Below are 144,179 nucleotides of genomic sequence, written 5' to 3'. Positions count from 1 at the left end.
AGTTAGAAATTATTATTCAGACTCCAACAATGAAACTTATAGGGAATAATCCATCAATACCCGTATATTCCATTTCTCTGAGGTCTAGTTTCACAGCAGAAAACTTAACTGAAAACTTATTCTGTATCAGTTTTACATTTTTTTCCAGAATTTTACTTGCTATCAATGGGGTCTCTTCAGATGTTAGTATATGTATTCTCCAAATGATAGGGGATCATAATATCAAATTCTACAGTGGGAACATCAGGTTACACACACAAGAGAAATTGGCAACTAAGACAGTAGATTCCCCATTGAAAGGTAGCAGCTGCTAGCCAGGACCAGTGCTCCACAGAAACATAGGCCCAGAGTTGTTAGCACTTATAATTTTTTAAGATGAGTCTTGTTTTTTTTTTTTTTAATATGAAATTCTCTAAGTTTTAAATAGTGGAAATAGAAGCCCACATGTACATGTACACACACACACACACACACACACACACGCACTTATTCCATTATGCAGACCAACTGAAACATGCTTAAGGGCTCAATCTTACCCAATCTATTAGTTTATAATCTTTGCCACACAGAATGTTTACACTCCAATTGCAGAAAGATGCACTTACCACAGGCAAAATTAAAAAAAAAATAGGATTCTATTTTGCAAAAGGAATCCATCCAGAATGGCTTTGTTTTCTGCACATTTCGTTTCCCCCCACCTCTAATCTATTTTCCTAGGACTGTTACTCTCATGGCTGAGACAGCTCAGGTGCCAACTCTCTGAATTACCAATCCCCTTAGCCAATGCCTACAAGAAAAAAAGGCTGGGGTGCCTTGCCCAATTAAAACATTCCCTGAAGGCAAATTTGTCTGAGCTTCACCAACCTGGTCCTATTTTATAGCATTCCAGGGATTCCTGCATCAAGTATTCCAAAAGTATAATGTATTCTCAGTAAGCTAGAAGTCTAGCATCCTGAATGAGAGTATTTTCCACTTCAGAAACTTGAAAGTTCCAGTGAATCAAAAATAGCTTATTTGCACATCTTCTGAGATTATCACATATACAAAAAAATTAGAAATCATTAATCCCATTACTTCATTCTTCTAGTAAAGAAACTAGAATTCAGAAAGGTCAAGTTGATTTGTCCATGCTTATATAACGAGTTGGTTGGCAAACTGGGATGGAATCCAGGTTAAATGACAGCAGTCAAGCTCTCTTTCTACCACAGTACATGGTAGTGGAAGGGGAAAGTAGGAGAGGGAAATTCCCCAGAAATGAACTTTCCAAATTCAAGCTTGGCCATTCAGAATCATTTTGCATCTCATACTATTTTCTTCACTTTCCACCTGATTTTACCAGCCCTAATTACTTTATTTACAAGCAGTTGACATCCTTGTAAAGAAGAGGGGTGAATGTAAAAAAGAATGTTTTTCCTAGCTGCCACTTTACCAAAGTTGCAGCTACTAATCTTTGTTGTTAGTATAATAGCTTACATCCCAGGTTTTCATTAACTGACAATTTGAACTAAATCCTGCCCCCCACTATATTCCCAGAATTACTCTGCAGAGTGATATCCCCGATGTCTGATGAGGCCTGAATTACTTTTAAATGTCTTCTCACATTCATTACATTCATAGTCTCTCCTTCCAGTATGAATGTTTATGTGTTCTATAAGGATTGAGCTTCGACTAAAGGTGGCTCCACAATAGTTACATTCATAGGGCTTCTCTCCAGTATGACTTCGGTGATGCTCGTTAAGAGATGAACTCTGACTGAAGGATTTCCCACATTCTTTATTTACATTGATAAGGTTTTACACCAGTATGAATTCTCTGATGACGACTAAGGAGGGAATGGGTAGGGAAAGCTTTCTCACACTGGTTGCATTTGTAGGGTTTTTCTCCTGAATGAAGTCTCTGATGATAAATGACAGATGTAAAATGGCTAAAAGTCATCCCGCAATCATTACACAAATATGGTTTCTCCCCAGTGTGAATTCTCTGATGTCGGGTAAGGCATGAATTCTGTCTAAAGGCTTTTCCACATTCACCACATTTATAGGGTTTCTCTCCAGTATGAATTCTCTGATGTTTAGAAAGGGATGAGCTATGACTGAAGCATTTCCCACAATCGTTACATGCATAAGGTTTTTCCCCAGTATGAATTCGCTGATGTTGAATAAGAGACGAACTGTCACTGAAGGGTCTCCCACAGTCTTTACATATGTAAGGCTTTTCTCCAGTATGAATTCTCTGATGTTTAATGAGGTGGGCACTAAGGGTGAAACCTTTTCCACAATCGTAGCATTTGAAGGGTTTCTCTTCACTATGAGTTCTGTGATGTGGTGTGAGTGATGAACTATCACTAAAACCTTTTCCACATTCATTACACATATAGGGTTTCTCTCCAGTGTGAATTCTCTGATGTTCGGTGGGTGAGGCACTATAGCCAAAAGCTTTTCCACATTTACTGCACTTATGGGTATTTTCTCCAGTTTCAGTTTCCTCATCTTTATTTAAGGCTGTAGCCTGACATGACTCTTTCCAACATTTTTCACATTTACAGATTTTTATCTTAGAAATAGATGACCTTGGAATGAAGAGTGTACCACACTTACTACACTTCTTAGACCTATCTGCCAAAAGAATCTTCTGACGTTTCTGATGTTCAGTACGAGAGGAAGAGTGACTGATGACTTTTCCACCTTCATTACATTTTCCATGACTTTTCTCTTTGCGGTTCTGAATAAGGTCTGAATGAAAACTGAAGGGTTTCTTGCTTTCATGATACCTCCGGGATTTCTTCTTTAAGTAGACTCTCAGATGTTTAATTATGGCTGAAATGTCTTTGAAATTACTTCCAGAGGGGCTCCTTTCTGGGTCAATTTCCTTACCCTTATTGCCTTTCCCATGAGATTTCTTTTGTGTGACTTTTCCTTTTGAATGTCCCTGCTTGCCATGCTCCTCCAACAACCTCCGGAATTCTCCCATCAAGCCATGCTCATCATCCCTGAGGCATTTTTCTATTATTTTATCTAAAGTTGATTCTTCCATATGATCATCTTGATTTCCAACAGATACTGTTGATTCACCTCCAGGCTCACCCTCTAAAAGAAATAAGAAATAAGAAATTGTTTGCAATAAAACCTGCTGCTGTATTTGGGACTGAAATGGGAACACAGTAATGACTATAAGAAATATAACTTGGATGGTTCTAAAATAGAGCTATAAAAAATAGGAAAGGGCAGCCTGGGCAACATAGCAAGGCTCCATCTCTACAAAAATAAATGAAAATTAGCCAGGCATGGTGGCACATGCCTGTAATCCTAGTGGCTCAGGAGGATGAGGCAGGAAGATCAATTGAGTCCAGGAGTTCAAGGTTGCAGTGAACTTCAATCGTGCCACTGTACTCCAGCCTGAGTGACAGAGCAGGACTCTGTCTCTAAGAAAATAAAATAGGGAAGGGAAAGGCAATATAGGGAAACAAAATAAACATAGCATAGGGATTAAGGAAAATATTGACAAAGATGAAAAGCTTGTACCTTGTAATTAGAGATGCAAGTTCTCACCCTCATTTTGAATTCCTATAATAGGTTCAAACTTTTTCTCTCTATATCCAAACTTTTCTCTTTCCAAATAATGATAGCCTAAACATTTACAGAATACTGACCAAATGCCAGGTCCCACACCAAGTACTTTACTTGCATTATTCCACTTAATCTTCACAACAACCCTATGAAGTAGGTCTTATTACTATCCCTGTTCTATGGATGTAACAACTGGGCACATAGAGTTTATAAGGTTAGATTTTTAACCTAGTTTCACACCAAAGACCATGCTTTTTGATCCTTATACCATACTGCCTCTCTGTAAAGCAAATAGCACTAATTTTATAGAAAATGTTAATCATATCACAGATGTGCAGTACATACCATCTATGATAGACTTTCAGAGGTGACCACAATCTGGCCTTATCAATCATACGGATACACTAATCAGGCATCCCCTTCCTGTCCCTCTTACGTTGCAGCATTTTCAGTCCTATTCTTTGGTCTTAATACTTCCTATTACCTAGGAATGAATTCGCAAAGCACCGCCACTATCACAAACATATAAATTTGACAGGGCCTAGGGTTCCAGTCCCACAATCTCCAGAGAGCATTCTCCAATACCATATACTGTTCCCAGAACTTCAAATGCATTTATTAATCACCTCATTCATCCTGACTTTTAACCAAGAGGTCACACTGTCACTTTTATACAACTATTTTTTAGGCATAACTATAAAATACAAAATCATTCAAAATCCTATTACTCAAAAGCTAACCAATATTAAAAATTCTGTGTATTTCCTTCTAGAAGTTTTTCTGTATAGTTTAGAATAGAAAAACTGTATACATAATATGTATTGTTATTCTTTTCATTTATACTTATTCCTCATCTCATTGCTAATTCTTCACAAAGATTATTTTAACCAGTTACATGATAATTCATTATGTAGATATATATTTAGTTATTCTTCTGAGGATGTATTAATTATCTGATAAACATTCAATAAGGGAATAAGCCAAAAAGCAGAAAGGGTGTAATAGTTTACATGATACATGAGGAGCAGAAGCATCTAAGTACTTATCTCTGGTAAAATGACTTTTCTTCAAATCTTTGCAAATTTGATTCATAAAAAATAGCATTGCTATTTTAAATGTGTATTGCATTGCTGATCGGTGAGTTTAAAAATTTTTTCATACTCACAAGCTATTCAAATTTTAAATTTTGTCAGTTATCTACTCAAGTTCTTTATCCATTTTTTCCAACAGAGTTAGCGTTCCTTACTTGGATGAGCTTTTTATAAGTTATGACCATTGACTCTACTGTGTCTGTCAAAACCTTTGTTCTTGGCCAGGTGAGATGGCTTATCCCTTTGGGAGGCCGAGATGGGAGGATCACTTGAGATCAGGAGTTCAAGACCAGCCTCAGAAGAGTGAGAACCTATCTCTACCAAAAATAGAAAAAATTAGCTGGGCATAGTGATGCATGTCTCCAGTCCCAGTTACTCAGGGGGCTGAGGCAGGAGAATTGCTGGAGCCCAGGAGTTTGTGGTTGCAGTGAGCTGTAACGATACCACTGCACTCTACCAGGGGTGATGGAGGGAGACTCTGTCTCAAAAAAAGAAAATTTCTCCAGTACGTTGTAAATGACTTTTTAAATAAGTTGTACATCTATCTACATGACTCTTTTTTTTTTTACATAAGCTTCTTGCGAGGAAGAAGGAAATATATTTTTACCAATGCTGCTAGAATTACTTAAAACATTTTTAGAATCCATTTTTGGAATTACTTTGCCAAATCCTACTTAAACATAATAAAACTGTTGTCCTTTATTTATACAATTACAGTTGCCCCTTGAACAACATGGATTTGAACTGCCTGGGTCTACTTACATGTAGATTTTTTTCAATAAATTTATTAAAAAATTTTTTTGATATTTTTGACAATATGACAAAACTTACAAACTATGTAGCTTACATATATCAAAAGAAATTAAGAAAAATATGTCATGAAAGCATACAATATGTGTAGATATTAGTCTATTTTATCACTTAGGACCATAAAATATACACACATCTATTACAAAAAATTAAAATTTATCAGAACTTGGCCGGGCGTGGTGGCTCATGCTTGTAATCCTAGCACTCTGGGAGGCCAAGGCAGGTGGATTATTTGAGCTCAGGAGTTCGAGACCAGCCTGAGCAACAATGAGACCCCATCTCTACTAAAAATAAAAAGAAATTAGCTGGACAACTAAAAATATATATAGAAAAAATTAGCCGGGCATGGTGGCACATGCCTGTAGTCCCAGCTACTTGGGAGGCTAAGGCAGAAGGATCGCTTGAGCCCAGAAGTTTGAGGTTGCTGTGAGCTAGGCTGATGCCATGGCACTCTAGCCCTGGCAACAGAGTGAGACTCTGTCTCAAAAAAAAAAAAAAAAAAATTTATCAGAACTTACAAAAACACAGGCAATACATGGCACCATTTGCAATCAAGAGAAATGTAAGCAAACATAAAAATGCAGTATTGAATCATAACCATATAAAATTAACTGTATGCAAACCGTACACTGTATTGATTTCATAGCCAACTCCTATTGCTATTGCGATGAGCTCAAGCGTCCACTTAAAGCATTTGCTTAAAACACTATGTGACACTAATCACCTCCACGAGTAGTTCATCTCTCCAGTAAATTGTGTATCACAGTAAAAAGTGACCTCTTGTGGTTCTGGTATATTTTTCATCACATTTAGTGCAATACTGTAAATCCTGAATAACATCATGGGTCCCACACAAAGTACCACTAGTGATGTTGGAAGTGCTCCCAAGAAGCAGTAAAAACTCATAATATTACAAGAAAAAGTTGAATTGCTTTATATGTACTATAGATTGATGTCTGTAGTTTCAATTACCCACCATTTCACAACTTACTGTTTTAGAGATGAGGTCTCACTCTGTCGACCAGCCCAAAGTGCAGTGGCATCATCATAGCTCACTGCAGCCTCGAACTCCTAGGCTCTGCCCATCATTTCAGACAGCCAATTTCTCTTTTAAATAGATGACATAAACTTATGGTACCAATAAATACAGTACTGTACTATAAATGTATTTTCTCCTCCTTATGATTTTCTCTTTTTTTCTGAGACAAAGTCTCACTCTCTTGCCTGAGCTAGAGTGCCGTGGTGTCAGCCTAGCTCACAGCAACCTCCAACTCCTGGGCTCAAGCAATCCTTCCTGCCTCAGCCTCCTGGGTAGCTGGGACTACAGGCACATGCCACCATGCCTGGCTAATTTTTTCTATTTTTAGTTGTTTGGCTAATTTCTTTATATTTTTAGTAGAGACAGGGTCTCGCTCTTGCTCAGGCTGGTCTTGAAATCCTGAGCTCAAGCAGTCCTCCCGCCTCGGCCTCTCAGAGTGCTAGCATTACAGGCGTGAACCACTGCACCTGGCCTGATTTTCTTAATAATATTTTATATTCTCTAGCTTACTTTAATAAAATATATAATACATATAACATATAAAATATGTGTTAACCAACTGTTTATGTTATCCTAACAGTTAAGATTTAAGGAAGTTAAAAGTTATATGCAGATTTTCAACTCCAAGGGTGGGGGGAGTGGTCAGCCACCTAACCCTCCCCAATTATTCATGGGTCAGCTGTGTATTGCGAACAACCAATAGCTGACTAAAACGAATAGTTCAGAAGATTGAATAGAGCAAGATGGACTATTGGTTTTTTTCTTTAAAATAAACCAATGTATTAATATATGTAATAATTTATTTTCATTTTTAAATGTAAATTTATTTAAATTTTAAAATGATCAGCGCAAGTATAAAGAAAAAGTCTAATTTGTCAAAGATAACTAATGTTAATATGTTTTCCAAATATTAAAAATTCATATATATCTATATATTTAGACATATATGTACATTTTTTTCCCTTTACCAAAAAATAGAATTACTATACACTGGGTGAATTGCTTATCCTTCAGGATTCAAGTCAAATGCTAATTAAATCTTTGCTGCTATATAGTCCCACTGTTCCTCAGATGTGCCATTATTATATCATGCATCACATCAATACCATCTTTTGATTTGGTATTTGTCTCCACAGAGCCCATAAATATGTGCCTCTCAGATCTCTGTCTGTGGGGAGATTACCTGAAAGCCCCTACCGCAGCGCTATAAATCCACTACTGCATCCCCACCAGCTCCCACTGGCTGCTCCCAGTCAATGACAGAGTACAGGGACACTTGGCGACCCATTTCTGTGAGACACAGGACTCCTCTGACAGGTGACTGTGGCTTAGGGGCTCCTTTTGGCTTTGCCTAAACTTTCTTAGAACTGCATTTCAAATTAAGACTCTTCCTACCCGACTTACCTTCCTTCCCTCTCTCAATCACAGAGGTTAGACCAGCATCATGCTCTAACAGCTCTCCTAGCTTCTTCCAGCTGCCTCTCCATTTTCCTTCACTGGATGTTTCCCCAGTAAATCCCACGCATGGCTAATCATGTCTTGGCATCTACTCCACAGAGGACTAAAACCAGTAGTCTCCCCCATTAAAATGAACATTCCAGAAAGTAAAGGGCACAATTCTAATCATCTTTATATTTTAGCACCTAGCTGACTCAACATTTCAAAGGTTCTTCCCAATAGACTTGGTAAACAACTGTTTTCATTTCCTTGTCTAATTTTCACCAACTCACCTAGTCTGGAGCTTTTTGAGATTATTTTTTTCAGCAGCCATGGCAGATCGATCCACTTCAGCTGGGAAAGCAAATCTAGATTGGAAACTGGAATGCCTGCTCATAGAGAAAAGAATAAAAAATGGTTGTTTATGCATAGAACAAAGACATCCCAACATTGATACACAGACTCTGGTTCTCCAGAGAAGCTAAAAGATGGTATTAAATACACAGACATCAATACTGGAATTTGAGGAGAAAACAGGGGGAGGTATAGCACTGATAATAGCAAAATGATGTTCCACATTTCCAATTTGATAAACCAAAGACCTTTTTTTTTTTGAGGAAATGTTACAGAAAAGCACATTTTTAGGACCCATTTTCAGGATTTAGTCATGTCAATCTCTGGATGTTCAGCTACAACAAAGTACTTTACATAACACTTATCTTGCAATAAAAGGAGACAAAAAATACCCAGAGCTTAAATGCTAGATAATGAAGAGATATCTTTACCCAGAAATTCTAGGTTTCTGAAGTTTTCCAATACCACTTCCTTATATAGCTCCTTCTGAGCAGGATCTAGCTTCTTCCACTCTGCTCTGGAAAAGTTCACGGTCACATCCTTGAATGTTATGGATTCCTAGAACACCAAACACAGGCCTTTTGCATTGGATTATTTCCAAATAGACCCAAGGATTCAGAGAAGCAGATAGGATATAAACAAAGGTTTTGACAGTATTTGAATTTTTAAGAATTCCAAAGTAAGCTACAGAATAGCTGTTGTATGACTGTTACAAGTGATCCATAAGAAGGGTATTACACAACCCCTGCCTCTCCCATTCAGTCTCTGGTGTTAAGTACTGTACAAGAATTTTCTGAAATGTCTAAGATTGATCAAGTTCATCCTAGGATTAAAAGAAAAATATTAAATGTAGGATACAATTTACATTCCCAAACCCCAAGTTTGCAGAATTAATGTTAAGCTAACTATAGGTAATAATTAAATACTTAATAATAATATTAGCAGCTACATTCTAAGCGTTAACTTCCAGTTATATGCAGCAATTATTTTCTATCACAATCAAAGAGAATCTGTGTTCAATAACATACACCTGCAGTTACTCTACAGTTACAAACAAGCATACTAACTCATTAAAATACACTTTCTACAGCTTCCTCTGTATGGCTTTTTGAGAGGCAGTGTAGCAGAGTGGCTACTGGCACTTGTATTAGCTTCCTGTTGGTGCTATTACAAGTTACCATAACCTTGGTGGCGTGAAACAACAGAAGTTTAGTCCCTCACAGGTCTGGAGGCCAGAAGTCTGAGATCAAGGTGCTGGCAAAGGTACACTCCCTTCAGAGGCTCTAGGGGCGAATCCATTTATTGCCTCCTTCAGCTGCCGGTGGCTGTCAGCATTCCTCGGCTTATGGCCCTATCACTCCAAACTCTGCCTAACTTTACTTCACCCTTTCCTCTTCATGTGTCCAATTTCCCTCTGCCTTTCTCTAATGAACGCTTGCGATGGCATCTAGGGCTCACCTGTATAACCCAGGATAAATCCCTCATCTTAAAATCCTTAACCTAATTGTACCTGCAAAGATCCTTCTTCCAAATAAAGTAACATTCAGAGGCTCCAGGGATTAGGAAGTGGACATAGTTTTTGGAGCCACTGTGGGCCTAGCACAGCACTATTATTCACTATTGTGAATAAGAATTTTTTTTCCTAACTGGTAATTATTGGTACACAAGGAAACTTATTGATTAATAAATTGTTTTTCCCACTACCATATGAGTTTCAGTACTTGTTTAGCTGTTTCTGTAAGGTTTTCCAAATAGAAAATAGTATATATGTGCCTCATTCACACTAATACTTACATCTCCTTTCTTTCTTATCTTACTGCATTGGCTAGAATATTCAGAAAATACTGATTAACAGCAGTGAGGTTAGACATCCTTATCTTTCTACTGACATTGTGAGGACTGCTTTCCATTTCCCAGCATTATAGAGCTGGAGATGATCTTTATCATGTTAAGGATAATATTTCCATCTGATTAATTTTATCAGGAGTAATTGTTGAATTTCAGTAAATGTTTTTTGTGTAAGAGTCAGACCTGTGACATGTTCCATGTACTGAAATAAAATTGCATGTGATATATGCGGTGTAAGTTCCTTGAAAGGGAGACTGTCTTAATTATTTTTGTATCTTTTTACCACTCAGTAGGAGCTCAGTTGAATATTCACTTAAGAATGAAAACCAGTGAAAGGAAACTTACACTGGGCTCAGTATTTGGAGGAAGGGCAACTGTTGCATCTTCTTCTGAGTTCTCCTCTTGGGAAATGGCAGAATCTTGAGAGACTGGATCTAGAAAGGTGAGAAAAAAAAAAAAAAAAAGAGGCCAGTCTTTCAAATGGACTCCTCAGACTGAAAATTCTTATATATATAATTCTGAGATACACAGGAAAAAAACCAAGTCAGTTTCTCCCAGTAAACGCTCAACGGAATGCTTCTGTGACCCCAGATGTGCTTCCCCCACACCAAGCAAGCAATTCTGCAACAGATTCTCCAGCAGACAACAGCCAGGTGTCCTCTACTTCCATTCATTTCTGACACTATCTACCTGGAGATAGCACCAGGTCCCATAGGTTCAGTCCCTCAAAGACGGCCCCCCACTGCAGAAGCCAGTCTCAAGTCTGGGCCTCTGGAACTTCTGCCCAACCAGCCACAAATCAGGGTTCCCATGACCCCCCTCCTTGGGTTCCAATAATTTGCTAGAATGGCTCACAGAACTCAGGGAAACTCTTCATTTATTACATTTACTGGTTTATTATAAAGGATATTACAAAGGATACAGATGAACGGCCAAATGGAAGAGATGTGGAAAAAGAAAATAAATTTCAGGACCTCCCAAGAGTATTATGCCAAGGTGAAAAGTTGAGCCTGGAAATTGGCTCACATACAAGGCTACCTTTCTTCATGCATGTTGCTTCCTGACCTTTGTGTTGAGATGTTATACATTGACTAGACTCTCTATTCTTCATTCAAACCTAGACTAAATAATGGTTAGAGACAGAGACCCTTGTGATTGTTACCTCTTTACAATAAAATGTTAAGCAACCCCCTTAGAATGTAATCAACAGTAGCCAATCAATTCTTGTATCTGTATGTTAGCCTTTGCACGGAAAATGAAATTCTGTTCAGTGCCTCTTTACCTATACAAACCATCTTCACTTTTCCCCACACTGGGAGCACTGATCACCATTCTTTGGTGTAGGTATGTCCCTGCTTGAATAAGTTCTTTTAACTGGATCATGAGCCTTTTGATTATTTTAGGTTGACAAACTCACAGCATTTGGGAAGGGGCGAGGGGCTTCCATGCCTGCTCCAGGCACACCAACCCCCAGAACCTACACATGTTCAGCTTTCTGGATGCTCTTACAAACCCTGTCCTTTTGGGGTTTTTTTTTTTTTTTTTTTTTGAGGCTTCATACACAGGCAAGAATGATTAAATCATTGGCCACTGATGATCAATTCAACCTTTGGTCCCTCTCTCCTCCCCAGAGGCTGGACGGTGGGGCTGAGTTCCAACCCTCTAAGCACCAGGTTGGTTCCCCTGGCAACCAGTCCCCCCACAGTTATCAAGGGACTTTCCAAAAATCACCTCATTAACATAAAGTCCGGTATGGTTAAAAGGGGCTTGTTATAAATAACAAAAAGACCGTCTTTCCCCTTTATAGCTCTTGGAGCTATTCCGGAGCTGTTTCAGGAACCAAGGAAAAAAGGCCGAATATTTTAACAAAAGATACTCTTACAGCTCTAGTGGCCTAGGAAATTACAAGGATTAAAAGAATTGTGAGCCTATCTGGATAAAAAAGTCAGAAGTAACAAAAAATTTTCCCACTCTTTAAAACAGTGAATAGCCACAGACACTTTCCTATAAAAACCCAGACTTTTCCCCCTACTCCATACAAAAATCCTTCCAATTCAGAAAAACTGATTTTTTTTCATTACATATATCCTCAGTTTTAAACTTTAAACTCAGTTTGCACAGTGAGTTTTGAAATATTTCTAATTTAAAAGATGTATTATGGTAAACAGCATATTCCTTTTATATATTAATTTGTTTTCTTCATAGTCTTAGCGCAATGCCTTGCTCAAGTCACTCAAAATTGTTTACTGAATGAAAGCACCAAGCTAGTCTCAAGAACTCCACCTCTGGGATCACCAATAGATTCCTAAAGACCAAAAGGCAGCCCCTAAACTCATATGTACTAAATGTATTAAATACCCTCAGGTGTCAACAGCTCTTTTTCAAATAAGGGAAAAGTATTTTTCAAATCATATACTACTTTCCTGTGAAAAGAATTTTAGGCAGCTTTATTGATTAGACAAGCAAATAACAATTAATAATTAGAATTATGTAATCAAAGAGAAAAGAGATTAATTTAAGGAAACCATTCTACCTTACAGAATGCTGGAAATCAATTCTTTATTGAAGGGGCCTCCACACTGAGGCCCTAACTTTGGATAAGTATCACGTTACAGTGACAAATCAGAGAGGAGTCAGGAAACCCCAACTTTAGAGGCACCAATTAGCTGTGTGACTGACCACAAATTAAGTCTACGGAGTTAAGTATTATTCATCTCCCTATCTCAGAACTCTTGGCAGAACAAACTATTATTACACATGTGTATTGGGAGCCCTCTGGTAAACAATATGCTGCAAATATTTACTGCAAATAATTGTATAAATACAAGTCCATTTATAGCATATTATACTACAAAATATAAATAATGGTAGCATATTTGAGGATTTTAATAAAAGTTGGGCACATCCCCTAAAAAGACTGTCCCTGCTAGAAGTCTTTACATCAGTATTTTAAAATATCACTGTTATAATTCAGTTTATATTTTATATCTATAATAATATAATTATAAAAATATAATTCAGTTGTTCCTCCCCTAAGGCTGTGGAGTTGCACTATAAAATAGGGTAGATGTTACCTACATTTGGCTGTTTAAATTTAATTTGATGAAAAATTCAGTTCCTTATTTGTACTAGCCACGTTTCATGTGCTTAACTTGAATTGCAAAATAGTGCAGAATACATTTCCATCAACAAATATATTGGACAGCCCTGTTTCAGTAATGTGCTGGCGCATACACTGGAGCTAGAAGCCGAGGCCCGACTGGTTGAGATGCTTGTGATTCCAAACGCTTTCACAGATAACTTCTTTCTCTCCTGTGTTCTTGAAGGGGAAGGAAAAGAAATTAATATTTCTTAAGCATTCACCATATATTCTACTTTATCTTGCTTTTCGAGAAAGAAAGAAATTCTACTTTATCTTGTTTAACCTTTGTAAGAAAACTACAGAAAAGATGGTATCTCCTTCTCACAGAGAGAAATATTTAAATTCTTAGAGATTACCTAGCTTGCCCAAAATCACACAGTAAATAGTAGGTCTGAGTCTAAGCCAGTCCCAACTCCAAAACTCAGACTCCTCTTTAGCAGTAAATTGCTCTTTTGAGTTTATTTTCTTGCCCTGAAGTGATTTCTCCCACCTCGTCCTTCCATCTTAAATCTCACCTTTTTCTTCAAGCATTTGGGTCAAATCCTCTATCAAGGTCACCATCTCCTCACTACTCTCAGGATGTTGTGACTTTGCCCACATCCTGATCTCCCCAGGCAAAATGGTCAAGAACTGCTCAAACACCAAAAGCTGTAACATCTGTTCTTTCGTGTGAACGTCTGGTCTCAGCCACTGAGTGCAGAGCTCCCAGAGTTGATTCAGGGCTTTCCTGGGCCCGGCTACATCTGAGTAACGAAACCACCTGAACCTCTGTCTTAAAGACTCTCCATCAGCAGTGTCTCCTCCTAAAATAGCTTCTTGGTTCCCAGAAGTGTCCATCCTTAGCATCTTGTTTTGTTCACTGGAGGCCGGAGTTTGAGGATCTGATGAGATGGCTGTCATCTCGTTCAAGGGCACTAGAGCTTCCATTGTGTATCACAAGCAGGAATACAGTCCCCTTTAGAGTCTAGCTGAGTATCAGTACAGTTCACCAACAGGCACTATACACAGCAAAATATGAAGGTTCCAGGAATTCAGTTTATAGTTTTGCAGAAACTGTCAACAAAAAATATTAAGGTGTTAAATTAAGTGACACCAATTGTTGTTAATTCTAAAAACATTGTTCTTGGTTTGGTTCAGACACATAGATCCATACATATACCCTCAGAAGCCTAAGACAGCCCTGCCCAACTACTATATTAAAAGAATAATTTTCTTTATAGATCAAAAGCTGAGGAATTAATTAAGGGTTAATAAAGGTATCCTCCAAGGAAACAGTTGCTTCAAACTTAATCATCCTCCTCATAAGCAAAAAATATCAGAAAAGGCCCATGGTTACAAGGGGATCCCTATAATAAGCCTGTTTAACATCTTCTGCCTTCTCTCAATGACTGGCCACACATTTCTCACCGGTTGCTCAACTCAAAAGGCTGATTTCGTATTTGACTCTCAAATTTCCCTTCCTCCTTATTTCTCATATAATCAATAACCAAGTTCCGGTGACTTTATTTTGTAAGAACCTCTCCATTATATCCTACAGCAGCTGCCTCAGTATAGGCTTCTTCAATACAATCTTCTCATACTGTAGCCAAAAAATTCCTTCTAATCTACAAAATATGATCCTATCACTCTCCTGCTTATAATCCCTCACTGGCCCAACTGTCTTTAGATAAAGCTCAAACGCAGAGACCATGCATAATGATCTTCAGAGACACTGCCTGGATGACCTCACCTCTTAAGCTCTAGCTACCCTGATTGACACTGCATCCGTAAAGAAATAGCTCCCCAGTCCCAGACACTCTCTATACCTTCCTATTCTTTGCACCAGGGCTAGTCCCTCTCCGCAGAATGTTGCCTTCTTTCCAAACTTTTATTCATTCTTCAAAGCTTGACTCCTTTCAGCTGCCACCTCTTGTGTGAATCTCTCTTGGATCCCAAAGCACTCCCTTGCACACAGACTGGCCTGAGTTGCATACATTCACTCCATCTACGAACGACTGAGCGACTACAATGTGCTGCTGGGAACGCCACTGCGGGGCTAGGCTTGGACTGGCCTGAAAGGGTCCTCACCCTCACAGAGGGTCCAGGAAACAAAACAGCCGGACATGTACTACGATGCGGCAAGGGAAAAGATGTGCACCTCCCATTGCCATTACCATACCAATAACTACCCATCTCCGAGCACGGAGCACGGCACACAGCACACAGCACACATGACGTCATTTATTCCTCTGCCAAATATGAGGCGCCCACCATGTACCTGACGCCCTGCTGGGCACCTGTGGCTTCGCAGTGACTGAGACACTCGGCTCTGTCTCCAGGGAGCTTACATAGAGGCTCAGTGAAAACGTGACGCAGGCAGAGGTTCTCAACGGCAGGGAGGAAAAACGGAGAGATTTTGCACACACACACCCGCTGCGGGGTCATCCGACACTGTCTGGAGACATTTTTGGCTACCACGACTGGGGAGGAGAGGTGCTGCTGGTGTCTAAAAGCTAGAGCCAGGGATGCTGCTGCACAGCCTGCGATAACTGGAAAACCACCCCTCACTCCCCGCCCACACAACAAGGAATCATCGCACCCAAAATGTCAACGGCACCGAACCTCCGAACCCCCCGGACGCAGAGAGCAGAGCGCCCACCTGTCACAGAAGCAGCAGTATCCGCAGCGCACAGCCAGGTCGGCCTGCTGCTCTCGCCACCCATCCTGCCCCAGGTGCGCCCTCGGAGCCGGCGACCCTGCCGTGGCCCCAAATCCAGGGACCTGGGACAACCGATACCTGCACCAGCATCCGCAGCCAGCAGCAACGCCACCGCGGTGAGCTTCCAGAGGCTCGTCCCGCAGCAGCTGCGTGCGCAAGTCCGCGGCGACCACTGCGCCTGCGCAGAGGTGTCAAACTGCGATCCCCAGAACGCGCTGGTCCGGCTTTCCGAAAGTCCTGTGCTTTCCATAGGCTCCCACCTGCCTGTTGCGCATGGTCACTGGGAAGCGGTTGGTGGGCTCGGCTACAGAATTTTTGCTGCGCCAGAGGCTTAGAGGCCTAGAACTCTCTTAGGTTTTCAGATCTATGAGGCTCTATCTTCCTGGTAACTTGGACTTTCCCAGCACCGCCCCCCCCACCCCATCACTATCATTCCCTGAAACCCAAGGTGCAAAAACCCACTGAGGAAGCTTATTAGCCATGCATTTAACGCAAGCCATAATGAATGCCACAACTTTAATTAAACGCTCATCTTATGACTTCCACACCTGCCACCGTGGTCCAGACCACCCTCATGCCTCGCCTACGTTGTTGCAATAGCTTCTTGATTTCACCTTTCTTTGTCTATGTTTCGCACCGCAGCTGGACGGATGTTTTAAAAAATGTCAAATCATGTCCCACCTCTGCTTAAAACCCTGCAATGGTTTCCCATTTCACTCAGAGTAAAAACTCTAGTCTTTACAGTGGCCTTCATGGCCTGATGGAATCCCGCCACCCATACCCTCCCTGACCTCTTCACCCACTCTCCTGCTCCAGTCATAATGGTCCCCTCCCTGTTCCTCCAACCTGCCTGGCACTTCTGGCTGACCTGCCCGTTCCGTATGCAGCCATATAGCTTGCTCTCCCAGTCCTTACAGTCTTCTCAATGAAGCTCTTCTGCCCTTCCATTTAAACTGGAACCCCACTCGCCTCTTGTTTCCTTTTCTAACATACCATCTCATTTTCTTATTTATTTGTTTACTACTTATTGTCTGTCTTCTCCTGTAGAATACCAATTGCCCAAGGATAAGGATTTTTATCTGGTTTGTTCTAAGTTCTATGCCTAAGCTCTGGAACAGTACCTGGCCCATGGTAGGCACTCAGTAGATGTTTGTTCAACTTTTGAATGTGTGCATGAATGGGTTACTGGGGGCATAGCAAAAAGGGTTGAGAAACTCCGGAAAGATTGTTTGCAGGATCGTAATAACTAGATGAGTCTTGAAGTGGTGGAGTTGGGAGAGAAGGGCATTCTGAACTAAAGGAGCAGGGTGAGTCAAGGCCCTGAGACTTTAACAGGACAGAGCAAGCTCAACCAAATGAACTACTGCACTTATCTCACAGGCTGCAAGGCTCACTGAGGAAACAGGGCTGACCAGCAGACAAGAAGTTACCTCAGTCCCAAGTCCCAGTGCATTTTCTTCTCTACTGGCCTCAGAGAGAGGCTGGCTGAAGACAAAGGGCATCAGAGAGAAGCTGGAGAAGGCGAAGGAACGTGAAATATGCACTTCTGGTATGTTTATTGCAGCACAATTCACAATTGCAAAGACATGGAATCAACCTAAGTGCCCATCAGCTGATGAGTGGATAAAGGAAATGTGGAATATATATGTATACCATGGAGTACTCAGCAATAAGAAAGATGGAACTGGAGACCATTATCCTAAGTGAAATATCTAAAGAATAATCTTCCTCCTCCTCCTCTATCCCTCTCCTCCTCGTCCTCTTCAAGGAATAGCTGGAGGAGGCTATTCCTTGCTGATCAGGCAATCCTCTTGGGTTTGGGAGATCCTCCTGTCTTAGCCTCCCAAGTAGCTAGAACTACAGGTGTGCACCACTACATCTGGATAACTTTTTTATTTTTTGTAGAAATGGTGTCTCACTATGTTGCTCAGGCTGGTCTCAAACTCCTGGCCTCAAGCAATCCTCCCACCTTAGCCTCCCAAAGTGCTGGGATTACACATATGAGCCACCATGTCCCTCCTCATCTCTATTATTTTCATCTGGAATATAGTTATACATAGTTGCCATCCATTATGCTTTCCTTCCATTCACATTTATTCAACATCTGAGTATACAAATGAATTGACTATGGTATGACAGTTTAATGCAATTGGACACTAACAGTCAAGACAAAAAACAAATCATGATGGATTACTAAATTCTTACTGGCTGATAAAAGGAAGTATTGAAATTTTCCTGAGATTTAAACTTTTTCCTGGCATTAAATTCTAGGAAAATCTACTCCTTGGGTAAAGGACATTGGAAAACATAATGGTCAATTTCCTCAAATGGATTTTCTTTTTTAGAAACTTAAAAAACATTACTAAGGCAAAACGGTTCCATGAGCCTGAGTAAAAACCTAAGGCAAAGCCCTGCCTCTGAGAGCTAGTGGAGCTAGCTGAAGAAAAAAAGCATTGGAATCTAGTCTGTCATGAGTTAAATTTCCAGAAAACAATATATCTAGAGCTGAATTTAATGGAAGCTGGTGGAAGAGTTAGCCAATGTATTCCATTCTGCCTATCTTAATAACAGTTGTCTCGAATATAGGTGTAATCTGTTCAACACTGAGTTCTTAGACAAATGCCTCAAAGGAAGATGTTCTGTGATTTTTTTTGAAAAAGTCCACAGGGTACCAAACAATGGGGAGTAAAGTTTACTTTCGGTTATGAGTATTATGAATAGAACTACCTACACCCAGAGCCTGGGCTATTGTATGGATCTTTACTCCTATACATGTCTTTGAACTCCCCAAGTTTGTTCAGTCCTTTCTTAGTCCTCAAATGACATATTCTTTCCTTCCCCTGTGTTTCTCTGGTTCAGAGATTACACTTATTTATATGTAACCTCTTGGTTATGCCAAAAAGATATCAGATACTGTTATCAGAAAGAAATGAACTGATCAACATTCATACATGAAGTCTACAGGACAAACAGCTGAGTGTCTACTACATGCACTGTATGCATTAACGTGTTTAATCCTTACTACAAACCTACAAGAGAGATGCTATTATTATCTCTGTTTTACCTATGAGGAAACTGAGGTACAGAGAGGTTGAATGACTTACCCAAGGTCATTCAGTTAGTAAGCATTGGATAGCTAGTAAAGAGACAGAAATTGGGATTCCAAACCAGGCAGCACAGCTCCTGAACCTGTGTTCTACTATACACCATATAGTCATATAATGGTTTATTTTTTAAAAAAAGGTTTCACTGAGTATTTAGGAACCCTATTTCTCTCTAGTCTCCACTCCTTCTCCTTTTCTTAATGCTGTAGTCTCCTCTGGGGTTTTTACTTCTCAGACCTCCTTTTGGGGCAGATAGTCACAAGGTTCTTGAGATCAAGATGATGTTTTTTCCTAGGAGGGCAATCTAATGTTTCCCATGATTAAGAGGAAGGCTTAGGTCTTTCATAATGGAACACCAAAACAAACTCAGTAATAGGAAGCTTGGTGCATTATATTGCTGATAAATGATCTCTTTCCACCCAGCAGAGGAGAGGAAGTGCAAAACCAGGTGAAAGGGAATGGAACCTCCCAATGGACATGGTCTCTACTCTGGAGGTATGCTACAAAATCTCTAGGTCAAGTTGAACTTTGTTTCTGGTTCTTACCTGGAAGGACAGCCTAGATCCTTCAGTCCATATCAGTAGAAGGCTCAGATTTTTCAGATTCCTCAGAGTAGACCATGTACATAGTTAGACAGGTAGAAGTTCCAGAAGGGTTCTCTTCAGGGAGCAGGAGGGAGGAATCGATGTGTTTGACCTTATTGAGAATGTGTTGGAGTTTTGTTAGTTTAAGAACAGACATTTAGAAAATTAAACAATGAGTTGCAGAAATTGGAAACTGAAAGGAAGCAGGTTTGTTTGGAGCAGAATGAGGGAGAGGGAGAGTGTTGTATTAAGAAGCCGGCAGCCAGGTCATGTACGATCTTGTTTAACATTCATGATTTGGATACTCAGGTATGAAGATGAAAATTATGTTATGCACAATGATAAAAAGAGGAGAATGATGGAGGATTGAAGATAACTTTTTTCCTTTCCCCAAACTCCATTAAAATGACAGTGAAGGAATTTTTGAAGTATAGATTCACAAAGATATGAGAACTGAAGAAAAGATGACAGCAACCAAATTTTGTAATTTTATTGATTACAAACATGGATAGTGATGAGGGCTAAGATTTTAGTGGACACTTGCTGTTTAGGCCATGTAGCATCTATTACTCCTTCCTTTTGCCAGTAGTATCCCAACTTTAATTCATGTATCCACTCTCATTGCTTATTTGGGCTACTATAACAAAATACCACCGACTGGGTAGCTTTTAAAAACCAGAAATTTTATTTTTCACAGTTCTGGAAGCTGGGAAGTCCTAAATCAAGGCACCAGCAGATTCAGCGTCTGGTGAGGGCTCGCTTTCTCTCAGATGAGGTTTCTCATTCTGTTCTCACCTGGTGAAAGGGACTAGCAAGCTCTCTAGGGTTTCTTTTTTAAGGGCACAAATCCCATTCATGAGGGCTCTGCCCTCATGACCTAATCAAATCCCAAAGGCCTCACCTTCTAATACCATCACTTTGGTGATTAGATTTCAACATATGAATTTTAAGGGGACACAAACATTTACACCATAGCATCCACCCCTCCCTTGTGCGTGGCAGATGAAGGTATTAGTAATTCTTCAGTTCTCCTGCTGGTGGTCTTAAGCCAGTCAGCATACTCAGTACATATTCATCAAGGAATAAACATATGCTTTAATTGGGTCCAGTAAAATAGATGGGCATTTTCTTGGGGCTTATAGAATAGGAGCTCCTCTCTTTTAAGAGAGGTGTAACAGAAAAGATATTTTCTCCAACTGCACAGTGTGGTATAATGATATGACCTCTAGAACTGCTGTAGCCATTTTTGCTACGGCCAGGTGACAAATCTGACACATGAAGGAATGTAAAGCTAAGAAAATCAGAGATGATGTGAATCTCTGAATCACCTTTACCTTTGCACTGTTGAGTTAGATAATTCAGTATATTCCATTTGTTGTTTAAGCAGTTTTTTTTACATTTTTGTTTTTAACTTTATTTATTATGGAATGCTTCATGTGCAGGGGCCATGCTAATTTTCTCTGTATCGTTCCAATTTTAGTATATGTGTTGCTGAAGTGAGCACTTTTTTTTTACATTTTTAAAATTGATATATAATAGTTGTATATATTTTGGGGGTACAGGTGATATTCTGATACTTACATTACAATGTGTAATAATCAAGTCAGGGTATCCATAACCTCAGACATTTATCTTTTCTTTCGTTAAGAACATTACAAGTCTTCTCTTCTACCTATTTTGAAATATACAATAAATTATTAACAATAATTTCCCTACTATACTATCAAATAATAGGGGTTATTTCTTCTATCTAACTGTATTTTTGTACCCTTTAGCCAACTTCTCTTCCTCCACTCCTTCTCCCTTTCCTTCCCAGCCGCTGGTAACCGCTCACTACTCTTTACTTACATGAGGTCCACTTGTTTAGCTCCCACATATGAGTAAGAACATGCATGCAATGGTGTCTTTCTGTGCTTGGCTTATTTCACTTAATTTAATGACCTCCAGTTCCATCCACATTGCTGCAACAGGATTTTATTCTTTTTTATAGCTGAATAATATTCCATTGTGTATATATACCATTTTCTTTATCTATTCATCCATTGATGGACACTTAAGTTGATTCCATATCTTGGCTATTGTGAATAGTCCTCCAATAAACATGGCAGTTCAGACATCTCTTCGATATACTAATTTCCTTTCTTTTGGCTATGTACTCAGCAGTGAGATGGCTGGATCATGTGGTAGTTCAATTTTTAGTTTTTCGAGGAAGTTCCATACTGTTTTCCATGATGGCTGCACTAATTTACATTCCCAGCAACAATGTATAAGTATGCCCCTTTCTTGGAGTCCTCCCCAACATCCGTTATTTTCTATCTTTTGATAATAGCCATTTTAACTACGGTGCAATGATACCCCATTGCGGTTTTGATTTGCATTTTTCTGATGATTAGTGATGTTGGGCATTTTTTCATCTACCTGTTGACCATTTTTATGTCTTGTTTTGAGGTTTAAGCTGATTTGGGGTCTTCTGTTACTAGCATCCTTACTGGCATAATAGGTAGGGACCAAGTTACCAAAATATCAACATATCCTATTACATAAAGGAGAGTACTGGGTGACTTTTTTTTTTTTTTAAAGCTACTTGTTATTCTGAAAAGAAATACCTCCTGGACATATATGTTATGGACTGAATGTGTTCTCCCAAAATTCATATGTTGAAATCTTAACCCCCTAATGTGATCGCATTTGGAGGTAGGGCCTTTGGTAGATGATTAGGTCACGAGAGTTCTGCCCTCATGGTATTAGTGCCCCTATAAAAGAGACTCTGGAGAATTCCCTTGACCCTTCTGCTATGTAAGGTCACAGTAAGAAGTCTATGAACCAGGAAGTGGGGTCTCACTAGACACCAAATTTGCTGCGCCCTGATCTCAGACTTCCCATCCTTCAGAACTGTGAGAAATAAATTTCTGTTGTTTATAAGCCACCCAGTCTATGGTATTCTGTTATAGCAGCCTGAATGAACTAAAAGGATTGGTATCCCTGAGAAACTGTATAATTCCAGGAGCCACCCTGATAATGTTCCTCCACTAACTTCAGTTAGGGAGCTGAGAGGACTGGGAGAAAAGACAACCACCAAGTATTGTTTAAATCAACCTAATTATAAAGGGGGCCAGGAATGGTGGCTCACACCTGTAATCCCAGGACTTTGAGAGGCTGGGTAGGAGGATCACTTGAGGCCAGGAGTTTGAGACTAGCCTGAGCAACACAATAAGACCCCTGTCTTTATAAAAAATTTACAAAAAACATTATCCAGGCGTGGTGGTGTGCACCTGTAGGCCCAGTTAATTGAGAGGCTGAGGCAGGAGGATCACTTGAGCTTAGGAACTCAAGGTCACAGTGGGCTATGATCATCTGCATAGGAGGAACTATTTACTAAACAGTCTTGCCTGGAAGTTAAACTTGCCTAACAAACTGACTGTTTTACTTAGATCCTATTTTTATTTGGGGAAAGGCTTTGGAAGGATTCATGTGGGGTTATGGGAAACCAATGGTTCCCCAAACCAGTCTTTGGTGCAGCCACTTTATAGAGTCACAAATAGTGAGAAGAGGTTGTATACAAACTGTTAACAGGTATAATTTATGGGGATGGTGGGCATGGAGTTGGGGAGACCCTTGCTTTAGTCTGTACTATTTTCAAATAGTTCATTGTGCATTTATTTTGGAGGCAACATCAAACAAAAGAGCAGGAGTGTCCATGAAAAAAGGGACTGGTTAACTTAAAGTGCTATGAAGTCGTTAACAAAAGAGGGTGGTGGTGGTGTAGAGTTTTCTGAATTTACATAGAACAATGTGTGGGAAAAACATTGGTCCAGAACTTGATCTTATGAACTCCATCTCCATCAAAGCCTTTTATGAGGCTCCATATGCTGTGCAGAGAGGTCTTGGAGGATGCACACTTTGTTAAACATAGTTTCTCCCAGGAGTGGGACGGTGGGACTGAGAGAAAGGACTATCACTTTTAATTTTATGATTTCTGAATCATTTCCATTTTTTACGAAGACCATGCATAATTTCTATAACAAAAACAACAAAGGAAGTAAGAATGTCTTCAGTGCTGTGTAAGTACCCTGTACTTGCCTATGTCACCTCTAGAATAACAGATATTCAATTTTCAATACAATTAGAGCCTTATAGATTTCCGCTTTTAGGAATAAATACAATTTCAATACATTGACTTCTTCCTCTTATACCAACAAAAAAAAAAAAAGAGAGAGAGAAGATCTGATCTTGTACCTAATTTGTTATGACAGTACTGTCACTTAAAATACAGTAATTATGCAACCCCTTAATTTGAATTCCAGTTTACGAGTGCACGTGACCTCACGGACAAACTGGAGGCATAACGTTAAAACCATATACTGAAAATTAATCACTCTGGTTACCATAAAGAACGTAGGTATTTGAACAAACAAAATCTTAATAGCTCATATTAATATAAGCACATACACTTCAATTTGAACTTTACAAATCTTGGTTCACGAAACTTTGCGAAGATAGTGAGTTTCCTTCACTCGCTAGCCCGCTCCTGAGCATCAGCAACCTGCACCTTACTACTGGCCTGTCGGGGGCCGCTCCGGCGCCGGGGCTCGCCCGGGACTGAGTCAGCGCCCCGGCGAGAAGTTCGGCGGGAGGCGCAGGGCGGGGCTTCCTCCCGCCGACTCCGAACCCGGCTCTACTTTTCTGAGTCCACGTCTCTTCCTTTGGACAGGCGTGTTTCTTCAGGTCGGGCCCAGCCAACGTGACAGCCACAAACCTTTAAAAAGGAGCTTCGGCCTCGCCTCGAGGATCTTCCCTGGCCGAAGCAGCCTGGGCCAGCTCGGCCAAGCCCCTCGCGGACTGCAGCGCGCGGCTTCTCGGGGCCCGGCCCGTAAAACGCCTCGCTCCTCGGCTCCCGCCCCGCGGCGCCGAGCGCAGCATCCCCAGGATGGAGACTGGCTCGGACTCAGGTCAGAGGCCCGTGTGTCCGGCCCGCGCCGGGGCCGCGGCAGCCTGCTCCGCGCGCGGCGGGGCGGCTAGGCCCGGCCGCCCGCGCAGGCCGCCGCGTGCCGGGTCCGCGCGGGGAGCGCTCGCGGGGCGGGCGGCGACAGGTGGGCAGGACGATCCGCGAGCGAGCGAGGGCGGGCGGGCGCGCGAGAGGCCCGGCGGGGGGGCCGCTGGGAGGATGGCTCAGCTCTTTCTAAATATAAAACCGGCGTGAGTTGGGCGAGCGCGGCGCGGAGTCGCAGAGCCGCCGCGCGGCCTGGCGCACGGGGATTCGGCCGCACAGAGGGCGGCGGCGGCTCCGCAGAGGCGCAAGGCTGCGGGAGCGCCGGAGTCGCGAGCTTGCGAGGGGCGGCGAAGAGCGACGCTCGCAACGCGGAGGACGCAGGCGGCGCCGGGCGGGCCTCGGGGGCGCAGCGCGGACCGCGGCGAGTGACCGGAGGCGGCTCCCGGCCCCTGCTGCACCGTGAGCCGCGAGCCCCCGTCCGCGCCCTCCCCCTCCCGGCCCCTCCTTCACTCCCTCCCCGGCACAACATGGCTGCGGCCGCCGCCTCCGCCTCCCAGGATGAGCTGAGTAAGTGCCGTGGCCGACCCTGCGGCCGCGAGCCGGAGCCAGCGCCACAGCGGGCGCCGCGCAGGGCCGGGGGGCGGCGGCCGGGGCCGGGCCGTAGGGTTGGAGCGTGTTGGGCCCACGGGCCGGCAGGCTGGATGGGCGGGCGGCGGCCACGGCGTGCGGGGGGCTGGGGCGCTCGGGCCTGGCGGGCGGGCGGGTGGGGTGCGGGCCGCCGCCGCCGGCGATTGTAGGCCTCAGGTTTGCACCGTCACGTTGCGAAATTGAAACCGGAGCCCCGGGCGGAGCCACCTCTGCCCGCGATCCGCCCCGGCCTGGGGGTGGGGGAGCCTAGCTCCCTACCCGCAGTGCCTGGGCTGGCGGACGAGCCGGAGCCCCAGGGTGACGGTCAGTGTCTGCCCGTCCCGTCTGATCCCGCCATGGCACCCGGTCCCGACTGTTGGGCGAGTTCTGGAAATGGGAAGGGGGAGAAGGCGTTTTTCTGTGACATCCTAGAAACCAGCTGAAAGGTCACGAATAGGCGGTGACCCTCAGGTGGAGCAGGAAGGGCAGAGAGGGGTGCCGTGGTAACTGCAGGAGAAACCACGAGGTGACAGCGCTTTCAGAAAGGAGAGTCAGTGCACATTCGACCATAAACACTGCGATTTTCCGGGGACTGCCATCCATATTCGGGGAGAGCGTTGGTCACCCTGAATCCCAGGCCGCCCCGCCCGCTGTCCGGGTTCGCCTCGATGCTTTGTGGGAACTGTAGTCCTGGGGAGCCGCAGCCCCACGCTGGGGTCATAAATACCCAGTTTTCACAGGACATGTAAGGTAGTTTCTGATTGCGTTTTGGGTGATTGAGGTTTTTTTTAAGCTGCCCTTCAGTTTATAGCAAAAACAATAAAGGTGTTATTTGGGGATAATGTGGGTTTTAAATGGAATGAAGCATGGGTGAGGTGTTGCAAGCTTTGTGAAGCTTATGTTAAAGCCTCTAATGAATTTCCATATGAAAGTAGTTATAAAAATAATTTATGTTTCTTTGGTGCTTTCCAGTTTAAAGCTTGTTTTATATACATGATCTCACTTTTGCTCTCATAACAGCCTTATGAGCCACATAGGTAGGAATTACCCTTGTTTTAAAGAGAAGGCAGGTGGAGAGGGATTAAGTTCGTTGCTGCTTTGACACAGAACTGGTGGAGCCAGGAGTACTGTTTGCTCTTTTTGAAGCTGAAGTGTAAACAGTGTGAGCCTGGGCAGGATAGAGTCGGAGTAGACAAGGTCTTATGGTGTGGTTAGAGATAGAGTCAGCTAATAGATTGCTTGTCTGTCAGTTCCAAGTGGGAGCACCACCAGGCGCTCTGAGTTCAGTTCCCTGATTTTCTTTTTTTATTATGATAAAATACACATAACATAAAATTTACCATTTCAGCCACTTTTAAGTGTACAGTTGAGGGGCATTAGATTAGGTACATTCACACTGTTGTGCATTCATTACCACCATCCATCTCTAGAATTCTTTAAATTTTGCAAAACCGAAACTCTATATCCATTAAACAACAAATCCCCATTCTTTCCTCTCCCTAACCCATGGAAACCACCATTCTATTTTCTGTGTTTTTGACTACTCTAGGTACCATGTGTAAATGGAATCATACAGTATTTATCTCTTTGTGCCTTTTTTTTAATTTAGATAATGTTTTCGGAGTTCATCCATATTGTTGCATGTGTCAGAATTTCTTTCCTTTTCAAGGCTACATAGTATTCCCTTGTATGTATATACTACATTTTCTTATCCATTCGTCTGTCTGTGGACACTTGGGTTGCTTCCACATTTTAGCTATTTTGAATATTGCTGCTATGAACATGGGTGTACAAATATCTTTTTGAGACCTTGCTTTAAATTCTTTTGGGTATATACGCAGAAATGGAATTGATAGATCATGTGGTAATTCTATTTTTAATTTTTTGAGGAACTACTGTACTGTTTTCAACCATGGCTGCCATTTTATATTCCCACCAACAGTGCAGAAGGGTTCCAGTTTATTCACATCCTGGCCAACACTTGTTATCTTATTCTCAGAAGTAACCATCCTGATAAGTGTGTCTGATTTTTTAAATTGCTTTGCTGCATGAAGTCTGAGTTGCTGTTGTGGCACTAAAGATGTTAAAATCTGAATTACCAGTAGGAATGGGGGAAAAAACTAGAGGAAGACTTGGATATCATTCTAAAGTGGTGGAAGCATTTGTGTATATGCAGTGTGCTCCTGTGCATTCACATACCTGTTAAGGTGCTGGTAGTTAGGGAATTTACTGGTTTAAGCAGCTAATGGAAAGTTAGGAACAAATAATTCTAATCCTTGCCTTTCCATTGTTTTGTTTGGTCAAATCATCAATCACTAAGCACATTTCATATCTGTTGACTTGGTCTCTGTATTTCTTTAGTAGAGATTAAATACTTGGCAATTGGTACCTTAGAATAAATTAACTTGAAACCACATCTATACTGGTTAAGAAGTTTTGCATAAACCACTTTTAGTTTCAGCATGGCTATAATAAAATTGCACATGGCCGGTAAAAGGTACTTTTTAAAATTCCACCAAAAAAAAAAAGGAGCTTATTATCTGAATATTTGCTATTGTTTCTGACTAGTAGATAATCATAAAAACAAACTACTGGGTGCCAGCATTGTTTTCTTAATCTAACATTTTATTGTGAAGTCTTTAAACATACAGAAAAGTTGAAAGTGAACATTCACATACCCACCACCTAGATTCTACCATTGATAGTTAAATAACTATCATATCCATCTTTCAATCTGATTTTTAAAAATTGTTAAAATTTTTTTGCTTTTGCTTAATTTAAAATTGTGACAAAATACACAGAATGTAAAATTTACCATCTTAAATATTTTTAAGTGTATAGTTCAGTGGCATTAAGTACTCAGTACATTTTTTAATGCATTTTAAAGTAAATTGGTGACATTAACACTTTACCCCTAAATATTTTAACACCAGCATTATTTTAAATGCTTCATATATATTCTTTTAGTCCTCAGAAGTAGGTAAAATTATTGCAGTTTTATGGAGTGAGAAACAGGCTTCTTAGGTCCCATAGGTCCTACAGCAAATAAGTGGTGGAGTTGGAATTGGATCCCAGGTGTCAGACCCTAGTGTAGACTCATAACTCATCTTTAGGCCATATTACCTGTGTGTACCATGAAGTGTTCATGCTGATGCAAAGTTCAAATCAGATGCATGGCTAGATTCTCAGCTAGAGATTGCTTTAATCCAGTGATTTTACTGTTGTTTATTATTGTTATTGGGTACAAAAGAGACACGAAAGCCCACCAAAGGAATTATAATACTGTTGAGGAAGAGGAAGAATATGTGTAAGCAGATATGTAAGGATCAAAGATATACATAATTATAAAATACTAAAGTATTACCAAGATTATATAATCATATCATATCATCTGTGATTCCAGATCTGTTATTTAGAGATGTGTAGCTGGTTACATTGCATTTCTATAGATTTCAAATTAACATTTTTTACTTTTGCAGTTGAAATAATATATATGTCATGTTAATTTAAATTAAATCTATGGCAACTTTCAATTATATTTGCCACCACACTTTGCAGGAGAAGCAGAATTGAATTTGACTGTTAGGTTTCTTTTTCATTTATTTTCTCTTTCTTTCTTTTTTTTCCTTCTCTTTCTCTCTCTCTCTCTCTTTCTCTTTCTCTCTCTCTCTCTCTTTCTCTTTCTCTCTTTCTTTCCTTTTTTTTTCTTTCTTTCTTTTTTTTTTTTTTTTGAGACAGAGTGTCGCTTTGTTGCCCAGGCTAGAGTGAGTGCCGTGGCGTCAGCCTAGCTCACAGCAACCTCAAACGCCTGGGCTTAAGCAATCCTACTGCCTCAGCCTCCCAAGTAGCTGGGACTACAGGCATGTGCCACCATGCCCGGCTAATTTTTTTTTCTATATATATTTTAGTTGGCCAGATAATTTCTTTCTATTTTTAGTAGAGACGAGGTCTCGCTCATTGCTCAGGCTGGTCTCGAACTCCTGACCTTGAGCGATCCACCCGCCTCGGCCTCCCAGAGTGCTAGGATTACAGGCGTGAGCCACCGCGCCCAGCCTCCTTTTTCTTTCTTTCTTTTTTTTTGGAGTAGTATCATTGAGCATGAAAGTTGCCCAAAGGTAGGTGGGATGGTTGGTCTTGGGTTGAGATTTGTTAGAATTTGTTATCCTTTCACAAACCTCATGTAATCCTCACTTTGAGTCAGGTGATTATAATAGAATAATAGTAAGGCTAATATTTATTGAGGGCTTACTATGTGTTCTAATCGCTTTGTAGGTATTAACTAATTGAAGCTTCACAGCAGTTTGGTACTATTATTGTTTCAGTAGTAGAGCTACCTTCATTATACAGAGTTAGGACTTGAACTCAGATTCTCTGATTCTGAAAATTTATTAATTCGGCTATACTACTGTATTATCTTCCTGTAAGGGAGAATACATGGTTTATAACAAGATTAAGGTAGCTTTCTCTTTTTTTTTTTAATGTCTTGCTAGTGTCTAGAAAGAATCTCCTGTAGTGTATGAAATGTGGCAATATTCTGATGTCTGTTTAACAGAACATACTAGATTTTTGGATAAGGTGCTAAAAAAGAGAACAATTCTATTATAGGCAGTTCTAAAATCTGGTTTGTAAATTATTTAAGGTTAGAGTTTGTAGCTTTCTTTATATTTAGAGTGATTATAAAACTGTTGCAAATGAAATGAAATTCAATGTAGGGCATGCAGCTGACTAGCTGACTAGGTTTTTTCTAATATTATCTTCTACCAGTCCATGAAAAAGTTGACATTATAGTTTTATAGTTATATTTCAGCAGCCGGTAGAGTGATTTCTGACAGAGGGAAGGAAGCATTTGAGACTTTTCACCTGACCAGCTGTTTAGTGGTTTTGTATTCTAGGCTTTATAATTATAAGGCATCCTTAGAATCTGATCTTCTTTGGGATAAAGACAACTCATGAGGGAGCCACAGCCTGTAATCTTTTTTTTTTTTTGAGACAAGAGTCTCGCTCTGTTGCCCAGGCTAGAGTGTCGGGCTAGAGTGTCATGGTGTCAGCCTAGCTCACAGCAACCTCAAACTCCTGGGCTTAAGCCATCCTCCTGCCTCAGCCTCCCAAGTAGCTGGGACTACAGGCATGTGCCACCATGCCCGGCTAATTTTTTCTATATATTTTTAGTTATCCAGCTAATTTCTTTCTATTTTTAGTAGAGATGGGGTCTTGCTCTTGCTCAGGCTGGTCTCAAACTCCTGAGCTCAAGCAATCCTCCCGCTTCTGCCTCCCAGAGTGCTAGGATTATAGGCGTGAGCCACCGCACCCGGCCATAGCCTGTAATCTTAAAGTTTATGCTATTCAACTTGACCATTTGGCATAGCCATGGGAAAGTTCAGTTTGCAGAAGTTGGCCAGATAGTCAACATGTCAGATATCTTCTGAGAGCCTCTGCTAGTGCCAGGAATGCTAGTGGCTCTTTTAGAGGGTGGAGAGATGGGCTGCTGTGTGTGTAGGTGTGTAGTTGAGCATGATTCTATGGGCATTCTGAAATAGCCCCAAGGAGATGATTGCTGTAATGACAGGCATGCATACATGCTGCTGAGCTGATCTTTGTAGAAAGGCTAAGTCAAGCCTATAGCATTCAAATTTTGGTTACTTAACCAAGTTAGAAAGTTAAAATAGAAAATGACAATGTGATTTCTATTTTTTATTAACTTTAATTCTAATTTTTCACCTCTACCCAGTTCTGTTTTGAATTATGCTTACAGTAAACTGTGATATTTAATAAAGGCCAATGTCAATGAGAATGATTGGCACTGGGTCATTGACCTTGTTCAGAAGATGGATGTTAAAATCGTAGGCATTGTCAGTGTTCTCAGATCGTTTGATCCTAATTGCTGAGCCGTCATTTCAGGCCTGGCCAGTCACTGCTTTGATACTTGCCATCTTATATGACTTGTTTTACCCACACATTTTTCAATTCAAAAAGCAGACTTTTAAAATTGAGTGAATAACTTATGGTCCTGTCCTCAGAGGGCTTATACTTGAGTGTAGAGACAGATTTCTATATAAATATAAATAACTAAAACAAAGCATGATAAGAAGAGTACCTAACAGTTCTTTGGAAACCTCAAGGAATGAGAATAGCATTCCAGGCTAAAAGAACAATAGCTTGAGCTCCTACATGGAGGTAGGAAAATGATGTGTGTTTTCAGAAAAAGCTGAATATGTCTGATATTATGGGAATGGGGGTGTTATGGTGTGTGAAGTACTCGGCAAGGAGATGAGCTTTGTAGTTTGAGACTTGGCACATGCGGCTTTTATAATTTGGGATCTTGAGCAAATTATCTTCCCTTCTCAAGTCTCAGTTTCTTTCTCATAAAATTGGGATGGCAGTAAGCACTCATAGTGTTGTTAGGATTAATGTATGTGAAAATGCACTGTATAAACAATTAAGCTCTATATAAATTATTATTATTATTTTTGGTGTAGGGGGGCAATAGCAGATGACGCTGGGAAGATAGATTGGGACCAGCGTGTTGCCAACACAGTTTGGACTTTGTTCTGTAGGCAGGAGAGAACCATCAAAGGCTTTTAAGCTGGGATGTTACACAAGCAGATCTGTTTTATAAGGATAACAGGTGGCAGTGGTGTAACATTGATCACAAGGATCCAGAGAACCAAGAACAGCAAGTCCAATTAGGAGGGTATCACAGTGGCCAAGTTAAATGAAACTTAGGGTCTGAATTGGGGCAGTGGAAGTGGATCTGTCAAGGAGGTAATATAATCTAGAATCCCTAAAATAGCAGAAATTATGGTTAAGTAGATGAGGGTTATTAAAGAGGGGGAGGAGTTAGAGATGATTCCAAGAATCTAACCTGGGAGACAGCAGGTGGTGGTGGTGGTGAAGGTGAAGGAATAGGGGAGAGTGTAGCCTCCAGACAGATTTAGGGAAGTGGAATAAAAGAGAGAATAGGTTTGTTTTCAACAAATAAATTATTTGTTGATGAATGGGTTGAATTACTGAGGCACCTGTGTAGAGCTGTTTAGGGAGACTTTTTTTTTTTTTTTTTAAAGAGGGTCTTACTCTGTTACCCAGGCTGGAGCACAATGGTGTGATCTTGGCTCACTGCAGTCTTGAACTCCTGGGCTCCAGTCATCCTCCTGCCTCAGTGTCCCAAGGTGGGACTACAGGTGGGTGCCACCATACCCAGCTATTTTTAAAAAAAATTTTTATAGAGATGGAGTCTTGATATGTTGCCCAGGCTGGTCTCAATCTTCTGGGCTCAAGTGATCCTCCCTCCTTGGCCTCCCAAAGTGCTGAGATTGTAGGCATGAACCTTGCCCAGCCTTGGAGACTGTTTTGAGTAGTGGCTAAAACCTCTGGAATTGGAGTTAGAGCTGGGTTTTGAATTCTGGCTCTGCCACTTTTTAGTTAAAGTGGCCTCGAACAAGGGATCTAACTTCTGGGCCTTGGTTTTCTCATTTGTAAAATGAGATAAAAACAAAACGTATCTTACAGGATTGTTACAAGAATGGGAAGATATAATGCATGTTAAGAACTTGGCATAGTGCTTGGCACATGAATTGCAGGTGTGTGGGAACTTTGGTTCTGAAGCTTGGGAGAGTGTGGGAATGATGGTGCAGTTATGGGAATGGACAGATTGTCTAGAGGACAGCCATCTCGGGGCTATGCCTATTTAGGAGTGAGAAGACGACAAAGCCAGGGAAGAAGATAAGGAATGCTGAGAGGTCAAAGGCTACCAGGGTTATGACTAGTAACCATTCTCAGTTATAATATGCTAATAACATGTATATACACTAACACTCTTCTTGTAAAATATTGTATAATTCAGATACTTCTAAGTTTAATGTAAGATTTTATATGTTTATGATATATATACACATACATATACGATAAAATATATGTTATATCGGTATTGGAGTTTTTTTAGTCTTCAGTGTATTTTTTGAAGCATTAGCATGTTCTGAATAAATTCTATTTATGGATATATTCCTTATTCTTTCCTAAATTTGGTAATCATTATAATTTTTTCCTGTGTACTGAATTTGCAAAGCAGAGCATCAAAGATCTTAGCAAGAAATGAAAGATGCTTATTTTTTTCTTGAAATGGTAGCTGTGCGTATGTCTTTTAATTGTATTTTTTTTGGTGTTCTAAATAATAGATTCTTTATACAATTGCATATGTACGAGTGGATGAACAAACCATTGGTGATCCAGAGGATTTTTGTCAAGATTGGATAAACCATGTATCACATTGATTGTAGAGGTTAGTAGATTCAGTTCCTTAGGATGTGTGCGCTTTTTTTTTTTTTTTTGTGGCAGCATTTAAAAATGTGTAGGTTATCAGGTAGTATTTCCCCCCCAGATCTTCATGAGTTTTTTCCTTTTCCTGCTGTCCTGAGAGAATCAGTGAAGTTCATGTTAGTTTGTATATGCCTGCAACCTCTATGCTCTGTGATGATTAAAAAAAAATCAAGAAGAAGAAAAAGATAAAATTTAACAAAACTTAAAGCTGTTACTTAGCAGTGTGCACAAAGAAAAGACAGGCATAGTTTATAAATAACATTGTCTGCTACAACCACAAAAAATCATTTTGCATGCTCCAAAGAATATCATCATGGAGTTACTTGTTTTATTTGTGAAAGAGATATTGAAGGAGGTATCATCTATGGTAATGGAATATTCCTAATTCTGCCATTGTGATTGTGATTTTTTAAAAAGCCATTTAATTCTACTTCATTCTAAGGCTGAACAAGAGTATGGTGTCAGTTTCACTCTTGGGTGATATTGGATGGTCCTTTGATTGAAACTCTGTAAATTCAGATTATGATTCTATGATACCAAGGACTCAATATTCATTGAGTACCTGGGATTTTGTAGCTTCAATCCAAAAATGCATTTTGGTGCTATCTTCTAATTTAACTAATTTAACTCCTTTCTCCTGTGCATTCTACTGTTTTTTGGTGTGTATATTGCTGATGATGGTGTGTGATATCTTAATTCATTTAGGTGGAATTTTGAGTGATGCAATATTTTATGAACCAGAATTTAACTTTAGACCACATTTTGATTGACTTTCGCTATTTCACATATATTTATTTCTTAAGAGTGTAGAGAAATGGAAAATTGGGAGATTGGAAGAATTGTTTAGAAGAACAATGAGGACATTGCTTATTCTCTCCTAGATTGTCTAACTCTTAGAGCTTTTGGGGCTGTGATCGACATGTTAGTATCATTATGATATATTGAAGACAAACAGGTCAAACCACAAATTCTAGGGTAGTGACTTAAATAAAGAACATACACATCCAAATGAGCATTGTTCTTCTAAGTAATTAGCTATTTGGGGTGGATCTTAACTATTGTACATTGGACTTTTATGCAGTCTCAACTCTTGCATTGTGTATATTATCTCTTGCATTGTGTATATTATCTCCTCTGAGCCAGCTTTCATAAGCTGAAGTAACCCTCTGCTCATCACCTAGTAAAACTGATTTCTAACTGGGTGTCTGCCAGCTGCAGTCTTTGGGGGAAAGGGCCTCCTTGGGGTGTGGGAATGTTTGTGGACCTCAGTGTGTCAGGAGTCTGGCACTTAATTAATGAAATCTAGGGTACAGATGAGGACTGCTGTCTTGTGACCTGGCCCAACCCTGCCAGGCTACCACTATGACTTCTCTCCCTTTCTGTGTGGGTGGTGGGAGGAGAGGGCAGTGATGGGGCTGGGGTGGGGGCACTGTGAGCAGGGAGGGGCAGCCTTGTTATGGGCTTATGCTGGGTTGGTAGGGGGTTTGAAATAGCCTGGCATCGTATGCCAGAGGCCAGGACTTCAGAAGTGGCAGAGGAAGAAAGACTCTTAAAGGGCCTAGTCACTAGTACATCCAGAGGCAGGGGCTTCCAGATTGGGGCATATGCCTGGGTCCTGGGGAATGGGAGCAGACTGTCAGACTAAGCGGGGACAGGAAGATGATCTGTCTGATTGCCTTAGTTCTGGGAGCACCGTTACTAGCAGGGAGTGCATCAGCAGGGACCTCCTGCTCAGGACCTCATTACCTGTGAAGGTTCTCATTGCTGCCCCTTGGGCTGCCCTGGCTGGAACCAGGCAACTCCCACAAGAACCATGATAGATTATCTCTTTCTGGGAATGGATCTCCCCACCCCCAACTTATTATATTTGTCTTCACTGCTGGCCTACTTGACATTCTCCTTTTTAGTTCATTTTCATTTAATGAGTTCCTTGAAAAGGCTGGGGGTTGGGGGACAAGCCTGTATTTAAAAACATGGAGGAGTAAATTTCTAGACACTAATTCTTACAGAAGCATCCTCCTGGCCTCACTTAGATTTTGCCAAATATTATAGTGGCTTTTGGTGAATTGAAATGGTATTTAGGTAATCCTAGCACTCTGGGAGGCCGAGGTGGGTGGATTGCTCAAGGTCAGGAGTTCGAGACCAGCCTGAGCAAGAGCGAGACCCCGTCTCTACTAAAAAAAATAGAAAGAAATTATCTGGCCAACTAAAATATATATAGAAAAAATTAGCCGGGCATGGTGGCGCATGCCTGTACTCTCAGCTACTCGGGAGGCTGAGGTTGTAGGATCGCTTGAGCCCAGGAGTTTGAGGTTGCTGTGAGCTAGGCTGACGCCACGGCACTCACTCTAGCCCAGGCAACAAAGCGAGACTCTGCCTCAAAAAAAACCAAAAAACAAAAACCAAAAAAAAACGAAATGGTATTTAGGAACCAAATAGTTGAAGGGACTTTACCAGTTAGTACCTGGTTAGATTTATAATTCACAGGATTGATCTACCACAGAATATTGAGTATTACATACAAATCTAGATGCCAGCCCAGGGTAAACTCCTAATTGCAGTGATTGTCAAAAGTCCAGAGGTGCTCATTCTCTTCCCTGTCCCCTAGCCTGACATTTCCAAGTTCTGTGAATTTCCTATATTTTAATTCCTTATGCTTTTCTTAGTTTCTGGGCTCCCATTTCTGAAAATGTTGCTTTGGTTCCAACCATGACAGCTTGGACATGAAATCCACCTGTTTCATTGGTTTACACACGTGCTCGCGCGCTCGCGCTCGCTCTCTCGCTCGCTCTCTCTCTCTCTCCTTCCCTCCCTTCCTTTCCCAAGCATTTCAGGAGTTAACTCCTGAAGATTTGGTGAGTCATAGGGAAAGAAGTTGCTGTAAGAGTGCTTAATTTTCTGCCCTTTCACTGGTCCCCTCTCTGTGTTGTCTTCTCTCCTTCCCTCTGCAGAACTGCTACACCCCTCCTGGTTTGGAGCAGGATAGTTCTGCCACACAATCGGACCTTCAGGAATCTTTCTTTTTAATTTTTTAAAACCCCTGAGCACTTGTCATGGCATCAAAAACATCTAGTCCCTTTTCCAAGAGATTGTGATGCCAGGTGTTTTATAAATTACCACCAATTCCCTCCTTTCCCTTGCTGTAGATGTTATAATAGATGTATAAACTTCTTAATAGGTATTCTAATGCATGGGGAATTGATATTTGATACATTCAACAAGTATCTGAGCGGCCGGGCGTGGTGGCTCATGCCTGTAATCCTGGCACTCTGGGAGGCCAAGACAGGAGGATCGCTTGAGGTCAGGAGTTTGAGAACAACAAGAGTGAGACCCTATCTCTACTAAAAATAGAAAAAATTAGCCAAGCAATTAAAAATAGAAACAAAAATTAGATGGGTGTGGTGGTGATCTCCTGTAGTCCCAGCTACTGGGGAGGTTGAGGCAGGAGGATCACTTGAGCCCAAGAGTTTGAGGTTGCTGTGAGCTAGGCTGATGCCATGGCACTCTAGCCCAGGCAACAGAGTGAAACTCTGTCTCAAAAAAAAAAAACCAACCAAAAAATGAAAAAAAAAAAAAAAAAAACCCCAAAAACAATAACAACAACAACAAAAAAAACAAGTATTTGAACAACTACTCCCTGTAGAGCATTGAGTTAAGTACTGGGACACAAAGAGACCACTAAGTCACAGTTTCTCCACTGGGACAGCTGGAGACACGAGTAGGCAGTCAGTTGGAGTCAGATTCAAATCACACCTCCAATTGCTGCTATGGTCTAAGGAAGGGAAGACTGGACAGTTACATGACATATAGCAAAAGATAATGAGACCAGGGGAAGTACAGGAAAGGTCTGTGGGAGTCCATAGGGCCGGGATGAGAGGGAGGCGTGTGCACGTGCACACACACATATGGGTACACACGGTCACCCAGCATGTGGTATTTGAGCTGGATCTTGGATGTATGGAGATGGAGTAGTCTGGAGAGGGTGAGAGAGTATTTCTCGTTTAGTGACTTGCTTGCTCAAAGAAATTGGGTCAGGAGAATTTACAGTATACTCAAGAAGCTTTTGGGATTTGGATGGCTGTTGGGGAGTGGCTGGGTGCATGGTTGAGAAGGTCCCCGGGGCTACGTTGGCCCACTCTGATCTGATGTTTCACCCTGGGCATGTGATAGCTGCTTATTTTTTTAATGGACTCTTGGAGGTATGTCTTTTTTTCTTCTTGGCAAAGACCTTCCAATTTTCTTTGGACCCAGTTCTAAGCTGGCTTACGCAAAAATGGGACACGTATGAAGAATCAGGATGTCGTATGGAACCAAAAGGGACCTTCAGGAGGGGTTTGGAACCAGAGACTAGAAGTCCTTCAGATTTTCTTCCAGCTTCTCCTCTCAGTGCGTCCTTGCCTGCCTTTATTCAGACCAACTTCCTCTGATTTTGTGCTCCACAGGCAGGCTAAAGATGCCCATGTCATGTGAGCTTACTCTTATAGTCCAGGCTCTTAAAGGAGGCTTGACTGGTTTCAATTCTGAATATCTGAGAAAGGGATGAATCGTGTCAGGGACCCAACCCTGACACTTTGGCTGTGGTCAGGCTACAAAGTCATGTTGTACATAGTTGTCTAGTAAGATTCCAGTGTCTTCTCCACCCACTTTTCTTTGCTTAAACCATGCTATAATTTAGTATGCCAGAAGGAGCGTTGAATTTGGAGTTGGATTGCCTAGGGAGTTTTTTTTTTTTTTTTTTTTTTGAGACAGAGTCTCACTCTGTTGCCAAGGCTGTAGTGCTGTGGTGTCAGCCTAGCTCATAGCAACCTCAAACTCCTGGGCTCAAGCGAGCCTCTTGCCTTAGCCTCCCAAGTAGCTGGGAATATAGGCACGAGCCATCATGCCCGGCTAATTTTTTCTATTTTTAGTTGCCTGGCTATTTTTTTTCCTATTTTTAGTAGAGAAGGGCTCTCGCTCTTGCTCAGGCTGGCATTGAACTGCTGATCTCAAGTGATCCTCCTGCCTCAGCCTCCCAGAGTGCTAGGATTAGAGGCGTGAGCCACTGCACCCGGCCATGCCTAGGGTTTGAATCCTAGCCTTGCCACTTAGTAGCTTTGTAATCTTGGTCAATAGAATGTTTTCTCAGCTGTTTCCTTATCTGTAAATTTGAGCTAATGCCACCTACTTCGGCAGACAGTATTTTATAGGGAGGGTACTGTGTTCTGTTGTGTACTTGGAGAGTAAAATCCTCTCTGGGTTCAACTTCTGATTGTGTGTCTCATTAGCTTGATGATCTTTGGCAAATCAGGTCACAAGTCTCAGTTTTTCATCTATAAATGCAGCTTACGATGGTTTTCTGATGCTCAAAAGGCCACAGGAAGCTGATTTGTAACTATGATATATATACATATATGTGAATCAGAAGAAAGTAAATATTACAGTCTGGTATATTTCTATGATAACTTGACAGATCTATCTTAAAATACCCTGTAGCTTTAGATTATTATTAATAATTAATTTATGATGTGATGGGCAGTGGCCTAGGTATTTTCAGCTTTCCTTTCAATCTCAGCTTCTCCATAAGACCTCTAACCTGATGTACATTTTAAAATTTACTCTCATATTCATGAAAATAATATTCTTTGTAGAAAATGTAAGCAACCTTAAAAAAATTTGAAACTTGTCACTGAGAAATAACCATTTTTTCATTTCTAATTCACACAAGTAATTCATGCTCATGGTGTAAATTCATAATGACATAAAATTGAACAAACCAACCAAAAAGAATCCTCTGAAATTCCACTACACAGGGATAATCACTACCTTAAACATAGTCCTTTCTCTATTCCTTTTGACAGTGTAGGCCTTTCTTACATAATTTCTAAGGAATGTTTTGATGTTCAAGTTGTCCTGTAAAGGTGATACAACTAAGGAAACTGCTTTATTGCTTTTTCTTTTCTTTTTTTTTGTTTTACATGCTTTTCTCACAAGTAATGATGTGAGTGCAGAATCAGTAATTGTAGGTATATTGTCTTTTCTAGTCCTATGAGAAAATAGCTTTTTCTCGCTAACACAGAAGTCAAAGTTGTATTTTTTGGAGCAGTCTGAAGAATAAGTGATTTTTGTGGACAGTATTTCTTAGGAATAATGTTTTCAGAAGTATCAATGGCTAAAGCTGGGTGACTCTTTACTGGTCATTTCTTCCTTGTGGGAGTAGGAGGAGGGAGGGTTCCTGCTATGTTTTTAGATAGAGAAGCTAAAGACAGGTGAATAATATGAATTAGAGAATTATTTAAAGGGAAGCAAATGAATATATTTATGTTTTTGTAGATTTTTTTTTCCCTTCGTGAATACAGTAGTTGACATGAGCTAAACTGGAAATCCTGTTTTGTTTTGTTTTGTAATCTAAGATTACTGGGGTTCTGATACTTTTCATTTGAGAACAAATGTTCTTATTTCACATTCTTTAAGGTTTCTTTCAAGCTTTAAAGTTTTGTGATTTAAGTTTTTTTCCTTATTCTTGAAACATGGATTCTTTAAAAAAAATTTGCTCTGTATACTATTTTTTCTAATCAAAAAAGAAATACATTTTCACTGAAGAATATTTAAAAAGTACATGAAAGTGTCAAGCAAAATCCGTGTATTTTTTCCCTTTTTGCATATTTATATCATAAAACAAAATTATTATGGCATATATATCCTTAAAATAATGAACTATTTCAAGTATGAGGAAAAGTGTAGAGAGTAATCTTACGAACATTTATGTATGTCCTACCCATCTTTGTCAAATCTTTACATTTTTTGTGATTAGCTTCAGGTCTTGTGTTTTGTTTTATTTTTTTAAAGAAAGAAACATTACAGATACAATTAAAACACCCTGTGTTAGTCCTTAACATCCCATTTTTCTTTTCTTCCCTTTTTCACTCTCATCTCCCCTCACCTCCTCCTCTTCTCCCTTCTGGTCCAGAGGTTGCCATTACTGTGATGTATATATCATGTGCGATATATATATTGCATTTTAAAACTTTCCGTAACTGTGGCTGGGTGTGGTGGCTCAAGTCTGTAATCCTAACACTCTGGGAGGCTGAGGCGGCAGGATTGTTGAGGTCAGGAGTTAGAGACCAGCGTGAGCAAGAGTGAGACCCTGTCTGTATTAAAAATAGAAAAAATTAGCAGGGTGTGGTGGTGCATACCTGTAGTCCCAGCTACTTGAGGCTGAGGCAAGAGGATCACTTCAGCCCAGGAGTTTGAGGTTGCTGTGAGTTAGGCTGATGCCACGGTACTCTAGCCCGGGTGACAGAGTGAGACTCTGTCTCAAAAAAAAAAAAAAACCTTTCCATAAATGGAACCATACTGTACATATCGTTCTGCAAATTTGCTTTCTTTGAGCTCAGATTTTTCAGATATAATTCTGTTGGCCCATGTGACATGTAGGCCTTGTTTATTTCCATTGTTGTAAGACCCTGCCACAATTTCTTTATCTGTTCTCCTGTGGACTGATACTTAGATTGTTTCTGTTTTTTTGCTTTTACTAACCTTGTGGCTGTGAACACTTTCATACATGTGTCCTTGTGTTTGTCTTTCCTGGGGAGAGTTTTTTCCCAGGACAGTGCTACACAAAGTGTGGTTTGAAGACAATGGAATTACTTCCTGCAAATAAGGAACTTGCATCAAAGTGTAAATGAACTATCATTGTTAATTTATTTAACACTTCTTATCCTAGTAAGACTTTCTCAGTGATGGAAGGAAGTGTTCCTTATCTCTTTGCTGACTGGTGACAGTTTGTAGTTGGGCTACTTTGCATGGTAGAATTGCTAGGTTGTTGGATATGTCCTTCCTCAGTTCTACTAGAGGTGACTTTACTACAGAATTGTTCTTCAGAGATTATATCAGGGTGTGCCCCATCTGTGGTGAACTAGAGTTCCTATTGGTTTGTTTCTAGTCTTTGCCTAAATTTGGTACTGTTAAATTTGAAAAAAATTTTTCTGATGTGAAAGGTGTGAAATAGCATCTCATTGTGGTATTAATTTTGCATATTTCTGATTAGTGTGATTGAGCATCCTTTTATGTGTTATTCACGATTTGGGTTTATTCTTCTCTGAATTGCCTGATATATTTCCATTAAAAATTAGATTCATTTGGTATTTCCTGACATAAAGGTTTTTTGCTTTTTAAATTTTTTTTTGAGACAGTTTTGCTCTGTCGCTCTGGCCTAGAGTGCAGTGGTGTTGTCATAGCTCACTGCAACCTCAAACTTCTGGGCTCAAGCCATCCTCCTGCCTCAGCCTCCCAAGTAGCTGGGTCTACAGGCATGCACTACCACACCTGGCTAATTTTTTCAATTTTTTTTGTAGATATGGCGTCTTGCTCTTGCCTAGGCTGATCTCTAACTCCTGATCTCAAGGAATCCTCCCGCCTTGGCCTTCTAGAGTGCTAGGATTACAGGTGTGAGCCACCACACTTGGCCCTGACATGCAGTTTTTTAAGTATTTTATATAGTCAATTCCTTTTCACTTAAAAGCATTGTAGCTATTGGTGGCTTATCATTTTACTTTATGGTATGTTTTATGTTTTTAATCTTCATTAGTTTTTTATTCTTTGTGCTTGAGTTTTAATTTTCCTTTCTCAATTTTCTTTTAAAAGCCTTAAAATCATGCTTTTTACACTTATGTCATTAATCTTGTGAGTGATTTTTGGGGGGTATTTTTTTCTATATGGGAAAACAAATTTTTTCAGTATTTCATCAAATAGTCCATTTTTTTTTCAGTGATTCTTAATGCCATTTTTGTCAATCACAAGTTTCCACATATCTCCAGTTCTCTTTCTGTGTTCTCTATTTTAATTTATTGATTTTCCCATTTGTGTGCTTTTATTACACACAGTCTTAGATATTATAGGTTATAATAAGTCTTGAAATCTGGTAGGACCAATCCTACCTCACTATTGAAAATTGTCAGTCATTCCTGGCTCTTTGTTATTCCATATTCTGTTCCATTCATATTCTATATGAATCTGTGCTGACTTCAGCAGCACATATACTAAAATAGAAATGATACAGAGCATATTAGCCTGGCTCTTTAAATTAAAAAAAAAATATTCTATGTTTTTCAACTTTCATGAAGAACTGTGTTGTCTGTGGAGAATATTCGGTTGTGGGGCTTGTTATCTTTGCAGTGTTGAGTTTATTTGTGGGCATTAAGTGCTGTTTAGCAGGTATTTCTGGTTCTCTCTTTTGAGCACAAAATAGAATTTAGTGCTTGATGTCCTTTTATTTGGGGACAGAGTGAGAGGCATTGATTTGTTTCACCAGTGAGCTGAGCAGAAGGGTTGGGGATATAGCACAGCAGTGTCCAAGATGGCGTTGGCTCTATCAGCCCAACTGCAGTGAGCAGAGTCCTTCTCCTGACCTATGATTGATGAGTAATCTAAGTGAGAACTAATGTTTGTTCTTTTTAAGCCATGGCAAGTTTGGGGTTATTATCACAGAATAACCTAACTTGTCCTGACATGGAAATCCATGAATATTATTCTTCTACATTAATTTAGACCTAATCCTATGAATTATAGTTAAGATTATAATTTTCTCTGTAAAGGACTATGACACGTTTTGTTAGATTTCTAGATACTTAATAGTTTTATTACCATTGTAGATTATATATTTTTAAAAACAATCAGTGTCCAATCGTTTGTTCTCATTTATCTCAGTTGACTTCTGTACTCTGATCTTGTATGCAACATAATTAACTTCTACATACTCTGTCTCATAAATATCATATAATCTGTAAATATTGATACTGTTTAGTATCTCCTATTTTCAGATTGCATTGTCTAGAACCTCTAGTTCAGTTTGCTTAGAAGTGGTGATAGTGTACATTTTTGTCTTGTTTCTGGTTTTGTATGAGGTATAATATTTGCTGTAGGTTTTACATGGATACTTCTTTTTAGATTATGGAAGTCTCCTTCAGTGCTTATTTCCAACTACACATTTATAAAGTCTGCTCTGTGAGACAGATTCTGCAAACTCTGTTTCCCAGACTCCTGTTCTATCTAGCTTCCTGTTTTAAGATATCTTTTCCTATCTCAAGGTAGTGAGAATATCCTTTTTTTCTCTAGAAATTTTATTGTTTTACTTTTCACATTTAGATTATGATCCATCTGGAATTGATTCTCTTTTATGTATGTTGTGAGGTGGGGATTAAGTTTTATTTTCTCATATGGTATACAATTGATCTAACACTGTTTATTGAAAAGATGAGCATTTACCCACTGCATTGCAGTGGCACCTTTGTTGTAAATCAGGTGCCTGTATACGTGTTGGTCTTTTATGGATTTTCTATTTTTGTTCAACTAGTCTATTTATTTTTGCACCATACTGTACTTTTTTCCCTTTATTATGCCACTCATTTCCTTTGACTAGATAATACTGCACTTTTAATTACTGTACTTTTCGTAATCCTTGAAATCTGCTCATCTAAGTCCTCTAGCTATTTTTCCTCTTCAAGATCATTTTGGCAAATCTTGGCCCTTTGCATTTCTTTATAAATTGTAAAATCAGCTTTTTATTTTTTTCTAGTAATGTCCACATTTGTAAAATATTTAATTTGTCCACATTTAAAAAATTTTTAAATTTATTTGTATTTTAATTTTTTTTAGAGATAGAGTCTTGTCATGTTGCCTAGACTGGCCTTGAATTCCTGGGCTCAGGAGATTCTCCCAAGTAGCTGGAATTACAGGCCCAAGCCACTGCGCCTGGACGGATGTGAATTTGATCAAATGCCTTTTCTAAATATGTTGAGATGATCACATGATTGGGATTCTTTATTCCGTTAATGTGGTTAATTATACTGATTTTAAATGTTAAACCAACTTTGTATCCTTGTAATAAATCTTATTTTGTCATGGTGTATTATCCTTTTTATATATCACTGGATTTGAAATGCTGTTATTTTACTTATTTTGTTATGATTTAAATATTTATTTGCCTCTGTGTTCATGCGAAATATATCTTATTTGCTTCTGTGTTTCTTTCTTGGGATACCCTTGTTTGGTATCAGGGCTATTCTGGCCTCTTAAAACAACAGTAGGGAAGTGTTTCCCCTCTTCCTCCTCATCTTTTAGTGTTCTTTGGAAGAAGTTATAAAGGAGAATTTACCAGTAAAGTCTTCGCATTTTTCTTTGTGGGGAGGTTTTTAAATAATGCCTTCAATATTTGCAGTAATTTAAAGTGACTCTTGTTTTTTAAAGCAGGATTTATAATCACAAGTTATATCATTGTGGTCTGTCTTTGGAAGTAATTAAAAAAACCTTTAAAATCATGTAAATATGACTTTGTGCTAAGTTATGCCTCTATATGATTGCCTTTGTGTCTCTGAGGTATTGTCATATGGGATTTTAGCTTTCTGACTTGGGTTTATTTTCCTGGCTGGTAGTAAATGGGGATATGAACTACCCAGCATAGAGTTCCTACTGTAGGTGAGTTTCTAGGTACAGTTCATGTTCTGCTCCCAGCTGATGGAATGTGTATTCTCAAATATTTGATAGACTCCTAATTTATTTATTTTTGTAGTAGCTGTCAACTTTATTTAAAAAGGAGGTAAAATTAAAGAAATAATAACGAAGTATATGTATAGAGCATATTAAGTGTTTTATGTAATTGTTCAGCCAAACCTAACAGGTTAAGGGCACAGTCCTCCACAAGACTCTGCTCACTTCAGACACCACCCACAAGTTCAGGCATTCCTAGGGCTACCCTCACTTCTGACCAGCTGGCTACAAATTTGGGGGCCCTCATGGACTCACACAGGTTTAATAATTTGTTAGAATGACTTAGAACTCAGGAGTCAGTGTGGGTTAGTGCTGCTAGGAAAGCCCTATATTTATGATCACAGTTTATAGCAAAAGGATACAAGTTAGAACCAGCCAAAGGGAGAGACATGTAGGGCAAGGCCTGGGAGGGTGCCAGGCATGAAGCTTCTCTTGTCTCACGTAACTCTCCCAACACATTGATGTGTGACAGTATGCACAGAATATTGCTGACCAGAGAAGCTCACCAGCTCACCCAAGCTTTGGTGTCTAGGGTTTTTATTAACCAGGCATGATTGATTGAATCATTGCCCATGTGACTCAGTTTCTAGCCCCCTCCCCTTATCACCTGACTCAAAGCTGCAACCTTCTAAACATATGGTTGGTCTTTCTAGTGCGGTCAGCTCCCATCCTGAGTTATTTCTTTGAATAGACTCTCTGGGGGCCCACCATGAGTTACTGCCTTAGCGTAAGCTATCAGATACAGTTAGAGGGGCCCACCATGAATAACGAGGCTTTCCAATCACTGGGGAAATTCCATAGGTTTAGAGGTGGTTACCTCCCAGGAACAGGGACAGAGGTCAGTGAAAGTCTTTATTGCACAATAATATAAAAACTACACGTGTAATATGATAGCTGTATATAATAGGTAATGTTTCACATGCATGTTTCATCCTCACAACATCCTTATGAAGCAGTCTTTATAGATAAGGAAAATAACCTCAGAGAGGTTTAGTTATTAACTAAAAGCAGTAAGTAATATATCTGCATGTAGGTACATTGGCTCCATTATATCTCATAGATGTGCAGTCCCCAATCCCTGGGCCACCGCAGACCAGTATTGGTCTGTGGCCTGTTAGGAACTGGGCGGCACAGCAGGAGGTGAGTAGCTGGTGAGCGAGGGAAGCATCATCTGTCTTTACAGCTGCTTTCCATTGCTCACATCACCACCTGAGCTCTGCCTCCTGGTAGATCAGCGGTGGCATTAGATTATCATAGGAGTGCAAACCCTACCGTAAGCCACATGCAAGGGATCTAGGTTGCACACTCCTTATGAGAATCTAACACCTGATGATCTCAGGTGGGGCTGAGGTGGTGATTCTAGCGCTGGGGACTGGCTGCAAATACAGATTATTATTAGCAGAGAAGTTTGACTGCACAGAGACCATAGTAAATCAAAAGCCTATCAAACAGTGGCAAGTGACCATTAAGCTGCATCTGGTGGCAGGCTTGATAGTGGCAAGTGAGTTGATGTGCTTCAATCCTACTATTGTATCTGGTGGCAAGCTTTAAGTCATAATCCTACACTTATTTCAGTCTGCGCATGGCCTGCCCATTATTTTATTTATTACTTCTGTCCATGGCTCTTTCCTACACTGCTCACTTATCTCAGTCACGGTTTTGGTAAGCCCACAAGCTAACCCTAGCAAAAATGAGTAAAAAACAAATGTTGCTGGCGAGCTTCTTTTAAAAGGGGGAAAGACCCAATCATGAGACAGCAGAAGACTCTGAGACTGCCAACAAAATGAAAGCTGCATTTAAAAGAAAATACCAAGAGTCCTGTTTAAATTGTGGGTTTATTGCAACTGGTGATTCATATTCTCCAAGCCCACTTTGTGTAATAATGTGTGGCGACTGGCTATCCAAAGAAGCCATGAAACCTTCAAAACTGCTTTGCCACATGGAGACCAAACACCCTGCATTAAAAGATAAGCCTTTGGAGTTTTTCAAACAAAAAAACATAAACACAAAGAACAGAAGCAATTATTGAAGGCCACCACTTCATCAAATGTGTCTGCACTGAAAGCATCATTCTTAGTGGCTAACCACATCGCTAAAGTTAAGAAGCGCTTTACTATTGGTGAAGAGTTGATCCTGCCTGCTGCTAAGGACATTTTCTTTGAACTTTCAGGAGAGGCTGCAGTTCGAAAGGTGGCATGCGTTCCTCTTTCGGCTAGCACTATAGCTAGACTAATTGATGAAATAGCAGAGGATATCGAGGCACAATTGTTAGGTAAATTAATGAGTCACCATTGATGAGTCTACCGACATTGACAGCAAGGCAACAATGCTTGTTTTCGTGCGATATATTTTTCAGGAGGATGTGCATGGGGATATGTTATGTGCACTTTTGTTGCCAACCAGCACCACAGCTGCAGAACTATACAAGTCTTTGAATGATTGCATATCAGGAAAACTGAATTGGTCATTTTGTGTTGGTATATGCATGGATGGAGCCGCTGCCAAGACTGGACAGCTTTCTGGTTTCACTACTTGGGTCATGGAGGTCGCTTCTGAATGTGAGTCTGTGCACTGTATCATCCATAGAGAAATGCTGGCTAGCCTTTCTAGGTGACATTGAAAAATGTCATCTGAACTAAACAGCGTTTTGCAGGATGTGATTAAAAAATGATCAACTCCAACATGCCCTTAACTTTGTCTGCTCACGCAGCTCTGTGAGGAGATGGATGCAGAGCACACATGTCCTCCCTTATACACAGAAGTGAGATGGCTTTCTAAAGGTGGATCACTGGCCAGAGTTTTTGAGTTACGAGAGGCGCTCCAGAGATTTCTTGTAGAAAAACAGTCACCACTGGCAGCCTGTTTCAGTGACACAGAATGGGTCAGAAAACTTGCTTGCTTGTGTGACATATTCAGCCTGCTCAGTGAACTCAATCTGTCACTTCAGAGGAGAATGACAACTATGTTCAAGTCAGCAGATAAAATGGCTGCGTTTGAAGCCAAGTTGGAATTATGGGGGGTGACGAGTGAACATTGGGATTTTTGACATGTTTCAGACATTAGCAGAGATTTTGAAAGAGACTGAGCCAGGGCCTTCTTTCTCCCAGCTGGTGCATAATACCTATCTCAGTTTTCAAAAGAGTTTGAGTATTACTTCCCAACCACAAAAGACCCCTGAACTGGTAAGGAATGGATCCCTGACCCATTTGTGAATAAGCCAGGTGAATTGACTTTGTGCTAGAAGAGGATCAACTGCTTGATATTGCAAATGTCTGTAGCCTTAAAAGTATGTTTGAGATGGTGGCCTTAAAAGTATGTTTGAGACAACTTCAAATCTCCATACATTCTGGATTAAAGTTGCGGGGGAATATCCTGAGATTGCCACAAAAGCTCTGAAAAGCCTGCTTCCATTTCCAACATCCTATCTTTGTGAAGCAATATTTTCTGTAGTGACGCAACTAAAATGAGATTACGGAGTAGACTGGACATAAGCAACACACTTCGGGTGTCACTGTCTCCTGTCACCCCCAGATGGGACTATCTAGTTGCAGGAAAACAGGCTCAGGGCTCCCACTGATTCTGCATTATGGTGAGTTGTATAATTATTTCATTATATATTACAATGTAAAAATAATCAAAATAAAGTACACAATAGATGTTACGTGCTTGAATCATCCCCAAACCATCTCTACCCCCTACCCCCAGTCTGTGGAAAAATTGTCTTCCATGAGACCAGTCCCTTGTGCCAAAAAGGTTGGGGACCGCTGTTGAGAAAATCATTAGCTGGGTCTCACAAGGTTACAATAATAATAATATATAGTTTATGAATAATTGTCCATTTAAAATTGCTCCCCTAATATATGCAAGAGTCTTTTTATACTTTTTATGTGTGTTTTTCATATGTGTGTGTATGCACACAAAATCTAGATAGTTCTTTTGGCAGAAATATGCCTTAATTTGTTACTGTATTAGGTCATTAAATATGAAATGTCCGATTTTGAATCAAAAGTTTAGTTTATTATATCTCAAACAAGAAGCAGTACAATTAATCAAAGTATGTGCCTAAACTATCCATGCAGCTTTGCCATTTTAATAGTAGCTTGTTTATGCCAGCAGCGAAGAAGCCTGGAGGGCAAGTGGTGATGAAATCTCCAAGGAGTTTTCCACAGCTTGTTGAGAATTGAATATTTTTGCTTGCAAGAAGTGGTCCAAGCCTGGAAGAAGTGGTAGTTAGTTGGTACAAGGTCTGGTGATTATGGTGGATGACAGACAGTTTCCAAATTGAGCTTCTGTAATTTGAGCAACATTGTTTGTGTGACATGTGGTTGAGCATTGTCTTGCAAGAGGATTGGCCTGTCTCTGTTGACCAATCTTGGCTGCTTAATCACAAGCATCCTCATCATTTCGTCCAGTTGGTTGCAGTAGACATCCGCTATAATCGATTGACCAGATTTCATGAAGCTGTAAGTGGATAATACCAGCACTGGACCACCAAACAGATGCCATTAGCTTTTTTTGATAAGTATTTGGTTTTGGACTGTGTTTTGGCACTTCATCTTCATCCAACTATTCTGCTGAATGCTTGCAATTGTCAAAAAGAATCCACTTTTCATCACACGTAACAATATGGTATAGAAATGATTGGCCTTTATGTCATGACAGCACAGAAAGGCAAGCTTTGAGACGATTTCTCTTCTGAAGCTTGTTTAATTCATGTGGAACCCATCTATCCAGCTTCTTTACCTTGTCAGTTTGCTTGAAATGGTCCGATATTGTTGGAACAGTAACGTCAGACCTTGCTGCTAATTCACGCATAGGTTGAGATGGATTCACTTCCATTACAGCTTTTAGCTCATCATTATCCACTTTGGTCTCAGGTCGCCCACGTGGCTCATTTTCAAGATTAAAATCGCCAGAACGGAACTTCTCCACCCATCGTACTGTGCTTTCATTAGCCACATCCTTCCCAAACACTTCATTAATACTTTGAGCTGTCTGCGCAGCGTTGGTTGGTACCATGATGGAACTCATATTTGACAATAACATGAATTTTTGACTTATCCATGGTTTCACAAAAATTGCTCTAAAAACAAATTTGAAAGATAATAACAAACCAAAACATGCATTTAAAAGACTGAGGATGTACCTTCACAATAAAAATAAAACAAGAAGTGTCAAAGTGAAGTGTCAGAGATATCAACTGTCAAACTTAGTACTTAAGGAAATCAGACATTTCTTACTTAATAACCTTTTGAATAAAGAATACTTTACTAAATCACATTTGTAACTAAAGATTTGGAAAACCTTGGCTGTATACACTTGTATTTTTTCAGTCATTAGGCACTGGTGTAAATGCCATAGGGGAAGGATTTATTTTTGATTTGTTTGACTATGTGAGTTAGTGCTCTTACAAATTTGCATTCACTAACTTGAGTTGAGTCATTTACACTTTCTTCACGAAGTAGTTTATTTTGCCAGCTAGTTTTCTTCTGTTCTTCACCCTGACTATTTGCAAGCCTTCTCCTACTATTGTCACACCTCTGACTTGCCCTCTGCCCTCCGAATCTCACCAGAAGACACTGCCTTCTATTTTACAGAAATAGCAGAAGCCAATTAGAGGGGAATTCTTCCAGGCCCTTCCATAAAATTTTTAACTTTGATTTTTATCAACACCAGCCCTCCCTTTCTCCTCCTGTTAAAATGGCAGAGATGGCCTTCGTCCTATTTGTAATGTAATTCCTCAAAGCTTTGCTGAATCCTGACCACTCCCTTATTCTCAGGGTTCCATTGGAAGGATTTTCTCCCCTCTTCAATTCCTCTCTTTAATGGCTTTTTCCTCTTGCTATTTAAACATGCTCAGATCTTTCCTTTGATTGAAGCAATGAAAAGTCACAATCCTCCTCCTTTATACATAACTATAAGTGTTCTGAAGAGTTGTCACTTACTGAATTCCCCATGTCCTTTTTAATCTTCCACTCATTCCTGCACCCTGTACAGTCTGCTTTTGCCTTCACCACTTCATTGAAGCTGCTCGAGCCAAAGTCAGGTGTGAACACTCTGCTGCTGATAGCACTGGATTCTTTTCGCTTCTTATGTTGCATAATCTTTTCGTATCATTTCAGCTGATTGCTGTCTCCTGAGAAGATCTTTCTTTCCTTAATTCTTCTGACCCCATACTCAGTTTTCTTTTTGTCTGTTGCCTATCATTTCCTTTTTCAGACTCTCCTGCTTCTGTCCTTAAATTTAAGCTCTTGTTCTTAAATCGTCTGTCCTAGGCCTTCTGTTATTAATATTTTCTTTTTATGTGTACTTGTCTTGTACATGTGAGGTAAGCTTGGGGAACATCCATGCCTCTTTCCTCTTTATTGTTTATACCCAGGACCACCAACCTCTGACTCATAGTAGGATTTCCATGAATACTTAAATGAGTGACCTAGATAGGAGAGTGAGTACTTCATGGTGAAAGTAGGAGGACATTGGGAAAAGAGAGAAGAGGAGAGAATTTAGATGAGCAGGGAGGAGGAGGAGAAGGGTTGAATTACAATTTGTCATATTTGGAGTTAGCTTCTTATTCATAGTAGTGAGTTTTCTCTAGTATTTTTTCCTGACCTTTAAATTTGTGTATTTTTTCCGTTTTGTCATAAATACTGCCTGAATGAGACACATTCTCAGGAACCTTTGGACATTTCTCACACATAGAAAACTCCCTGTATAAGATGTAGTATGTATGGTTTAAGTGTCCTATAGAAAGTAGTGTCATTGTTGTAGACTCTTGCATAGTATAGACAAGGATGTTTAGACCAAAGGTCAAAAGACTCCATCCTAGTTCTTGCTCTGCTGCTAATTATATCTGTGACCTTTGGTGAGTCCTGAAAACTCACTGTGCTTTAGTGTCTTAAACAATCCTTCAGTCCTCTCCAACTCTGTGAGTCGAGTACAAATCTTTCAGAATTTTCAAGGTTTCAAAATAAATTTTACTATGACTTGGGCAGTAGTTACATGATTATTTATGATAATTTGTTAAACTGTACATATATATTTTGTTTTTCTGTATGTTTTACTACACAATGAAATGTATTTTAAAACTCCGCAAAAGACCAAATTTCCTATATCCTTTCATATACCAAAGAAAATTCCAGATGGATCAAAGATTTGAATGCAGAAAGCAAAATCATGAGCGTACTAGAAGAAAACAGATAAATATATGTGTCAGGGGTCTCCTGGACCACCCCCAGGTTCAGTGACTAGAAGGACTCACAGGACTCAGCATATATTTTTACTCTAGGCTAAGATTTATTATAGTAGAATCACCAAAGGGAAAAAAGGCATATGGGGTGAGTCTAGAGGAAAACAGGTACAAGTTTCTGAGAGTTCTCGCCCAGTGGAGTCACACAGAAAATGCTTAATTCCTCCAGATGTGAGCTGTGACAACACATGTGCAATTTTATCTACCCAGGATGTTCATTAGAGACTCAGTGCCCCAGGTTTTTATTGGGGGCTGGTCATGTTGGTACCCTCTGCCTAAGATGTACTAGAATTCCTCCCAGAAGGTAAGCTGATGTTCAGCATAAACCATATAGTTTGTAAAAACAGTTTAGACACAGTGAACCACTCTTACCAGTTCTGGGCAAATTTCCAGATGCCAGCCAAGGGCCATCCTTGACAAGCAGGCCTTTCTACAGGAGCAGTCATAGGTCTATGTTAACTCTTTTCTGTACAATATAATATTTTTAAAAATCTTGCAGTGAAAAAGGGTTTTCTAAGCATGACTAGAAGCTCAGAAATCATAAATGGAAGGGATGGTGAAATTAATTAATCAATTATTTTTGTTCTGTTTTTTTCCTTTAGAGATAGTCTCGCTGTGGCATTCAGGCTGGAATGCCGTGGCGCTTTTGTAGCTCACTGCAGCCTTGGACTCCTGGGCTTACATGACCTTCCCAAGTAGTGGGGACTACAGGAGTGCACAACTGTGCCTGGCTATAATTTAATTATATTAAAAAACTTAGATATGGAAAAGAAAAAAGTATGATAGAGGTCAGAAGGCAAATGAGGAAAAAGTATTTGTAACATTTGGGAGAAAAGGGGGAGATTTTTCCCAATATATAAAAGCTTTTACAAATCAGCAACTAAGAAGAATAATGGCAATTTGCTGAAGATAAATAAAAGTAATTTGCTGAAGAAGATATTTCAAGTGACCTCTAAATATCTGAAAAGGCACTTTACCTCAGTAAAAAAATAGATTAAAAAATATATTATTTACTTTTTATCATATTTAGCTAAGTCGGTTGAATTATTTTTGTAAGATTACTGAGTATAGGAGAGGTGATAGGGAAATTGGTGCTACATATACTGCCGGTGACATAAATTAGCCTTTTTGAAGGACATTTTCTCAAAATCAGTTCAACTTGATGGCACTCTGACCCTTTGACTCAGTAGTTCCATTTCTAGGGTTTCAGCTTATAGAAACCCATGCAAGCACACAGATACACATGGATAAGGATGTTCTTTGTTCTTTGTGGTACTATAAAACTGGTGCTATCACAAATGGAGGGTCATTAGTTAAATAAATTATACTACTTCCATAGACTAAGCAGTTGTTTGAAATACACATCATATGCACTATAATATCTTTCTAAATCTATAAAGTTCGGAGACATACTGCTCTGAGGGTTTTAAATGCAAGATTTTTATTACTTAAAAAAGCAAATGATAAAATAATACATGTCATATTCCAGTTTTTGTGTTAAATGTTAGGGTATGAATAAGAAAAAATAATAGTTCAGAATATATTCCCCACATTTAACATGATTATTTGAAGATATGGTAATGTCTCTAGTTTTCCTATAAGTGAAATTAATTTGATATGAGTTTGGATAGATAAATAACATCAAAATTGTGGGGAGGCTGGAACTGGCACCTGACTCTGAAGTAATGTTTGTCTATCTCAGTTCTTTCTGTAATGACCTGGAGAATCTCAGTTCCTGCAGCTAAAAACTGAGTCCTTGAGAAAGGTGGACTTTTGGTTGTATTCCTTCTTGTTTCTGAGTAAACCCCTTTGGGTCTTGGGTTTAATTTGCTTTGTCACTTTCATGAAGCTGTGTTTCCAGGGCAGAAGGGAAAGGACAGGGTTCATATTTCTTCTATGCCTTATTGTGTTTAGGATGTTATATTTTTTCTTTCTAATGAGGGAGAGTAAAAAAGTGCTGAGTACTGTACTGGGGGTGCATGGGAAGCACCCAAATGATTATGTGAACAATGAAAGGGGCCAGATATTCACCCCTTTTTAAAAAAATTTTGGCACCAATTTTCTAGGTCAGTTTATTATGAAGAGTTTGACCTTTTTCTGCCTTTGTCCACAGAATAATTCTTCAGTTCCTGTACCTCAACTTTTTAGGCAATTTCCACTGCCTTAAATGTGTCAGGCACTAAGGCAGCTGCACCTTCCACAAAGACTGTGGGTTGAATTCACCATTCCTAAGAACTCCTTTCACACCAACATTCAGCATTTATCAAATAGAATCATTAGGCCGGTGATCTCAGAACCCACCTGCCTGCCTTTCCTCCCTCCCTCCCTTGTTCTTTTCTTCCTTTATTATTAATTTTTTAAACTAAATTTGAGACTTTATTTGGATTTTACCAGTTTTTCCATTAATGTCATCTCCCCCCGGCGAAGATCCTATCCTAGGCACCATATAGTTGTGATGTCTTCCAGCCTCCTCTGATCTGGGACAGTTTTTTAGTCTTTTCGTGTTTTTCATGCTCTTGAAAGTTTTGAGGATTACTGGCCAAGTGTCCTAAAGAATGTTTCTCAGTTTGTTTTTTTTTGGGGGGGCGTTCGGGGGGGGTGTTATTTTCTCATGATTAGACTGGGGTTGATCTTTAGAATGAATACCAGAAAGGTGAAATGCCTTCCTTGTCATATCATATCAGAGATACATAATGTCCATATGACATTACTGATGTTAACCTTCTTCACTGGGTTACAATAGCATTTTTCGGGTTTCTCCACTGTAAAATTAACGTTTTCCCCTTTCCCCATTTTATTCTTTGGAAGCAGTGACTAACTCTAGTCTACCCTCAAGGGAGGCGGGCAGAAATTAAACTCTGCCTCCTGTAGGGGGAAGTATCCACATAAATTATTTTTAGTTCTTCTGTTAAGAAAGATTTGCCTCTTTGCTCAGTTTATTTAATCATCCAATTATTTTTTTTTTTTTTTTTTTTTTTGAGACAGAGTCTCACTCTGTTGCCCAGGCTAGAGTGAGTGCCGTGGCATCAGCCTAGCTCACAGCAACCTCAAACTCCTGAGCTCGAGCGATCCTCCTGTCTCAGCCTCCCGAGTAGCTGGGACTACAGGCATGCACCACCATGCCCGGCTAATTTTTTCTATATATATTTTTAGCTGTCCATATAATTTCTTTCTATTTTTAGTAGAGATGGGGTCTCGCTCTTGCTCAGGCTGGTCTCGAACTCCTGAGCTCAAACGATCCTCCCACCTCGGCCTCCCAGAGTGCTAGGATTACAGGCGTGAGCCACCGCGCCCGGCCAATCATCCAATTATTTATATCCATCAGTATGGACTCTTACAGATTTATGCTTTGGCTTATAATCCAATACTGTGTTATTTCTTTCGTTCCAACAGTTTTCCAGCTTTGGCCATTAGGAGCTCTTTCAAATTGGTTCCTGTATCCCTTTGACATGTTCCATGTCCCATTTCCTTTCTGCTTCTCAAAGATGCTTCAGGCTCATCTTGTTTTCCCCTGCCCCAAGCCCTAGAATCAGCCATTTTCCCAAGAGGCCTGGTTCCTTTTACTGGAAAATGGTATTTAAAAACAAGATCGATTCTGGATGCTGAGTGTGCTCGTTGCTTGTTGCTACTAGGGCTTCTGGCCCTCTCGGGATCAATCTTTATTCAGAAAGTTATTATGGAAAATTTCATATACAAATACAATAGTAATTCTCAATATTTATCATGGAGCTTGAACAGTTATCAATTAATGACCAATCTTGGTTTCACTTATATAATTCCTCCCCAGAATCTCTCCCCATTATTTGAAATAAATGCTAGTACATTTATTATTTTGTCTGCATATATTTCACTCTCTAAGAAGTGAGGATTCCTTTAAATATATTTTAAAATTGGGGTATGGTAGATACGTAGGAAGTATGAAAGTATAGAGCTTGGTGAATTTTTGTAAATGTATATATCTGTGTAACTATCACCCAGATCGAGATATAGAACATTTCCAGCCCCATCGAAGGCTCATTAATTGCCATTGATAATTTTTGTAAGAACCTTTAAAAAACAACTATAGCCACAATACCATTATAGCACCTAAATTTTTTTTTAACAGTAATTCCTTAAAATAGTCATTTGTGTAGGTTCCCTTTCTCAACCCTCCTTGCCCCTGTCCTTGTAATGTATTAGTTGAAGAAATAAGGTTGCTTGTTGTATAGTTTATCACAGTCTGGGTTTTGCTGAGAGCATCCCCATGGTCTCATTTAACATGTTTCTCTCATAGTGGCTTTCTTGCGGGGGAAACTTGTCTCTCTTACTTTCTAGTTAGTTAACCGCAACACAGTAATGGGCAGTGATTCTGTCTTTGGAGAAACTTCATCAGTAAGATGGTTTCACCAAAGATATATATTCCTAGCATATGATTAAAGTCTCCTGCCTTGTCCTGCTAAGTCTGGAAGGTTCCTTCAGAAATCTGTATCCTTTCGAGTATCCAAGTCTTTTAGGACAACTGAATGACTGTATGTAGGAGAGAATTTTATTATTTTTGGTTTTGTTTTCCTCCCTTCTAGAGATTAAATGATGAGGATAGTTGTACTACAGTTAACCTTTTTAATGTTTTGTGGCTGTGTCAAAATCATCTGTGTATAGGGCTAGCTATGGTTAAAGTTCTGACTGATTTGCAGTACAGAAAAATGGATTAAGCTATAAAAGTAATTAGTTTTAGTTGTGTTTGATTTGCTAAATTCTTTTTTTTTCTTTTTATGTTATAGATCAGCTTGAACGGGTCTTTTTACGACTTGGCCATGCTGAAACAGATGAACAATTACAGAATATTATATCTAAATTCCTTCCTCCTGTTTTACTCAAACTGTCCAGCACCCAAGAAGGAGTACGCAAAAAGGTAAACATGTTGGGACAGTTGGGTTAATTAAATGGTCAATAAATTGATATATATTATGAAGTGAGTTTTCTGTTCCCATTGTGGAAATCTATGTTTGGGATCCTAATTATGGCCGTTGAAAATGGAGAGTAAGTCTAGTACCAGCTTTCATGATTTAAAAGTAGCTTTTGTATGCTTAGCCCAGCTGCATTTAATACCATCTGTACTCTTGGCATCAGTGCCAGATAATATACTTGAGATACTTATTCTGGAATGTATGAAGAGTTGATCTAAAATCTGTGCCCTTTATTCCAGTATGATAGGTGATAATGGGGAAAATATTCTTTAATCATTGGCTGACAGTGAATATAACCTTAATTAAAAATAAGGGAAATAAAAACTTTTTTTTTTTTTTTTTTTTTTTGTTGAGACAGAGTCTCACTCTGTTGCCCAGGCTAGAGTGAGTGCCGTGGCGTCAGCTTAGCTCACAGCAACCTCAAACTCCTCGGCTTAAGCGATCCTACTGCCTCAGCCTCCCGAGTAGCTGGGACTACAGGCATGCGCCACTATGCCCGGCTAATTTTTTCTATATAGATTTTTAGTTGTCCATATAATGTCTTTCTATTTTTAGTAGAGACGGGGTCTCGCTCAGACTGGTCTCGAACTCCTGACCTTGAGCAATCCACCCGCCTCGGCCTCCCAGAGTGCTAGGATTACAGGCGTGAGCCACCGCGCCCGGCCGGGAAATAAAAACTTTTAAAAGAAAAATATTGTTGTGTAGCTCCTGTTTTAGGATTCTGCAAAGTACTGTTACAAAAAGTTGGATGTCACATTGATATTTTCATTTTTAACCTAACTATTCTGTATAGAACATTTTCCACTTTGATTTGTAAAATAGTTCATTAGTATTCTTCCACTATATTTATAATAGACCTTCTGGTCTTTGAGCTATTGTCAGGTTTCATTTCTTGGGCTGTTCTAATTTATTGGCAATGACTTCCTGGAGGTCTGCCCTGACTGATTCTGAGGCCTGATTGTGTTCAGTGAAAAAAGAGTAACTTTAAGAATGTCTGTTATGTTTGCAGGAAGGAATGGACATTCTTGCCATTTATTTGACATGTCTGCTGTTAATCCTTATTTGCTGAGATAAGATGTATATTTGATCATGTTACTCTTTAAAACGCTTCTGTGTCCTTCTGTTAATAGGATAGCAAGATCTAAAAAGCCTAAATATTCTATTGTATGGACTAAAATAAATAAATAAATAAAAGGCTTGTTGTGAATTGATTTATATTTACTTATTTAGCTTTATCAATCTTGTTATTCATCTAGTAAGTATTTACTGAGTGTCTTCTACATGCCAGGTGTTGGGAAACATGTTGGTGAATGAAAACAACACCAAATTGGGGAGATTGGTAGTAAACAATTAGACAAATAGTACATAGCTGTAATTTGTGATACATACTAAGATAGAAAAGGATTCCATGAAAGAATATATTTAGGAACTTGATTTAGACTGAGTGTGGGGCATAAGGAAGTCCTCTAGTGTGCAGGCAGTAGGCAGGCCAAGAAATGGAGGAGACCAATGCAGACAGAGAGGCCCTCAGCAGGAGTTCTGAGCTGGGACAGAGTGTGATGTCTTCAGGGAACTCAAGAAGGCCACAGCAATTACCCCAGTGCATGAGAGGAAAAGTGATAGCAGGAAACAAGGATTCCAGGGGACACTGATTTGAAGGGGCATTGATGGTAGTGATGCAGTCACTTTGGCTGCTGAGTGGAGAAGAACTTGGAGTGGAGGCCAAGAGTGGAGACCAAGAGAACAAACAGAGGGAACGTTGGCATTAGTCCAGCCTGAGTATTTTTAGTAGTTTTTTACTCATTTACTTATCTTTGGATTTTTTTTTTGTTTCTATGTGCTTTTTCTTTATGTAGAAAATTATTCATCTCTATCCATGTGCTTTTTCAATGTTCAGTAATGTATCATTTACTTCTATCATATTATTTTTCTTCTTGAGAACATGGTCTTGCTCTGTTGCCCTGGCTAGAATGTAGTGGCCTGATCATAGCTCACTACAGCCTTAAGTCTTGGGCTTCAGTGGATACTCCTGGCTCAGCCTCTTGAGTAGCTGAGACTACAGGCTTGCACCACCATGCTGGGCTAATTTTTTTTAATTTTAATTTTTTATTTTTTTGAGACAGAGTCCTACTCTGTTGCCTGGGCTAGAGTGCCATGGCGTCAGCCTAGCTCACAGCAGGCTCAAACTCCTGGGCTCAAGCAATCCTTCTGCCTTAGCCTCCCAAGTAGCTGGGACTACAGGCATGTGCCACCATGCCCAGCTAATTTTTTCTATATATTTTTAGTTGTCTAGCCATTTCTTTCTATTTTAAGTAGAGACGGGGTCTCGCTCTTGTTCAGGCTGGTCTCAAACTCCTGAGCTCAAACGATCCTCCCACCTCGGCCTCCCAGAGTGCTAGGATTACATGTGTGAGCCACTGTGCCCGGCTTTTTAAAAATTTTGTGTAGGTAGAGATGGGGATCTTGCTATTGCCTAGGCTGGTCTTGAACTCTTGGCCTCAAGCAATCCTCCTGCCTTGGCCTCCCAGTGTTAGGATTATAGGCACCACTGCATCTGGCCCTATTATTCTTTTTTTTTTTTTTTTTTTTTTAGGCTATTTTAAATTTTTTATTAAGGGCTATAAAAATATCCAGAAAGATAAATAAATGTGATGCAAAGATATCTGTCCTAATATGAAGAACTTTCTTTCACTGCATTGTTTTCCTTCACAATGGCCTTCAAATCACAGGAGGCAGTGATTCCGTGCCATTTCCTCTTCTTTTATTACACACTGCAAGATTTTTGAATCAGTATCCCCGCCCTTAGTCTTCTCATTTATAAATCAAATTCATTTTCAATCCATTGTTTAAAGGGAACGTATTTTTTTCTGTTCCATGAAGAGCACTCTTTGTTTTACATTGGATCATAATGCAAAAGAGTCAATTTCTCCCGTAAGCGGCTTCTTTTGGTATTGAAGGCAAAATTTGTCCCAGCTTGGCTTATCATCCTCACCAGAATGTTTTTTGACTTGCTCTTGGCAAAGAAGACCGCAGTGAGGAACATGGTGACCGCCTCTCTATTCTTTTTTTTAAAAAATAAATTTTATTGTATATATTTAAGATTTACTAACATATTAGGGGATATATAAACGTTTAAAATGGTTACTATAGTGAGGCAGATTAACATATCTATCATTTCACCTAGTTTTTATACTGTTACTCTTAATATTCTCTTGTCATTTTTTCAAATAGAGAAATTCTATTCTCATTTCTAATTGTATTGATTATTACAACCAAAGGTGTAGTCTTTCTTTCTTTTTTTTTTTTTTTTTGAGACAGAGTCTCACTCTGTTGCCCAGGCTAGAGTGAGTGCCGTGGCATCAGCCTAGCTCACAGCAACCTCAAACTCCTGGGCTTAAGCGATCCTACTGCCTCAGCCTCCCGAGTGGCTAGGACTACAGACATGTGCCACCATGCCCGGCTAATTTTTTGTATATATATATTTTAGTTGTCCGTATAATTTCTTTCTATTTTTAGTAGAGACGGGGTCTCACTCTTGCTCAGGCTGGTCTCGAACTCCTGACCTCGAGCGATCCACCCGCCTCGGCCTCCCAGAGTGCTAGGATTACAGGCGTGAGCCACCGCGCCCGGCCGGTGTAGTCTTTCTAATGGGCTATTTTAAAAAACCAGCTTTTAGATTACGTTTTTTAAACAGTATTTGTTTTTCTATTTTTATTTAAATTATTTTCTTTTTTTGATATGTTTTTCTTGTGTAAAATTTTAATTTATATAATAAGCTAGCAGTGGTTACTATGTATCAAAAGTGTTAAGGACTTATATCCTCACAAGATTATATGAGGTGTAGGTATTATCCCCATTTTACAGATGAAGCTCAGGCTTGGAATGATTAACTTGTTTAATGTTAGAAAACAAGTGGCTGAGTGAAGATTTTGAACCCAGGGCTCTAAAACTTCAAAATGTAAGCTTGGCCACCAAGTGAATGCTTTCGTTATATTTTTTAAAAAGTATGAAAGCAGGGCCGGGCGCGGTGGCTCACGCCTGTAATCCTAGCACTCTGGGAGGCCGAGGCGGGTGGATCGCTCAAGGTCAGGAGTTCGAGACCAGCCTGAGCAAGAGCGAGACCCCGTCTCTACTAAAAATAGAAAAAAAAATTATATGGACAACTAAAAATATATATATAGAAAAATTAGCCGGGCATAGTGGCGCATGCCTGTAGTCCCAGCTACTCGGGAGGCTGAGGCAGGAGGATCGCTTGAGCCCAGGAGTTTGAGGTTGCTGTGAGCTAGGCTGACGCCACGGCACTCACTCTAGCCTGGGCAACAAAGTGAGACTCTGTCTCAAAAAAAAAAAAAAGTATGAAACCAAAAATGACTTCAGTTTATGAATTTCTCTTTGATGACTATTTTTTAATACTCTATAGTTACATTGATATGCAGTGTTTGGTTATTTTATTTTATATTTAATTATTAATTTATAAGAGCATCATTGGTAGTTTCAAAACATTTGATGTAAAATTTGCCTGATTTTACTGTATTCTTGTCTGAGATTATAGTATGCAGTTGTTATATATCTTTAAAGTGTACTCTAGTGTTCCTAAGAAAAATCTTTCATTAAGTAAAAGAAATATGTCCTGTTTGTGGAATATGGAGCTCAGTATGTACTAAGGCCACTCACAGAAACATTGTGCATTTAAGTCTTGAGAACCTGTCTTCCAGTTCTGTTGTAAATTGACATTAGTGAATTATAATCTACTGCTGTTATAGTTTTTCTGATTTTTTTTTAGTTTTAATAATTTTGGCTTGATGCATTTTGATATACAAGTTTAACATCTGGTCTTTATTAGTAATTATAGTATGTTATATAATTTTTAATTTTTTGAATTCCATTTAAGATTTTTTTTTCCCCAAAGCCTGTTTTGTTTTACCTGAAATTAGTATTGTAACCATTGTTTTCCTTCTGTTTGTTTGATAAATCTTTGCCCCAGCTTACAATTTTTTTCTTTTTTTTTTGGTAGAGATAGAGTCTCCCTATGTTGCCCAGGCTGGTCTCAAACTCCTGGGCTCAGGTGATCCTCTTCTTGCCTTGGCCTCTCAAAGTGTTGGGATTATAGGCATAAGCCACTACACCTGGCCCCCAGCCTGCAATTTTACTCTTATTTACTTTTGTTGTATCTCTTAATACAATTGAGATGTCATGTATTTTTGAGGTTTGAACATTTAAATGAGTTATTATGATTATTAACCTATTTCATCAGTTGTTCTATTTTCCCTCTCCCTCTTTCTCCTTCTCCCTCTCTCTCCCTCCCTCACTTTCCTTTTCTTTCACGCTTCCCACATCAAACTGTTAACACTGGTGTCTTCAAGGGCCTGTGAATGGACAAGGGAAAAGGAATACTTAACACATTAACTGCCATGTGAGTTGTATTTAACTCACGCTAGTTTTGAGCCAGGGGCCTTGTGAAGCATGTGAAGACTTAATTCTCTGAAACAAATTCAATAAATATGTCGTGAGTCACATACAACTCAGTTGGTATTCAGTATAAAAATTGGTTCTAGTACAGCATGAGTTGCATATAACTCACACACAGAAAACAATTTATTAATTCATTTTTTAAAATAACAAATTTTTCATTCCATTAGAAAGGATTGTTTTGTTTTTGAAGTTTTTATTTTTGTAATAAAACACCATGGATCCTGGGAAAAAATTTTTTTCTAGTGTGGCAGTAGGTGTGTTAAGATTTTCACTTGATTTATTATAATAAATGGTGTCTTTCTATTATAATTTTACAAAGCAATAAAATAAAATGATGTAATAAAGATAAATATGATAATTTTGAACTTAATATATTTAATTTATACTGATGAAATACCATTTTTATTTGTTCATGCATACCAAATTTCTGTTGGAAGAAGGGTGTGCTATGTAGTAAGTTTGAGAACTTCTGGAATTGGGAAATGGGATCCCATAGCTGAAACACCTGTTATGTTTTAAGTATTGTGCTTGGACTCTTTGACATCTTTTTGTTTAATCTTCATGATGGCTTTTTACATGTTACTATTTGAGTTCTACAAATGATTTTTTTTATTTTTCTGGGTTTATAGAGGATTCTAGATAATGTATAACCAAATTTAGGAAATTGACCAATATTTAAAGTAATAATTGTGCTAGAAGAAAATTAATCCATTTAAAAATCAAAATAAACTTATGATAAAAAAGCATGTAATTGCGGGCATGATTTTCTTTTTTTAAAAAAACTTTATTTTTAATTATGATGAGTATATAATAGTTGGATACCTTTATAGTGTACATGTGATGTTTTGATACAGGTATAATGCAAATTAATCAAATCAGGGTAATTGGGGTATCCATCACACTAGGCATTTAATATTTCTTTGTGTTAGAAATGTTCTAATTCTACTCTTTTAGTTATTTTAAAGTATACCCTAACTTATTGTTGATTATAGTCACTTGGTTGTGCTATCAAATATTGTTAATTCTAACTAACTGTATTTTTGTACCCCTTAACCATTCCCGCTTTATTCCTCACTCCCCACTACCCCTTCTAGCCTCTGGTAACTGTCATTCTGCTCTATTTCCATGAGATCAATTGTTTTAATATTTAGCTCCCACATATGAGTGAGAACATGGGAGATTTGTCTTTCTGTGCTTGGCTTATTTCACTTAACATAATATTCTCCAGTTCCATCCATGTTGTTGTAAATAGTGGGATTTGATTCTTTTTTGTGGCTATATACTACTCCATTGTGTATATATTACTTTATCCATTCATCCATTGATGGACACTTAGGTTGATTCCAAATCCTGGCTTTTGTGAATAGTGGTGCAGTAAACATGGGAGTGCAGATATCTTTTTGATATATATTAATAGAATTTCTCTCCTTTGGATATATACCCAGCAGTGGGATTGCTGGGTCATATGGTAGTACTACTTTTAGTTTTTTGAGGAATCTCCATACAGTTCTCCATAGTGATTACACTAATTTACATTCCCACCAACAGTGTACAAGGGTTCCCCTTTCTCCACCTCCTTGCCAGCATTCATTATTGACTGTCTTTTTGATAAAAGCCATTTTAATTTGGATAAGATAATATCTTATTATAGTTTGGATTTGCATTTCTCTGATGACTAATGATGTTGAGTATTTTTTTATAACCTGTTGGCCATTTGTGTGTCTTCTTTTGAGAAATATCTATTCGGATCCTTTGGGCATGATTTTCTATCACCATCAGTAATAATTTTTTATAGAATCCTGCTAGCAATCAGCCTAGATTAGAATGTCAGAAGATGGCTCTTTCCTTCAGACTGGTTCCTCCTGATTCTTTTTTCCTGTCATCTAGCTGTATCAGATATACAGGCCAGGTAGGAAATTTGGATGAAGTATGGATGGCAATACAAGTCTCTAGGTTCCTGGAGAGTATCATGTCTCACACTGGCAAACACTTTAGTTTAGCTGATTTATGCTCGTGTATTAGTGTTTGAAAAGGTTAAAAAAAAAAAATGGGCTCTGGAATCACATCTTGACTATGCCACTTGCTGGCTCAGTATCCTTTGAGAAATTACTTCATTTCCCTGAAGCCTCTCCTTCCTCGTGTAAAATGGGAATGATGAGACCACCTCAGTGGTTGCAAGAATCACATTATATAAGGAGTGCAAAGTGCTATGCACAAGTGCAGTGTGCATAGAAACTACTTGAGAAATGTTAGCTGTTTTATTATTATTTTTATCATTCATTTAACAAACATTCATCATAGATTTATTTTTATTCCTAAAATTCTTCCTTCATTATTGCTCTGGATCTCTTTGAACTTTTGCTGTTGCTGTTGAATATCTCTGCAGCTTTCCTTAGTGCTTGCTTTTAGGATAGAGCACAAATTTCAGAAATAATGGAGAATAGTATAAATTTGTCCCTGCAGAATAGTTATGTTGAACTCCTGAGTCTTTCTTAGATGTAGCTTTCTAAAAATCTTATTTCTCAATACTCAATTTCTTACTTCTCTCTTAGCAGATAATCTCTCTATTGTAGTAAGATTGAGGCCATTTGACATAAGCCTCTGTACCTCCCTTTCCACCTGCAAACTGTTGACTTACTAATTCCTATTTCTGTTCTTTTCCCACTTAAAAGGAGAGGAAGCTTATTTCTTCTTTAGTAGTATCAGATATCTTCAGAATGAAGTAAAAATGCCTCAGCATTATACCAGAATCCTTCTGTAATTCAGACCCTGCTTTTATGAACTCTTAACATGATACACTTTGGTCAGATGCAGTGTGCCATGTTCTTTTGGGCCCCAGTATCTTATAACTGATTCTCTGCTTGGAATCCATCTGGTCTTCAGGACTCAGTGTTCCTGTCATTTCCTCCCTGAAGTCCTCCCTGATGTGTCAGATGCTTTCTTTTCTGGAAACCCATAGTATCTTGTACTTGTCTCTTTTTGTGGTATCTATGGTATGTTGTATCATTTGTTTTCAGGTCTTCTGAGGGACTGTGCTTCAGTCTAGGCCCAGTTTGGATCTCAGCTTTGTTTAACTAAAGGACATAAAGGGTCTGGCACAGTGGCTCATCCCTGTAATCCTAGCATTCTGGGAAGCAGAGGCGAGGGATCACTTGAGCTCAGGAGTTTGAGGTTGCAGTGAACTATGATGACACCACTGCACTCTAGCCAGGGCAACAGAGTGAGGCTTTGTCTCGAAAAAGAAAAAAAGGGCAAAGTAGCTACTATTCATTAAAATAAGTAATATCTGAGAAATGAATTTGTTTTTAAGATATGATTGATAACTTCAGTTCCTGTCTCTCTGTATTTTAGGTAATGGAACTGCTGGTCCATCTGAATAAACGGATAAAAAGCCGCCCCAAAATTCAACTCCCAGTAGAGACACTTTTGGTTCAGTACCAGGACCCTGCTGCAGTTTCCTTTGTCACAGTGAGTGTCATCTTGGAATATTTTCTGACTTATAGAAGTTTTCTTTCATAACATTTATTAGATGTCATCAGTGTATTGACAAGCTTAGAATTTCACCTTGGACCACTTGTAAATGAAACATGAGATATTTTTCTTTAAATGACACACTTTTTCCATTGAGTACCAATCCAGACGAAACACTACTTTAAAGGAAATGGTAGGAACAGAGTAATGGATGGTTGTTTACATTGGACAAAGGAATGTTGGCGAAATGACTTGTGTCAGGTATGTTGATGTATAAAAGAATGATTTGATTCTTAGTAACAGATTATACGAGATGAATCTGAATAGAGGGAAGAAAAGGGTGATGTAGCATAGGCATGAATAAAGGATAATAGAAGAAAAAAAGGAGTAAAATGGCAAAAAGAGATATAAAGATTTGAATTAAAAAAATCTGTGTTTCCAATGTGTATATTCAGAAAGGTATCCTTTTTTAAAAGTGGAGTAAATCTGAGGCTGGTAAGGTATATTCCTATTAAATTGTTGTCTTCATGAAAATTAAATGTAAAAAATGTTGATGCTGTGGGCTGACGGGTGATATTTTTTCCTGATCCTTGTAGTGCTAGCATTGAGGCAGCAGCTGTTGAATCTTATGTAACATGTGGAGTCACAAACCTTTTGGAGCTGCTTCCTCTTCCAGACATCTTGTCTGTGCCTGTTCTGGATATTCAGCTCCATTACAGATGTTGTTTCTTTAAGCAAATAAAAAAACACTGTGTGCCAGTAAAAATGCCAAATAGAAAGTATTTAAAATAATAATCTTACAAAGCCCATTCACTTTAGTGAAGAATCCTTTGGAAAAACAAATCTTTATCTTATGTGTACATCCTGACATGCATTTATAGGTTTGCTTAAAATGTAGTATTCATGTGGATTATAGTGATACAGGGTTGTGTATCCCTTATCCAAAATGCTTGGGACCAGAAGTGTTTCAGATTTTGGATTTTGCATTAATAATATGCAATAATATTTGCATTATAATTAACTGACTTAGCACCCCAAATCCAGTGAGCATTTCCTTTGAGGGCCATGTTGACACTCAAAAAGTTTTGGATTTTGGAGCATTTTGAACTTCAGATTTTTGGATTTGGGATGCTCAACCTGTACAAACATACCCATAGCACTGTTTCCCTTGGTTCATCATCAATCGGGGAGTTACTGGAGTGAGGAACCGCACAGTGCTGCAGTATATTAAAGTGTTTTTAGTAATTGACCAGTTGGGGAATGGCAGCCTAGGATTTGTCAGCACGTGGTCTTCTCATAGCTTGTAAGGATTAATGTGCTGAACTGACAGATACGATCGATGCCAATGTGTAATGTATAGGTTTAAATAGGTTGAATGATTATTTTTTCTTCTCCGTGATAAGAAATTGCATATATGAGTGCTTTAGGTTAGGTCATGCTTCCTCATATGAAGCCTACCTTAAAGCAAGCACTTTGCATAAGTTGGATTGGAATTCTTCCTCTGAGATACAGTACTCGATCAAGTTGTGATAAACACGTGGAAAAAGGATGATTCGTGTTTACGATTTCTTTGTTGGAACCGTAACTCCTTATCAACCATATGTTTTTGTTGAAATCGTAGAGTATTTCCTTCACACTCACTTGCTTTTCTCTTGTTGCGTTAGAATTTTACTATAATTTATGTTAAGATGGGCTATCCTCGCCTACCAGTGGAAAAACAATGTGAACTGGCCCCCACGCTTCTTACTGCCATGGAAGGGAAGCCTCAGCCACAGCAGGATAGGTATGGCTTCCTCAATCATTTTCTTTCCCACCTGCAAGAGTCAACAACTGCTTTGCAAATATCGGCCACACGTTTGGTTTTACTCGGGCAAATGGGAAATCTTGAGCTGTTTTAGCTGATAAATAATTGAATTTTCTGGGGTACCTCAAAGTTACTGTTTTATTAATACTATTATAAAGTTTCTTGATGTGAACATTGAAAAAATGTGCATAATTAATATTTTCAAAAATCTAAATACTTTTTTTGGTCAACTGTTTTGAAGCAGGTAATTTTATGATTGTGAAAATTAGAGTTAAAAATCCTTTTCATTAAAAAATTTCTATTTTGAAGTATGTAAAGTTTCAGAGCAGTTTTCTTAAGGAGTAGAGCATTTGTTTGTGTTAATATGGGGATTGGAGAGGTAGAAAGGTTTCGATAACATCATTTGTTTTTGGGCTTAGCCAAAAGTTCTGTATTGTAGCCCTGTCATGGTGGGAATCATTAACAAAGAATGCACAAGTTGTGGAGGAAAGATGAAGTTAAATAATGTTTTCAGTTTACTTTTTAGAGCATGTTAATTTCTAAAAGAAAGACTGCAATATGGAAGTTTACAAGTAAAATTAATAAATAATCACAAGCACTGTTTGAAATTGTTTTCATGTGTTTTAAGAATATTAAAAGGTGTTAGTGATGGGCAGGCTAGGTGGGTCACGCCTGTAATCCTAGCACTTTGGGAGGCCAAGGCGGGAGGATTGCTTGAGCCCGGGAGTTTGAGACCAGCCTTGTGGTACACACCTGTATAGTCCCAGCTACTTGGGAGGCTGAGGGAGGGAGGATCGCTTGAGCCCAGGAGTTTGAGGTTGTAGTGAGCTATGATGACGCCACAGCACTCTACCCCAGGCATCAGAGCGAGATCCTGTTTCAAAAAAAAAAAAAAGGTGTTAGTGAAAGAAGGAATTACTGATACTACATTACTTAAATTCACACAGTGGAAAATTTAATATTGTATTCAAAATATTGATATGATTTTTAATTTTTTAGATTTAGAATAACTTCATTTTAACTAATTGTTTTTGTTTTTGTTTTTGTTTTTTTTTTTGAGACAGAGTCTCACTCTGTTGCCCGGGCTAGAGTGAGTGCCGTGGCGTCAGTCTAGCTCACAGCAACCTCAAACTCCTGGGCTTAAGCGATCCTACTGCCTCAGCCTCCCGAGTAGCTGGGACTACAGACATGCGCCACCATGCCCGGCTAATTTTTTGTATATATATATTTTAGTTGTCCATATAATTTCTTTCTATTTTTAGTAGAGACGGGGTCTCACTCTTGCTCAGGCTGGTCTCGAACTCCTGACCTCGAGCGATCCACTCGCCTCGGCCTCCCAGAGTGCTAGGATTACAGGCGTGAGCCACCGCGCCCGGCCTTAACTAATTGTTAAAGAGAAACATTTTGTTGAAAGGACATGTTGTCAGTTGAACTTTACCTAATATTTAATATAAAGTCTCCTGTGGGAACTTCAGATATCAACATTGAGCCCATCTTATGTACATTTTTTCACATCTTTTTAGTGATGGGCCATATTGCCTAAATACCAATTATCACTCAATATACTGACCTTCCAATTAGAAATATATCTAAACTGTCTATAGATAGGACTTTGTAAATTAGTGATGTTGAAAATGAGTGACTCTTGCTTACAATTGCCAGTTTTTGTTATGTGATTTTTGTTTTATCTGTTATTTGCATGTATAAAAACCCTATTTTTTAAGTAGTTGCAATAAATGTAATTGTTTTTTCAGCTTAATGCATCTTTTAATACCAACCCTTTTTCACATGAAATACCCTGTTGACTCATCAAAATCAGCTTCTCCGTTTAATCTTGCTGAGAAACCAAAGACTGTGCAGCTGCTTTTGGACTTCATGCTAGATGTCCTTCTGATGCCTTATGGGTGAGTGTTAAAAAAAATAAAAACAAAGCGACCTTGTTCTTGACTGCTTTTACTGTGTGGAGTTGAGTACTGTCTTAAATGATTCAACTCTCATTTTTAAATGGTTGCATCTCTGATTTTTTGCTACAGCCCTGACCTCTTCTAAACTCCAGCTCCACTGCTTATTGGCCTTTATATAAAGCCAAGTTATTGTTGTGATTTCAGACTCTGCCTGTCCAAGCTGAGACCAGTCTTGCCCATATAAATAGTTTTTCTTTTAAAATTACCATCAGTGTTATGATGGTTCTCCTTACCATCTAGGCATACAGTTATAAATTGTCTCCAGCTTTTCTTTTCCTTGTTGCTACAACATCAGTTCCCTAATACCTCTTTCCTCCTCTTTGTTATGTTTTGGAACCATTCCCACTGCTACCATGTAGTTTTGTTTGGCTCTTTTCAACTCTTGTCACAAATTCTTTCTCTTTGGCTACTCTTCTTCAAACCTTTCTACGCTTCTGTAGATAGGCTTTCCTGATTTTAAAACACAGATCTTATCAGGTCACACCTTAAAACCCCTGAGTTCTCATTTTCCAGTCATTACATACACTCATGCATTTCATGCACTTTTATGTATCCTTGCCTTTTTTTATTTTTTAAGAGAATGCAGTTTTCTTTGCTTAGAATACTTCCTCATCAAAAAAGAATGAAAGAAATGCAGAAAGAAAACAACAATAAAAAACAGCTTTGAAAAAGCATCCCAGACTGGCTTAGATAGTAACTCTGTTTCTCTGACATAATTTCTTGGCCTAGGCAGATATAATCGCATTATTTTTTATGTCATCATAACACTAAACACCAACCTGTATGACTGCTTTGTGTTTTCATTGCATTGTTGACATTTCCATCTCCCTTAATAGATTGTGAGCTCCTCGTAGTCAAGACCTGTTTTATTGGGCTTTGGCCTCTGGCACAGTGCCCAGGTTGTGATCCTTCTGCCTCTCTAGTTTGGTAACTCAGTTTTCCTGACCTTCAGTGCTCCATGCTCACTCCCACCATGACTGTCATATCATTTCTTTTTTCTCTATGGTTTCTTTGCATCTGATAACATGGCAGGGGCTGTTACATGTGTTGTGTTGTTACTGCCTCAACTTGTTCTAGATGGCAGAGACTCAGTCTTCCACCTCCTTAGATTCCTGTCTTGTGTTTGGGATGATGTTTTGCACAGTGTTAGATGTTTGGTATTTACTGATTGATTTACATAATGCCACCAGTCTTGCTATAACTTGGAAATAAATGAAAACTTCTTTTATATTTGTTAAATCAGGAGGCAGCCAGAATTGACAGGTGATGATGGCTTTGGTAAATAAACCTTGAAATCTAAATTTAAGTTAGGAGCATAATGTACCCAAGCCAGTGAGTGACTCATCACATTTTTCTTACCAATGACAACTTGCTTCATTTATATAAAAATATTAAAGTGATTCATTAACAGGTTTTTAAAAAATTGATGAATTTAGGAATTGAATGAATATGACATATAAGTAATGTGAAATAATTTATTATGCTTTCAGTTTCTAAGTGTTTTCTTTAACTTTTATTATAATGGGTATTTTATTTTAATATCCAATATAATGGAATTCATTAGCATAGAATTTTAGTTTGAAGGAACTTGAATTAATATTTATATCAAAAATTTCATTTTGTAGATGAAGAATACCAGTTTAATTGGATCAAAATGAATTTATCAGAGATCTTATTTCTACTCTATAGAAACTAAAAAAGAAACAGGATGATAAATTAATAACAAGGAGTTGCAAAGGCTTTGAACATATAAAGGGAAAAGCTAATTCTTATTTTCCATGAGGTTTCATGTTTCAGCCCTTTTGATTTTTTTCATTTTGGGGGCATTGTGTGCTTGTGTGGTAGGTGGTTTGGAGATTTCAGTGGGTTTTCTAATGTAGGGATATAAAGAGCTCAGGGAGAACTGAAGGTGAATTACAATTTAGTGGAAATGAGAATGACTATAAAAATACTCTGCTTTGGGTATAGAATAATAGTTCCTCCTACCCACCGTACCCCTGTTCCAAGTCAACAAACCTTTCTCTGTATTTGTTAACTAAAAACTCAAATTATGGTTGGTCCAGCATGGTTTATAGACCAATAGTTTATAGACTGAGAGTGATCAAAATCTGTATATTAATTGTTGATACTAGTTCATTTGTAACCAGGTTGAGTGATGTGCTCTTTGGTTAATTTGCTGAAGATACCTTTCAGTTTTTTTATGATGAAATTTTAATTTCAAGTGTTTATTCTTTTAGGAATATACTGTAGGAGGACAGTATATAATTGAATACTTTATATGCATATGAACATGTAAATGCATGTGTTTTTATAGGAGGTTAAAGTTTTATTTCTTTTCCAGATATGTGTTAAATGAATCCCAGAGTCGCCAAAATTCATCTTCAGCACAGGGTTCTTCTTCAAACAGTGGGGGAGGTTCTGGAATCCCACAGCCTCCCCCAGGAATGAGCTTTTATGCAGCTAAACGAGTTATTGGTGATAATCCCTGGACACCTGAACAGTTGGAGCAGGTATCTCACATTATGTGCTCACACCAGTACATGACCCTGTACACTTGCCCCCATGAAGTCCATGAGACATGCGTGACATAATTCCACTATATTCAGGCTTTCTAATGAGATATATTTGAAAGGAGCAATTGATTAATATATTTTCTTCATGTCAGTTATTTGTTAAAGCCCTAGGGAAAGGGAGGAGTGGGAAATGCTCTTTAGTTTTTCTAATATTGCTTACATATTTCAAGTATGAAACACAACCCACTTATGAACTGAGTATGTTTAACTTCTGTTATTTTAGTTTTTAATTATAGGTTTAATAATCATCTAGCTCCTTTGGTGCAGTTAAAATATAATTTATCTTACATTATTCAATTTTTTAGGGCTTTCATTTTATAAAGTGAGGAACCCCTATACTTCACGAGTGACAATGTGGGGGAAAAGCATGACTCCCTTTTATATTTCTTCCTGGGAATTTAAAAATTGGCATTAAGAATTTTATTCTGGATTTAAACAGGACACAGATGTTCTCTGAGCAGCTTTTAAAAATGACTGGTGCTCTACAGAGAAGGTGCCTCACTGTGTCTGTGTCATCAGGCACCTCAGGGAAGAACAGATGAGATCAGTATGTAATTATTTTGGAATTCAAGCAACATGGGTTAGTCTTCTAATCCTTCCTTTATCTCTCCATGGCAGTCTAAATAATTTGATCCTTTTCTTTTTGGGAATGTAAGTGACCATTGATCAAAAAACAATGTTCCCAGGAGAGGGAAAAAAAGGCAAGTGGGGCATTCGTGTTATTCACAATTTAGAGAATGTGTTATTCAGTGAGGGTTATAATTGATTAGATTTACTTCTTTATGTTTTATAGAGTTCGTTTTCTCATTTAATCATTATGTAAGTAAGAAAGGTAAATAGTAATAGAAGCTACTCTTTATTGAGTGTGATCTATGTGACAGGCACTATACTGAGTACTTTGAATACATTATCTCATTTAATCCTCACAGCAACCCAATAAGGTATAGAAATTGTTATTTCCATTTTCTAAAAGGCACTAAAGTTTTGAGATTCGCCAAGGTCTCACTTCTAGAACCAGGCTTTGAACCTAGGTCTGTCTGAGGGCTAAAACTGTATATGCTTGAGAAAAATTGATATGCATTCATAATGTTATGTTGATCATTATTTGCTAAATTATAAGGGTGTCTATGCATTTTGTCAATTTCATAATCTAGTGTGGAGATGAATAGTTTCAAGGATGAAAGCTGTTTTCCTCTAATTTTTTTTTTTTTTTTGGTAGAGACTTAGGATCTTGTTTGCTCACTGCAGCCTAGAACTCCTGGGCTCAAGCAATCCTCCTGGCTAAGCCTTCCGAGTAGCTAGGACTACAGGTGTGTGCCACCACAGCCAGCCAATTAAAAAAAAAAATTTTTTTTTTTTTTTTTTAGAAATGGAGTCTTGCTATGTTGTCCAGGCTTGTCATTAAACTCCTGGCCTCAAGCAGTCCTCTTGCCTCAGTCTCCCAAAGTGCTGGGATTACAGGCATGAGCCACAGCTCCTGACCTTCCTCTAATTTTCAAATCTCTCTTTGTTTTACACTTTTTCTTCCAAATAAAACAACTTGTGTTTTTTCTAATTATAAACTTAGTGATAATGTAAAGAGTCAAGTAGCGAAGAATAGTTCGAAGAGAAATTTAAAATCACCCAGAATCCTGTCACTCTAGTTTGTCATTCATCCACAGCTTGCTGTGTGTGTATATGTGTGTATACAAATACAGTTTTACACATCATATAATACATTATTTGTAGTTTATGTTTTTCATTTAACAGTATTTCAAGTTTTTAAAAAAGTCATCCTTTTTAATGTTTGTTTAACATTTAGTTATATGTAATATTTTTAGCCAGTCTCCTATTGATGGACATGTTTATCATTTTTAGTTTACACATTTTTTGTTTATATCTTTGTGTACTTCTGTAACTGTCCTTTTTAAGGCTGTATAAATGTTTGAGTCTTTTGTATTGCAGCTCTTATTACAAGTAAGTTGTGTTGAGTAGGGGAGTGAAGGCATGCCTTTGTATGATCTGTTATACCTTTTTAAATTATGTTTTTTCTCATTAAGAATTATAAACTATCAATTCTAATTCATTAACATAAGGACTATTATGTAACTGATTTTTTTTAAGATGAAGATAAGTTTTTTTAAGATAAAGTTTTACTTTTCACGTGTACCTATCCTAAATAGTGAAATTCACAGTGAAATTTATAGCTCCTTCATATTACATGAAGTTCTAAGCAGAATCTCTCTTTAGTCTGTGTTTCATTTCAGCCAGTCAAGTAGAGTGAATGCTGATTAGAATTTCACTTGCATTGAATAGCATAGATTATATTTGAAATTATATTCTTTGTTTTTAGTATCTAAGAATATAGAGGGCAAGAATTAGTATGTTAATAATAGAATAAAACTCTGTGGAATGTGAGTTGTTTAGTTTTTTTGAACTAATAAAAATCCATGGAGTACTTTATTCCTAACGTACCCTCTTACCTGGAGCCAGAGAGACTTGGGTTTGAATCCTGCCTTCATGTCTTACTATGTGTATTAATTTCTTAATCCTTGCCTCAGTTTCCTTTGCTGAAAAATGGTTATAATAATACTTACAGATTGTGAGGATTAAATGAAATCATGAATATATATACTTTAGTTCAGTCTTTGGCACATTGTAAGCCTAAACAGGAGCTACTGCTGTTGGTACTATTAATCCTTGGTTTATGACCACAGTGATATGTTAAACGGTACTTTTAATGGACAGTCTTTGCTTCCCTGACCATTCTTTCTCCCTGCCTTCATTTATCTACAGTGCAAATTGGGCATAGTGAAATTCATAGAAGCCGAACAGGTTCCTGAACTTGAAGCCGTTCTCCACTTGGTGATTGCTTCTAGTGACACACGCCACAGTGTGGCAACAGCAGCAGACCTGGAATTGAAAAGCAAGCAAAGGTAACAACTTCCCTATTAACCTTTCAAAATTGAAAGGGCTAGATTTCTGAAAGCTTGCTTAGCACATAGTTGTTCTTTTAGGGTTTTATGTAATGGGACTTTCAACTTATGAGATTATTAAATATACCTTGTTTGTAATAAAGTTTGCTAAAGAGCAGAATTCTGTATAAGACAAAGAAGAAAAGTTGTCTGGAGATGCAATTTAAAGTTGGAAGAGGTTAGGAATGTCATCACAAGAAATGAGACTTTGGCTAGGTAAATGAACTTAGAGGATTGATGTTAGGGAAAATGTCAGATCCAAGAAGTTATTCATTTTTGATTTCTCTTCTGTCTCAGGCATTTGCTTTAAATAAAGAATATATATGTATAAAAGAATATATATTTCTTTGCTTTAAAGAATATGTATGTATAAAAATAAAGAATATATATGTATTATGGCTAATACAGTGAAAATTGGATTCATGAAAAGAGTTGCTATGTAAATTGTAATTCATGCAGGACATACAAATAGTAAATAAACTCAGAAAATATTCTGTATAAGAAATAAAATCAACAGAAAATAAAACAGTGGAATATCAGTTTATACCCATTGATAAGTGAAATTGTATAGCAATTGTTAAATCCATTTAAATTTCTGTTGAAGCAGCTATTCTTATACCCTTTTGATTAGTTTATAAATTGAAATAATTTTTGGAAAGCAGTTTGTAATAAGTAACAAATCATAAAAATATTTATCCCCCTTTTATATAAATCTTACTTCTGGGTGTTTATCCTAAGGAAATCATTCAAAAGAAGAAAAAGGTATTTAGAAAAGCAATATAGATTTGTTCATTATATCATTTTCCATAATTGTTAAAAAAGTGGAAACAAACTCAGTTTTCCACTGTGGAGAGGTAGTTATGTGAATTACTGTATCTTTATGGAATATTATATATGTATCTGCCAAAATAATTATAACAATAATATAGTGACATGTAAATTGCCTCCAATTAATGGGAAATGAATAAAGCAGAATGTAAAATAGTATGTATACTCATTGTGTATTTTTAAAAAAGACATGTACAAAGATTGAAGAATAATTTGAAAAAATGGAGATATTTGGCTTAAAAAGTCAAGTCATCAGGTAGTTCTTTTTTGAATTTTAATGCTTATGTAATACTATGGTAGAAGACAGTAGAACATGAATAAGGTCATAAAGCTTTGTAAAAGCTGCATATATTATAGTTTTTCCTCTCCAAGAGGACCAATACAATTAGATGTAACAGAGTAAAGAAATTAACTTCATTGTGTCTTAGTTTGCTTGTTGAGATGTATGTGTGTGGCGGTGGTTGGGAACTGCTTACCACTAGAGAACATTTAAGGTGGCATAGAGGAAGGAGGAGGTAGTTACAGAGTTAATTCTGGTCATGCCTCTTGCTGATAGTATGAATTTGGGAGGTTGCTTAACCTTGGTGGCTTAGACTCTCTAAAATAAGAAAGTTGGACTAAATTGTACTTCATATTCCTCCCAAATCTAAATTTCTTCGTTGCTTTATAACTGAATCTTTCTGGTATCCCTTTCAAGGAATTTGATTATGAAGTATCAGAAAAACCTTGCTTTAAAACTTCATGGTGTGTTTGCACTGGCACCATTCTTTACACCATATAGTGGATTTGATTGGAAATATACATGTGATGCTTAAGTGTTCTAATTAGTTTTGGTTTTGTTTATTAAAACAAATGTATGCATTTTTTCCATAAAAATAATATAATATTGTTACAACTTAAAAAGTGAGTTGAGAATATATAGATATTATCCCATTTTGTGAAAAAAAGTACCAACTATCTCTTCAAGTGATGCACCTTATCTATTTATCTATTTCTGTATCAACCTGCCTGCCATACCCATCCATCCACCTATTTTCCATGCATAGGAAAGAAGTCTAGAACAGGATACACCAATATTAGTGGTTGTCGCATTAAGAAGGAATAGGGATATGGTGCAGATTATAAGGAATTTTATTTTCTATCGTATTCATTTATGAATTTTCACAGCAAACATGTAATTAGAAAACTGAAACTAGAAAGTTGGAAAGAGGAAAGGTAGAAGGAACAGTAAAAATTATCCTTATTATAATAGTTAACCAGTCCTAAGCTTTTAGTTTGTCAAAAGTCTCTAAACCTAAAGTATGATAGAAGGGAAACAATAGAGGAGCTTGAGGATGAGTTTGTAGCAGTCTGCTGAGGAAAGATGTAAGTAAATAATATCTAAAATAGAATTGTAGCATGTCTTTGAGGACAGTAGGGTTGTGAATATTCAAAAGCAGATCGATAAACTATGAAAGAAGAGATGGATCAGAAAAGCAGTCAAAGCAGCATCATAAATTGTGTTTGTACAAGTACAGCTTGAAAGTGGAACCAATGCCAAAAGGCAGAGAGAAGATAGTGTGGTAAAACCTCACCAGTCAAGTGAAAGGGAAGATTGCATTATTGCTAGGTTTATAAAATGATTAAGTGGGGTTTGATGCAGAGGATAAAAGCCAAATGTCAATCACCTTATAGCCTAATTCACCTTATTGTGGATCCCAAATAGGAATAAGTCTTAGTGGCTAATGGCCACATGACTGCTCTGCAGAATTAGGGGCTGCAGCTGCTAGTGTGTGCTGGTAGATGAGGGACACTGGGAATCACAGTGATAAAACATTAGAGAAATACAATGGTTTGCAAGATTCCTAGGATGTGGCTTTAATTTCATGAGGAAAAATTTTTTTGTCACATTCCAATTTTTGAGTGGTTAAACAGAATAATCATACCCTGCCCCGGGGCTCTTTGAACAACTGTAAATAACTCTGCTTTGTTGGAGTTGCTCTGTGGCATTGGCCCTGAGAGCCTATCACTATAGGAACAAAGTCCAGTTTTCTTTTGTGGTACCAAATTAGGCCATTGGATACAATAATCTGTTGAATCAAGGTAAGATAAGTGATTTGTGTTTTTTTGTTGTTTAAAAATGAACATTGATAGAAGTTGATCCCTTTCTTTTTCTTCTACAATGTCAACTGCCCATTCCATTTATGTGTTTGTAACATTTTCCTTTGGTAATAAATATTGGGGCTATGATTTTTTGAAATCATTGAAGTGGGAAGAAAAAGTAATTTTAACAACCTGTGTTGCAACCTTCCATAGCTTAATTGACTGGAATAATCCTGCCATCATTAATAAGATGTACAAGGTATACCTTGGAGATATACCTCTGAAGACAAAAGAGGTAGGTTGTTTTGATTTATTCTTACATTAGCATAAAAAACATTTTGGTGACATGAACTGTATCTATTGGTACATTTTTCCTGGTTATTTTGATTTAAGCTGAGTCTGTGCTATGTGAAATACTAGTTTTAAGCCATGCTAGTCTAGATGAATTAAAATCTCTTGTTAACTTCCTTTACTGGATCTGGTATTTTCACTTCATGTGCTTAACTAATGATGACACATTATTAGGTATCAACAAATTTTTTCTGTAAATATTTCAGTCTTTGCAGCCCTTATGGTCTCTGAGGCTTCGACTACTCAACTCTGTTACAACATGAAAGTAGCCATAGGCAATATATAGCCAAATGAGGGTGGCTGTGTTCCAGTAAAACTCTGTGGATATGATGTTTGAATTTCCTATAATTTTCTGGTGTTATAAAATATTACTTCCCTGATTTTTTTAAACCATTTAAAAATGTAAAAATGATTAACTCACAGGCCTTATCAAAATAGGTGGTAGGCCAGATTTGGCCCGTGGGCTGTAGTTTGCAGACCACTGGTCTAGAATTTAGAACAAAATATGGGTTGTTCTGAAACTTTGAACAAGTAAGACTTTTGCTTAATAAATTCTTTTAGTTTAATTTGTTTTAAAGTATTCTAAGTCCAAAGCCAGACACAAAAGGGTTATTTGCTTGCTTGCTTTCTTGCTTTTGGAACCATACATAGTTGTTTTAAAAATAATATTAGCTCCAGTTAGATTAAATCGAGTGTGGTATGGCAGAAAGAACAGTGAATCGAGAATTGGGGCCACTTGATTCTAGTTTACATGGCAGCACATGAATGTGTTGGGGAGGAGAGGTTTATCTGATCGTACAATTTCTCTGGGTCTCATGTTCTTTGTGTAAAAAATGAAGGAATTGGATTATATTAGTGCTTCTCAGGGTATGGGGGTGTGGTGCATGGACCTTTCTGGGGTCACAGAGAACCTTTTAGGAGGTCTGCAAAGACAAGAGATTGGTGGCCTTTTTTTACCATGCTGATATTTGTACTGATGGTACAGAAGCAATGGTGTACATGCTTGGATCCTACCACAAATCAAAGCCATGTCCACAGATGACTAGCTGTCATTCTATTCTTCACTGTTGTGCACTCATAGTAAAAAAAAAAAAAAAAAAAGAGCGAGAAAATAAAACTCAGCTTTACTTAATAACATCCCTGATGAAGCAGTAAAAATGATTTCACTTGAAGAATAGGCAGGCAGACTGTATGTTATTGAGATGGGTATCTGGCAGATATTTTCTCTAATGGGAAAAAATGATGTTGTCACTGCAAGAAAACCAATCAAAATGATTTATTGGTAATGTTAAAAGTTGAGCTTTCAAGCAGAAATTAGAATTTTGGGAAACTTGTATTCATTCACCACAGTGACTTGGCAACTTATCAGTACTTAATGAATTTTTCTGATGAGATTAGTGGTGATATGAGCACATGCTTTTCTTTCTTTTTGGGTGTTGTATAGTGAAGCATTGCTTAACTCAGTGAGCCAATATTTTTCAAATGACCAGTGATGTTACAAAAGCATACAAGGGTAAGGGACACATTCAAAATACAAGATAGGGCCGGATGCGGTGGCTCACGCCTGTAATCTAGCACTCTGGAAGGCCGACGCGGGAGGATCGCTTGAGGTCAGGAGTTCGAGACCAGCCTGAGCAAGAGCGAGACTCTGTCTCTACTAAAAAGTAGAAAGAAATTAGCTGGACAACTAACAATATATAGAAAAAATTAGCCAGGCATGGTGGCGCATGCCTGTAGTCCCAGCTACTCGGGAGGCTGAGGCAGGAGGATCACTTGAGCCCAGGAGTTGGAGGTTGCTGTGAGCTAGGCTGACACCACGGCACTCTAGCCCGGGCAACAGAATGAGACTCTGTCTCCAAAAAAAAAAAAAAAATGAAAGAAAAAAATAAAAAAAAAGCAAGATAGACCAGTAGAACCTAGTATAACAGGGCATGCAAAAGTTCATTGATAGGGTTTCAACTCCAAATTGCAACTAATCTTTTTTTTTAATAAACAACTAACCTATAAGAATTATTATTTCTCAAGCTTTTTTTTGGAGACAGAGTCTCGCTCTATTGCCTGGGCTAGAGTGCTGTGGCATTAGCCTGGCTCATAGTAACCTCAAACTCCTCCTGGGCTCAAGCAATCCTTCTGCCTCAGCCTCCTGAGTAGCTGGGACTACAGGTGTGTGCCACCACGCCCACCTAATTTTTCTATTTTTAGTAGAGACAGGGTCTCACTCTTGTTCAGGCTGGTCTCGAACTCCTGACCTCAAACTATTCTCCCGCCTTGGCCTTCCAGGGTGCTAGGATTATAGGCGTGAGCCACTGTGGCCTGGCTATTTCTTAAGTTTTGATACAGTATCAAAAAAGAATATCCACAATTACTTGAAAAGGCGAAAATCATCCTCACTTTTTTAATCACATATCTGTGCAAGAAGAGTTTTTATTACCTACTTCAAGAGAACATATTACAGCAGATTGAATGCAGATGAATACATAAGAATCCAATTCTTTTCTAGTAAGGTGAACATTGAAGAGATTTGCAAAAAATGTAAAGCAATGTCACTCTCTCATACAATTTTTTTGCTTTGAAAAATATAGTTATTTTTTATGAAAATATGTTATGAGTTTATAGATGAGTTTATTAATATTTCTGAGTGAATAAATATTTTTAAATTTCTCAGTTTTAATTTCTAATATAATAAATATTTATATGTTATACAAACCAAAGCTCTTTGGAGTCTTTCAATAATTTTTAAGAGTGTAAAGGAATCATGAAACAAAGAGACCACTGTATTAGATGAGTTCTCCTTTTTCAGTTCAGAAAAATTTTGAAATACTGTGTTATAATCAAACATATTTTTAACAGGGAGCAGTTCTGAAGCCAGAGCTGAAAAGGGACCCCGTCAGCACGAGAGTCAAGTTAAAGATTGTTCCTCATCTCCTCCGCTCTAGACAAGCTGCTGAAACGTTCCCAGCTAACATTCAGGTAATTTGGTCTTTCCAGAGAGAACTGGCCTATCCGTAACTTTTATATCTATTTAATTAGAGAAGGGACTGTGTTAGCTAGTATTCAGGAAGTAGCTTGATGTATATAACAAAACTAATGAGATTCTTTTTTTCTATCTTAAGTTTGCTGTAGAATGATTTTTAAAAAACGTATTATAGAACATATACAGGTGAGCACTCCTAATTCAAAAATCGAAAATCCAGAATGCTTCAAAATCTGAAACTTTTTGTGCACTGACATGACACCACAAGTAGAAAATTCCAGACTGTACTTCATGTGACAGGTTGCAGTTAAAATGCATTCAAAACCTTGTTTTATGCACAAATTTATTAAATATTATATAAAATTACCTTGAGGCTATGTGTGGAAGGTCTATATGGAACATAATGAATTTTATATTTAGACTTGGGTCCTAGCCCCAAGATATCTCATTATGCATATGCAAATATTCCCAAATCAAAAAAGTCTGAAATCCAGAACACTTTTGGTCCCAGGCATTTTGGATAAGAGACTTTCAACCTATATTATATATGGTTTCCGTTTACCCTAAATGATGGTGATAATCCCTTTCAAAGTCATGAAAGACCATATATGCAAGGGTTTATCTTGGCTCTGTGTTCTGTTCCATTGGTTTATATGTCTGTCTTTATGCCAGTAACATATTGTTTTGATTACAGTAGCTTTGTACTAACTTTTGAAATCAGGAAGTGTAAGTCCTCCAGCATTGTTCTTCTTTTTCAAAAGTGTTCTGGCTATTTTGGGATCCCTTGAGCTTCCATATGAGTTTTAGAATCGGTTTTCTATTTCTGCAAAAAAAAAGAAAAAAAAAGTTGGAATTTTGGTAGGAATTGCATTGAATTTGTAGATTGCTTTGGTTAGTATGGCTATCTTAACAATATTAAGTATTCCAATCCACTAACATGGTATGTGTTTTTATTTATTTATATCTTTTTTATTTGCCTTCATCAATGTTTCATAGTTTTCATTCTCTAAGTTCTTCACCTCTTTGGTTAATTCCTAAGTATTTTATTCTTTTTGGTGCTATTGTAAATGGAATTGTGTATGTAATTTTTTTTCAGATTGTTCATTGTTAGTATAGAAATGCAACTGATTTTTGTGTGTTGACTTTGTATCCTTTGTATACCTGCGAGTAGTGTATAATTCTTTCAACATGCTGCTGAGGCTGGGCGTGCTGGCTCACACCTGTAATCCCAGCACTTGGGAAGGCCGAGGTGGGAGCATTGCTTGAGGCCAGGAGTTTGAGATCAACCTGGACAACATAGTGAAACTCCCATCTCTACAAAAAAAAAAAAAAAAAAAAATTAGGTGGTATACGCCTGTAGTTGCAGCTACATGGGAAGCTAAAATTGAGCACATTCAAAGATAAAACTCAATGTCCATCACCCCCCATAAACATTCTTCCTTTTGTTATATTCTTATATGCTCATTTCTAATGATGGCATTACATTCTCCTACATAGTTTGCCCTACCCCTTTCTTTACCTGTCTGTACATCAGAGAATCTTTCAAGGTATCATTCAGATGAGTCTCTTCTTTCGTGATACCTATTCCTTTAACTAGACATGTCTTATCTCACCTGAGTTCTGAACATATAAAAGCACCCAAAATAATTCTTCACTTATGTATACCATAAATTTTGCTTTTTCCAGAGAACATTAGCATTCTAAATTAATCCTTCTGCTTCTGTTATCTTAATCATATTATACTATGTAGTATGACTATCAGATTAATGGTCTAAAAAAAGTCTGTTTCAAATAATAATGGCACTTGATTATATTTTCTCCTGTATCATTTTTAATATATGTACATCTTTTTTTTCTTTTTCTTTTCTTTTTTTTTAAGGCTGGTCAAGTGAAGCAGTGGGACTGGAGAAGGAATAAAGGAATGTGTAATTGGTTGTGATCAATTAGTTGTAAACACCACTGCACTTGGACCAACCTATTTTAATATATGTACATCTTAGTAAGATTGAATGCCTTGATAGAGATTCCTTTTTAAAAAATATTTCATGTTATCTAGTATAGTGACATACATATTATAGATTATAAAGCAGATACTCAGTCTGTAGCTCATGTTATTGTTAAAGAAGATCTGAATACTGCTAGTAGTTTTAGGAACAAGAATTTTTTTTGTTTTGTTTTTTAAGTGTAAGGGTAGTCTTTCTCATAAAAAGCAGGAATTTGAGGGGTTTAGGTATTTTTGATGTTGACGTTGAATATATGAACTTGGTGGATGCTGCACAGGACTCATCTACATGATCTTTATGCCTTCTAAATATGATTTCACACGTGTAGCCTGACTGCACACTTGTAGAATGTTCTAATTTTGTTGTTTTCTTTGAAGCTTCTATTCTAATTTGTTCTGAATGACTGCATGTAATTAAGAAACTTAATTCTCCCCAAATGGTCTTATCTGCTAGTGTCCCGTGTGTGGTATGGAATGGCAGAGTGGTGGCTCACTACAGCGTGTGCTCTTTATTTCTTCCCAGTGGTAGACCCACAAGTTTTACAGACTTGTTTGTGAGATGAACCATGTGTTTGTTACTCCACAGTCTATTGGTAGGAGCTACTGACTGGCTTTCTAAGTTGGTCAGCTAATAATGTTTGTCTGTATTAAAAAGAACCGCATTAATTTTGAAGACCAAGTTGGAGCAAGTTGAATTTTGACTGATATTTGAAAATAGTAAATCGTTATTTGGTTAATTTATGTTCTTGACTTTGTTCCTTTGGCATAGGTGGTGTATGATGGCCTTTTTGGTACAAATACAAATTCAAAGTTAAGAACATTATCCCTGCAATTTGTGCATCACATTTGTTTAACGTAAGTTTTTTTTGAACTATTTTAACTGTAAGGTTTTCAGGCTGCTAGAATGATCAAATAATTCAAACATATCTTTTTACTTGTCTTACCTAGAAAGAAATCATGCTTGTTCATCTTTAGAAATTTCACATTTTAATAGATTATTTAACTTATTTCAGTTATGTCTCTAATCATTTGAAATAGTCATCTGAAAAGATATGTAATTATAAGAGTCTTATCTTACTTTGTGTATGTGTGTTTTTTTTAAAGATGTCCAGAAATCAAGATTAAGCCATTAGGTCCAATGCTTTTGAATGGCCTCACTAAGCTGATCAATGAATATAAAGAAGTAAGTGATTTGTCTTTTAAATTTTGTCAACATTTTATATTTTAAAGTATTTTCTACAATAAATCTGGTCTACTCGTTGATGTAGTTACTTAAAGTTTGCTATTTGTTGTTTCTTAACATTTTTACTTGAAGTAGTGCAAATTTCAGAAATTACTGTTATTTTTTTGCTTTTCTTAGAAATAAATGTTAAAAAATTGATGTCAATCTTGAGGGGTCTTTACCACTTCTTTAAACAGTATTTTGCTAGCGAAGTGCATTTTATGCTACTTCTAGGCACTATGCAAAAAATGGAATTAAAGGAATGAGTTGAAATTTATTTTATGATTTATTTCCACATGAGACTATTTGGATTTGGTTTGTATTGGGAAACAAGTGTTAATTCTTAGGGGCTGAGATTTTACTGATTCAAAATTCTGTCAAAACATGCATTCAGTAAATTTTTGATTCCTTAACCTAAGTGGGATGAGGATTCCTTGGATTGTAGATTTTTGAATCCTGTTTTCCCTGCTGTATTTCTCTCGGCATCTCCAGTATTTAGGAGAATTTGCTAGTAAAAAAGGTAAGGTTTTGAGAACTTTAGTTAGGATTATTATCCTCAGTCTTAGCTAAACATGAATGCATGTTTGCAATAGTTTAGTGAGACCGAGTTCTTATCATTTGAAGGGAGAATTGAGTTTGAATCCTAGTTTTGTTCTTTGGTGAGTTACTTAAATTCTTTGGACCTTTGTTCTTTATCAGAAAAGTGAAAATAATACTGCCACCTCATTGGATTATTGTGAATTTTAAATGAGTTAATACCCATAAATTGTTCAGCACAGTGAAGGTGCATTAGTAGATGGTATTAGTGAAAAGCTGTTTATTCGTTGTCCAGTTGTGTTTTGAGGGGTAGATAGGCCTGGTTCTCCTAGCTTCTTTCTCCTGTTGAATACCGCTTGCATGTTAAGGTCTAGGGGAACCTTTCACATTATTTTTATTGCATAAATAGATGCTTTGGAGTCATTGGTAGAAATAAAAATGCCTTGCAGTTTTTGGGGAGACACTGTATATTTAAAAATAGGTTAGAAAGACCAGATAACCACAGGGCCGCAATCCCCTTACCTCCAGATGACAGCTGCATGTCTTCTCGACAGATAAATCCATAAGAGTGGTCATTTCAGTATGGAAGGGTGAATCCTAGGTTAAATGTATAAACTTGAATTGCCAGAAGTTTGTTACTATATTCTGAGTAATTAGACTGTGGATTTTCATAAAATCTTATAAAATTCTACCTGTATCTTGAGGAGGGAACCTCAATTTAATGATGACTATGACCTCCTTAATTTTTTTATGGTGGAATATAGGAGAGAAAGTTGTTTATTATAGTGCACATTTTTAGAAAATCACGCTACAACATACTACAGTTTTGGTAAGAGAGGGAGGATCCTAATCTGTTAGAATAGTGATGAATTTTCCATTGAGTTTAACTGTTTTCCTAATGCCTTGAAGGTAAATACTGGCATTTGCAGGTCACATGGTGCTGAAAATATTTTGAACTCAACACTAAGAGAAACCTTTCCTATATGACCACTGCATTTTCCTTTTGGAATGAATTAGGGATGTAAGGTTTTGTTTTGTTTTTCCATTTAGTAGTGTGATGGATTCTAGGTTTGGACATTTTTGTTGTGGTGGTTGTTCAGATGCTAATATCATGCAGTTAGGCAGAGTGAGAACTAGGTTTAACAAGGAGTAAAATAATGCATGTAATTGCAGCGAAAAGGTTTTGCTGTTTACTGTATTTTTTGTTTTGTCTGTTTTTTGTTCTTTTCCTTTTTTTTTTTTTTTTAATTTCAAGGACCCTAAACTACTGTCAATGGCATATTCAGCTGTTGGAAAACTCTCCAGGTGAGTAAACTCTTTTTTAGTGAGAGATACCCTGTTGGTAAACTGAGAATAATTATGTGGCATTTAACAATGGATGGAGAATAAATTTGTTTTGATTCTGAAAGGAAATGCATTTAGTAGTCATAGGTTGTTTAGAAATGTCTTTTTTGTAGTAGGAAAAAGATATGAGACATTTTAATTTACATTTGAAGATATGTTACCATATTAAATGAGAGTCTTGTGATGAGATTTTGAACCGAATTGTGTCATAGTGGGTTACTCTTTTTTTTTTTGTACCCTAGAGACATTTGATTGACCTTAAGTGTTTTTGTTGCTACTTCTACTAGTCTTTATAATCCCAGTAACTGAGGTTTTGCTAGTGATTCTCTTTTCTGATATCGTTTATGCTTCTGAGTAGCCCTGTTTCCAAAGACAAGATTTTTTTTTTTTCTGCTCAGTATGATTTCTTCATTTTGGTTCCTCCTGGTTTCATCTTCCTTCATTATATTTTAAAGCAGGGAGATAGAGGTGAAGCATCCTCAGTGGCACCATGTGTTGCTTCTGCCCCAGTGCAGGTTTTGTATTCACTGTATAGACTAGGTCTTGCTGTCCTATATCGTGCAGGGGAAGAAGCTTCAGGGCTAAGAGGAAAGCCACCCCAGATCAACTGATACAGTGCAGGGTTGTTGGCAAACCTTGTCCCTTATCCGTTGGCATGAAGTAGCAAAGCCCCTTATTGCAGTAGCCTTTAGTTTAAATTATCATTTGGTCTTAGCTATTTTTTTCATGTTAAAATCAGAAATGTTAACTGAATGCATGGAATGCTATAGAGGGAGTATCTGGAAAATCTGTATATTAAGGATTTTTTGGATTAGACAATTGAATTAAATATTTACTTTTAAAAATATTTGGCTCTTGAGAGAGGTAATCTAATGATGCTGACAGTTATGTTCAGAGTGAGTTCAGAACTCACTGTGAGTTCAGAAAATTTGTGCTTAGTTTCACTTTCTCCATTTTTCATCTCATGGAAATTTATTATTATAATAGTAATGATACTCTTATATTCTCTTGCAGTCGAATGCCCCATTTATTCACTAAGGATATAGCTCTTGTGCAGCAGCTTTTTGAAGCCCTGTGTAAGGTAGGAAAATAGCTGGTAAGTGTATGCTTTCTGTTTTGGATGCTCACCTGAAAACCCAATAGGGAGGGAGACACTGTTTTTATCATCTGTATAGGAAGAGCCTGAGACTCGACTTGCTATTCAGGAAGCATTATCTATGATGGTTGGAGCTTATAGCACTTTGGAAGGAGCACAGCGAACTCTCATGGAGGCACTTGTGGCTTCGTACTTAATAAAGGTAGGTCTGTGTGAGCTATAATTCCTGGTAGTATACATATTTCACATTTTTAAGAATAAAATTTGAATTGCTTTCTCCTTAACTGTCTTTGATAATTGAGAGGAATATTTGCTTTCACTTGGACTGTGACTTATGATCTGTTTTTAATTCTTCAAGGTGAAAATTTGATTTTAGGGGAGACGTAATGGTAGTGACGTTTATGTTTAAAGCCTTTCATGTGAGAAGACTGTTCTTAATGCCATGTTCTTTAAGTAGGAAGTGTTTTGTCTTCTTAACTGGTAGCTGAGCTCTGTAGCCCATTGGGGTAGAGTTCTGTAGGTAACGTTGTCAGAGAAAAGCAGAAGAATGAAAGACAAATTCCATATGTCAAAATGAGTCTATAGGAAGAAAGCCTGTGTTATCATACATGCTCTTCTTCCTTCTGTCCTCTTTATTTGGTTTTCATGGGAGTTTGTAGACTTTTGAATATTTGTAGATATACACATATGTGTATATAATATGTGATATACAAAATAAAATATGTACGTGCTTTAGTCAGTTCTTTGTCCTCCATTTTGGAAGTGGAAAGAGAGGGAGATTGGAAGAGAGAATGATATGAAAAAGTATTGGTGAGATTAAGGTAAATTTTGTCCTACTGAAATTAAGCTGACATGATTTAATACATTTATATTGAGGGAATTATTAAAAGTTCCAAAAGGTGTCTAGTTTCTATTGAAATAGGACAGGATTAAATTGTGCCATTGTATACATTCAGAAAACTTGCTACATAGAGAGTCCCATTGTCAATGCTCCTGCTGTCCCTTGCTCATGGTTCATGGTCATGTGTCATGGACAAAAATGTTTAAGCTTCCTTGGAAGCTCATTAGAATAGAATACCTAAAACTTTGCCTAGGTAACCTTAAAAGGAAGTGTGATGCTTACATAAATGTTTGTAGATACTTGTTCTCATGCAGATCAAATCATGTAACAATATTACCAAGCCAAAGCTAATTTCTTTTCACAGACTAAATATTTAAAGCGGCCAGACTAGGCTAATCATATAATCTAGACTAGTCCTTAACATGATTGCTCTTTAATGTAGTTCAAGGAATGCTAAATAGCCAGAACACCAGAATGAGTGGGACAGTATATATTTCTTAATGTTTCTCTTACCTTATGTATGTTACATGCTTGAAGAAGGACCTGGGGGAAGGTACATGATAATAAAGCTTCAGGATCAATAGATTCTAAAGCTACTTTGCTGGTTGAACTTTGTATTCATAGATTATTAATCTAAATTAATTGAATGTATTTATATAGTTTAAACTTTGCTTTGGAGTCAGTTTTAACTCTAGAGCTAATCTGAGAACATTGGAGGTATTTTGTTTCAAATTCATGGGAATTCCAAGTAAGCTCTGTTTGTGTTCCCTGCAAAATACCTGAATTTCACTCATGTGTCTGATAGTTTGAGAGCTAGAGAGGCAGAGGTGGTGCCCAGAAACCGTCACAGTGACCCTGGCCCCAGGTTTTGGCTGAGGATGGGCATATACAGAGACATTCTCTAGCTGTGGTCTTTGTGGGTCTTCCTGTTTTACTTGGGGGATCCTCTTAAATCATAAAAGTACTCTTTAAGTAATACCACATCCAAAAAATTTTTAAACATCATCAAGATTTTGAATAAATTATTTGTCTTGATTTTATTGATTTAGACACATATGTTGAAATATCAATTTAAAATTTTGCATTGTTTACAATTAGAATGACTCATCTTGACTGGAATGAATGGCTGGTTATTGAGTTTTCTTTCTTTTTTTTTTTGATGGGGGGTCTCCGTGTGTTTATGTGTCAAATAGCCTGAAGTTCAAGTTCGACAGGTTGCTGTGAAATTTGCCAGCACAGTGTTTCCCTCGGATCATATACCTTCCAGATATTTGCTCCTATTGGCTGCAGGAGATCCGTAAGTTTCAAAGGATATTAATTTGATTTTGGATTCATTTTAAATTTATTTTAAAATTGCTAAAATTTCTGTTTGCAATGTTGGTCTATGAAATTTAGAAGCAATTTACTAAATAGTTAAAAGTGTGGCCTTTGTTATGACAGAGAATTGTCATATACCTATATATTTACATAATAATATAGATATTACATGTATATCTGTCTATAATGTATATAAGTTATAGGTATATTTATGTAATACATAATAGATAATACAGAAAAATGCTTATGAAATGGTCAAGTATAAATAAGGTAAATTATATGATTGTATATGTAATATAATTATATCTCTAAAAATAGGTCCTATGTAAGGAGAAAAAAGGTTAATGTTGGTGGTGTGACATACATACACATGTTGATGGAGTATCATTTTTTATCTAATATATTAAGATTTTTAGCTGAAGTATATATGTTGAATTTTATATTAATAAATTATGTTACTGCATTTCTAGAGTATATGATGCACTTTTTAAAATGTTGAAATGGTTTTGAAATTAGGACATGCCTTGTGGAACATGCCTTTAAAAATCATGTGTACATACAATGAGGTATATGTATACATATTAAAATGACTCTTATCAAATTTATTATGTGTCTTATAGTCAATGACATCTTGAAATCCTGGAAGCACTCTACTATATTTAATAATATTAAACTGTTACTACATCTAATATTTAGAATTTTTACATCCTTTACGTGAGATTCTTAAATATTTTTTTCTTTTTTGTTATTAGGGATAGCCTTACCTTGGGGAGTAAAAAGCCTCATTCATACTGAGGAATGGTTTAAATAAAATTATTCATCCTTTGATGATTTGAATAGCCTTGCCCATAAACTTATGGTCCATTTAAAAAAAATAGATAATTACTTTATAACTGTTTCCATAGTCCAGTTGGAACTGTATGCCCAACTGTATGCCTCGCATGCCATTTATTTTCTTTCCTATAAATTGCATATGTTTTGCTGTGGTTTATTTGTTTGGTATTTTAATTGGATATCACAGGTTATTGAGAGGCTCCGACTTTTGACTTCTGATCTTGGCTGCTGCTTCTCATATAGTGCGTTTAGATTTGGTTAAAGTAACTTCCGGTGGTTATGTTGATTCTGGTGCTCTGCTGCTTCTCGCTCTTTTTACATTATTTTCCCAGCCACAGGCCACACAGTACTGTGGCCTGGCAGTCAAGATGGCAGTTCATCAGTTCATGTTAGAGCCAGAATTTAAGTCCAAGGAGTTGGACTTCAAACAGATCTCTCAACCACTGTGTCCTGTCTCTAAGTGCTAAAAATTATTTTTATTTAAAAAACTAAAACCAAAGCATAACTAATTCAATAGTTTTCCTTCTGTAGTTTAGTTAAAACTGTCCCAGTCAAATGAAAATCCTCTGGCAACTTGAGGCTTTATTTATTTTATTTTTTTAGAGATGAGTTTCCCTGTGTTGCCCAGGCTGGAGTGCAGTGGCTGTTCACAGGCATGGTCATAGCATATTGCAGCCTCAAACTCTGGTTGTAAGCCATCCTCCTGCCTCAGCCTCCTGAGTAGCTGGACTACAGGCGCATGCCACTGTGCCCAGCTTTGAGGCTTTATTTATTCTTTTTTGTCAGCTCTTTGTCTGTTGTTAGGAAAACTAGATGCAATTCAGAGGCAATTAAGGACTTAAAAGGCCCTTTTTATAGTATCTGAATAAAATTATTGCTGAGGTCAATCTCTAGGTGGTCTGTAGTTAGTTGAGTTTTACATTTAACACATTAATGTCACTTATCAGTTATCAATTGTACAGAATTGTAGCTGAATACCTTAGTGCAGTATAAGAGTTTGGGCAGTCACTGAATTTTAAAGTTTGTATTATAGTTGTTTATGATTTGCCTCTGGCAGGGTAAAGCATACATATAGATATTGACATAATGAATTGCAATATCCTGTTTTGTTTTTTTCTGTGAATAAAATTCAAAGATGCAAGCCAGATGACTCTCCAAATCTCATAAAATTTTCAAAAAGAAGTAATTTCTTATATGTATTTTATTGACAGTATTCTAGATAGCCAACAATATATTTAAGACATTTTCTCAGAATTCCAGCTGCCAGATTGCTGTTCTTATTCATCAAATGATTATTTTTTAATTGGTGAAGTTTAATTTTTATTCTTATTTATCTTTCTAAAAGACGAGAAGAAGTTCATGGAGAAGCACAACGAGTATTACGGTGTCTTCCTGGTCGAAACAGAAAAGAAAGTGCTTCTGAGCAGATGCCTTCTTTCCCAGAAATGGTATATTATATCCAAGAAAAGGTATGGCATTTAACTTCACATAATTTGTTTGAATCATATAATGGATGATGAAAATAAACACCCATTTTTAAGTGAAAAAAATGTAATGACTAAATGTTGAATTAGTAAAGTTTCTAGCAATGTTAATGTTAATATATATAATAAGAGGGTGGTACAAAGTAAGGAGAACCATAATTCTCAATGTAATTGGTATGTTTTGCCTAAATGTGAGTTACTTCTAATTCTTTTCATGCTCATCAACATTTTGGTTGTGTTAAAAAATTTTTCCCCTAGTATGACATGCTTAAAAATTCATCTCCTTTGTATTTTTAAGGGCGCACTCTTCAGGGTACTATAAGTTTAAGGATGCTTCAGGGAGCAGTTTATGCTTTTTCCACTGTGATCATAAGAAAACATCCCATCTGCTTTTCCAAGCCTCTGCTTTTGCAGAGTGTGTTTTGCTGGTAGATCAGAACATGGCGTGATGATTCCCCAGCCTTGACTCTGTCTCACTTTTTACATCAGTGTTTCCTTGACTGTGCTGGAGGATACTGTCATGCCTTTCACCTCTACTGGTGGCCCTGGCTTTTTGCTGGGTAGGCACCTTAAGGGAGTTGGAGGTCAACATGGAGCAGCATGATTCTGTTTTCCATAGCGCAGTCATTTGTGGTCAGGAGATTCTCTGTGCTCTTATTTTCGTCCTGCCTCCATTATTAATGAAAATAACTGGCATGGAGTGGCCTAGAGGTAACTGTGTCAGTAGGTGTCTGGAATGGTTTATTTTTTTTTAAACAAGCCAGTAAAAACATTGGGGGCAGGGAAGGCAAAACAACTGTTATTTAGGATGTGAGGGACGTGAAACATCAGCGTAATTAATAGGAAAATGTTTTGATTAGAAAAAGACAGAAGCAAACCTTGGACATGTAGCTAGAAATACAGTTGTTTTTGAGTTGAGCAGGAGCACATGTACTCAATTTTTCAGTAACTGTTTGTTTTGGGCTTTCTTAACTTAGGCTTCCCATCGAATGAAAACTCCAGTCAAGTACATGACTGGGACCACTGTCCTTCCATTTAACCCGGCAGCTTTTGGAGAGGTAGAACTTTCGTATATTTCTATTTGCTTTTTGTTAAAAGGTTTTAAAAGATTATGCTACACCCAAAGAGATGTCTGTCATTTTTTATGTTCTAGGTAAACCCCTATTGTGGTGTCATTGTTCTTCACTAGGTTTTTTATTAAAAAAAAAATAACTTGGTAATTGGTGTTATTTTAGTATATAGTGGAGTCTATAAATATATTTATCTCTGTGAGATACTTTTTGTGAAAGAACTGGATGCTCTGTAGTGATTACTGTTAGGATTTTGCAGCAAGTTAGACTTGAATTTTAAAGCCAGCATATTGTTGAGGTTGTTTGGGTTATTTAGTTTTGAAGGTTGGAGAGGATTAATTTATAACCGTTATTAAGGGAAATTCTATTTTTTAGATCATTGACTTGCACTAATTAAATTACAAGACAATCTTGTTCAGAGTAAGAATATTCACAGTGAGTTGCTGCCTGTCTTATTTTAGCTATCAAGGAAAGAGCTTCCAGAGGACTCCTTAGTAGCCAGTGTATATTAGAAGTTTTTATAGTGTCATATTCTCTTGTAGATGATTTGAACCATTTTCTCAATTCTTGTGTCAGTGGAAATTAAATACAATTGGAAATATACAGGAATAGGCCATTTGCCTCCAATTTCTGCCTAGTCACATATATATGGCTTTTAAAAAGTAATGATTTTCATTGTAATTTTCAGACTTTAAAAGTTAAGTTTGTATTTTAACTCCATTAAACTCCATTAAAAATACTCTTTGGATTTGTAAAAGCTTGTTATATAAGTTTTGTTCCATTGTGTTAATTTAGTTGACATATTGAGTCATATTTTCTGGCTTCCATGAGGATTGGAATAGCTTTATGAAGGAGGGTGGGAGAATCAAAACTGGAAATTGTCACTTTGAAGAGTACCCTCCTACACTGACTTTTTGAGAAGCTTAATTGGTGTTCCTCTTCCTTTTGTTTCTAGATAGTTTTGTACCTGCGCATGTGCCTAGCTCACAGCGCGGGGGTGGTGCCCACCTCTCAGAGTTTGGCTGATATGCAAGATCACGCCCCAGCCATTGGACGCTATATACGGACTTTAATGTCAGGCAGCCAGACGACATCTTCATCGTCTTCTAATAAGAGCGGGGAAACCAACCCTGTTCAGATTTACATTGGCCTGCTTCAGCAGTTGTTAGCAGGTGTTGGAGGTAGGAAGTCATGATACTGAGGAAAGACATTAAAGCATTTAAGCGAAAGTCTAATTTTAAACTCAGCTAAGAATTTATAGCAAAATTATTCTCTCTTCACTTCTGTAACTGAACATTAGTCTTTGTTTCTTTTCTACACTTACCTGATTCAGTCTTGATATATTCTGTCTGCAGAAAGAAATGCTGACAATAGATAATATTAATATATTTTTACTTTGGAAGTGTGTGTGAAGAACAAGATATCCCTCTTTATAGATAACTAATTTGTAAATTTGCTGTGTTGAATTATATACTGTATTTAGGTTGTGTAATTTGGGGTGTTTTTGGTAGAACTGAGGGAATATGTGCTAAAACAGTAGCCTTATACGTTAAAGGAATTTAGTGATCCCTGTCATTACTTTTCTTGAAATTTAAAATGGTACTGTATTCTTCTTTAGGTTTGCCAGTTATGTACTGTCTTTTGGAAGCTGTGTCAGTGTATCCAGAAAAACTGGCTACCAAATTTGTAGACAAAACAGAATGGATAAAGGTATGTCCTGTGCATGTATATTTTTCTTTGATCCTGTATATTTCATACTTTACCTCCCTGATTTCTTTTTCCTACCAATGTTCCTATGACCTTTTCTGCCTTTAGGTCATTTTGAGAACTCCCTCATCATCAAACACTTACTGGGAAGCATGTAGGTCAATATATTAATATCTCATTGACCCATCTGGGTGAGAGTGGGAGATGAATTGAGAGTCATATGAGTATAAAATAATTCCTTTTCTGTTTCAAAAGTTTTTTTAAAAAGTAAACAATAGATTTGTATAGTTGAAATTAAAAAAGGTATAAAATGTCTCCTCTCTACAACCATCTCCCACCTATCCAAATACTCCCAACTTTTTGCCCTTTCCCCCTCACCTCTGACAAACATACATAAGTAATCACTTAACTGACCTATGACATAATCTCTAGAGTTTACTTATGCATATACATGCAAAAATATGCATTTTTAATTCTTCTCCCTTCTTTTACACAAAAAGCATACTAGTCACACTATTTTGTACCTTTAACTTAACCGTAGAACTTGGAGCTATTCCTCTATAACTATGGGGAGAGCATCCTTTTTAACAGTTTCATCATTTTTCATTGTATGAATGTATTATGATTTACTCTAGATCTTTACTGATGGTCATTAGAGTACTTCCATTCTGCTGCAATGAATAATCTATCATTTTACATATGGGGAAGAGTATGTGTTTTAGTGGGTTTCTCAAAAGTGGAATTACTGGGTGAGAGCACATGTGCTTTTATAATTTTGATAGGTATTGCCACACCCTCCATGCCGGTGGTACCAGTTTACATTTCCACCTGCCATGTATGAGGGTGTTCTGTCCCATGGTCACACCAAAAGGGTCGCCAGGCTTAGCAAATAAAAATACAAGTTGCTCAGTTAAATTTGAATTTCAGATAAGCAATGAATACTTTTTTTTAGTACAAGTATGGCCTGTTCAGTTTTGTGTACCTCTTCTGCTACATAATGTAGTTCTTTTTGGAAAATGGCAGCTTGAATCATGGTAAAATGTACAGATTTTATCTTTAAGTGTGAAAATATGAATGTAATTTACCAAGAGGTGTGAGTTTTGCACTTTTCTGGAAAATATGATTTCATGAAATTGCTTCTAGTTTAAAAATGCTTCTTATTCTTTATGAATATTTGCTGATTTTAAAATGATTTGATAGTTTTTGAGCTTTGATCTCTTAGATCAGGGGTTGTCATACTGTGGTCCAAGGGCCAAATACGGCTTTGGACCTCCTGTTTTTGTGTGGCCTGCAAGCTAAGAATGGCTTTTGTGTTTTTAAATGTTTGTAAAAAAGATCAAAAGACAAGTAACATTTCATGACATGTGAAAATTATAGTGTCCACAACATTTTGTTGGCAGATAGCTGTTCCCATTCCACATATATTGTCTATGGCTGCTTTTGCAGGGCAGTGGCGAATGGAGTAGTTGCAATAGAGACCAAATGGCCCACAATGCCTATTTGGCCCTTTACAGGAAAAGTTTACTGGCCTCTGTTTTAGGTCATCTGTGTATTAATTTGCCCTGTTTTCTACTTGTGTATATTTAATTGAAAATGTACCTAAGATTTTGGTATATTGAATTGCTTTCATCTTGTTTTGAAACAATCACTTGTGTTTTTTTTCCTCATGGATGCCAGTAGATTGAACATTATAATGTATAATTTATTCTTTTAATTTTAAATGTTAGATACTGTCAACAGGAAGATGGTTATATATAATGTATATATTTATTTTTCTGTACCACTCAGAGTCTGATGAATAGCAGTAAAGAAGAAATGCGTGAACTGGCAGCATTGTTTTATTCTGTGGTGGTATCAACAGTATCGGGAAATGAGTTGAAGTCAATGATAGAACAGCTTATAAAGACTACAAAGGACAATCATGTATGTTATCAGTTTTGTCTTTGTTCTTTTTTGTATGAGATAGGGTTTTACAAAAGAATCTAGCCTATTTTTAGTTTTTATGTTCTCATTTGTAAAATGAACTTACAAATACCTTGCTTTTATGAATGTAAAGATTAAATGAGGTAGATAATACATTGATTCAGTCAGTTCATTTAAGAAATTTGAGTGCTGTGCCTGATGAGCACTGTTTTAGGTCCTAGGAATACAGTGGTGAGTAAATACATGAGAATTCCTAGTACTGCGTGGCACTTAAACAGCCGTAACACCAGGAACATACCCGATCTCGCCTGATCTTGGAACCTAGGGAGGGTCAGGCCTGGTTAGTACTGAAGGGAGAAATGTTTGCTCCTTTTTTCTTCCATATTTACTGCTGCTTACCATTGTGCCTATGAAAAAATAAACTTTGCTTTCAAATAGTTTATGGGCTGCCTTGTGTTTAGAGGTTTTAGCATTTAGAAATAGGATCTGTTCATTGTGTTTTGTTGGCACTAGGGAGAAATTATGCTTGAAAATTATGATACTGTACTTACATAAGTGCTATAAGCTAGAAGAAAGGGTGGGTGCTGTAGGAGCATGTAAATGAGTCACCTTACCCAGAGTTGGAGTGGGCATGGGATTAGGGAATGTAAATCTTGAAGTGGATCAAGACTCAGCTTAACTTCTCAAAATTCTCTGTGTTAGAAACTCAAGGTTTCTGTTGTTTCTTAAGCTTGGTTCATTAACATCCAGGGGAACCTCAAGTGCTCACTTTATTTTTTGGCTTTATATTTTATTGGAGAGATCATTCTAATAAATAGTTATTTCAGTGTATTCTTGCACACGTGAGAGCAAGCCAGAGACGTATGCTATTGTGTTGCTAAATTTAGAGCCCAGAGATACAGCATGGATCCTTGCTTGCATTGGGATTCACAGTGGGAAGATACTTGGCTAAAAAGAAAATGAGAATTGCAGAGCAACAAGACCCCGAGAGAAATGCTGATTTCCTGCCTGAACAAGAGGAACTCATTCAGAGTGCCACAGAAACAATAGGTAATTAATATCTTTATGCTGACTTGGATGTTGCAATTTCTGAATTATGTTAAGTTTTAATATGGCATTTTTTGTTACAGCATTGCACTTTAAAGGCACAAGCTTTTCCACAAAAACTTACTTGATGCTGAATAAATTCTATATTTTTAATAACAATGAAAGTACTCTATTTTTTTCTGTATGTTTTTTTCTACATGCTTTCATATAACAGGAATAATTCTGTTATGGGAAAAAATGTACATATTCAAAAAGAACACTACTCTATTGCTATAGTGTCTCATTACTGAATAAAGGTTAACAAATTGTCAGCTGGAAGATATAGTAGACTTTGATTTTATTTTGCTTTCTTTGAAAAATACCTTGAATACATTGCTGGTTGCTTTGGATCACAAGGATAACAGTATATCATTCTCTGTTTTGTCTAAATGTGCTTACAGGCTCATTTTTGGACAGTACATCACCCCTCCTGGCAATTGCTGCCTGTACAGCTCTGGGTGAAATTGGGAGAAATGGTCCTCTCCCAATCCCAAGTGAGGGATCTGGCTTTACCAAATTGCATCTTGTAGAAAGCTTACTAAATAGAATTCCTTCCAGTAAAGAAACAAATAAGGCAAGTTTCTTTCTTTTTTCCTTTCCTTCTGGATTTCTTTCTGTTCATAAATGAGCAAAACCAAATTATAATGAGGATAGGTGGCATTGCAGTTGGAAGAAGCATTTAATGTCAAAAAGCGATTAAATTATAGAGGAAAGTCTAAATGTTTACTTTTAAGTTAGGGATGACTTGTGTACAACCTTTGTGTGTGCATCTTTTGAACCAATTATTCTAATTTGGGCTTTTATTAAGACTTGAGTGATGTATTAAATTCATCAAGATATCTTTTTTTGTCATGCAAAGGTGAATAATAAAATATTAAGTACTTTTACAATCTTCATAATTTTAGACCAAATCTAAATCTTAATCTCCTAAAAGCCAGTTTGTTTTTAAGAAGACTGGACCTTCGTAAGCAGTGTGTAATGGGAGAGAGAGGATATTTATGTTTTTTAGTTTTAGTTAAATATTTTCATAGACTTTAAAATATATTCTTTGTGATAAAAGCACCTCAGTGTTGAGATACAAGGTGATTTAATGAGCAGAAATATCAGTTTACTACAAGCTTAATAAAGATGAGAGAAGATCATACAATGTATTTTTTGTTAGTTATTACTGACTAATAATCGCTGACCATTGGAAGCACTTGTAATGTGCCAGGGAGTATACCAAGCACTTTTCATGCATTAATTAATTGAATCTTGCAAAAGGGCTAGTGAAGTAGGCACAGTTGTTATCTCTGTGTACGATAACCTGAGGAAATAGAGTCACAGAGAGGGGAAGGAACTTGCCTAAGGTTGCACACCTGTAAAGGCTACTGAAATGGTCGAGATGTGATTTGGTCCCAGATCCTCTGGGCCCAGAAACCCATATTTTTAATCTTTATAGTTTCAAAGTTAAGCCTAGTTGTAGGTTTTCTTCTTTCTTCTTTGCAGCTAAGGATCTTCAGTGGACTCAGTTTTATGTATTTTTGCCTCCAGTGTCTTATAGACATACTTCTGTGAAATTGGATGCTTTTATGAAGGTTTATGCACTGGTGCATTAGTTAGAGTGCCCTTCCCTGTCATCTCATTTTGGAAACACTGTTCTGTGGTAAAGCTCATATACTTTGTTTAAAAGAAAAAAATTCTGTGTTCTTCCAGATGAAAGAACGAGCAATCCAAACACTGGGATATTTTCCAGTTGGGGATGGAGATTTTCCTCACCAGAAGCTCCTCTTGCAAGGTCTGATGGATTCCGTGGAGGTATTTATATTGCTGATTGTCAGTTATTCAAGCAAAGGCTTTTTTTAGGTGCAGTTTTGCATGCTGTAAGATTTTTAATTAAACTTTTACTCATTTATTCACCACATACTTAATTTTGAGTGCTAGCTTGGGGCTCATCACTGTACTAGGCATAGTGTTGACTAAATCACCTATGAAGGAAAGACCTTTCCTCATAATTTTTGAGTAAAGCACAGTGTATTCAGGGTACAAAGGGAAGCCTACCCCATCAGCCAGATGTAGGGAATGGGTGCTGATATACTAGTTGCTCTCAAGTCTGATGATTTAGCTCTGTCCTCTAGATACCCAGAGTACTGGAGAAGACTTGCAAGTAGGCAAATGCTAACACAGTGTGGTAAGTGTCCTAACATGGCCTGATCTGGCCCCTGCCTAATCTGGCCTTGATTCTTGACATTCACTCACATTTTTGTATACCAGTCTCTTTGGCCTTCTTTGTGCTGAGCTTTGGAAAGCCCCATACTTCCTTCTTTCTCCGATCATTGCTGTGCTCCTTGAGAAGCTTTCCCTGACCCTTCAGACTAGGGTAGACTCTTTAGTTATTTGTGCTGTCGTGACTCTCATTATTTTTCACAGCATTAATCAGTTTCTAATTGCCCGCTAGACTGAAGGCAGTGTATGTTTAGCCCACTGTTATAAAACAAGTGCCCAGTGGTGTGATTGATAATGGTAGGACCTCAGTAAATATTGGTAGAATAAGTAACTGAATGCAGGGACATTTGCATAGAAGGCAGTAGAATTACAAGGGAGGGTGTATTTCTGCCAGGGAGAGTTGATGCGGGTTTTTTGAAGTATAGTTTACTGCTAGCCCTTGACAGATGGGGAAGGAGGAGGGAGGACAGTTGAGGCTAAGAGCTGAGGCAGCTGAGTGAAAGAGCTGATGTTAGAATTCAGGCCTCTGGATTCTTAATTCAGTATTTGTAAAGTGAATTTTTTTGGATGATGAATTATACCTATATCAGGTTCTCCCTATTATCAGGATGTCACTGACATTGTAACCACTTGGAAATAAACGTATGATGTCTGCTTTTTCCTTTTTTTCCTTTTTAAAATCCATGAGAGAGGTGAGTTTCTTCTAGTTTTTTAAAAATAAATGAAGGCTTCTCTGGATTCTTAACTTGCTTTTGATGCCATTATTTTTAGAGTTTAGAAATACAGAAATACACAACAACCTAGAAACATGAAAATAAGGTGGAGAGATTAAATGATAAGAATGAATGAAAATGCATGAATCAGAGGCAGAATATCTTCACAGTCAACTAGAACAAATTGCTAAAGTTTTTTGTTTCTTTTAACTTGTTTTTATTTTTTAATTGATACATAATAGTTGTACATATTTATGGGGTACATGTGATATTTTGATACAAGAATATGGTGTATAATGATCAAATCGGTAATGGGAATATTCATCACCTGAAACATTTATCATTTCCTTGTGTTGGAAGCATTTCAAATCTTCTCTTCTAGCTATTTGAAATATAAATTACTGTTAAATATAGTCACCCTATTCTGCTGCCAAACACTAGAACTTATTCCTTTTATCTAAGTGTATTTTTGTGCCCATTAACCAACCTTCTTCATCCCCTTCCCCCCCACATTCCCACTGCCCTTCTCAGCCTCTGGTAACCACCGTTCTATTCACTATCTCCATGAGATCAATTTTTTTAGCTCCCACTTATGAGTGAGAACATGTGATATTTGTCTTTCTGTGGCTGGCTTATTTCAGTTAACATATGTCCTCCAGTTCCATCCATGTTGTTGTAAGTGACAGGATTTCATTCTTTCTATGGTTGAACAGTATTCCATTGTGTATATATATTACGTATTTGTATCTATTCATCTGTTGGTGGACACTTAGGTTGATTCCATGTCTTGACATAGATATTGTGAATAGTGCTGTAATAAACATGGGAGTGTAGATATCTCTTTGATAAACTTATTTCCTTTCTTTTGGATGTATATACCCAGCACTGGGATTGTTGGATTATATGGTAGTCCTATTTTTAGTTTTTGAGAAACCTCCATACTGTTTTCCATAGTGTCTTTACAGTTTACATTCCAGCAACTGTATATAAGCATTCCCCTTTCTTCATATCCTTGCTGATATCTGTTATTTTCTGTCTTTTTGATAATAGCCATTTTAACTGGGATGAGATGATAGCTCATTGTAGTTTTGATTTGCATTTCTCTGATGATTAGTGATGTTGAGCAATTTTTCATATACCTATTGGCCATTTGTATATCTTCTTTGAGAAATGTCTATTTGGATTTTTTGCCCATTTTTAAATTGGATTAATTGTCCTTTTGCTATTGAGTTGTTTGAGTTCCTTCTTTATTCTAGTTATTGATCCCTTGTCATTTGGATAGTTTGTAAATATTTTCTCCTATTCTACAAGTTGTCTCTTCATTCTGTTGAATGTTCTTTGCCGTGCAGAAGCTTTTTAGCTTGATGTAATCCCATTTCTTGAAATTCATTGAGCTGCCTTAGAAGGCAATTTTTAATTCTCTGTCTGAGAGATTACATATCTGCATCACTCCAGGGTTGGTCACTGGTGCATAATTTAGTCTGATTGGTTAGGTCATATTTTCTTGAATGTTCTTGATGCTTGTGAGTTTTTGTTGATGTTTGAGTATTGAAGAGTTAGTTAGGTATTTCTTCCAGTCTTCAGAGTCTGGTCTTGTTTGTGCTTGTCCTTCTTCAAAGGACCTTTCAAGAATTCAAAGGGAAATTCACTGAGTTCCCTGAGTGTGTGGTCACTACAGCCATCTCAGCACTAGAAGGCACCCTAAGCCTAGCTATGCTGCAATTCTTACAGACTTTTACGTACCCATCCCCATGGACTTAGGGAGGATAAGGAAGAATTTTCTGAGTTCCCGGGCAAAGTCCATTGCTCTCTTACCTCTCTTTGCCCCAGGAGGAAAGAGTCTTTCTGTGCTGGGCTGCCTGGAGTTAGGGGAGGGGTGATGTGGACATTCCTGTGGCCTCCACAGTTGATACTGTGCTGCTTGGTTGTACCCAAAGCCTAGGGCCCTCAAGGCCAGCACAGTCCTGTGGTTCACCCAAGGCTTGCAGCAGCTACTGCTGGATTGCCACTGATGTTTATGCAGGGCAGGAGGCCACTTTAGTTAGCAGGTGGTAAAGCTGGTAGGACTCTGGTTTATCCCACTTGTGGCAGTGGATTCCTCTCTGGCCTAGGGCTGGTCTAAATAAATGCTCCCTCTTTAGACAGTGGTAACATTTTTCCTTGTGCTGTGTCCCACTGTGACAGGGTGGCACTGAGTTCCAATGCAAAGTTTCACACTCACTTTACTCTCCCTCCCCCAAGCACACAGATTTCTCTCTGGGCTGTGCTGCCTTGGATTGGGGGAGGGGTGGTATAGGCAATGTGTCTTTCCTACCCCATTCTTGTTATTATGCTAAAACCATGTTCTTGTTGTTATTCTAAAAATGAGGTACTGTGATCTCTCACCTGATTTTTTTAGTTCTTGTGAGGATGCTTTCTTTTGTGGGTATGTTTGGTGTTTCTGTAGGGGAGAGGATGGCGATTGCTGGAGGGTTCTGCTTGGCCATCTTGCTCCGCCTCCTTCTCCCTCTTTTAACTTTTTATTATGGAAAAAAAAAATCTATGTGCCTGTTCTTATTTATTTGACTCCCTGACCCCCCTCTTTATTTCTGGAATATTTAAAGCAAAGTCTAAATATCATCCATAAATGTAGTTATGGAGTTTTGCTTTTATTTTTAATGCCAACTATGTTATGATTAACTATAGGAAATATAGGCAAAACAGGCACATAACATGAATCCCTAATAAGGATCCTTTGTGTTGAAATACCTTTTCTCAGCTTGAAGTTGCCAAGAGAAGCTTTTGACCAGGGAAGCTGTAGTACTAAAGCCTTTAAATCCTTTTTCCTCGGTCTGGGAAGCATGTGGTATTAACACTTGACACCTTGTCAAGTCTAGAGCATTTGATTGAGCACAGGAATGTCAAACTGTATGCTTTTGTAGAGTCACTATTCCCATATCCGTCATATGCTGTCTGTTCTTCGTTATTTTCTCATTCCTCCTATTCTTAGATTTCTTCCAATTCACAGTAAACAAAAAAATACCAAAGGAAACTAAGGCAGGTCCAGTTCCAGGGTGGGTCAATGACTCATACTTGTGAAGCATGTCAAAATTTCTAAATCAAATTTTAAAACATTTGAGTTTGTGCTGTATAAAATATTTTAATGTCTGACTTTTGAGACAATTTCAAATTTATAGTCAAGTTGTAAGAATAGTATAAAGAACTCCTATATATCCTTTATCCAGATTTATCAAATTTTAATGTTTTACATTTGCTTTATTATTCTCTATATTTTCCCTGAACTATCTGCAAGTAACTTGGAGATATCATGTAATTTAAGAGTGCAAAGAGTTAAATAGATGTAAATAAATTTTAGTAAATTATAATAGCTAATACTGTGTAGTTACTACAATCAGGCATATTGTGTATAAGTTTTGTGTACATTGACCTCATTTAATTTTCAACTGGATGATTTGGGTGATGGTATTATGTTGATTTTATGAAGTTGTTGAGGTTCAGAGAAGTTTAAATAAGGGTATGTAGCTGGTGAGAGACAGAGTTAGAATTTACACTGAGATCTGTGTGTCTTTAAAGACAGGATGCCATGTCTTCCTAGGAGAACCATATTGTGCTTCTAAAGATTAAAAATCACTGCTTAGTGGTTCTCTACTGAGAGTAAAGAGGGCAGCACAGACTTGGAAAAAGATCTTCAAGTCATTCTTGCATTCTCCATTCCCTCACCGTACCCCACTATTGAACCATTGAGTTAGCTGAAAGCAAGCTGAGCAATAAAATGAAAACAAAATGTGCTCAGAAACAAGCTATTAAGCAGCCTTTTTGTAGAAATGGATGTTTTGGGGGAAACTTTTCATATTCATGGCTTTTGCTTCCTTCATTGTAGGCCAAGCAGATAGAACTTCAGTTCACTATTGGTGAAGCCATTACCAGTGCTGCAATAGGAACTAGTTCCGTGGCTGCCCGAGATGCCTGGCTAGTGACTGAAGAAGAATATACTCCTCCTGCTGGTACCAAATATTTGGCTAATTGATTTACAATTATCAAGTAACCTTTTTCTATTCTCTTTATCACACTTGAAGCAAAAGAAAAACACCAAAACTAAACATTCTTCTTTTTCAAATATTTATATCTGTCCTACCAATTTGGTTCAGTCAAGAAAAATAATTGACTAAAGAAGAGAGAACGTGAAATTAATGAGAACTTTTTCTGTCCTTTGGCAAACAAGCAGAGGAGTTAGCTTTGGATACCTTCAAGCTTGTGCTCTTCTCATGAGGATTGTTGTATTTAGCCAGTTTCAGAATTCGAGGTATAGCAGTTTCCAAATTGTGTGTCCCCTAATCCTTAAGTACGTAATTAAGCTTCAGTGCCTTCTGCCAGTGTTCAGATGCACTGGCTTTTAGGACTACATAGTTCAAGGCGCATGTGGTTTCTGACTATATGTTACAGATATTATGATTTCAAATATGTTGTGCTTTGATTTGAATTTGGAATTGAAAATATATTTCAGTATTTAAACCAGAATTTTAAAAAATCTTTAAAACAAAAGGAAAAATCTCCAAGTTTTTATATTGTATCTTCCCAGTTGAGGAATTAAGAAATTAGTGTTCTCGTGGTAACGATTCCATTGTGAATTGTATTCCATCATGAATACATGAATTTAGTTATTGCAATTAGTGTTATAGTTAACATTTCATTCTGCAGTGATGTGTTCACATATTTAATTAGCCACCATAAAGGGATTTAAAGGAAATAGAAAAACACACTTTTGCTTGCACTCTAATTAGGAGAACTGTGGATTGATGGAAGCTGAATTAGAGTCAATTCTTTGAGGCTTTTCTTTGAACACCTATGAAGCAAGGCAAGGAGAAATGTGCATAGAAGGAAGAAGATACTCAAGGCGCAGGGTATTGTTAACAAGAAGACAACCAAACCTGCAGTAGAAACTGTCAGGTTCATGTGAGAGGTGATAATAGAGGCTGGATGGAGTGAGGGCTCTCACACAGAGGAGTGGATTTTCTATGGGAGGCATGTTTCTGAGTCTGTGGGTTTTTACATAGTGACTTATGCAAATAAAGGTTAATAGAGAGGTATCTATGCCAGTCTTTATACTTCTGGACTTCTCTATGTTGCCTCAGAGTCTTGGAAGACTGGGTCCTGTGTGGTTTTACTCATTCAAAAGAATCTCAAATTGTCCATTAAATGGTGAGGTTCTCCTGTTTTTGTCTGTTTAGGGAAAGGAAAGCAAAATATTGATGAATGTTTGACCTGAATTTTGATCGTATGTGTTCTATATGTCATTCTCATCTGAGTGCTACTCAACTTTTTGGATGTTCTTGTTTGTTCTAATTTGTTATAGCCAATTAGGGCCTGGATCTTAGGCATCTTCATATCTCTAGCATGTAACGCCTGGCACAGTGTGGGAATCTAATAAGGGCTTGTTAATTTGGTAATTGTAGTCGCCCAGATAGTAGAACTTCAGGCAGCTAGAGTTGTGGTTAGGAGAAAATAAAAGAAGGGGTTCTGCCTGATTCTGAGAACTCGAGTGATGGGGTTAGTTAGTGAGGAGCTGAGAAGGGGTGACAGGTGTGGGGAAGTCAGCTGTGTCATATCCTGCTAACAGGTCAATTAAGATGAGGGTTGAGAAATGATAGTTGGATTTAGCGACAGGAAGGTAATTGTTGACTTTTATGAGTAATTTTTGTGGAGAAGAAAAGTTAAAAGGCTGATTTGGAGTGGGCTCAAGAAAACTTAAAAGTTTGACCATGAGTATAGACAACTATTTGGAAGGGTTTTAATGTAAAGCCGTGCTTCTTGACTGGAGGAGTGAGATTTTTGCCCCACAGGGGACATTTGGTAATGTCTGGACACTGGGGAGAGTGGGTGCTGCTGGTCTCCAGTGGGTGGAGGCGATGGGTGCTGCCAGACAGCCCTGCAGGGTACAGGACAGCTCTACGCAGCAGACAGTTATCCAGCCAAGGATGGCAGTAGCGTTGACCATGAGAAACCGAAGTAATAAAGGAAAGGAGAAAAACTATGGTAGCTGAAGAAAGTGAAGTCAAAAGAGGTTTGTTTGTTAGTTTTTAGATGGAAGATGATAAGGATCTAGTAGAGAAAGAAAAATTGCAGAGACTAGAGACATTGGGGATGATTTTTCATTCTGGGGAACTAAAGTTACCTGAGTACCTTTGACAGGTTATTTAGCTTTTACCGGGTTCTATAATGAATCATTATTGATTCCTGCAGCAACTTATTTAAGAACCTTAGTCATTGGGATTTTGGCATGTTATAGGATTGTTGTATTGAGTCAACGGTGATTTAAATTTAATCTTTTCAGGAAACTATATTGAGTTATTTTTATTGTTTCTTATTTTTCTTTGCTTTTCCCCAGGAGCCAAAGTGAATGATGTGGTTCCATGGGTGTTGGATGTGATTTTAAATAAACATATCGTCAGCCCCAACCCACACGTGAGGCAAGCAGCCTGCATCTGGCTCCTTTCCCTTGTGAGGAAGCTAAGTACCCACAAAGAAGTGAAGGTAAGCCATGCTATGTATGTGATCAGCTCTGTTGGAAACCAGACTTTTTATAAGTGAAAGGTAGGTAGGAAAGCATGTGAAGGTGAGAGTCATTAACTGATAGCAGATATTTTGAACATGAAGGGGTGAAGGTTGATGGCTTGATATCTGTTGGCTGTAAGATGATTCCAAACTTGAAGGTATAAAGTCAGAATTGCTAAGGATGAGGAGGCTCAGACTGGGGCACAGGTCAGCTTGCATGCGTTAAGCGTGCCTGTTAGTGTAATTTGGACCACTTGTAAAGCTTCAGGTAATTTGGACCACTTGTAAAGCTAAGAGCACAACACCATTTGTGACTGCCTTGAATCATAAGACTTTAAGAGTCTGACACCCTGAGAGCGAGATTCTTTTCCAAAGAGGGAGAGTTTCAGTGTTCTAATGCCTCTTTTCTTCTTTCAGTCTCATCTAAAAGAAATTCAAAGTGCGTTTGTTTCAGTTCTGTCAGAAAATGATGGTACGTTGTTGACAAATATTTGATTTCTAAACTTTATTAAACTTGTATTTTAAATGTCAAAAAGTCTAGATTAGTGAAAATAAAACTCTTTGAGCTATGTGATTAAAAAAATTAAACCTTGTTTATTAATGTTAAGGGTAATCATTATGTTAGTGGCTAAAAAACAAACCATTTCTGGTTGGGGTACAGGAAACTGAATTCTTATTTATAAATTAGAACATGTTCTTCACCTTTGTATTTAAAATGGAGCTGAGGCCTTCTTTAATATCTCTGCTAAGGAATAGCTTTCTTCTATGTCTGATTACTTTTCCTCTCCGATTTAAGCTAGGAGACAGTGGATGTATATATGTTAGACATTGAAATAGTAGCTTTGTTTCCTAACTTGTCTCATATTGACTTTTCATTTTTGAAAAATTAGGTGTGGGTGTATTGAAATCCTGCGAGGCTGTTTTATCTCTGTGTATGACTTACAGTCCATGGGTATTCTGTCACTGCACCATTCAGGGATACTGTATAGATCCATCAGTGTTGTCTTGGTTTGTGAATTGGCTCTTCTGTGAATGTAGTTCTCATTTACAGTGACTTGTATGGTGTCGTGTTCACTGAGATGATTTAGTATGTTTCTAACAAAATAAGCAGATTGATTCTGTTTTTATATCTTTGATGTATCATTTTAGGTTAATGTTAACACAACTTTTAAAAAATTTTGAATTGCTAGCCAGAAGACAAATTTTCATTAAAGTATTATAATTTTGCGTTTTTTTGTAGAGCTTAGCCAAGACGTTGCCTCAAAAGGCCTTGGGTTGGTTTATGAACTGGGCAATGAACAAGATCAACAAGAATTGGTTTCTACACTTGTTGAAACACTTATGACTGGCAAAAGGTATAGTGAACTTGAAAATTTTAGATTTGAACATCTAGGGCAAGTATAAGCATATACTGAGAATATGCTATGGAAGAAGGAAAATTTAGCTTTCTGTTTTTCTATTTATTATGCCTTTTTAAAATTGCAAGTCAGTGATTGTTGTGCTGTGGATAGGAGTTTATTATCCCAGTGTATACAGTTAACTTAGAAAGATGCCAATAGGTCACACTTTGAAAGTTGAATGGTCCCAGGACAATTAATGCATTGGATTAGAAATATACCATAAATACTGTTGGCTTAATGAAAATTAAGATGTGGAGAAGAAGCTTGCATATCCTAGTCTAATCTGTGAAAAGTATGTGAGGGGAAATCATTCTTATAATTGGTTGTTTGCTGCTTTATGTTGCCTTCCTTGTAGGAAGGATGGTTTTTAATGTGTGACGTTTAATTCAGTGTAACTTTATATGGGATGTCTTTTACATCTATTAATTTGTTCATTCTAGATCTCACTTTATAAAATTCCCAGCCTGATGGAAAGGAATAGTTGCACAGTAGGCATTGATAGGGAGTTCAGTTTTATCAGTTTGCAAATGAATTGCATCCATTAGTTGAATGCTGATATGAAAATTTTGAGGCTAATTTAAATTCTTGTTTTTTTGGCTTAGAGTTAAACATGAAGTTTCTGGAGAGACAGTGGTATTTCAAGGGGGAACCCTTGGCAAAACACCAGATGGGTAAGTATGCCAAATCCATCGATCAGATACTGTAAACATCTTTAAGTGTGTGTGTGTGTTTTTTAAGCCTGGTAAATAGAGCAGTCATGAAGTCTTAGGAAATGTTGTATATTGGCAGAAGAAAACTTCTATGGAAAAAGGCTTAGATTTGAAAAAAGTCTTAGATTGAGTTTCCTGGGAAACAAACTCTGGGATGGAGATTTGTATGCTGGAAATTTATTGAGGAGTGCCTCTGGATCACCCTTGTGGGAAGTGGGAAGCAGGGTAGGGCCAGTGACTAAGGGAGGGGCAGAACTGCTGCCAACACTTTAGTGGATCCTGACCTCCCAAGGAACTCTGAGCTGGCGGGGGATGGCCCCTGAGTTTTGTCTTGCTTTGAGCATGGAGCCTGGGCCTTTATGTGTCCCCCCCCACGACCCCCCTCAGTGACTAGCTGTTGGTGGTGGCTGCTGCATGAGAGGCTATGACCCTGGGCTCTGAGGACAGTTGTGGGAGACTGACTAAGCTAAGAGCTGTCAGCTTGCAGACAGCTGAGTCTTGGGGGGTACCTGGAAGCATAGCTTGGCACCTACCCCTAGTTTTTTGGTAGGAGCAACTCTGCATCTTAGAGTCCACTCATTTAGCATTTTAAATTAATTCCTTGAGCTTTATTTTATCATTATTCCATTGTGGTTACATCGTTGCATTTCCTCTAAGAATCATCGGGTTGGTGGTGCAGTGGTGTCTGGCAGAGCCCTGCTTCAGTGTTGTCTATAGTTTGTTCTGTCCTTGACCTTCTCCCATAGCTCACTGATTCCACATCAAAGTTTTCATTCCACTGACTCTTCTTGTACACTCTTGAGTTTTTAACAAAGTTCTCATTTGTCACAGAGTAGCACAAAATGCTATTTGAGCAAATATTATTTGTTCAGAGGAAAGTTAACAGGACTCAAAGAAGTTATCAGAATTAGGGTGGTCTAGCCTAGAAAAGACTCAGGGAAGACAGATGTCTTCAGATGGCTTTTTTGTGATTATGAGAGATTTGTGCACAGTGAAGAATTATTGAATTGCCTTCCAGGGTGGTGAGGGCTCTACTGCGTGGGAATTGCAGCTGCATTTAGGTTGTTTACCAGTAGCAGTGTAAAGGGGCTTAGGAATTGTCGGTAATTGAATTAGATGACTTTTAGTATTCTTCTCAACCTGGTTTTCTGCCTTTCTGGTGACGAGATAACTCAGTATTAGAAATTGAGTGAAAATGTAATTTAAAATGTCCTAGTAATATTGATGATGTAATTTTTATTAGGCTGGAGATAGAGAAATATATTATTGCATCCTTTTTTTTTTTTTCTTTGTTTCCAAGCCAGGGCCTTTCTACTTACAAGGAGCTTTGTTCTTTGGCAAGTGATCTTAGTCAGCCAGATCTGGTGTATAAATTTATGAATTTAGCTAACCATCATGCAATGTGGAACTCTAGGAAGGTAAGTCACTGTCACTGGACAGTTTTTATTTTTTGCTTCCTTGCAAACCAAATATACTGCATTGGCAGACAGTGGCAAATGATACACAATGCATTTTGTCAAAGTCTGTGCCTGATTAGAGAGAAACAAGCCACCACATAGCAACTATTATTGATCCGTAAAGCCGGGACACCCAATAAATCAGTCTGTCGTTAGGGACAAGTTTGGGGGGTAGAATTTTATGATTCTCTCATATTTAGTCGGTTAATATTTTACTACAGCAGATGCATGTGAGTCACTTCATCTTCTTGTTGTTATCTTTAGGGTGCTGCTTTTGGTTTTAATGTAATTGCTACCAGAGCTGGAGAACAGCTGGCTCCTTTTCTGCCTCAGCTAGTTCCTCGACTTTATCGTTATCAGTTTGATCCCAACCTTGGCATTCGACAGGCCATGACAAGTATTTGGAATGCATTGGTCACTGATAAATCCACGGCAAGTATCTGTGAACTCGTGTGTTAGGAAAATGCTGTAGCTTGTCTAAGGTCATGCACAGGATTTAAATCCAGTGCTCACCTTCCTTTTTACATTGTGTACTTATTTGTGTAAACAAATAACTCTTTTTATTCCATGCTTTCTTCCTTCTACCATCTTTCATAGTAGTAAAGATGCCATGGTAACATTTATGGAAATCTCCAAAGTGGAAACAGTCTGAATGGACATAGGGTGGGTGGTTAAGGAAATGATAGCACATTCACACAAATGGAATACTAAATGCTGATAGGTGCTATTGATGCAATGAACAGTGGGTCATAGTCCCACCTCCAAGGAATTCACTTTGTTAGGGAGACAGATAAGGAAGCAGGCAGTTACCGTATTGTTTTCTCTCTTGGTTCCCTATCATTTGGCTGTTCATCATGCCATGTTCCACTTGCAGATATTAAGATATCTCAGGGCTTGCCTCTGAGTACCTTTTGCTCTCTCAGCTGTCTCTGTAGCAGTTCCAGGGCATATGAATGTCATCTTTATTGTGATAGTTGCCAGTCTTACACTTCTGGTCCAGATGTGACTTGGGCTCCAGACTTGCATACATAACTGCCTGCTTGACATCTTCACTTGGATGTTGTTTCAAGATAACATAAACTTAAGGTATCCAGAACAGAACTTAAAGAACAAGCATCTCCTTCTGTTCTCCTCATGTGATCTTTATCGTTTTACCCAAGCCAGAAAGCTTGTTGTCATCTTTGATTTTTGTCTCCATCTCAGTATTACCCCCAATTGAATTCAGTAGCACATTCTGTTGATTTTGCTTCCAAAGTATTTCATGAGTGGACTCTCTTCTTCCTTTATTCTTTCCTGATGAGCAGGTCATCATCATCTTTCTCTTCTTCTCTTTGGCTTCCATCATTTAATTATCTGCATAGCCGCAAAAGTGATTTTTTAAAAATGCAAATTAGATTGTGCCATTTTGGGTTTAAATCCTTCCATGGTTTCACAGTTCACTTTAAATAAAGTCCATAAATTCTCACAAGTTCCTGCACATGATGTGGCCCTTTCATCCCCCTTCTGTCTGGTACTAGGTTGAGTGTGTTCCTATTTATGGCGGTTGGTATTTGAGGGTTCAGCTTTGAAGGCTCAGTGCATTCTATTTGCTCTGGGGGAGGATATGTGGTACTTCTGGGTCAGCGAAGACTTAATAGGCCAGTGGGCTTTGTAGATCTGAGTTCAGGACACAGGCCTAAGGCTGTCAAGATGTGAGTGTCATTTCTGTGAACCACAGGTGTGGATGAGATCACCTATGGAAGATGCTTAGCGAAGCAGACTTAGGAAGACATCAGTTTGTTATTTACCTCTCTGTCTTGATTTTCTTGCATATAAGTGAGAATAATAAAGCCTCTCCTATCTATAACAGTGAAAGTAGAAAAGCCGTAAGTTCTGAGGGTCTCTTGGTCAGTATAAAAACTGAGTCTACCATCAGTTTGTTGTTATTTACTAAGTTGGTAAGTGTTTATCAAAACAGAACAGAGGCTTAAGAGTTAAAACTCATCGTTCATTCTGAACAATCATGGACCAGACACTATGCACGGCTTGGGGATACAAAGATGAGTGACCCAGTCCCTGCCTTCGAGGTCTCTGGTGTAGTGGAGCAGCGCAGTTACTGTACAGTCTGGCATGATGCATCGTCTGAAGGTGCTATGGGAACACAGGGTACCTGGGCCAGTCTTCTTTGAGAAAGGAATGGCTAATTTGAATCCTGAGGGACAGCCAACCAAGTAGACATGGAAGGGTGTCATAGATGGAGGTATTAATTGTATGTGCCAAGGAATGTAGGTAAGACCGAACATGATACCTTTGGGGCAGATGAGTCACAGCAGGCTTTGTGTGATGCACAGGTGATTGGGCTTTATTCTCAAGCACTGGGGAAAATAAGAGTATCAAGTGTGCATTTTAGAATGATCGTTCTGGCAACTTATGGCAACCAAAGTGGGGAGAGATTTGTGGGCTGAGAAGCCTAGGAGAGACACTTACATTGTTAAATTCAGAAACATGGTCATTGTGGTTAAGAGGTGAATAATTTGAGTATTGATCGATTTTGCATTTTTAACTTTATCCTATTGCTTTCATTAGGTGGATAAATATTTGAAGGAAATTCTTGAAGATTTGGTGAAGAACCTTACAAGCAATATGTGGCGAGTACGAGAATCCAGGTACCATTTTTGGGGATATAAGACTAATCAAATCAAATTGAATTGTTTTCCTTCAAATTTGCAAGTTTTATACTTTGTACAGAAGGAATAAAACTGCTAAAAAGCATATTCCTAGTTGCCTAAGTTAGACAGTTATTTTTCATTATTTAAACTCTGGTCAATGGTTTTCCTAAATTGTCTTAGTTTATATAAGTATGAAATAAAAGAAGCTGAAGATTACTTGTTAAATTGGTTGACACCAAGATATATTTACATACTGTTATGACTTTGTAGTGTAGCATTTATTTATGTATACAAATTATATTTAATCCATTCGTAATATGTGCTTGGCAATGTGCTAGGCCCTGGGAGTACACTGTTGAGTAAAATATGATGTATCATCTCAAAGGGATTGTATTATAGTTGTGAGAAGCAAACATTTGATGGTCGTAAATGCCATGTGTATATGGTATATTTGAGGCACCAAGAGAACAGTCATTACTGTCTTAGGGTGGGGGAGAGAGATTAGGACTAGAATTGTAGGTGGAATCTATATTCTTGTTTGCTGTAAATGCTTCTTAGTAAAATATTGAGCTTTCTTGATCATTTGAAACCAAATTGTTTATTTTCAGCTGTTTAGCTTTGAATGATTTATTGAGAGGAAGACCACTGGATGACATCATTGATAAACTTCCAGAAATTTGGGAAACACTTTTTAGAGTGCAGGATGATATCAAGGTATTATAGAAATAAATCTGTATTTATTTGTAGAATAACTTAAACTGGAATTGTTAAAATATGTATGTTATATATGTCAAAATTCCATATCCAGACTATTTTAAGAGTTTCCCCTCAAAGTTTCAGTCTTAACGTGTCTGTGAGGGTGCGGGGTGGTTGAGTATCCTTAGATCTAAATTGAATTGAATTAGAAAAAAGAAAATGGCCACAGCCTGTCTTTCTTTCAGTAGCAATCTCATGATGCTATAGGATTAATGACAAGTAACAGTTTTGAAAAAATACATAGTATTTCTCCTCTAATCAGTTTCATAAATTGAATTAGTCATTCCCCAAAAGTGTGACCAATTCTTCTGAATTTTTCCTGGGCAATCTAAATTATAGGTATTTTGATATCTTACCATTATATTAGGCACATCACTTGTGCCTTTCTTTTTGCTTTATCCACTAGAGATTTTTAAGCCTTTCATAATCCTCCCATCTTTATATATTTGCTTTTATAATACATTTAGTTTCTGAAGTGTTATACTTAATGTACCTCTGGACTCTTTAAATTATGAACTTAACATTAAAACGTTCACTTGACCCTGAAGAGCACATTACTCAGATCAAGTAACATCTGTCTTTTCTCTTATTATTGCTATGGTTATGTGTAAATCTACCTTTCATGTCTATGAGGTTGGCAAGCTGTTTGAAACTAAATAGCCAAATTTTTGTAAGGTCAAATAAGTCACACCCAATGTTTAAAAATTAATAATATGGCATTGTAACATGTTCCTTGATGGGCAAAGAACCTAATGAGACATTTTTTTTTTCAAGTTGACATTAAGTGTTGATTTTTCACTATTCTATGTAGGGTCTGAGGCAGTTAAATTACAAATTGTAGGGTACATGATAATGAAACTCTTCTAACTTGTATGGTGTCACACTTTCCTCATTTCTAGGAATCTGTACGAAAAGCAGCAGAACTAGCTCTGAAAACTCTGAGCAAGGTGAAAACTCCTGTTTTTCATTGGGGGCTGGAGTGGGGCTGGATTCTATGTGAGCATGACAATAATGATTTATTTTTTGTCATATGGTTCACTACTTTTGCAATGAATGAGAAAGTGGGTGCTATAACACTGGAATGCTAGTGTCTTGAACAGAGTATACCTCTTGTCTCTTTAAATGGTGAACTTAACATGAAACATTCACTTGACCCTGAGGAGCACATTATTCACTTAGATCAAGCAACATCTGCCTTTTCTCTTACTATTGCTATGTTTCTGTATAAATCTGCCTTTCCTGTCTGTGAGGTTGGCAAGCTTTTCAAAATTAAATAGTCTCACAGTTGAACTTGATTTTGTGATGTATCAAGGACTTTTACATTTTGGTGGCACAAACCTTGCCATAGGTCACATTGTTAGTAAGTAGTAAAACTAGGTTTTAAATCTAGATGTTTCTCATTCCAGATTGTTCTCGACCACTATATTGTGCTGCAACCCCAAATTATTGATGACAGTGATGATGATATTTTAAACCTTCTTTAAAGTGCTTATACGTTTTCACATTTCATCTTCAACTGTTTTGTTCCACGTTTCAAAAATTAGAAGACCAAAGCTTGGAGAGTAAAATGCATTTTTACTCCAAATTTTCTGTTTAGTTATTGGCAGACCTAGGACTTAATCCCAGATCTCCTTCCTCTCTCTCTCCCTATAGTGTCACAGGAAGTAGGTTCACTTACTCTTTTCTATGGATACGTGAAGTAGAAAGTCTTTTGTCAGATGAGTGCTTTGTTGGATGGGAGGTCAGTTTCACTAATGTCCATGCTCTTTGTATGTGAGGTTTGTGTGAAAATGTGTGACCCTGCCAAAGGAGCAGCTGGCCAGAGAACCATCGCTGTCCTTCTGCCTTGCCTTCTGGACAAAGGAATGATGAGTCCTGTGACGGAAGTTCGAGCCCTCAGGTGTGGATCAGTTGATGAAATGAATGTATTGAATTTTCTCAGTTCCTAGCCATTCAGGAGAAATTGTGTTTCTTTCAAGGTTGGATTCTTGAAAATATAGAGAAAGAGGTTGAGGAGAATCCATTGAGGTGACCTTAGGTCATCTGTAAAAAGTTGTGAGTCAGAATGTTTTTGCAGAAACATCCTCATGGGACCTTGATTTTGCCCAGCATTGTGAGTACATTGTGTTACTCTATTGTCATCGGCGGCTTCTTCCAGCAAGCACATTTTCTTATGCCACAGGTCCTTAGGAGCTTGCTTGCTGGTTATAACACTTAGTAATACTGTTTCACAGATTACTGTATTTAAGATAAGATACCAACTGCAACAATGAAATATTCAAAAAATATGTGTTTACTTTTAGATATGTGTGGCTCTTTTAAGTTAAAATCAAAACCCACAAATTCTAGTTTGTGTGCTTTTTTGTTTTTAAACTAGAATGCTATCTAGGAACTTTATTTGTTCAATTTTTATTTCACTCTTAAAACTAGAACAAAGTAATAATATTAACAGCATTTCATGGCAACTAGGTAGTTGAGGAGGGAAGATTCTTTTTAGAAGGACTCACCTAACAAATGCAAAGACGTGGTATGATAAGGATATCACTGTTTTGTTCTCCTCAGTAAAATAATCTAAGTAGTGGTCATTCGTTACCCCTCAATCCACTGGTGAATGGCTGGTGGGAACTTTGTAACAGTTCACACCACCCAAACCTGAAGCCATGGTTCACGCACAGAAAGACAGCCAGACGTCACGTGCATCCTGATGTGATGGACTAGGACACGTGCAGCACTGCTTATGGAGGATTCTTGTTTTTTTAGAAAAATTGAAGCTGAACTTGATCTAGCCTCAGATCTATACGGGGGACAGAGGAACATGTTAAATGACATGACTGGAGTCCAATCAATAAGGACAAATAAATAAAAGAGAAGGATGGGGACTGTTAAAGATTTAAGAAATGTAGTAAACTGTAATGTATGGGTGAACTCTGGGTTCCGATTCAAACAAACCAGCTCTTTAAGAAATTTGTGAAACAATACAGGAAATTTGGATATTAAAAATATTTTTTTAAAGTGTGAAAATAGTATTATGATATGAGTCTTTGTCTCTTAGAGATACATAGTGGAATGTAGTTATGGGTTATGCTTCCAAATACAGTCATGTGTCACTTAATGACAGGGATATGTTCTTAGAAATGTGTTAGATGATGTCACTGTGTGAACATCATAGATGGTACTTACACAGACCTATATGGTCTAGCTTGTTGCTCCTGGGCTACAAACCTGTACAGCATGTTTCTGTACTGAATACTGTAGGCAGTTGTAACACAATGGTAAGTATTTGTGTATCTGAACATATCTCAATGTAGAAAAGGTAATGCATTGTGCTATGATGTTACAGTGGCTATGATGTCACGAGGTGATAAGAATTTTTCAGCTCCATTTAGGCATACTTTATTGTGCTTTGCAGTTGGTGCATTTTTATAATTTGAAGGTTTGTGGCCACCCTGTGTTGAGCAAGTCTGTGCAATTTTACCAGCAGCATGTGCTCACTTCGTCTCTCTTTGTCACCTTTTGGTAATTCTTGGCAATATTTCAAACTTTTTCATTATTATTATATCTGTTATGATGATCTGTGATCAATGATCTTTGATGTTACTATTGTAACATATTGGGATGCCATAAACTGCACCTATATGACGGCAAACTTGATTGATAAATGTGTGTGTTCTGACTACTCCACCATCTAACTGTTCTCCCATCTCTCTCACTCTCCTTGGTCATCCCTGTTCCCTGAGACATGCAGTATTGAAATTAGGCCAGTTAATAACCTTATGGTGGCCTCTGAGTGTTCAGGTAAAAGGAAGAGTCACATGTCTTTTACTTTAAATAAAAGCAAGAAATGATTAAGCTTAGTGAGGAAGGGATGTCAAAAGCTAGAGTAGGCTAAAAACTAGGCCTCTTGTGCAAAACAGCTAGCCAAGTTGTGAATGCAAAGGAAAAGTTCTTGAAGGAAACTAAAAATGTTACTCAAGTGAACACATGAATGATAAGGAAGTGAAGCAGCATTATTGCTGATATGGAGAAAGTTTTAGTGGTATGGATAAAGGATCAAACCAGCCACAACGTTTCCTTAAGCCAAACCATAATCCAGAGCAAGCCCTAACTCTTTTTAATTTTGTGAAGGCTGAGAGAGATGTCGAAGCTGCAGGAGAAAGGTTTGAAGCTAGGAGAGGTTGATTAATGAGGTTTAAGGAAAGAAACCATTACCATAACATAAAAGTGCAAGGTGAAACAGCAAGTGCTATTGTAGAAGCTATAGCAAGTCATCCAGAAGGTCTAGCCAAGATAATTGATGAAGATAGTTACACTAAGCAGATGTTATATATAGTTGAAACAGCCTTATATTGGAAGAGATGCTGTCTAGGACCTCCATAGCTGGAGAGAAGTCAATGCCTGGCTTCACATCTTCAAAGGACAGGCTGACTCTCTTGTTGGGGGCTAATGTAGCTGGTTATTTTAGGTTGAAGCCAATGCTCATTTACCATTCTGAAAATCCTAGGGCCTTTAGAATTATGCTAAATCTACTCTACCTGTGCTTTATAAATGGAACAGCAAGCCCGATAACAGCACATCTGTTTACATCATGGTTTACTGAATATTTTAAGCCCATTGTTGAAACTACTGCTCAGAAAAAAAGATTCCTTTCAGAATATTAATGCTCGTTAACAGTACACCTGGTCATGCAAAAGCTCTGTTGGAGATGTACAAGAAAATGAATGAATATTTTCATGCCTGTTAATGCAACATCCATTCTGCAGCCCATGGATCAAGGAGTCATTTCGACTTTCAAGTCTTATTACTTAAGAAATACATCTTGTAAGGCTACAGCTGCCATAGATAGTGATTCCTTGATGGATCTGTGCAAAGTCAGTTAAAAACCTTCTGCAAAGGAGTCAACATTCTAGATGCCATTAAGAACAATCCTGATTCATGGGAGGAGGTCAAAATATCAACATTAACAGGAGTTGGAAAGAAGTTGATTCCAACTCTCATGGATGACTTTGGAGGGCTCAAGACTTTAGTGTAAGAAGTGCATAACTACAGATTCGGTGGAAATAGCAAGAGAACTAGAATTGTGAGGGGAGCCCAAAGATGTGACTGAATTGCTGCAATCTCAATGATAGAACTTGATTGCACGAGGAGTTGCTTTTTTGGATGAGCAAAGAAAGTGATTTCTTGATATGGAATTTACTTTTGTTGAAGATGTTGTGACTTTTTTTGAAATGACAGCAAAGCATTTGGAATACTCCTTAAACAGTGATAAAGCAGCAGGAGGGTGTGAGAGGATAGACTCCAATTTTGAAAGACGTTCTATAGTGGGTAAAATGGTATCAAACTGCATCACTTTCTACAGAGAATCTTTGGTAAAAGGAAGAGTCCATTAATGTGGCAAACATCATTGCTTTCTTATTTTAAGAAATTGCCACAGACATCCCAACCTTCAGCATCCACCACCTTGATCAGTCAGCAGCCGTCAACACTGAGGCAAGACCTTCCATGAGCAAAAAGATTATGACTTGCTGAAGGTTCAAATCATCATTAGCATTTTTTAGCATTAAAATGTATATATTTTTTAACTTGAGTCAGAGTTTCTGTCACTCCAGCTAGAGTACAGTGGCATCATCATAGTTCACTACAACCTCAAACTCCTGGTCTAAAGCCATCCTCCCCGAGGAGCTGGGACTACGGGCATGTGCCACCATACCCAACTGATTTTTCTATTTTTAGTAGAGATGGGGTCTCGCTCTTGCTCAGGCTGGTCTCAAACTCCTGAGCTCAAGCGATCCTCCCACCTCAGCCTCCCAGAGTGCTAGGATTACAGGAGTGAGCCATCATGCCTGGCCTAAAATATTTTTAAATTAAGGTATGTACCTTTTTTTTTATTCTTAGACATAATGCTGTTACACACTTAATAGACTACAGGGTGGTGTAAAAAAAACTTTTATATGCACTGAAAAACCAAAAAAAATTTTGTGTGAGTTGCTGAAATGAAACCTGCAATATCTCCAAGGTATGCCTCTATAATCTTTGGGGACCACCATTGTACCTGTGGTCTATTGCTGGCCAAAATGTTGCTATGTGGCACATGACTGTAATACAATGGCAGGGGAAAAAAACGTATGTGTGGAGCAGGTATAAATGAAACAAAATTGGTCAAATGTTGCTAATTGTTGAACTGGATGGAGAAAATATAGAATTTCATTTATGGTTTTCTCTATGTCCATATGTGCTTGAAGTGTCTACAATAAAAAGTAAAAAAAAAAAAAAAAAAAAAAAATAGTACCCAGTCCGGCTCTGTAAGCATGTGAGTATATGCTTGAATGCAATAAACTGTAGAACATCTTCATTGTTAGATTTGTAGGGCTTCTTAGTTTTGTTAAAAGGACTCAGAAGTTGTGTTCTGTGTGTTGTAGCATTAACACCCTGGTGAAGATCAGCAAAAGTGCAGGAGCCATGTTGAAACCACATGCACCAAAACTCATCCCAGCTTTGTTGGAGTCCTTAAGTGTATTGGAGCCCCAAGTTCTCAATTACTTAAGCCTCCGGGCTACAGAGCAAGAAAAGGTGAGTTGATAGTACAGATGTATTGGTAACTATCCTGAGGGAAAAACCCCATTGAGATACTGAGGTCCATTTGAATAATCCTTCTAGTGTCCTTAGACAAGTCCATGGCTCAAATGATACTGTTACAAGAACATCCTGTGACCACATGTGGTATTTAATTTTTTTGTGGAGGGAGGTTGTTAGCTCATACACTGTCTTGTGAATCGGTGAAAACTACTACTTCCAAAAAATGCATTAACATTTGTTCAACACAGTTTTTTGTACATGTTTTGTCTTTTCAGGATTGGGTCTAAACCTTCAAGTCCTTCTGTGGACTCCCCTGCCCTACAAGTAAAGAAGATTTACACCTAGACTTTGACATAGTCCAAAATTCTTCTGCTTTTCAGATATACTCTAGTCACCTAGTCTCTGATTAGTCATTTTTTAAAAATTTCAGATGAAACATCTATTATGCAAAATTAAACCAATACAGAAGGGTAGAAAGTAATCCCCTAGGGGGTCGCCTCTCCCCATCACCACAGTATCATTCCTTGAGAAGTACCCACTGTCAACAGTTGCCTGTGCCTTTTTTCAAATTCTTTTATAGTCATAGGCTACAAAACCAAACAAACATACTAATTTTAAAATACTGTCAGACTGTGAATGTTGTTCTGCAACTTGTTTTTTTTTTAATAATGTTATATCTATAGTAGACTTATTCTTTTTAATGCATGTATAGTATTCTGTAGTGAGGTGATTTTGAATTTTTGTAGGAGAGGTTTTGCAACATCAAAGGTTTTGAGTGTTCTTTTTTCTTTACACCTCTGCCAACATTGAATAACATCAGTCTGATAAGCAAGGATTTCATTGTTCTAATTAGCACTTTCCTTTTCCTAGTGTTGTCTATTGTCTTTTCATATTCTGTTAGCCATTTATATTTTTTCTGTGAATTGTATTTCTATACTGTGCCTATGTTTCTATTTGGCTGTTTAATTTTTTTACATTTGTCTTTGTTTATTAGGACTATGAAATCTCTGTCTTATATAATGTGTTTTTTCTCGGTTCACCATTTGATTTTTAACTTGCGTAAACTTTTCTAATAACTTACTTTCTTTCCTTTTGCTTCTGATGTTGCTGTTTCTTCTCCATTCATCACTCTTTCCTCTTCAGCAGTACACTTGCCTCCTTCCTGGGTGCTCATAGGATATTTACTGCGAATTAGGAGACATTAAGTTCTGGTCCAAACTTTGTAGTCATAGGCAAGTCATTCCTGTATGCCTTACTTTTCTCCTTTATTATGTCTAGATAGTTAACCTCTGCTCCAGTGTAATTGTTAGACTCAAATACCATTGTAGGTAGATATGAAGGCTCATTACAAAGGTAAAGCACTAAATATGTAAAATTTTTCACTACTTAGACACAATTGTTTAAAACCTTGTAAATTTGTCTAGTCAGTTCCTTTATTTAGTGGATGGAGAACGTGAGGCTCAACAAGGCAGGATGACTTGCTCAGAGCCATGCTATGTTAATTTCTATTATATTATCTCAATTTCTTACCTGTAGTGAGATGCTACTTTTCCTGGTAACTTATTAAGTGCAGGTCAAAAGACATTAGAGTTAAATTTATATTTGCCTTTGTTATATCTACAGATTAGTTTTTAAAAGTTGTTCAGTTTGAAAGTAAAGCCCTTTCTTGGGAGTGTTTGTGGGTTATTATTAATTATTGAATGTCTGGAGTGACTTGAATTTGTGTTTTTCAGGCTGCGATGGATAGTGCTCGGCTCAGTGCTGCCAAATCCTCTCCCATGATGGAAACAATCAACATGGTGAGTTTCTAAATAACAATGAGAAAGTTTGTTTACTTACCTAAAAGAGTGATTCTTCAAAGTCTTCAGGTTGCGGTAAATGAAGTAGAGACTTAGGGATGAGTCAAGCAGTTATTGTGACTCCAGTTTTTTATTAGTATAGTTCTTTTTTCTTCTTTGTTACTAGAGGGAATAATTTTCCAAATACTAGAATGAGTCCAAATTTCTGTTACTAGGGACAACAAAATATTAAAAGATCTCTCTGTAAATTTACATCTATATGTATTTGGCATGCCAATTTAGAAAGGTCCAGAGTTTTGCCCCTGCCTGAGAGTTATCTTTGGGAGTAACTAGGGAGGTATATGCTGGAGGTACTTACTGAATTAGGCAACGTAAAAGGTATGTGAAGAGAATTGAGCAATGTTGATATATTGTTTGAGTCCTAGGAGGGAATTTGCAGTAAAGACCTGCTTGGCACTCTGAGGTTCTTATTTCTAAAGTTCCTGGAGTCTGGGTGAAGTCAGTGTGCTGTGCATACCCTGTAGTGGTTAACTAAGATTGTGAGCTACTTCCCAAGTTGATCACAAAGCTGGAGAAGAGAAGTAGCTATTTTGTAGTGCCTACTGGAAGACTATTACCAAAATTTGGTGTAATAATGTTATATCTTAGTTGGATTATTTGGGGGGAAAATAAGATGAAAGAAATAGGAACAGTTAATGAATACCATTTAGTTATGTTCATTAATCATAGAATATGTGTCATTGCATTTTCAAAAAGAAAACCAGCAAATTATAGGAGAATTCATCTAAGAAGGTGACTTATTAGAGGTGGTTTCGTAGGGTAGGCTTACTGAAGAATATCAATTTTAGTCTATGTTTCTTTTATACCAACATGGATTGATAGAGGAAGTAGGCCTAGAGAGGTCCTTTATTCTTGGGTAATTATTATTTTCTGCTTTAGTAAATTGATGTTTTTCTTTTCTTTTTTTCTTAAGAGACAGTGTCTTACTCTGCCACCCAGGCTGGACTACAGTGGCACAATCATAGCTCACTGTAAACTTGAACTTCCAGTCTCAAGTGCTCCCCCTACTTCAGCCTCCTGAGTAGCTAGGACTGCAAGCTCATGCCACCACACCTGGCTAATTTTTTCTAATTTTTTGTAGAGATGGTGTCTGGCTATGTTGCTCTAGGCTGGTCTCGAACTCCTGGGCTTAAGGAATCCTTCCGCCTCAGCCTCCCAAAGTGCTGGGATTATAGGCATGAGCTAGCATGCCCAGCCTGTTTTGTTTTTATTGTTGAATCACTGATAAATGATTTTTCTATTTGTAGTACAATGGTGGTTTTAATATTGAAATCAGAGTAAAATCAAACAGAGGGTTTTCAACTTCATGTCAAATCCAGTGGGTACATATTTGACATAGGCAGTGTTTAGTTGGATATGCTACTGACTTAATTACTTGTTAAGCTTTACCTTTATATTTATTCTTTTTCAAAAGTGCCTGCAGTATCTTGATGTGTCGGTGCTGGGTGAGCTAGTTCCTAGATTGTGTGAACTGATCAGAAGTGGTGTAGGTCTTGGAACTAAGGTAAGTAGTATATTTTTCACAAGAGGAAGGATGCGTCTTCGTTAGTTTGGCCACAAAAATATAATAGTTGTCATGTTTAAAATTCACGTTGTACCACAAAACTTAATATTAATATTATATATTAACCATTTTGTTTCTGTGATTGCACTGATAACTGAAAACATATGACTGATTTAGGAAATTAAGTAAACATGTTCCAGTAAATATTGTCTTACCTAATTAGTGGAATCATTTCTGTTCCCTGGTTGCCATGTACATGCCTTCTAGGTTCTTCTTCATTATCAGTTCATGGAAATGCTCATCTAGTTATCAGGATATGATTGTTTTAGGTGTTGATTAGCATTTCTCACAGTGGGGCCAGCAGATATTTGGATAGAAAAATGTCTTCCTTTTCAAGACCTTTCAAGAATCAGATACCACCCAGTACCCTTTTTAAAACAACTCACATTTTTTTCTTGTGACAAAATTAACAGTTGTATTTTAAAATTTTTTAGCATTTATAGATCAGGAGAAAGTTAAAAATTGTCCATAATTTTACCATGCAGAGTTAACTGGTGTTAATATTTTGGAGTGTTTCCTTTGGTTTTTTTTCTGTGCATATATCTTCTACAATGTCTTGTATAAAGGCTGTATGATACTCTATTGTATGGATGTCACATTATTTTAATCCAAAGAACATCTGACTTATGGTTAGTTTTTTTAAATATTAAACAAAGTGCTGTGATGACTATCTTTGGACACATCTGAAGCTATTTCCTTAGGTTAAATTTTTAGAAATGGAAATGTTAGCACAATGATGGGTAAGACAACATAAATTGCTCTGCCAGGAAATTGTACCAATCTTCTTTCTTTTTCATGGTATCCAAGATCACCCATCTTCCTGCTGTAAGTCTTGCAAAACAATCTTTGCATTACTATTGTAGTTTGAAATAAGAGTTTTCCTTTTTCTAGATTGAATCCTGGAGGGGCTATTAGGCTTCATGTATTTTATGTTGCTAAATCTTTGACACCTAAAACAAATGGTTTGGTAGAACATTCTGACCATCTAGTTTAAACTTTTGCCTTTGTAACCCATAGGGCGGCTGTGCCAGTGTCATTGTGTCATTAACTACTCAGTGTCCTCAGGACCTAACACCTTACTCAGGTGAGTTTGTCAAATGATGTGTGGTGATATTTTTGCATGGCTGTGTCTTGTGTACAAAATTTTAAAAGGGAAAATAATTACTCAGACATGCTTGGGATGCTGTATGCTTTTCCTCCCTTCAACCCTCCCCCCTGCCCCAATTTCATTCTCTGCAGGAGGTTGCAGGGTTAGCAAGTTTAGCAAGTTTTTACTGTTTTATAAGTATTTGATTATTTCTTCATGGTATGAGGAAATAAAAGTATCTGCCATTCTGTAGGACTTGTTCACCATCTATAGCTAATTTTACATCAGCTACAGAAAAATTACATTTTTCTGTTCTTAGATTGGCTTCTGGAAGAGGTTAATGAACTTTATGTACCTGGCTCTCATTTTGCAACTTTTCCCATGGTATTCTAGACACAGTGTAATTTTTAATTTTATATCAGGCAAAGGGAAACAAATGGATAGTACAAATACAACATTCAAGGGATCTAAAGTACTATGGAGTAAATCAGATGTTAATTACAGGATTATGTTTGTTTTGTCCTGGGAACAGAGCAGAATATTTAGTCAAACAAATATCAGATTTCTTTCCCTTTATTTCTGGTAGGTAAACTTATGAGTGCTTTGCTTAGTGGTCTGGCAGATCGGAACAGTGTGATTCAGAAATCCTGTGCATTCGCCATGGGCCATTTAGTTCGGGTGAGTTGAATTTCTTATTTAGTTAAGTAAAACTCCGAGAATTACAGAGAATGACTAAGATTGTTTCTTTTTCAGACCTCACGGGACAGTAGCACCGAAAAACTTCTGCAGAAGCTCAGTGGCTGGTATATGGAGAAGGAAGGTACCTTTCCCCCCCTATTTTCTGTCATTTTTAATTTAAATGTTAACAAACTAATAAAACAACAAAAATTACTTCTTGCCCTCCATGATTTTTTGTGCTTTGCTAGAAATACGTCTAATTGATTTTACCTATTTATTTGTTTTGCTATGATACAGTTGAGCAATAGTTTATTTATATTGGTTACCTTTAAAAACAATAAATATCATAAAGATTTTGGTTTCTGCTGCTTTTCGCAGAGCCCATCTACAAGACCTCTTGTGCTTTGACTATTCATGCCATTGGACGCTACAGCCCTGATGTATTAAAGAATCATGCCAAAGAAGTCTTGCCTTTGGCATTTTTAGGCATGCATGAAATTGCTGATGAGGAGAAATCTGAAAAAGAAGAATGTAACTTATGGACTGAAGTGTGGCAGGAAAATGTACCTGGTTAGTAAATGGTACCCGTGAATTAAACTTGCTTCTTAGGAACTGTAGCCAGAATTTTTTACTTTCTTCATAAATTCCTCTATAGTTACTTTCCCAGGACCTTAACAACATGCGTCCCATTTAATTTTAAGCCTGTCCAAATTGCTGAGTTCTCAAGGTTGATGCTCAGAGCTCTTCTTTTTATTTATCACTGCCAATGTGAGAGAATACAAACTCTTTTCAAGCAAAGTAGAGCTTTACATTTTTAGTTGAGAGTGTAATTATGGTTTTATGTCACCTTAGCGTATTATTTTAGAATAGTGTTTTTCTACCTTGACACATATTAATGGGTGATGACCATTTGTGTGACACCTTCCTATAGGCACATCAAAGTTCATAAAGCCCTACCATTGTAGAAACAAGCCTCACCGCCACATACTTTGAAAGAGGTGGAGTCTTTTAATAGTTGAGAACCACTGCTTTAGGCTGATGGACACTGACTTTTTTCAGACTTAGAAAAGTCAGTTAATTTTTCTTTCCACTTAAAAGTTGTTTTAATTTTGCTTTTTTATAACCTAGGTTCCTTTGGTGGCATTCGGTTATACCTGCAGGAGTTGATTACCATTACCCAGAGGGCTTTACAGTCTCAGTCCTGGAAAATGAAAGCCCAGGGTGCAATTGCCATGGCATCAATTGCAAAACAAACAAGTTCTCTAGTCCCTCCGTATCTGGGAATGATACTGACTGCATTGTTACAAGGCCTGGCTGGAAGAACGTGGGCAGGAAAGGTAAAGAAACCACTCATGCCCAGTTAAATTTAAGGTATCCTTAAGGGATTCCAACTTCATCTTTCATTTTCTATAAAAAAAAGAAACTGTTTTTTTGTGACTTCGGATGGATTGTTTTTGCTAACCAGGTGTCCTAGCCATTGGGAAACTTTGGGTAAATTTTGCCTGATTAACTATGATATTTCATTTCAAAGTATAACCCACATGTCCTTAAATAATGCACAGTAATGCTGGAGATTGATATATTTATCAGTCTTCCAAGTTATGTCTTAAACTAAGTTGTCGCCATTTTGTGCCTGTTGACCTCATGAACAGATCAGGATTGGGCATATGTGACATTGAGTAGCAAGATGAGCTGCTTCTAAACCTGGGCCTGAAGATGCCCATCTTTGGGGCCTGTGAATTACTAAGTCATTATTTACACAAGGCCTATAATAGGGTACTTACAGTGAACATTCAGTGGGGGACATGAGATTGTGGCAACAATTGTATATTCAATAATGTAAAATTATTGTAAAATTCAATAGTGGCCCATGCAGTGCTGATGAAGTAGTACCTGACTAGGAGTCAGACCTAGTTCTAATTCTGTGGTTGATGGTCTGTGTGACCGTCATCAAATCAGTTCTCTAGGCCTTTCTGAAATGAAGATGAAGATAATTACCCCGTGTCTATGGTTTGGAGTAAAACTTGGTGGATGTGCTTATTAAACAGTACAGTGCATTAAAGATAAGGTGACTCTTGTTAACTTTTGTTGTCGTGTTTATTAAATATTCCTGTGGTAATTGTGGTCATAGTGTAGAGAATGTAAATGACATGTTTGGGCTTAATAGTATTCCCTCATCTTTCTACCCCTTAGGAAGAACTATTGAAAGCCATTGCCTGTGTGGTGACAGCTTGCAGGTAAATGTTCTTTCAGTGAAGATGCCATTTCTTCAACTGAATCTGAGCAGCAGCCTTTACTAACTGTTCTGATGCTTTTGTATGGATCCTGTAGTGCAGAGCTGGAAAAGTCTGTCCCCAATCAACCCAGCACAAATGAGATTCTTCAAGCTGTTCTGAAGGAGTGTTGCAAAGAGAATCTCAAATACAAGATTGTAGCAATTAGCTGTGCAGCTGATGTCTTGAAGGCCACCAAAGAAGACAGATTCCAGGAGTTTTCTGACATTGTTATACCTCTCATTAAGAAGGTAATGACCACCTATATCCTCTTGGGTCTAGTTTATACTTTAAAAAAAAAAAAAAAAGAAAACAATTTTTTCCCTGTGCTCTAATTGCATGTTTTATATATTAGTTTTATTGCAGGTAGCAGAAAAATTCCAAAATATCACGGCCTCAAACATGATAGAGGTTTGTCTGTCACATAGTAGTTGGGACCCCAAGATTTCAGAGATTTCGGCTCTTTACAGCTCTCAGCACTGCCATTTGTAGGCTGTGGTCATTATCCCCAGGATTCATAGTGTATTTGTGTTGCAGGCAGGCATGGCAGAGGAGATGAAGCAGGGATGAAAGATCATAGTGGGCCTGTCAGTTTTCTCTTATGGAGAGTTCCTGGAAACTGCTACGTAGCACTTCACTTCTATGCATCTCATTGGCGAGTACTTAGTTACATAGCTATATCTGGCAGCAGATGAAGCTGGGAATCGTAGTCTTCATTCTGGGTGTCCATTTGCCCTCCATGGCAGGTAGAAGGGGAGAGTAGATTGTGTAGTGAATGCACAGTTTCTGTCATAATCAGCTTTGCCTTGCAAGCATCTGCGGAGGCCACTCCCGCATCCTAGGGTGAAGGAGCTCAGTGTACCATGTGGATTGCCTTTGCCATATACTGGGGGACTTGGGTTTAAAAATAAAAAAAATACTTTGGTTTTGGAAAATGGAGTACTCATTTTTAAAGTTTGAGTTCTGGTTCATAGAAAGAGGGGTATGGCTTACCTATTTATTTGTGAAATGAATTATCTTAAATAGTATTCTTCTTGTGTTGCTGCTAACGTGGAGTTTTCTTTCAATAATAAGGCTGTTTATATAATTTCTGTTACATACATAATGGTAGCGTATGGATTCGGGAGACTTGTGTTTTCAGTTGATTTTGTCACCAGCTAGCTGGACCAGTTACTTCCCTTGGCCTCTGTCTATCAAAAAAGAGTTTGGATTTAGATTGTTGCCGAGTTTCTTCCATCTTTAATTCTCTGATTCTAATGCAAGTCCTCTTACGTTCTGCTCAAAATACTCTATATACAGTCTTTTTTTTTTTGCTTTTGTTTTTACAGATTCCTTTAAAGTATTTCCCAAATTTATTTAGAGGTACAATATTCCTGTTACAGATGGGAAAACTTATGGTAGAGAATTTAGCTTTTAATTCTTGCTTAATATCTCCTGCTCTGGTACCTGATTGCTTTAATAGTATACCTGCAACTTTAAAGAATGAAATATTAAAGTTTGCCTTCCTTTTCTTTTTTTTTGTTTTAAATTTTTATTTGGTTACAAAAGAGAATGGAAATAGGTCATGCCAAATAATTTGTTTTTCCAGAGAATAGTGCTCAAAGAGGAATTGGGAAGAATAAATTGAACCCTGGAATCCTTTTCTTGCTATATCCTAGAACTCACTTGAAAGCACTGGGGTCCGGACAACCAAACATGAAGATGAGAATGATAAGGAAAAGGAGCTTCAGCTGGAATGCCTGCTGAGTGCCTTTGAGAGCCTGGGCAAAGCCTGGCCCCGAAACTCGGAGACTCAACGTAAGCCCCAGAAACTACGTTTGAAGAAGTGCTGTAATCAGAGGTTACTTAATGAGAACAGATTTTCTGTATAACAAATTATAGTTATTGTTTCTTGTAGAGCCTCATTAATTAATAGTGAGAATTATCCAATAGAAATTTTACTTCTACATGAGCATATAATCTCATTGATCATTGTATTACTTTATTAGGGCTGCTATAAAAAAACTATCCCAGGTTGGGTGGCTTAAACAACCAATTTATTTCTCTCCGTTCTGGAGGGTAGGAGTCCAAGATCAAGGTGTTGGCAGGGTTGCTTTCTTCTGAGACTTTTCTCCCTAGCTTATGAATGGCCATCTTCATCCTGTGTCTTTACATGGTCTTTTTCCTGTGTCTCTGGGTCCTAATCGCCTCTTCTTATAAGGACACCTGTCAGATTAGGGCCCACCCATATGACCCTTTAAAGTCCTATCTTCTGATATAGTATGAGGTACTGGTGGTTAGGATTTCAACATATAAATTTTGTGGGACATGGTTCAGCCCATAACAATCATGATATATTTTATGCAGATATTTTGATGATAAAAAGATTTCTATTACTCTTCTTTATGATCGCAGCTCTATTCTGAGGAATCTATAAAATTTATTAGTGGAGTCTCTTCATCTCAAAATGATTGGCCTTCCTACCAAGTCTTCAGTAAGCAAGTGAAATCTCTGTTTCACTGAGAAACTCATGACTCTTTAGAAGATGTTCAGAATTGGACATGTGTTTCTAAAGTATTAAATACAAACAGTAAACCTTGTTGGAGTAGGTTGCAATTAATTTGGAGTTCTTTGACAGGGCCTTAACTTTGGAGTGATGCTATTTTAAGTTTGCCTTTGTGTTGATCCTACAGTAAATCCTGCTGAAAATCTCAATATTCTTGAATGTTACAAAAAGTATTGTTGATTATAGGTGATTGGATATATCTAAAACCAGACTTAAGGTTTTCTTTGAGTTCTGTCATCCTTTGTATGAATTTATATATTTGCTATGTTATAGGAAGGATTGCCCAAAAGATACAAATTTGTAAGTGAGGCTGTAGTGGAATTCCTCTTATTTGACATTATTAAGACTATTAACTTTTCCTTGATAGGTAGAGAAAGTAGGGAATTATATAAAAAAGATGATGCAAATACAAAGCAGTTTATTTTATAACATAAGAAATGCATGGAAATGCACATTTATTTGCCAGTTTTTGAGCACAGAGCCAAGGCCTTTTTGAGAATTTAACTGTTGCACATTAGCTTCTCATGGATATCTTATAATGTACAGTTTCTGGGTTTTGCCTCTTTAAAATAGAGAAGGAAATTTCAAGCTTTTATGAAGCAATCCAAGTGCAGAATTCTATCTTTTTACCTCCTCCCCCATCTTTACATTTGTTTGAGCTCTGGTAAAAGCTACAGCGTTTAAAAATAACTCCTTTGTTGAGTTTTCTACTCCTGATTCATTAGTTGGCACAATATTAATTATATAATTATAATAAAAATTGAAGTTGGCATAATAGTTTTGTGATAAAGCACTGTTGACTGTTGGTAGGTCATGAGTGTCTAGAGGAGCTCCTGGTTTCCAGAGTTCTGCTTTCTTTGGCTGTCATTCAGGAAGTTTTAAAGGGGAAGGGGAAGGTGGTTAAAGTGCCGTCTCAGTTCCATGGAGGATGAGATGCCTTGAAAATTAGCATTTTATAAATAGTTATGTTGCACCTTTGTGGGGGCAGTATCTGATCAAGGAAATGTGTTTGGGAATTTGGGTACAAAAGTGACACTCAAGTTTTTTGGGAAATTCATGGCTTTAATTAAAGGCATTTATTTTTTTATTTCTCTTCTCTCTTCTTCCTACTTTTCTCTCCCTTTTACCCCTCTGTCTCTCTCTTGCTCTCTCTCCTGCCCTATCCCACTTGATCCTTTTTTCCCAGGTTGTTACCGTCAAGAGCTGTGCAAATTGATGTGTGAACGGTTAAAACTCAGCACGTGGAAAGTGCAGCTAGGAGTCCTGCAGTCAATGAATGCCTTTTTTCAGGGGTAATTTGCTCATGGTTCAGTTTTTTATTTTGTCCACTCCCCCAGCCTTTTATATATATAATGGAATTATTATAAATTTTAAATTTGGTAGGTAAAGTGACATGATAAAGTGATACATGCAGATAGAAATTGTTTGTGCCAGGAAGGTTTTAGAATGTTTCCTTAGTAACTAGCATTTGCATCTTGCTTTCTGATTTGTATAGGTTAATGCTTTTAGAAGAAGAACATGCAGATCCTGAGGCTTTGGCTGAAATTCTCCTTGAAACTTGTAAATCAATCACATATTCTTTAGGTGAGTGTAGTAAACTGAAATTGATAAGGAGTCCTAATTTTTTTTTTTAAGAGATGGGGTCTTGCTCTGTCACCCAGGCTGGAGTGCAGTGGCATGATCATAGCTCACTGTAACCTCGACTTCCTGGGCTCAAGAGTTTCTCCCACCTCAGCCTTCCAAGTAGCTTGCATTATAGGTGTGCACAATCATGCCTAGCTAAATTTTTAAATTTTTTGTAGAGATGGGGTCTTGCTATGTTGCCCAGGCTGTTCTGGGCTCTAATTATTATGTAAAGCTAAGGAGCTGAGCTTCAACTGTTTCCTACCTTGTCTGGAACTAAATTTCTAGAACTTTCCTATTTAATATATTCCGTATGTATCCCTAAATGAGAATATTTTAATCTAGAACTATAACAGGATTTTACCATTTAGACCAGAAAAACCTTTGTGACAAGTATTTATGAAATTTTTTTATTGGGAAATAGTTTAAAACTTACAGAACAGCTGCAACAGTAGTACATATAATACTTGTATACCAACGGTCCCCAACCTTTTTGGCACCAGGGACCGGTTTCATGGAAGACAGATTCCATGGACAGGGGATGCAGAGTTCAGGTGGTGAAATGTGCCCACTCACCTCCTGCTGTGAGGCCTGGTTCCTAAGTTTCATGGAAGACAGTTTTTCCATGACCTGGGAGGTGCGGGGCAAGGGGAGAGGCAGAGTCAGGTGGTGATACGTGGTTGGGGACTGCAACTGTATACACTTTACCTAGAATCATCTGTTAACATTTGGTCTCATTTGCTTTGTCATTTGATGTCTGTATGTGTGGATTTTTTTCTAAACCACTTGATATGTATATTGCTTACATCACTCCCTTTATTCTTAAATTCTTTAGTGTGCACTCTTATACAACCACAGTACAGTTGTCAGCTTTAGGTAACATAATGTGGTTGCAGTATTTTTTTTATCATTCATATTCTAGTTTGTTCATTTGACTAAGTAATGTTCTTTATAGGATTTTTTCCCTCCCCTCTGTTAGAGAATCCAGTCTAGGATCGTTTATTGAATTTTGTTGTCCTATCTTTTTCATTTCCTTTAATGTGGAGCACTTCTTCAGCTTTTCTTTGTCTTATGTGACATTGACAGTTTTGAAGACTAAAGTTCCTTTCTCTCCCCTTTTTGAAAAACAGAATGTTTCTCTTTTGGTGTTTGTCTGATGTTTCCTCATAATTATATCTAGGTTATGAATTCCCAGTTGGGATGCTACGTTAGTGATGTATCCTGCTCACATTAAGAGGCTCACAGTGTCCATCTGTCTTCATTTGTGTTGTTAATTTTGATTACCTGGTCAAGGTACATCAGTTTTCTCTACTTTGTAGTTACTATTACATTTTTTCCCCTTGTGTCTAAAGGTAGCTTGTGGGAAAAAACGTTTAAGACCATTCAAATAATCTGTTCCTCTTCAAAACTGTGTCTAATAAGCAGTCTGTGAGAAGACACTTTAAGACCATGCAAATACTTCTCCTCCTCAAAATTTCTTCCCTAGATTTACCATGCATTGGTGATTCTTCCCTGAAACCAATTTTAACAAAGATGATCTTCCAACTCTAGCACTTTCTTCACATTCACCATTTGGTAGTTGGAATTCTAGTGTAATCAAGATTCCTCTCTTCATTACTATTTGTTAGTATTTATTCATGGATTCCTTCCCCCTTCAAATGGTTTATCATTATTTTTCTTAATTAATTTGTTACTCAAATTGTCCCAGATTTGGCCAGCAGGAAGTCCCTTCAAGCTGACTCCTGTGTCCTTTTCACAGGTCACCATTATTCTTTGTAGCACTTCTGTACTTTGTAGCATAACAAGATGTTACAGGTTTATCTCATGCCTTCCCTGCCCTGGGCTTGGTTGTGTGTTAATTTTTTTGGTAGACAATTTTACTGTGAAGCAGATACCACGTCAAAGAGTAGACACCAAGAAAGCATGTTTTAGTTGCAGTTGTTAGAGGTAACATGCTTTTATGAATAAAGAACTGGCAGCTAACTAACAAACTTGTCTTTGCAGTGTTCCAGGCATCCCTAACTTACCCTAAACATGGGTCTTGTAGTGTTCTTTGGTAAAATGAAGGGAGGGTCTTTGAAAACCTAAAGACTGTTCTTAGGTGTGATGTGAGGATGACTGTGTGTTTGAGAGAGTATCTTTTAACCTCCCACTTCTAAAATGGATCTTTTAAATATTGTCATTTTTTGTGGTGATTGGTATATTGTTGTTTTCTGTTTTCCCAAAATAAGAAATGTGGACATGTTGCACATTTTAAGTATTTGATGATAATTAGCAAAGGGAAGCTTCCTTAAAAAAAAACCAGATGTATCTTTCCCAAGAGTTACAGTTTCTGAACATCTTTCTTTTAATAACACTAATTTATTGTGGGAGGGTCGGTTTTTAAGGCATACCTTATGTGAACTGTATGGTTTTCTTCTTAGAAAATAAGACCTACTCATCTGTGAGAACAGAAGCTTTATCTGTGATAGAATTGCTGCTTAAAAAACTTGAAGGTGAGTTCCCGATAGTTCTGATTGGAGGACCCTTTATGGCATATGTTTTTAGAAATGTTTTGTTTTCTGTTTTTTCTTATACTCTTAAAAATACACTCTAAGCATATACTCTGAAGTACAAATTAATATACATGCATATGCAAGTATAATGTACAAAGGTTAAAACTATTAAATTTTATTTAATATTTACATTTGGTACTCTTTTAATTTATATACTTTTAATGTATTATTCAGCTATAGTTATCTCAGAGTAATCAAGTTTTTGCTTCCATCATGAATCCCGCTTTAATCTTGGTGACAGAAAGTAGTTGACAGTGGCATGGTAGAATTTGCTGTATATGTACAAAGAAGCAGAATGACACACCGAAAAGTAAAGTTGGAAAAACATTTTAACAGTTACCTACCTGAGTCGTCAAATTTGATAGCAGTAGTTTTCTTAATCTTACCTTTTTTTTTCTGTTTTCTTTTTCTTAAACTATATCAAGAAGCACATTTCTTCTGATGTTCTGTTATGTCAATGGAAAAAGAAAACTGCTAGCATTTTCTCTAGTGGTGTATCTGCTACTAATTTCAGAAGGAGCCCCCTCCTCTTAATTGTTTTGACTTCATGGATTAAAATTGTAGAAGATGGAAAGTTTTCTCCACAGCTTTGTGTGTTTGCTCTTTGTACTTCTGTCTCTATCTTTGCTTAGCAATTAAAACACCTCTCTCAGCCTCCATCAGATAGGCCTTTTAGACTCAATAACACTAAACATCTCATAATCTCTTTTTTCCCTGTTGAAATAAAAGAGCAAAGCACTTAGTCATATTACCAAATTCTCAGTTTTCCAGATATGTACTAATACAGTCTGGATGAGGAATATGAGACTAAAAGGTTAAATAATTAACTTGCTTGGAGCCACATTGGTAGAAAGTGGCGGAACCTTGTAAACTAGATTTAAGATTTGATATACTTCCTTATTTTCTAAAATGTTCCTTATGCATGTAGTTTTCTGATGCTTTCCTTAGAGAAAAGATTAACAGAGTATCGTGTTTATCAATCTGACCTTGCAATTATGAAATTTGTTTCAAGATTTTTTTTTTTTACTGACCACATCTTAAAAAGTGGCCTTGTGGTGTTGTGGAAATGACTTGTTTGCTACTGTGTGCCTTGTCTTGGTACTTCCTTCTTCCCATTTTGTTTCAGTGCTGTTCACTTCTCTGCATTCCCCTATTCTTGGGAAAGGAGATGAAACTACCTGATGTGCTTTCAGGCTATCGTCAGTAATTAGGTTTTTTTTTTTTTTTTTGAGACAGAGTCTCACTCTGTTGCCCGAGCTAGAGTGAGTGCCGTGGCGTCAGTCTAGCTCACAGCAACCTCAAACTCCTGGGCTTAAGCGATCCTACTGCCTCAGCCTCCCGAGTAGCTGGGACTACAGGCATGCGCCACCATGCCCGGCTAATTTTTTGTATATATATATTTTAGTTGTCCATATAATTTCTTTCTATTTTTAGTAGAGACGGGGTCTCACTCTTGCTCAGGCTGGTCTTGAACTCCTGACCTCGAGTGATCCACCCGCCTCGGCCTCCCAGAGTGCTAGGATTACAGGCGTGAGCCACCGCGCCCGGCCAGTAATTAGGTTTTGAGACACCTATTGAACCTGTGATCACTATATACCGATCTGTTATCAAGGAGTTTCTTTGTATTTATTTTGGGGATAGTGTATATGGATAAAAAATAGTTTTAACTTTTTTTCCTGGCTTGTTCTATAAGGATTGTCAGGGTTTTTTCATTCTTTCTCTTTTCATTCAGAATCTAAACAGTGGGAATGTTTGACATCTGAATGCAGAGTGCTCCTGATTGAGTCTTTAGCTACCATGGAGACAGACAGCAGACCTGAGCTGCAGGAGAAAGCATCATTACTGAAGAAAACGCTTGAAAATCTGGAATAAATTAGAAGGGGAAGAAATAAACAAGTGCCATGTTCCTCGGGGGTTGAAATGGTGGTATTCTTTGAAAAACCAAATGGGGAAAAGTAAAGATTAATCTGTAGCATGCATCATTCCTTGGCTGAAATAAAAAAAAAAAAAGCCTTAAATTTTGTTTTTTATTAGTTTTATTTTACTTGATGTGTTTAAAGTATCTGGGCTGAGTGAGCTTAATGGAACCTTGAATGTTTGAGAGGTGGTTGTAAAGGAAACTGGCAGAAATAGTTACTAAAAGTTAAAGCTGTTACTAAAGGAATTATTAGACAAAGTTGCAGAGCAAGCTGGATAAAAATCTTAGTGCTGCATTTAAATTAAATAAAGTTATTTCAGGAAGGGACCCTGTAATCACTTAGTCTAACCCTTTTACACCTCAAGAAATAGGCTCTGAGATGACATGGGCCTGTGCTAAGGTCAGAACCCCAGTGTTGAACGTCCTGCCCAGTATACGTTTTTTGTTTGTTTGTTTGTTTGTTTTTTTACAACCTGCTACCAAATCAGTGCTAACCCTGGCCTCCCCAAGAAACTTCCAAGATGAGGTACATTTAGGGTGGCATACATGGTCCTTTTATCAGAACTAAAGTGGCCCTTACCGCTGGGTTCTTGAAAGTCAGAGCTGAACATTGTTATGTGTTTAGATAGTTGATTCTTAAAAAATGATTGTTTAGCATCTTTACAGATTAGGTGGGTGAATTCGGTCTCCATATGATAATTCTGACTGTCATTCTTTTTAGGAAGATAAAAGTAGTTAAGGATAAGATTACTCATTCTTTCTGTTATCTGTAAATCTGTGGTTGTGTATCTTGCAAAACGAAAAACAATGACAAAATCATAGACTGCCTTGATTTTGACCATTTATAATCTTAAAACTGTAATGACAAATTTAAAAGTTTTTACTCACTTTTATGCTAACAGTAAGACTTTATAGGGTAGAAGGAAAGCCTTTTAATTGACCATCTGGGAATTACTCTTTTTTAATGCCTTTTCTCAAAATAACATGATACCACTCCAAGTAAATAATTGCACCTAAGGTTTTTCTCCTTCTTTCTACTGCTCAGGCCCCTGCCTAAGAGTGTAGGGCAAGGGGAAAAACAAGTATAACTTAAGTGTTTATGGTAAATTGAGAACTCTGTAGGTCACCTTGGATTCCAGAACACAGGATTGGTTTATATTCAGTACTGACCCCTTATTGACATTAATGCCAAGAATACCCATGTTTATTCTTTTTGGTAGAAACTCCATGTTTATTATTTTTGGTGGTCTGCATTGACCATTGTATTTTAAACTTTTTTTTTGAGTCGTAATAAAAATAACTTTTTACGTCATGACTTAGAGTATGTGTGCATGTGTGTGTATGTGTGTGTGTGTCTGAAGATAAAATCTTTAAATGTTTTGTGAAATAATACTCTTACTAATGTGTGATACCCTTTAATACCCACCCACCCCCCACCAGTTTAAATGCTCTTCAGAGGCACTAAATTCATTTCCTGACTCACAACTGACTTGCTACTCACAGTTTGAAAAACACTGCTGTAGATAGTACCTAGACTTGGCTATATATGTTTTGAGATTGCTTCTGATTGGAAAGGGGGAGGGTTGCAAGTAAAAACTTATTTATTGCCAAAACATTGTCTTTGCTGACAATGAAATATAATTGTGAATTTTAGTAGCATCATGAATTTTAAGGGACCTATCATGGACTTCCATTTGAGAATGGCCTTTGCTTGGGGAAAAATCGACTTTGGTGGTTTTTCAGAAAGCTTGTGGCCTCTTAGGACTTGGTGTTTTTCAGATCAGTATTTCCCCCTCCACTAAGTGCCCTCTGACTTTAAGAGTATCTGGCACCTGGGATACTCTTCCTTGGCAAGAATGCAATGCAAGTCAGGTATTTTCAGAAAGTAAGAGTATAGGGCCAAGAATTGTTTCTGGTCTCTTCAAATGTTAACACCTCATCATTTATATGCTTTTAATGTTTTTTGTTTAATATTGGGAATTTCCCTTGGTGCTGAGATTGGTGCTAAGACACTAGAACCTTAGTGCTTTGTGCTATTGAATTACTGTACATTTATTTTAGCTTTCTAAGCACATTTCTAACTTACGTACTTCCTGCCTTTATCTTGACCAGCCAACTTGTTTGCACAACTAGTAATGCTAAGTCATGTCTCACAGTGCAGCTTATGTTTGGGGGACACATGTGCACGTATATTTATTTAAAAGGGTTTATCCCTAAGAGTTTGTAATTGTGGAATTATGATACTGGTGAACAAATGGCAAAAGGACCCACCACATGTTTATATCATAGGCTTTTGTTTTCCAAAGCTATCTGGAACAGATTTTGATTATTTTCTCTCTAGAATTATTCAGTGCTACTTGTCATACAAGTAAACTAATTTGTAGGGTCTGTGTCAGATTCTTTGTTTCTGGAGTTAGTGCACTAGATGTCTCCACAAATTTCTTGATATGTGAAAAGGAAATTCTCAAAGTGTGGCAACTGGAAATTAGAACTACAAAGGTAATATAAAATTAACATTTTGGTGATAAAGAGTAGCTGTTTCTTTAATGAATGTTTGTGTCCAATTTACAATCCCGGTGTGTCTGCCTATAACACTATCTCCACAACAAAACCAACTGCCACCACATGCCCATTGCTTTCACCTTCCATCTTTTACAAGACTTACAAGACAAAGGAAAGAAAAAAGGTATGACCTCGGTCTGAATTCACACTACCTGCCCTTCCTGGGGCATTTCTACCTGCTGCTGCCACAATATATTCATGCTGCTTGTTAAGTCCAAGGAGTTATTTTGACATTGGCACTGATTGTAATGTACACACTATTGTTAAATGGATGTATATGTAACAGATTTTTGTATTTTATATGCGATGTCTTCACAGAATCCTCTGCAATATGTACTCAGCTATCTAAGCGTGTGGTAGTCTTACTTGACAGGAAAATCCCACCTGTGCCCAGGAAGATATTAAATGGTAAATAAAAGCTGCATGATCTGTTCTTTCAAAGTAGTGCATTAATTTTTACTAGTTCTCCAGGAAAATAGCTCAACTGCCAAGGCATCAACTAGTTATACTTGGGGGGGGGGGGGGGAAAGAAGAAGAAAGGCCCTACTGCCTACTGTATTCCAAGCTAACTCTAGTAAGTAGAATTGCTACTTAAGTGTCTGGAAATTCCAAGGCAAAGCAGAAACAAAAGCAAGACACCCCAAACAGCTGTTGTTAGATACTTGGAGAAAAGTTATTAAAAAATTTGATTTTCTGATAAAAGTAATCCCATGTGAGCATATAGAAACAACAAGCAGTTCTTGTTTTGACCAGGATTAATATATATGGCTTATAGACATAAAATGTCAGAGATACAGGCACACACAGCCCGTACTGCCAAACAAATTTTAGGCTGTGGAAGATAGGCTTGAAGGTAAGAATTACCTTGCTTATTCTCTAGTAGCAGCCAATAAGCCTAAACTGTTCCCTCCTAGTACACTTCTCTTTCTTTCCTTTCAAACAGGTTCCAAGTTAATTGATTGCAATAACAATTTTTTTTGTTGTTGTTTAGACATAGGGTCTCACTGTGTCACCCAGGCTGGAGTGCAGTCATGCGATCATAGCTCCCTGCAGCTGTGAACTTCAGAGCTCAAGTGATCCTCCCACCTCAGCCTCCTGAGTAGTTGAGTCTACAGGCACATGCCACCACACCTGGCTAATTTTCTTTTCAGTTTTTGTAGAGCCAGGGTGCTGCTATTGCCCAGGATGGTCTGGAACTCCCGGCCTCAAGCGATCTTCAGCTTCCCCAAATGCTGGGATTATAGGCGTGAGCCACCACGCCTGGCTAAATTTTTCTTTAGTTTTGTGGAGAGACAGAGTCTTGCTGTGTTGCCCAAGCTGGTCTCAAACTCCTGGGCTCAAGTAATCCTCTTGCCTTGGCCTCCCAAAGTGCTAGGATTACAGGCCTGGGCAACATAGTGAGACCTCATTTCTACAAAAAAACTTTTAAGAAGTGAAAAATAATGTTATAAAAATTAGAAATGATCAGCCTTTCAAACGATGCTAATTGATGATACTTACATTTAAGTAGCATTAACAAAGCCTTTATTAAAAAATATAAAAGACAGTGAGAAAACAGCTAATAGAAATAGCTATTTTTGTTTGGGTATTCTTGAAAAGAATACCTTAAAACCAATTTTGGGTATTAGTGATGGTGAGATATATAATTCTATTATGCTACGTTTGATTTCAGAACAGTCTTCAAGTACAAAATCTTTTCTGAGCATCATTTGAGGCAAGTATTTTTTGTGTATTTGTTTTATTTTAGCACTATAAAGATGTTCCACTGTTTCTGGCCTTCAGTGTTTCCAGTGTGATATCTATGGCTATTCGTTCAAATTGTTACCCTGGATGTCGTGTAATTTTTCTGTTTTCATTATTTTCCCTGTTTTTGGATTCCAGTACTTTAACTATGATGTACCTATGTGCTTTTCTTCATATTTATCCTGTTGGAATTTTGCTTAGATATTCGAATTTCTAAATGTATGCATTTCACCAAATCTGGGATTTATTTATTTAATTATTTTTTGCCATTGTTTTCTCAAAAAAAAAAAAAATTTTTTTTTCTGTACCACTTTCTTTTTCTGGAACTCTAGTTAAACCTATGGCATATCATTTGATATTATTCCACAGGTCTCAGTCATTTAAAAAAAAAACCTTCTATCTTTAGGTTCGCTTAACTCCTCTGCCATGTCTATTCTGATATTAAAGCCATTCAGTGAATTTTTATTTCAGATATTTTAATTCTCAGTGCTAAATTTTCCATTTGGTTCTTTTTTTATATTTTTAATTTTTCTATTTCCAATTTTTTCATTCATTAACTTTTTTTTAACTTCATTGAGCATAATTGTAATAACTGCTTTATAAGTGGTGTCAGCCTAGCTCATAGACAGCAACCTCAAACTCCTGGGCTCAAGGGTTCCTCCTGCCTCAGCCTCCCGAGTAGCTGGGACTACAGGCATGCACAAGCATGCCCAGATAATTTTTTTATGTATATACTTTTAGTTGTCCAGCTAATTTCTTTCTATTTTTTTAGTAGAGACGGGGTCTCGCTCTTGCTCAGTCTGGTCTTGAACTGAGCTCAAACCCTCCACCCACCTCGGCCTCCCAGAGTGCTAGGATTACAGGCATGAGCCACCGTGCCCAGCTGGAGTTGCTTTTCTTTTAGCAGGCAGTTAACACAGTTAGACTCAAACTGCAAAATTGTCATCTGTGGGTGGCAGCACAGATCTCAGCTCAGTTTTTTTTTTTTTTCCTTAGTTGAGCTGTTTGCAATCTGCCCTGAACATAGGCGGGTCAGAGGCCAGTCACAGAGTCGGACAGAGTTTACACATAGAAACTTTGGTTTTCCTTCTCTGATGTTTTCTTTCCAGAATTTCTCCCTAGCTTTTTGTCCTGGGCTCTGCCTTCCTCAGGCCAGAAAGATGGTGATTTTCAATGGGAGCTGTAGCTGTTCTGGGCCACATTTAGACTATGCTTTCCCCCAGGACAAAGCCAGGAAACTCACTCTTGTGTTGGCCCCCTCATGTTTTGGTTTTCCGCCAAAATCTACCTGACTCTTGACTCTCCAGAGCCTTAAGATAATTGGTTTTTGTATTTTTGCTATTGTTTACAGTCTTTATGTACTGCTCAGTCTTCTGGGAAATAACTCCACCATACTGGAAGCAGAATTTGAGAATTTTTTTAAAAAATTATACAAAACTAAACATGCCCTTACCATGTCATTGTGCTCATTAGCTCGTTGTTTACCCAAGTGAATTGAAAACCTACAAAAGGATGTTTATAGCAACTTTATTCATAATTGCGAAAACTTGGAAGCAACCAAGATGTCCTTCAGTAGGTGAATGGATAAATAAGCTGTGGTACATCCAGACAATGGAATGTTATTCAGTGCTAAAAGGGAATGAGCTATCAAGCCATGAAAAGACACGGAGGAACGTTAAATGCATATTATATACTGAAAGAAGCTGATCTGAACAGGGTACATACTGTATGATTCCAGCTATTTGACATTCTGAAAAAGGCAAAAGTATGGAGACAGTAAAAAGATCAGTGGTTGCCAGAAGTTAGGGGGAAGGGAAGGATAAATAAATAGGCAAAGCACAGAGGATTTCTAGGGCAGTAAAAATTCTGTGAGACTACAGTAGTGAATGTGTCATTACATATAGAATGTATACCACAAGAGTGAACCCTAAAGCAAATTACGGATTTTGGGTGATGATGTATGTCTGTATAACTTCATCAGTTGTGACAAATGTACCTCTGTGGTACAAGATACTGACAGTGGGTGAGGTTGTCAATGTGTACGGGAGGGGGATATATGGGAACTCCCTGTACCTTCCTCTCAATCTTGCTAGGAACCTGAATCTGCTCTAAAAGAATGTGTATTAAAAAAAACTATTTTTAGACAAATCCAAAAAAAATAAGATTTTATAGGCTTATTTTAGATCACAAAGGTTATAAATGCTTTTTGCACAAATAACAGACCATTTTAAAGAAGAAACTGAAGGTCACCTTTATTTGACCATCCAAAGATACTGTGTGTTACTATTTTGAGGAATAATATTCCAGGAATAATAACCTAATGACATCATAATGTGATGAATGGAATGTTATTAATTTTAAGATGAAAGTGATAGATGCCATTTTGTTTATACTTAATATCTTAGGAAATTTTTATGTGTTAAATATTGAACTCAGCTTTTTTTTTTTTTTTTTAATTTCAGAATGCATACAGGACTATGCCAGTCCTTTATTGATGATACCTA

At 37.8% G+C, this 144,179-nt stretch overlaps 2 protein-coding genes and 1 non-coding gene across 7 annotated transcripts; 1 reads left to right on the top strand and 2 right to left on the bottom strand.

Moving 5' to 3' along the window:
- Window positions 1–1,535: 1,535 nt before the first annotated feature.
- Window positions 1,536–14,214, bottom strand: ZNF483 (zinc finger protein 483). Its single transcript, XM_069474550.1, is given in 6 exon segments — window positions 1,536–1,778; window positions 1,780–3,041; window positions 8,237–8,332; window positions 8,729–8,855; window positions 10,491–10,579; window positions 13,803–14,214. Coding segments are annotated over 6 exon segments (2,229 nt in total).
- A 6,856-nt stretch (window positions 14,215–21,070) lies between these two features.
- On the bottom strand, window positions 21,071–21,177 carry LOC138388869 (U6 spliceosomal RNA). The gene has a single exon (XR_011234344.1). It is a non-coding gene; the product is annotated as a U6 spliceosomal RNA (small nuclear RNA).
- Window positions 21,178–23,984: 2,807 nt separating this feature from the next.
- Window positions 23,985–138,691, top strand: ECPAS (Ecm29 proteasome adaptor and scaffold). 5 transcript variants are annotated; one of them, XM_069476674.1, is made up of 50 exons: window positions 23,985–24,622; window positions 33,462–33,565; window positions 57,133–57,263; window positions 66,142–66,258; window positions 67,926–68,044; window positions 69,820–69,969; window positions 72,371–72,539; window positions 75,378–75,517; window positions 78,680–78,761; window positions 81,668–81,787; window positions 84,563–84,648; window positions 84,898–84,976; window positions 86,808–86,857; window positions 87,911–87,977; window positions 88,072–88,194; window positions 90,027–90,130; window positions 92,330–92,453; window positions 93,446–93,526; window positions 94,494–94,719; window positions 95,157–95,248; window positions 97,034–97,168; window positions 98,056–98,218; window positions 98,656–98,828; window positions 99,950–100,051; window positions 105,053–105,176; window positions 107,558–107,703; window positions 108,142–108,196; window positions 108,965–109,079; window positions 109,727–109,795; window positions 111,135–111,252; window positions 111,556–111,723; window positions 113,857–113,936; window positions 114,548–114,653; window positions 115,595–115,642; window positions 116,474–116,595; window positions 121,112–121,262; window positions 123,002–123,067; window positions 124,542–124,631; window positions 125,709–125,775; window positions 126,365–126,456; window positions 126,532–126,598; window positions 126,835–127,026; window positions 127,585–127,793; window positions 128,650–128,693; window positions 128,788–128,980; window positions 130,388–130,526; window positions 132,461–132,566; window positions 132,770–132,858; window positions 135,321–135,392; window positions 137,185–138,691. In XM_069476674.1, the coding sequence occupies exons 2-50, from the start codon at window positions 33,544–33,546 to the stop codon at window positions 137,322–137,324; spliced, it is 5,523 nt and encodes a 1,840-aa protein (XP_069332775.1). In that variant the 5' UTR covers window positions 23,985–24,622; window positions 33,462–33,543; the 3' UTR covers window positions 137,325–138,691. The 5 variants fall into 5 exon arrangements, with proteins under 5 accessions (XP_069332775.1, XP_069332777.1, XP_069332776.1 ...); XM_069476675.1 differs by lacking the exon at window positions 23,985–24,622 and adding an exon at window positions 24,740–25,230; XM_069476677.1 differs by lacking the exon at window positions 23,985–24,622 and adding an exon at window positions 32,448–32,468 and having other exon boundaries at window positions 137,185–137,447.
- The last annotated feature ends 5,488 nt before the right edge of the window (window positions 138,692–144,179 follow it).

This window comes from Eulemur rufifrons, chromosome 7, assembly GCF_041146395.1.
Source record: "Eulemur rufifrons isolate Redbay chromosome 7, OSU_ERuf_1, whole genome shotgun sequence".
Classification (NCBI taxonomy): Eukaryota; Metazoa; Chordata; class Mammalia; order Primates; family Lemuridae; genus Eulemur; species Eulemur rufifrons.
Note: the sequence above shows the minus strand (reverse complement) of the source record. Positions and strands in the feature narration are given on the sequence as shown.

Bases quoted from the DNA above. Each gene is read 5' to 3' on its own strand.
- ECPAS (XM_069476673.1), top strand. From the start codon at position 25,191: ATGGCTGCGGCCGCCGCCTCCGCCTCCCAGGATGAGCTGA. The intron at 25,231-57,132 runs GTAAGTGCCGTG...TTTATGTTATAG, and splicing joins CGCCTCCCAGGATGAGCTGA to ATCAGCTTGAACGGGTCTTT. The intron at 115,643-116,473 runs GTGAAAACTCCT...TTTGTATGTGAG, and splicing joins CTCTGAAAACTCTGAGCAAG to GTTTGTGTGAAAATGTGTGA.